Below are 140000 nucleotides of genomic sequence, written 5' to 3'. Positions count from 1 at the left end.
GCAGAGGAAACTGCAACTTCCTGGGACTGAATTCTTGGAAGCAGGCAGAGGCAGGGCATGCCAGGGAATTGGGACGCAGGGCTGGGCGCTGGCTGCAACTTGACCCCAGGACCAGGAGCATTACCCCCCCCCCCCAGGAGGGCCGTGGCGTGCAAGGACTTGCTAAACTGAGATCACTGAGGTGAGAGACCCTGACACCTCTAGCTGACCCCCATCTCCCCCCCATACACCCCATGTAACCTGCCCCAGTGATCAGGCTGCATTGATGGGCACTGGATTCGGCTGCACTGATGGGCACTGGTGAGCTGCATTGAAAAATCAGATTGGCCATGGATGGTGAGCTGATTCAGCGGTTCAATGGGCCACTTGACTGGACTTGCCCCCCAGGCCTAAGGCTGCCAGCCCTCCCTTGACCTTTACTAACAGATTTACCGAGAAAAATGGTGACGTGTTCCATACTTATTTTACCCGCTGTACCATGACACCGGAAAAGAGACAATAGCCGGGAAAACCTGTATGGACTTTGGATTTTTTAAGATGTTCCCCCTCCCTCCCGCCGCCATCCGGTGCTTCTCCGGGCTCTCCCGTGCCATCGGGGGCCCAGGGAGCGAATTGGCCGGCGCCGGCTCACGACGGTAGAGATGACTGGTGACACCAGATGGTCACCAGTCATCTCTATGACCGTCGGAGGCCCGGGTGCGACGTTGTGACGTCAAGTGAACAAAGCCGCAATCGCGACATTGTGACGTCAAGTGAACAAAGCCGCAATCGCGACGTTGTGACGTCAAGTGAACAAAGCCGCAATCGCGACGTTGTGACGTCAAGTAAACAAAGCCGCATCGCGACGTTGTGACGTCAAGTAAACAAAGCCGCAATCGCGGCTGTCGGCACGAGACCAGTGAATTTTTTTTCACGATCTCATGCTTGTAAGCCTGAAAGAGAGATGTGGGGTCTTAATGACCCCCCCCCCCCGCATCTCTCCATAAAGAGGACCTGTCACAGTGATTCCTATTACAAGGGATGTTTACATTCCTTGTAATAGGAATAAAAGTGATAAAAAAAAGTGTAAAAAAAAAAAAAATGACGTAAAATAAAAAATATATATTTTTTAAAATGCCCCTGTCCCCGGTAGCTCGCGATCAGATGTAAGTCCCGCCCACATATGTAAACGCCGTTCAAACCCCACATGTGAGGTATCGCCGCGTGCGTTAGAGCGTGTGCAACAATTCTAGACCTCCTCTGTAACTCGAAAATAGTAACCTGTAAACACTTTTAAAGCGTCGCCTATGGAGAGTTTTAAGTACCGAAGTTTGGCGCCATTCCATGAGTGTGCGCAATTTTAAAGCGTGACATGTTGGGTATCTATTTACTTGGCGTAACTTCATCTTTCACATTATATAAAAAAATTGGGCTAACTTTACTGTTTTGTTATTTTTTAATTCATGAAACCGTTTTTTTTTTTTTTTTCAAAAAAGGCGTTTGAAAAATGATTGCGCAAATATCGTGCGAGATAAAAAAAAGTTACAATGACCGCCATTTTATTCCCTAGGGGGTCTGCTAAAAAAAATATAAATATATAATGTTTGGGGGTTCTGATTAATTTTCTAGCAAAAAATGTGATTTTTACATGAAGGAGAGAAGTGCCGGAATTGGCGCGGTGGACAAGTGGTTAACAAACTCGCATGAATTCTAAATTCACCTAATTTGTCTTTTTGATAAAATTACCGACATAAAATGTGAAGAGATTAAAAAAACAAAATGTCTTTCACACAAGTAAAATGTGAATGGCAGGTGTGGGGTTAAGTGCGATCAGGAATTCAGAGCGCCTGGTCGGCCGCGCTTCTCCCTCTTCCTGTTTTTCTCTGGCCGTCTTCTTAGCGACAAAAGACTGACCTATATTTCAGGGAACTGGGCTGTAACTTAAGCTCTGCTGAGACTCTTCCTGGCATTGACCGGAGCCTTCAGGAACGTTCGTCAGCCCACAAGAACCCAAAAACCCAGCGCGCCGCCTGGCATGCAATCAAAACCCAGCGCACCGCCTGGCATGCAATCAAAACCCAGCGCACCGCCTGGCATGCAATCAAAACTCAGCGCGCCGCCTGGCATGCAATCAAAACGCAACACACCGCCTGGCATGCAATCAAAACCCAGCGCGCCGCCTGGCATGCAATCAAAACCCAGCGCACCGCCTGGCATGCAATCAAAACCCAGTGCACCGCCTGGCATGCAATCAAAACCCAGTGCACCGCCTGGCATGCAATCAAAACCCAGCGCACCACCCGGCATGCAATCAAAACTCAGTGCGCCGCCTGGCATGCAATCAAAACCCAGCGCACCGCCTGGCATGCAATCAAAACCCAGCGCACCGCCTGGCATGCAATCAAAACTCAGTGGGCCACTTGGCGTATATACGGTATATAGAGAGTGTATAGAGTGTATACTGTATATATAGAGAGTATATACAGTATATAGAGAGTGTATAGAGTGTATACGGTATATAGAGAGTGTATAGAGTGTATACGGTATATAGAGAGTGTATACTGTATATAGAGAGTGTATAGAGTATATACGGTATATAGAGAGTGTATAGAGTATATACGGTATATAGAGAGTGTATAGAGTATATACGGTATATAGAGAGTGTATAGAGTATATACGGTATATAGAGAGTGTATAGAGTGTATACTGTATATAGAGAGTATATACAGTATATAGAGAGTGTATAGAGTATATACGGTATATAGAGAGTGTATAGAGTATATACGGTATATAGAGAGTGTATAGAGTATATACGGTATAATATATGGTAAATGACGTCTCTTATCAGGATGCCCTGTTTCTGAGCTCCTACCTTCTCCAGCTCCTTAATGAGGACCCCGACCACTATATTCCCGCTGTACGGGTTCCGGTCCAGACTCTTGTGCAACGTCCATCTCAGGATTCCTGTCGGAGGACATAAAACGGACTTTATTCAGGAAAATTCTCCCCTAAACCTTACTTATCTAGATCTCAGTGTATCAATTCTGATGGGAATATCGCATTTCGAAGATTGCGTGTTCTGATAAAATCCTTTAGCCAATCCTGTAGCTGCTGACTTTTAGTATTAGGACACTTACCTGTCCATCCACCCCCACCATGTCGGCACCCCAACCGATTTTCCAATTGGCTCTCGGGTGCTGCCGCCGCCTTTTCTTGTAAGGGAAACTGGCAGTGAAACCTTCACAGCCGGTACCCTACTGCGCATGCGCTGCAATTTGTGAATAGCCCGGCGGCCATTGAGTCTTTTGTTGCCAAGATTAATAGAAGACCCGGGCTTATCTTCGGGGAAACACGGTACAAAAGGGAAGCCCCCTGTCACATTCAGTAGGCAGTATGGCCGCCGAATCAAAGTTAATACGGCCCCTCCGCAACTGACCTGCTTCGCAGCGCAGTGATTCAACCTTCTTAGGGTTTAAACAGGTGGTGAGAAGGTGTCATATCTCTTTCTCCAGTCAACTGCCCTCTAAAAAGAGATCCACTGTGGATTGTTTTTCAGTGGGACTGCTACACATGAGAACGAGCCCACATCGAGAAGGTTGGAATCCTTTTCCTTCCTCCCCACCAACCTACCATCTTCCCACCAACCTACAATCTCCCCACCAACCTTCCATCTTCCCACCAACCTTCCATCTTCCCACCAACCTTCCATCTTCCCGCCAACCTACCATCTTCCCGCCAACCTACCATCTTCCCGCCAACCTACCATCTTCCCGCCAACCTACCATCTTCCCGCCAACCTACCATCTTCCCGCCAACCTACCATCTTCCCGCCAACCTGCCATCTTCCCACCAACCTGCCATCTTCCCACCAACCTGCCATCTTCCCACCAACCTGCCATCTCCCCACCAACCTGCCATCTCCCCACCAACCTGCCCTCTCCCCACCAACCTACCATCTCCTTACCAACCTGCCATCTCCCCACCAACCTACCATCTCCTACCATCTCCCCACCAACCTGCCATCTCCCCACCAACCTGCCATCTTCCCACCAACCTGCCATCTTCCCACCAACCTGCCATCTCCCCACCAACCTACCATCTTCCCACCAACCAGCCATCTTCCCACCAACCAGCCATCTTCCCACCAACCTGCCATCTCCCCACCACCCTGCCATCTCCCCACCACCCTGCCATCTCCCCACCACCCTACAATCTCCCCACCACCCTACAATCTCCCCACCAACCTACCATCTCCCCACCAACCTGCCATCTTCCCACCAACCTGCCATCTCCCCACCAACCTGCCATCTCCCCACCACCCTGCCATCTCCCCACCACCCTACCATCTCCCCACCACCCTACCATCTCCCCACCAACCTGCCATCTTCCCACCAACCTGCCATCTCCCCACCAACCTGCCATCTCCCCACCACCCTGCCATCTCCCCACCACCCTACCATCTCCCCACCACCCTACCATCTCCCCACCAACCTACCATCTCCCCACCAACCTGCCATCTCCCCACCACCCTGCCATCTTCCCACCAACCTACAATCTCCCCACCAACCTACCATCTCCCCACCAACCAGCCATATCCCCACCGACCTACCATCTCCCCACCACCCTGCCATCTCCCCACCAACCTGCCATCTCCCCACCGACCTACCTGGGTCGGAGCGCAGTGCCGCATGCTGGCCATCGAGGCCCCGGAGGATGGCTTGCACCTTCTGATGGACCATGTCTGCCTCAGTTGCTGAAAAGCAGAAGAAATATCATTTAGGATTGCTTGTGATCATTTAGAATCGAGGACTCCAAACTTCCCAGTATACGGGCCTCACCATATATATTGTACAAATATTCGTAGGTAAAAACGATAGTTAAAGAGCGATTTAGAAATGTGAGTCTTTTACTGGGTGAAGGATCAGTCCACACAGAAGTGACAGTTTAGCTGGAGGTGGTTCCTGGTCATCATTATCATTATCTGCTGCAACATCAAGAACTTCCTTCCATAATTCCTGACCCAACTTGTGTTTCACCTTCTCCTGTTACATTCTACATAATGGAAAATAACTAAAAATCAATCAGGGATGGTGGGAACCCCTCATAATGGGCACAGCGGGTGTACAGACCCGGGAACTCAGCACAGGGATGGTGGGAACCCCTCATAATGGGTACAGCGGGTGTACAGACCCAAGAACTCAGCACAGGGATGGTGGGAACCCCTCATAATGGGGCACAGCGGGTGTACAGACCCGGGAACTCAGCACAGGGATGGTGGGAACCCCTCATAATGGGCACAGCGGGTGTACAGACCCAGGAACTCAGCACAGGGATGGTGGGAACCCTCATAATGGGCACAGCGGGTGTACAGACCCGGGAACTCAGCACAGGGATGGTGGGAACCCTCATAATGGGCACAGCGGGTGTACAGACCTGGGAACTCAGCACAGGGATGGTGGGAACCCCTCATAATGGGCACAGCGGGTGTACAGACCCGGGAACTCAGCACAGGGATGGTGGGAACCCTCATAATGGGCACAGCGGGTGTACAGACCTGGGAACTCGGCACAGGGATGGTGGGAACCCCTCATAATGGGCACAGCGGGTGTACAGACCCGGGAACTCAGCACAGGGATGGTGGGAACCCCTCATAATGGGGCACAGCGGGTGTACAGACCCGGGAACTCAGCACAGGGATGGTGGGAACCCCTCATAATGGGCACAGCGGGTGTACAGACCCGGGAACTCAGCACAGGGATGGTGGGAACCCCTCATAATGGGCACAGCGGGTGTACAGACCCGGGAACTCAGCACAGGGATGGTGGGAACCCCTCATAATGGGCACAGCGGGTGTACAGACCCGGGAACTCAGCACAGGGATGGTGGGAACCCCTCATAATGGGCACAGGGGGTGTACAGACCCAGGAACTCAGCACAGGGATGGTGGGAACCCCTCATAATGGGCACAGCGGGTGTACAGACCCGGGAACTCAGCACAGGGATGGTGGGAACCCCTCATAATGGGCACAGTGGGTGTACAGACCCGGGAACTCAGCACAGGGATGGTGGGAACCCCTCATGATGGGCACAGTGGGTGTACAGACCCGGGAACTCGGCACAGGGATGATGGGAACCCCTCATAATGGGCACAGCGGGTGTACAGACCCAGGAACTCAGCACAGGGATGGTGTGAACCCCTCATAATGGGCACAGCGGGTGTACAGACCCGGGAACTCAGCACAGGGATGGTGTGAACCCCTCATAATGGGCACAGCGGGTGTACAGACCCGGGAACTTTGCGGCTGACTGTCGGCAGCCTTAATTATAAATCTTTGAATGATATCCTGAGTGGGATTACCTGAGAGGTCCATAGAGGAGGCATTTATCAGACGGAGGCCGGTGATGGAGGATCACTCACACATGTGTGTAATAATCAGCTGGACTCTCCTCCGCAGATCTGCAGGGACAGAAGACAGAGACATTCATTATTTCCATAGATAAAGAAAGAACACTCTGATTTCTTATAACGGCCAATCACATTCTCTTTTCTCTTACAAACTTTTTCCTTTGCATGTAAAGCAGATCTTTGTGATTACATAGTTTGTCCATCCAGGTGGATTATATGGCGTTTTTTTTTTTTTTGGGGTGGTAAATGGTAACGAATATCTCCTGATTTTTTATTTATTTTTATCAAAAGAAAAAATGGCCCAAAATAGTAAAACAAATAAAATGTATTTTTTATTTTTTTTTACATTTACAGTACCTGACCGTGATATTGTACCCCCGTCGCGGGAGCCAGCGCCGAGCTCTGTCGCTCCTCCCGCTCGCAATACCCTCCTATGGATGCGCTGCATCTCGTGGGGGGCGGCGAGCGCGAGAAGCACAGCCTCACAGCGGCGATATCCAGCGCGATCCCATCCTGGGGTAAAAATCTAATAAGATGTGTTTTTTTTTTTTTGGTATTAAGGTTTGAACACGCACTACAGACACAGATTCACGTTTTGATAAAAATTTTATTTAGTTTTCGTTATCAGTCTTTTAACTAAAATGTAATTTTAGTTTTAGGTCGTCATCTGAAGTGTTTTCGTTTTTAAAGCGGAGGTTCTGCTGAAAAACGTTTTTTCAGACTACTCTGCTGCTGTTCAAATACACATTGCTTTACTCACTATTGCCGATCTTGCAGCCGCCACGATCGCGCTTTTCCAGGAATGAAAATTTCATAAAACTATGTGATGGACATTGCCATCTTCATTGTGGGCACCTTGAAGCCCTCCTGTATTTCTTCCGGGATGCAGCGAATGCTGATGTCCCAGCATTCACCGCGTAATCCCGCGCATGCGCAGTGTTGACGGCGAGCCGCGCCGTCAACACTGCACAGTTGCCATCACAACGGCCGGCGGCGTCCTGAAAAGGACACGCCCCGCTGTGATGTTACACTAGTCCTCATCACATGACGCGCTTTGCAGGTCATGTGACCCGCGTCATGTGACAGCACAGCTAGCGCGAGACTATAAGCGCAGCTAGTTCTGTTGATGTGATATGATTGGCCCACACGTCACTGCAAGAACACCAAAAAAAAAGCGCCCACAATGCACAGCGCCGTCGGGGAAAATAGCGAAACGCCCACTCCCCGCTGGGATGGAAACCCGGAAGCACAGCAGATTACAGGTAAGGGACCATTCAAAACGCTTTGATGCTTAAATGGGATGGAGGTTAGGGATGCTAGAAAGTTCATTTTGAGGGTGAACCTCCGCTTTAAGTCGTATTTTAGTAGACTAAAATAGTATTAGTTTCGTAGACGAAATTACCACTGCTTGGTTTTTTATTTCTCTTTTTGTTTCTTTTTCCCTTCCTTCTGCCTTTTGTAGAGTTTGGTATTGAAGTTCTCTTTACTGTCAATATCCGCTAGAGATTAAATTTACCGCACACACCAAAAAAAAAAGGGAAGTAAGGGTCCGACCTCCTTCACCCTTTCTGCTTAGTATAATTTACACACATCGATCGGGGTCCATTTTGAATCGTCGCAGAGAATTACATTCGCTGTAATACATTTATATTACTTTTTTTTTTATCACCGCAGCAACTGATCCCCAGATCCAATAAACCCAAAAACAAAAATGCCCTACATTGCAGCTTACCAGCCATTAGATATGGTGGCTGCATTAGTTTTCTTGTCCCCCCCCCTCTGTTTTCCCCTGGTCATCTGGCCAATAACACACCTCCCACATGCCCCCATTCCGCTCTGGATGATGGAGCTCAGAGTGCACATCAGCATTGTCAGTCTGGGGGGAGGGGAGAGTTAGATGGATGTCAGGTCACTTGTGGCCAGATGACAAGTGCACCCCGTTGGGGTCAGGGATACACCACAGGGTAGTGAACCCTATAGCCTACTGCTTCAATCAGAGAGGAAGCGTGACCCAGGATTCCCCAGGGCGCGGAGTCCAAGACCCAGCTTTGTGTTCACCAGAGCCTCTAGTGGTGAGGATGGCCTTCACCGCAGCTGGATCCAGGTCGAGACCCCTGGGATCCCCTAGGTCACGCTCCGCAGGGAGAGAGGGGAAGCAGCAACCAGGACAAGCGATAGTGATGGGTAAGCCGAGGTCAGGGCAACAGGCAGACAAGGGTAACCCAGGGACAGGCAAAAGGTCAGAGGCACAGGCAAACGGGAGAAGTCAGAGACGAGACAAAAATGGTACACAGGAAGGTAATCGTAGCACACGGCAGACAGGAACACAAAGCTAACAAACAAAGTTGAACAGCAAAGCAGACCTGCAGTGCAACAGTTAATATAGACTTCCTGGGATGTCCTGGGGTGGGGCCATACAGGGAGGAAGGTGATAAATAGGCAGCCAGAAGAGAGTCAGGCCTCTAATGGACACATGAGGAGAAGGTAAGCTGCCAGACATTATTGCTGGTCCATGACAATGGACTAGCAGATTTAGATACACCAACAAACTGAAGCCAAACTCCAGCTCACACTTTTTAATCAGTTACAGCAAACTGTTTTTTAGATAAAAGTTTTGCAGGTGATCACGTACAGATGTGCGCAGGTGATCACGGACAGGCGTACACAGGTGATCACAGACAGATGTACGCAGGTGATCACGGAGAGACGTACGCAGGTGATCACGTACAGATGTGCGCAGGTGATCACGTACAGATGTGCGCAGGTGATCACGGACAGATGTGCGCAGGTGATCACGGACAGGCGTGCGCAGGTGATCACGGAGAGACGTGCGCAGGTGATCACGGAGAGACGTACGCAGGTGATCACGGAGAGACGTACGCAGGTGATCACGGACAGACGTAGGCAGGTGATCGGGGACAGACGTACGCAGGTGATCGGGGACAGGCGTAGGCAGGTGATCGGGAACAGACGTAGGCAGGTGATCGGGGACAGACGTACGCAGGTGATCGGGGACAGGCGTAGGCAGGTGATCGGGGACAGGCGTAGGCAGGTGATCGGGGACAGGCGTAGGCAGGTGATCGGGGACAGGCGTAGGCAGGTGATCGGGGACAGGCATAGGCAGGTGATCGGGGACAGGCGTAGGCAGGTGATCGGGGACAGGCGTAGGCAGGTGATCGGGGACAGGCGTAGGCAGGTGATCGGGGACAGGCGTAGGCAGGTGATCGGGGACAGACATAGGCGGGTGATTACGGACATATGTGTGCTGATGATCATTCGGACATGTGATTTTCCTGTTACATATGTAGGGAACAGGTGTTTTGGGGACACTATTTTGGGTACTTGTGTGTTTACATTGTGTGGGGACACTGGGCCGGTGATCGGTGTGTAAAAAACAGCTCATACTAACTGATCACCGGCGGTTGCAGAGATCCGGTCTCCTCTCCTCACTGACAACTTCTGTGTGAGGAGAGCCAATCGCCTAGCAAGCGGCTCTCTATTTACATCACATGATGGTTGTGATTGGACACAGCCATCGTGTGGTCAGGAGGGCCAATCGCAGAGCCCTCTTGCCGATCGGAGATGTGCCGTGTTCGGGTGGCACGAGCGCATCGGGATCGCGCCAGTGCTTGCGTTTCCCCCTCCTTCTGAGGGGCGTTCCTGAACGCCCGTTCAGAAGGAGGAAGCCCCCACTCCGGCCGTATATGTGCAGTGGAAATAGTAAAACCCGATTTACTAAAATGTTCTTACTCTGATGTCATAAAACGGGTCTTCGGATCGTGTGGAATGGGTAGAAGGACACGGAAGCCCCCTGGGGGGTCTGAAGAGAAAGTCAGCGCTTCCATGCTCAGTAGGAACATCTTTCCGCTGTGATAAGTGAGGGATGGAGTGATGGAAAATCTGTCTGGCCGATCCTGAAGATGGAACAAGTGATGGAGGAATGAGAATATTTATTTTCCATCCTGTACAGAAGTTGCCGACACGTCTGCACCGAGATCAATCACCTTCCCACAAATGTCTCCGTAATCTTCCCGCCGTCAGAAGCAGCTGGAAAGTTCTCAGCGACAATATGTGCATTCCGACCTAAAGTGGTTGTAATCCTCAGACATGAAATCTGAACAAAGCATATCCCTCTATAGTGTGTACTCGGTACTGGTAACATATTTAAAGGTCCCAGCCATGTCTCCCATTTCCCTTCTTTCCTTGGGGCTGTACGTGTTACGTCCTTGCAATTTCTCCTGATATGTTTTATCCCTTTCACCATTTTTGTTGCCCATCTCTGAACTTGTTCTATCTCATCAATATCTTCATGTACAGCAAGTGAGGTCTCCAGAACTGGATACAGTATTCTAAATTAAATGGAACCAAAGTGCTATATAGAGGAATCAGGACCTCCTTCCACCTCCTGGTGACCCCTCTAGTGATATAAAGATCTATATAGACGAATCAGGACCTCCTTCCTCCTGCTGGTGACCCCTCTAGTGATATAAAGATCTATATAGAGGAATCAGGACCTCCTTCCTCCTGCTGGTGATCCCTCTAGTGATATAAAGATCTATATAGAGGAATCGGGACCCCCTTCCTCCTCATGGTGATCCCTCTAGTGATATAAAGATCTATATAGAGGAATCAGGACCTCCTTCCTCCTGCTGGTGACCCCTCTAGTGATATAAAGATCTATATAGAGAATCAGGACCCCCTTCCTCCTGCTGGTGATCCCTCTAGTGATATAAAGATCTATATAGAGAATCAGGATCTCTCTCCAACATTTTACCTCCAATATTGTTCTCTATCTGAGGATTCTCTTCTCTGAAGTACATTATATTACATTTAGAAAGGTTAAAATGCAGCTCCCACCCCTTTGCGTTCAATGCACCATCCCCCTTCATGCGTTCAATGCACCACCCCCACCTACATGCATTCAATGCACCACCCCCACCTACATGCGTTCAATGCACCACCCCCACCTTCATGCGTTCAATGCACCATCCCCCTTCATGCGTTCAATGCACCATCCCCCTTCATGCGTTCAATGCACCATCCCCCCTACATGGGTTCAATGTACAATCCCACCTACATGAGATCATTTCACCATCCCACCTACATGCGTTCAATGCACCATCACACCTACAAGCAATCAATGCACAACCCCCACCTATATGCAGTAAATGCACCACCCTCACCAACATGCGATCAATGCACCACCCCCACCTACATGCGTTCAATGCACCATCCTACCTACATGCGATCAATGCACCATCCTACCTACATGCGATCAATGCACAACCCCCACCTATATGCAATAAATGCACCACCCCCACCTACATGCAATAAATGCACCACCCCCACCTACATGCGATCCATGCACCATCCCACCCATATGCAAACAATGCACCATCCCACCTACATGCGATCAATGCACCATCCCCACCTACATGCGATCCATGCACCATCCCACCTCCATGCGATCCATGCACCATCAAACCCACATGCGATCAATGCACCACCCCCACCTACATGCGATCAATGCACCAACCCTCCTACATATCCCCTTAGTAAATCAGACCAATGGCAATGGATCCAACAATGGTCCCTCCCACCTCCACATAGGGGCTTTAATTACACACATTGCAAACAGAGGCTCCTCCCACATCACATCAGTATGGAGTTCTCACCTGTTGGGGTCAGTTATTGATCCTTCAGTACAGGGACTCGTGCAGGTCGTCATAATATATATAAAAATAAATATCTATAAGCTAGTATTGTACAATTATCTCTGGCACTGAGTTCTCCTCGAAATGATTCGGATCTATCCTTCTGGGTCCTCGGAACATCACCAAAAAATTCTCTTCACCACCCCCCCCCCCCGAACAGAATCCCTATTAATAGCCAACGCTCACAAACATAGGAGCGCACCAGGAAGCCCAATATACGTCTCCAGCGCTCTATCAGGAAAGAGAATGTTTGATCAAAGGCGGAGGTAGGGGAAGTTTTTCTTTCTGCTGAAAAACAAATCATCAACCAAAGATGTTTCAACAAGTAGCAGGGGTTCCTGTTTTTCCTCTAAAAATATACAAACGTCTATTAAGCCCGTAGTGCGGCGGAACTTGGTGGTTGATGAATGGTAATTACATATGGCGAGACGATGGCCGGGGCGTAGACCAGTCGGGGGGCTAGACGCCTGACCATGCATGGACAGCTTGCGTGGCGCCCGAGTCTGCACGTGGCCTCTCCGTGGTAAAAGCTTTGTTTTCTGCTCTTCATGGCAATCAGCTGCAAAGACACTTTCCAGCGTGCTGGGCAATCTTCAATACCCTCCCCCCAGCAACAATATATCTCTCAGCAGCCAGCAACAATAAACCCCCCCATCACACAACAATAGATCCCTCCCCCTCCCAGCAACATAAGACTCCCACAACAACAATAGATGCCCATCCCTGGTGACACTGCACCGCCCTAATGACACCAAGTTGGGGACCCAGCAGGCCAGCGGGGTGACGCTTGAGGCGTATCTGTGAGCGCCAGCTAGGGACCCAGCAGGGAAGCGGGTTAAACGCTTGAGGAGTATCTGTGAGTACCAAGCGAAGGAACCAGCAGGGAAGTAGGGTGACGTTTGAGGAATATCTGTGATAGCCAAGCTAAGGACCCAGCAGGTAAGCAGGGGAGACGCTTAAATATCTGTGAGTGCCAAGCTAGGGACCCAGCAGGGAAGGGGGATGGCTCTTGAGGAATATCTGTGGGTACCAAGCTAGGGACCCAGCAGGGAAGCGGTGTGAGGCTTGAGGAGTATCTGTGAGTACCAAGCTAGGGACCCAGCATGGAAGCCGGGTGATGCTTGAGGAGTATCTGTGAGTACCAAGCTAGGGACCCAGCAGGGAAGCCGGGTGATGCTTGAGGAGTATCTGTGAGTACCAAGCTAGGGACCGAGCAGGGAAGCCGGGTGATGCTTGAGAAATATCTGTGAGTACCAAGCTAGGGACCCAGCAGGGAAGCCGGGTGATGCTTGAGAAGTATCTGTGAGTACCAAGCTAGGGACCCAGCAGGGAAGCCGGGTGACACTTGAGGAGTACCAAAGTGTCAACTTTGATCACTTTTATTCCTATTACAAGAAATGTAAACATCCCTTGTAATAGGAATAAGCATGACAGGTCCTCTTTACAGTAACCCCACATCTCACCTCTAGGCTGTTTTTTTTTTTTTTTCTAATGCAGAGGCCGGGCGTGATGTCATAACATCGCGCCAGGCCTCCGAATGATCATAGAGACTCCGGTGACCATCTGGTCCGCCGTAAATCTCTATGATCAGCATCCGGGGCCGGCGGATCCGTTCTCCGACTCACCGATCGCATCGGTGAGTCGATGGAAGCACCGGAGGGCAGCGGGAGGGGGGGGACGTCCCCTTTTCACCGCCCGTAAGAACGATCAAGCGGCAGAACAGTCCATAACTCTGGGGGTCACCATTAGGCCTCAGGGGCCCCCGGGACCTTGCTACATACTTTAATAAAACAAATAAAGAGGAAGGTGTAATACTTATTGTCCTATTAGAAGGTTAGATGTTCCTCCAGCAGGTTGTCTAGGGAAGTTAATCATTAAACCATTTCTTTGGAAGTAACGCGTTTCGCACACGGCTGGTTTTTGAATGCTGCAGAGCTTCCTGTGGACCCGCAGCCCATCCTTTCCCACCCCCTTGTCGCTCCCCCCGTGAACCCCGACCTTCAGTATCCTGGAAGCAAGGCCAACGCTGGAGAACAAACTCTTTGTCTATTGTTCCTTACTTTCCCTTTATCCCAAGGGCACTCAATAACCTTCCCGATTACCGAAAAAAGTGGCCAAGAGGTGCGATTTAAAAATATCTGAAAAAAAAAAAAAAAAATTCACAAAAAGCTGCTGAAAATGTTGTGTGTGAACGTGGCTCGGGTCTGTGGCGGGTCGGCTCTGGTTATCAGCGGAGGAAAGAAAAGCGTCTGAAGAAATTTCTGATATTCGGAGCAGTCACATGTTTGTCACAAGCGACACGCGGCTCAACCGCCACGGGCTGAAAATAACTCAAACACACAAAAAAAGTTTAAAAAATAAAAATAGCTGAACACCTGCAACACTGAGAAGAGGGGGGGGTGGGGGAGGAAATCAATAGGGGGGGGGCGTGTATAAACACGGGGGAGTGCAGGAACGTGCGCTGGATCCACCGCACGTTCACCAGCAACATTTCAACCTCTGAAAATGTGGTGATTGGTCTGTACTGTACTGATTGGCCAATGTGACGCCAGTGTTAAAGGAAAGTCCTTCAATCTGCACACAAAAGAATAAAAAATACATTGTAACAATAATGTTGATGCAATGATAACGATACAATGTATCGACAAGTGTTTGCAGGGAGTGAGCCGCACTAACGAATGGAGGTGCCCCCTTTTTCAAGGCGGTGCCTATAGACTGGAGCCTATTGAGCCCAGGGCCAGATTTTGATTTCAGGGGGGCCGGGGGCACTTCAGGTTTGGAAGGGGGAGGGGGGCTCATACACAATGTTGGTCAGGGGTGTACTGACAACTTATGGGGCCCCCAGCAATAGGAGATTATGGCCCCCCCCGGGCAATAGATTATGGGGCCACACAGTATACACACACAGTATACACACACAGTATACACACACATACAGTATACACACACAGTATACACACACAGTATACACACACAGTATACACACACATACAGTATACACACACACACAGTATACACACACAGTATACACACACACACAGTATACACACACATACAGTATACACATACAGTATACACATACAGTATACACACACAGTATACACACACATACAGTATACACACACATACAGTATACACACACAGTATACACACAGTATAGAGAGGTGGAGCAGCTATAATCCTGGGATTTTTTTAAAAAACACAGATTTTGAGATACTATCCCTGGTTTTACTGAGGCTGGCAACCCTGATGGGGCCCCCTAGTGGCATGGGGCCCCCGCGCCCGAATGGTCAGTCCGCCCCTGGTGCTGGTATACATTCTCAATGACAGTCACACATTTATAAAATGCATGACACAACGTTATTCTGAGGTCACACATGCGCAGTCATAGGCCACCTGCCATAAAGTGATACTATAGGTTCGTTTTTAATTTTAATGTCACACCCACCTCCACTTTTGCAGCTCGTTTTGCACAGAGTGGCCCCCGAACACCATTTTCTGGGGTCCCACGGCAGCTCTCTCAGCTCCTCCCCACATCAGATTAACCCCCTCTGGGAAGCGCTCTTCCAAGGGGTTCACCTTGCGGGCACGCGTCATTGGATTTGATTGACAGCAGCGGGAGCCAATGGCTGCACTGTTATCAATCTATCCAATGAAGAGCCAAGAACCCGGGGCAAAAGATCCAGTGCGTTCTTTGACGCTGGACTTTCCAGGGTTCAGGTAAGTAAAACGGGGGGGTGTCTGGGGGGCCGTTAATAATCAGATGTTTTTTCACCTTAATGCATAGGATGCAACCCCTTACTTGCCAACTGCGCACAATATATTAAATGCGATGGTGCGAGCTGGCTTTGCGTATATATTCGTGATTCAGCATTTACAGGTAGGGGACGCACACGCAACCTACCCACCCGGCATTGGCAGCTGGCGGTAATTTTTTTTACTACGAGCCGGTATGGAGCAGGGGGACGGGTCTTGTCTCTGCCCCCTTCTGTAGTTTTCTGCAGGCAGCCTATAGTGGGTGGAGCCTGCTAGGCCCCTCCTACAGCTCTGCTCTCTCTCTCGTTGTGCAGGGTGACTGGTCTTGTCTCCGCCCCCCTGTAGTTTTCTGCAGGCAGCCTATAGTGGGTGGAGCTTGCTAGGCCCCTCCCACAGCTCTGCTCTTTCTCCTTGTGCAGGGTGACTAGTCTTGTCTCCACCCCCTTCTGTAGTTTTCTCCAGGCAGCCTATAGTGGGTGGAGCTTGCTAGCCCCCTCCCACAGCGCTGCTCTTTCTCCTTATGCAAGGGGACTGGTCTTGTCTTTGCCCCCTCCTGTAGTTTTCTGCAGGCAGCCTATAGTGGGTGGGGCCTGCTAGCCCCCTCCCACAGCTCTGCTCTCTCTCTCTCTCTCTCTCTCTCTCTCTCTCTCTCTCTCTCTCTCTCTCTCTCTCTCTCTCTCTCCTTGTGCAGGGTGACTGGTCTTATCTCCGACCCCCTCCTGTCGTTTTCTGCAGGCAGATCGAGGTGGGTGGAGCCCGCTGGGCCCTTCCCGTCTGATGATAGTGTCACTTCTACTTTTATAAGGTAATATCTGGGTTTTTAAAGGCATGTGGTGCTCACAGAGTGGATTTCTATCCTTTGTGGTTACTGAGGAGTTTGAATTATGTAACCAGTTTAGATGGAAATAGAATGGCACAGTATTCTTCTTGAAAACCCCTTCTTACCTCGCCAGTAATAAAGAGTAACATGTTCTGGAATGCGCCATTCAATTAGATCAGAACGAGTTCGAAGATTCGCATTGATTGGATGAATGTGATTAGTTAATTAGATTCTGACTGCTGGGGGGCTGACCCGCTTTCTGAGTACTGAAGACGGCTGTAAAGTCAGAATTTTTTTTTTTTTTTTTTACATTAATAGATTCTCTGCATTAAAGTAAAAAGACATTTTAGATGCACCTCCCCCCCTCCCCCAAGGGCCCGTTCACCCTAGACACACTGCCCTTGAGATCTGATGCAGGGGGGTCAGTTAACGACACCCCAAATGCAGGTTGAAAATGCAGTGCGTTTGCCTGCGCCGGATCTGACGCGGTTGCCATGCGTTTTATAAACTAGTACACGCTCTACTTTTGGTGCAGTGTGATTTCGGCCCATTCAAAACAAATGGGCTGAAATTGCACTGCACAGAACTGCATGTGAATCACACGGGAACTGCACAGCATTCCTGTGCGTTTCACCTGCATTTCCTAGAGTGAGTGGGCCCTAATACTTACCTGAGCCCCGATCTCGATCCATCATTGTGTCCAAGAGCAGCAGCGCTCTCTTTCTCTCCCTCCTCACTGGACTCCATGAGAGCAGCGAGAGTCATTGTATGGTTCTATTGTCAGGTTTATATACATATCAAGCTGATTTTGTATGTAAAATTATTTTTACTTTATCACCAATAAATCTTATATGTAATCAATACCTGGAAGTGTTTCACTGACACCTCATTTAGCATTCACCTTCCATGAAAATGTATATCTGATGATAGATCTACGTAAGCTGAGGAGCAAACTGTGTCAGTATGCATTCTTGGACTTGCAGTTCCTCAATATGTGCCGCAGCACAGATGATCACGCATGACCTAGCTGGTCTTCAGGATAAAAGGAACATGCATGACCTAGCTGGTCTTCAGAATAAAAGGAACATGAATGGCCTACCTTGGTTTTTGGGATCAGGTTGACATGCATGACCTAGCTGGGTCTTCGGGATAAAAGGAACATGCATGACCTAGCTGGGTCTTCAGGATCAGGTTCACATGCATGACCTAGCTGTGTCTTCGGGATCAGGTTGACATGCATGACCTAGCTGGTCTTCAGGATAAAGGGAACATGCATGGCCTACCTGGGTCTTCGGGATCAGGTGATCATGCATGACCTAGCTCGATCTTCGGGATCAGGTTGACATGCATGACCTAGCTGGTCTTTGGGATCAGGTTGACATGCATGGCCTACCTGGGTCTTCGGGATCAGGTGATCATGCATGACCTAGCTCGGTCTTCGGGATAAAAGGAACATGCATGACCTAGCTCGGTCTTCGGGATCAGGTTGACATGCATGACCTAGCTCGGTCTTCGGGATCAGGTTGACATGCATGACCTAGCTGGAACTTCGGGATCAGGTTGACATGCATGACCTAGCTGAGACTTTGGGATCAAGTTGAAATGCATGACCTAGCTGAGACTTTGGGATCAGGTTGAAATGCATGACCTAGCTGGTCTTCGGGATCAGGTTGACATGCATGACCTAGCTAAGACTTCAGGATCAGGTTGACATGCATGACCCACCTGGGTCTTTGGGATCAGGTAAACATGCATGACCCACTTGGGTCTTCTGGTCAAGGTTTACATGCATGACCTACCCGAGTCTTCAGGATAAGAGAAACATGTATGCCCTACCTGGGTCTGGGATCAGGTTGACATGCATGATCTAGCTGGGTCTTTGGGTTCAGGTTAATGCATGTCCTACCTGAGTCTTCAGGATAAGAGGAATATGCATGACCTAGATGGGTCTTTTTTGTCAGGTAAACAGGCATGACCTAGCTGTGTCTTTCGAAATAAGGTTAACATGCAATGACCTGGAACATGCATGAGCCAGCCGGGTCTTTGGAGTCAGGTTAACTTGCATGTCCTACCTGGGTCTTCAGGATGATTAACATGCATGTCCTACATGGGTCTTCAGGATGATTAACATGCATGTCCTACATGGGTCTTCAGGATAAGAGGAACATACATGACCTAGCACGGTCTTCGGGATCAGGTTAACTTGCATGACCTACCTGGGTCTTCAGGATAAGAGGAACATACATGACCTAACACGGTCTTCGGGATCAGCTTAACTTGCATGACCTACCTGGGTCTTCAGGATAAGAGGAACATACATGACCTAGCGCGGTCTGCGGGATCAGGTTAACTTGCATGACCTACCTGGGTCTTCAGGATAAGAGGAACATACATGACCTAACACGGTCTTCGGGATCAGCTTAACTTGCATGACCTACCTGGGTCTTCAGGATAAGAGGAACATACATGACCTAGCGCGGTCTGCGGGATCAGGTTAACTTGCATGACCTACCTGGGTCTTCAGGATCCCAGCACGCAGCTCCCATCCACAATAAAAGCCAAACACGAAGAAGCAGAACAAGAGACGTTGGCACATCTGGGCCCCTGGCTGACTCACTAGCAGTGGAAATAATGAGTGGTTTGTCTCCCGCTCCGCTCTTCATAAAGGACTTTTTCACAGCCCTAATAGAGGGGATTGTCAGTCCGGGGACAATCTCAAGCTGCGCCGGGCTGGGAAGCCGAGGGAGGGAGTAAAAAGAAAAATCCCTCACACTTCCATATTATATCGTCTCAGCTTAACCCGTTCATACCCGGGTCCCGGCGAGTCCGCGAGGCACCTGCTCCTGCTATCCCCAGCAGAGGGGTTAACGTTCCGCAGCAGCTCATGCGGAGATAAAAGTTACCACTTCTAATGGAATATTTTAAAGCTTTCCCTGGGATCAATATTCCTGCCCATCAAACATTAATGATTGAAGTTCCAAGTTAACTGGATTTCCCACCAGCTAGCGGAAACATCGAGTATTTACAACCCCCGCAGCGACCAGCGCGTTCCTCTGAGATTACGTAACAAATTTTGACATATTTCCGAAGACGATAAGGATGGACGCCTTTTAACCACTTCAGCCCCGGACCATTTGGCTGGCCAAAGACCAGGCCACTTTTTGCGATTCGGCACTGCGTCGCTTTAACTGACAATTGCGCGGTCGTGCGACGTGGCTCCCAAACAAAATCGGCGTCCCTTTTTTCCCCACAAATTGAGCTTTCTTTTGGTTGGTATTTGATCACCTCTGCGTTTTTTTATTTTTTGCGCTATAAACAAAAATAGAGCGACAATTTTTTTAAAAAAATCTATATTTTTTACCTTTTGCTACAATATAAATCCCCAAAAAAATAAATATAATTAATTTTTTCATCAGTTTAGGCCGATACGTATTCTTCTACATATTTATGGTAAAAAAAATCGCAATAAGCGTTTATTGATTGGTTTGCGCAAAAGTTAAAGCGTCCACAAAATAGGGGATAGTTTTATGGCATTTTTTAGTAATAATTTTTTTTTTTTACTATTCATGGCGGCGATCTGCGATTTTTTATCGTGACTGCGACATTATGCCGGACACATCGGACACTTTTGGGACCATTGTCATTTTTACAGCGATCAGTGCTATAAAAAGGCACTGATTACTGTAAAAATGACACTGGCAGTGAAGGGGTTAAGTGTGTCCTAGGCAGTGCTTCTAACTGTTAGGGGGCGTGGCTTGCCGTGACACATCACTGATCGCTGTTTCCTATGAGAGGGAGCATTCGATCAGTGAAGGAAGTACAGGGAGATGTTGGGCCAGATTCACAAAAGAATTACGCCGGCGTATCTATTGATACTCTGCGTAATTTTAAATTTCCCGCGTCGTATCTTTGTTTTGTATCTACAAAACAAGATACGACTGCATCTGGGATCGTAGATGCATTTTTTCCGCCAGCCGCTAGGTGGCGTTTCCGTCGAAATCTGCGTCGAGTATGCAAATTAGCTAGTTACGGCGATCCACGAACGTACGTCCGGTCGGCGCATTTTTTTTACGTCGTTTGCATTCGTTTTTTTCCGGCGTATACCCCTGCTATTATGAGGCGTACTCAATGTTAAGTATGCCCGTCGTTCCCACGTCGAATTTTGAATTTTTTACGTCGTTTGCGTAAGTCGTTCGCGAATACGGCTGTACGTCATTTACGTTCACGTCAAATCCAATACATCCTTGCAACGTAATTTGGAGCAATGCACACTGGGATATTTTTTACGGACGGCGCATGCACCGTTAAAAAAAAAATGTAAAAAATGCGGGGTCAAGTCAAATTTAAATAAAACACGCCCCCAACATCCCCATTTGAATTACGCGGCCTTACGCCGCAACACATACGGTACGCCGCCGTAAATATGGGCGCAATTTTTTTCTGAATACAGAACTTACGCCCAAAGTTACAGCGGCGTAACGTATCGGGGGATATGTTACGCCAGCAGAAAGATCCGCTGATCTTTCTGAATCTGGCCCGTTGTGTTTACACTGACATCTCCCCGTTCTTCAGCTCCGTGACCCGTTCGCGGGACACAGACGGACATAGTGTCAGTGGGTCCCGTGGGCACGGTCACAGAGCTCGCGGCAGGGTCACACACGGCAGCAATTTAAAGGGGACGTATATCTACGTCCATTTGCGCAGCCGTGCCTTTCTGCCGACGTAAAACGTTGTGCGGCGGTCGGCCAGCGGTTAAAGCCAACACTTACAGATAAAGACGCCTTCCTGTCCCACCGCTGGTCCCATCTTTACCAATTCACCAAACATGTGGACCGCTCCCCATAAATCACGTTTTCGTACCCTGCATGCGATGTCAGCAGAAAAGGAACGCTACAAATCGCTCGAAGGGATTCGCACCGAGAAAAAGGCGCACTCAGCATTTTCATTGGAAGATATTGTAACACGTTTCTGTAGAGCTTCTGCATAAAAGCTCAACTGGACTTTCAGTCTGAAGGGTCATTTCCTCTTTTGTAGAAAAAAAAAAAATATACAGCAAGTAAAAAAAAAACGATCGTCTACAATTTCGAAGTCAGATTGTAATTGGATGCTAATAAAAATGACCTTTTCCTTATCAATCTGCAGCCGCTGGAATTTTCTGTAAAATGCAATATGGCCACCTGGAGGCGCTCTGTACACAGATGGGATATGGAACACCCAGGGTCGGGGCAAGGTGTGGGCAGGAGGGACGGCTGTCCTGGGCACTGTGGTATCATGTGACATGGGGGGGGCACCAGGAGATTGAGGGGGAGGCGATTTGTGTTCAGAAGGGGAACTTTGGGGGCGACAGGGGGGTAAGAATTGTTCTAGGAGGGACAATTTAAGAAGGTGTGTCTGGAGTGGGGAATTGGGGGATTTGTGTTTAGAGGGGGGATCAGGATTTGTACTGGGGGGGGGGGGGGTGTGCTATAAAGGTAAAACGGCAGAGGGGAAATATTTTTTTTGGGGGGGGGGGGGGGGGAGACTTGAGCTAGTAGGGATTATTTGGGGGTATTTAGCCTAGGAAGGGGAGATTTGTGTGAGGGACTTTTGCTAAGATCGGGGATTGGGTGGAGGAGACTTTGTGCTGGAAGGGGGGATTTGGAGTGGGGGGGGGGAGACTTGTGCTTGGAAGGGACATTTTAAAGGGTAGACGATTTGTGCTAGGAGGGGGATTTTTTTTGGGGTGGGGCCATATGGGGAGAGAGGATTTGAGCTGGGGGGGGCAAATATTTGTGCTGGGAGGAGGGGGGATTTATGCTTAGTGGGTGAGCATGCAGATTAGTGCTTGTTATTTTTTGGGGGGGTGGATTTTTGCTGACACATAATGCTCATACATCTTGGGGGGGGGGGGGCACAGGGACATTCTCCTCATCACACAGGTTGATGACCCCCCCGCTGCTTGTCAGGTGTATTGTAGTGATGGGTCCACATTAAGCATATTGTAAGACTGGACTGGTGGTGTTTTTTCAGGTATGATGTTTGTTATCTGTGAAGACATTGGGCTCCTCCGGAAATCATTGTGAAAAAAACGCTCGATGTGACGGCGCACTGAGCAATTGTTACACGCACGGTAGAAGTCGCTCCATAGTATACCATGAAAATGTCACCCAACAATGGCAGGAAGCTGTTGACATTAAACAAGATGTTTGGTCTCTGTGCGCAGTGTGCGGCAAATAACGTCTGTCTCACTTACAAGTAGAGGCTGTATGTGGTGTGAGCCGTGACCTATTGCACTGACAGTGAACTTCTGGTGCACCCATGAAGAATGTTCACCCATACCCAGTACTATCACGAGGGTACCCTGGGGGTGCTCAGCATACGAGTGGAGGGGACCCTGGGGGTGCTCAGAATACGAGTGGAGAGGTCCCTGGGGGTGCTCCGCATACAAGTGGAGGTGACCCTGGGGGTGCTCAGCATACAAGTGGAGGTGACTCTGGGGGTGCTCAGCATACAAGTGGAGAGGTCCCTGGGGGTGCTCCGCATACAAGTGGAGGGGACCCTGGGGGTGCTCAGCATATGAGTGGAGGGGACCCTGGGGGCGCTCGGCATACAAGTGGAGGGGACTCTGGGGGTGCTCAGCATACAAGTGGAGGTGACTCTGGGGGTGCTCAGCATACGAGTGGAGAGGTCCCTGGGGGTGCTCAGCATACAAGTGGAGGTGACACTGGGGGTGCTCAGCATATAAGTGGAGAGGTCCCTGGGGGTGCTCCGCATACAAGTAGAGAGGTCCCTGGGGGTGCTCAGCATACAAGTGGAGGTGACCCTGGGGGTGCTCAGCATACAAGTGGAGGTGACCCTGGGGGTGCTCAGCATACAAGTGGAGGTGACCCTGGGGGTGCTCAGCATACAAGTGGAGAGGACCCTGGGGGTGCTCAGCATACAAGTGGAGAGGTCCCTGGGGGTGCTCAGCATACATGTGGAGGTGACCCTGGGGGTGCTCAGCATACAAGTGGAGGTGACCCTGGGGGTGCTCAGCATACAAGTGGAGGTGACCCTGGGGCGCTCAGCATACAAGTGGAGGTGACCCTGGGGGCGCTCAGCATACAAGTGGAGGTGAACCTGGGGGTGCTCAGCATACAAGTGGAGGTGACTCTGGGGGTGCTCAGCATACAAGTGGAGAGGACCCTGGGGGTGCTCAGCATACAAGTGGAAAGGTCCCTGGGGGTGCTCAGCATACATGTGGAGGTGACCCTGGGGGTGCTCAGCATACAAGTGGAGGTGACCCTGGGGGTGCTCAGCATACAAGTGGAGGTGACCCTGGGGGTGCTCAGCATACAAGTGGAGGTGAACCTGGGGGTGCTCAGCATACAAGTGGAGGTGACTCTGGGGGTGCTCAGCATACAAGTGGAGAGGTCCCTGGGGGTGCTCAGCATACAAGTGGAGGTGACCCTGGGGGTGCTCAGCATACAAGTGGTGGTGACCCTGGGGGTGCTCAGCATACATGTGGAGGTGACCCTAGAGAATTTCTCCATGATGCACTCACATCATTGCAGGGCTGGCTACAACAAGCTGGAAGAGACAGCTGGCCCTTCTGTCCCTTATCCATCTCCTACATCATGTATGCAGTCTCTGACCATCTCCTGTATCATGTCTACAGTCTCTAACTGTCTCTTGTACCATGTCCACAGTCTCTGACCATCTCTTGTATCATGTCCGCAGTCTCTGACCATCTCTTGTATCATGTCCGCAGTCTCTGACCATCTCTTGTATCATGTCTGCAGTCTCTGACCATCTCCTGTATCATGTCTCCAGTCTCTGACCATCTCCTGTATCATGTCTGCAGTCTCTGACCATCTCCTGTATCATGTCTCCAGTCTCTGACCAACTCTTGTATCTTGTTTGCAGTCTCTGACCATCTCCTGTGTCATGTTTGCAGTCTCTGACCATCTCCTGTACTATGTCTGCAGTCTCTGACCATCTCCTGTATCATGTCTGCAGTCTCTGACCATCTCCTGTATCATGTCTGCAGTCTCTGACCATCTCCTGTATCATGTCTGCAGTCTCTGACCATCTCCTGTATCATGTCTGCAGTCTCTGACCATCTCCTGTATCATGTCTCCAGTCTCTGACCAACTCTTGTATCTTGTTTGCAGTCTCTGACCATCTCCTGTATCATGTCTCCAGTCTCTGACCATCTCCTGTATCATGTCTCCAGTCTCTGACCAACTCTTGTATCTGGTTTGCAGTCTCTGACCATCTGCCTATAGTCTTTGGCTTTATCCTGCTGTCCTTTTAGTGATGTCGGGGGCTTCAGTAAGGTTCCCCCCATAACAAGTAAGTTGACCACCCCCGATTTATAGTAAGACAGGGAACAATCTTTCTGAACATGAAATCATTTGATCTACTTTTTGATACATTTTGCCACTTTTCCACCTGTCTACCTTCTGCGGTTTGTCACAGATTTACATCTCAGTACTTTAGACATCAAAACAAACAGCCAGAATTTTATAATAAAAACTGAAAACAGAAAAAACTGCCAACCGGTTACAAATAAGTCTCTTTAAGGGGCCCTATTTATAGCGGCGGATTGGACGCGGAGTCCCTCACCTGTCGCTGTCTGACACATCCCCCGCTCCTCTCTGGTCTCAGTCCCGGTAATGTCTCCTCCGCAGATCATCTATGAGGGGTGTCCCGGGGATCCGGAGTGGAAGAATCCTGAAGTGTATACACACGCCGCCGGCAGCACAGATGGAGGGCGACCGAGGAGGGGGGGGGGACAAACTTCTGTTTATGAACGTCTGCGAGGGCCCCAGAGGCACAGGAAGGAAGGGGAGGGCAGGACAGCGGCCGATCACATGCAGAAATTATAAATATCTCAACCCTGATTCATTAACAAAAAAAAAACACTTCTCTTTAAGTGGCGTGGTGGACGGCGCGGCTGTCGGCTCCGGCTTGATTGTACGCCATGAATTTGATGTCCTCCGTCTTTCCTGGAATTTTATCCCGGTTCAGGACTCTGCCGGGCACTGAAAGTACGGAGCAGGATCTGTCCTTCCTCTGGATGTACTCAGTTACTCGCTCTCTTCCTAGAAAGTGCCATTCAGAGAGGGGGGGGGGGGGGGGGTCTGGGTATAAAAGTCGCATCATTTCCTTTGTGGGGGGCGAGCGGAGCGATTGATCTCTCACCTCAAATTTTGCCACGCAGACACATTTTTATCAAAGTGGTTCTTGATCGGTTCTTTAACTACCTGCGCTACGTTTAACCACTTGCCGACCAGGCTTTTTTTGATGCTAAAGGATACAGAGTGGCCCCCGAACGCCATCTTCTGGGGCCCCTCGACGGCTGTCCCCACGTCAGATAACCCCCCAGGAGAAGCGCTCTCCCAGGGGGTTACCTTGCGGGCTCCCGTGTTCAGCATTTGGCATCCATGGCCGCCGAATGCAGGACTTTACCCCGCCCCCCAGCGCTCGTGTCATTGGATTTGATTGACAGCATCGGGAGCCAATGGCTGAGCTGCTATTAATCTATCCAATCAATTGCCTAAAACCCCCCCGGGCAGAGAGACGGCGTGTCCTCGGCGTGGGACATTCCAAAAACACAATAGTTACCCCAATTCTTTGTTTAATCTGAAAGATGATGTTACGCCGAGTAAATGGATACCTAACATGTCACGGTTTAAAATTGCACGCACTTGTGGAATGGCGACAAACTATGGTACTTAAAAATCTCCATAGGCGACGCTTTAAACGTCTTAAAAGGTTGCCTGTTTTTTAAGCATTATTTTTTTTATTTTTACACTGTAATTTTTCATTTATTTTTTATCACGTTTATGCCTATAACAAATAATGTAAACATCACTTGTAATAGAAATAAGGGATGACAGGTCCTCTTTATGGAGATCTTGTGTAATAGAAATAAGAGGTGACAGGTCCTCTTTATGGAGATCTCATGTAATAGAAATAAGAGATGACAGGTCCTCTTTATGGAGATCTCATGTAATAGAAATAAGAGATGACAGGTCCTCTTTATGGAGATCTTGTGTAATAGAAATAAGAGGTGACAGGTCCTATTTATGGGGATCTCATGTAATAGAAATAAGAGATGACAGGTCCTCTTTATGGAGATCTCATGTAATAGAAATAAGAGGTGACAGGTCCTCTTTATGGGGATCTCATGTAATAGAAATAAGAGATGACAGGTCCTCTTTATGGAGCGATCTCATGTAATAGAAATAAGAGATGACAGGTCCTCTTTATGGAGATCTCATGTAATAGAAATAAGAGATGACAGGTCCTCTTTATGAAGATCTCATGTAATAGAAATAAGAGGTGACAGGTCCTCTTTATGGGGAGATCTCATGTAATAGAAATAAGAGGTGACAGGTCCTCTTTATGGAGATCTCATGTAATAGAAATAAGAGATGACAGGTCCTCTTTATGGAGATCTCATGTAATAGAAATAAGAGATGACAGGTCCTCTTTATGGAGATCTCATGTAATAGAAATAAGAGATGACAGGTCCTCTTTATGGAGATCTCATGTAATAGAAATAAGAGATGACAGGTCCTCTTTATGGAGATCTCATGTAATAGAAATAAGAGATGACAGGTTCTCTTTATGGAGAGATCTCATGTAATAGAAATAAGAGATGACAGGTCCTCTTTATGGAGATCTCATGTAATAGAAATAAGAGATGACAGGTCCTCTTTATGGGGATCTCATGTAATAGAAATAAGAGATGACAGGTCCTCTTTATGGAGATCTCATGTAATAGAAATAAGAGATGACAGGTCCTCTTTATGAAGATCTCATGTAATAGAAATAAGAGGTGACAGGTCCTCTTTATGGGGATCTCATGTAATAGAAATAAGAGGTGACAGGTCCTCTTTATGGAGATCTCATGTAATAGAAATAAGAGGTGACAGGTCCTCTTTATGGGGATCTCATGTAATAGAAATAAGAGATGACAGGTCCTCTTTATGGGGAGATCTCATGTAATAGAAATAAGAGATGACAGGTCCTCTTTATGGGGAGATCTCATGTAATAGAAATAAGAGATGACAGGTCCTCTTTATGGAGATCTCATGTAATAGAAATAAGAGATGACAGGTCCTCTTTATGGAGAGATCTCATGTAATAGAAATAAGAGATGACAGGTCCTCTTTATGGGGATCTCATGTAATAGAAATAAGAGATGACAGGTCCTCTTTATGGAGATCTCATGTAATAGAAATAAGAGATGACAGGTCCTCTTTATGGAGATCTCATGTAATAGAAATAAGAGATGACAGGTCCTCTTTATGGAGATCTCATGTAATAGAAATAAGAGATGACAGGTCCTCTTTATGGGGATCTCATGTAATAGAAATAAGAGATGACAGGTCCTCTTTATGGAGATCTCATGTAATAGAAATAAGAGATGACAGGTCCTCTTTATGGAGATCTCATGTAATAGAAATAAGAGGTGACAGGTCCTCTTTATGGAGATCTCATGTAATAGAAATAAGAGATGACAGGTCCTCTTTATGGGGAGATCTCATGTAATAGAAATAAGAGGTGACAGGTCCTCTTTATGGAGATCTCATGTAATAGAAATAAAAGGTGACAGGTCCTCTTTATGGAGATCTCATGTAATAGAAATAAGAGATGACAGGTCCTCTTTATGGAGATCTCATGTAATAGAAATAAGAGGTGACAGGTCCTCTTTATGGAGATCTCATGTAATAGAAATAAGAGGTGACAGGTCCTCTTTATGGAGATCTCATGTAATAGAAATAAGAGATGACAGGTCCTCTTTATGGAGATCATGTAATAGAAATAAGGGGTGACAGGTCCTCTTTATGGAGATCTCATGTAATAGAAATAAGAGATGACAGGTCCTCTTTATGGAGATCTCATGTAATAGAAATAAGAGGTGACAGGTCCTCTTTATGGAGATCTCATGTAATAGAAATAAGAGGTGACAGGTCCTCTTTATGGGGATCTCATGTAATAGAAATAAGAGATGACAGGTCCTCTTTATGGGGAGATCTCATGTAATAGAAATAAGAGATGACAGGTCCTCTTTATGGAGATCTCATGTAATAGAAATAAGGGGTGACAGGTCCTCTTTATGGAGAGATCTCATGTAATAGAAATAAGAGGTGACAGGTCCTCTTTATGGGGATCTCATGTAATAGAAATAAGAGATGACAGGTCCTCTTTATGGGGAGATCTCATGTAATAGAAATAAGAGATGACAGGTCCTCTTTATGGAGATCTCATGTAATAGAAATAAGGGGTGACAGGTCCTCTTTATGGGGAGATCTCATGTAATAGAAATAAGAGATGACAGGTCCTCTTTATGGGGATCTCATGTAATAGAAATAAGAGGTGACAGGTCCTCTTTATGGAGAGATCTCATGTAATAGAAATAAGAGATGACAGGTCCTCTTTATGGGGAGATCTCATGTAATAGAAATAAGAGATGACAGGTCCTCTTTATGGGGAGATCTCATGTAATAGAAATAAGAGATGACAGGTCCTCTTTATGGAGATCATGTAATAGAAATAAGGGGTGACAGGTCCTCTTTATGGAGAGATCTCATGTAATAGAAATAAGAGATGACAGGTCCTCTTTATGGAGATCTCATGTAATAGAAATAAGAGATGACAGGTCCTCTTTATGGGGATCTCATGTAATAGAAATAAGAGATGACAGGTCCTCTTTATGGAGATCTCATGTAATAGAAATAAGAGGTGACAGGTCCTCTTTATGGAGATCTCATGTAATAGAAATAAGAGGTGACAGGTCCTCTTTATGGAGATCTCATGTAATAGAAATAAGAGATGACAGGTCCTCTTTATGGAGATCATGTAATAGAAATAAGGGGTGACAGGTCCTCTTTATGGAGATCTCATGTAATAGAAATAAGAGATGACAGGTCCTCTTTATGGAGATCTCATGTAATAGAAATAAGAGGTGACAGGTCCTCTTTATGGCGATCTCATGTAATAGAAATAAGAGGTGACAGGTCCTCTTTATGGAGATCTCATGTAATAGAAATAAGAGGTGACAGGTCCTCTTTATGGGGATCTCATGTAATAGAAATAAGAGATGACAGGTCCTCTTTATGGGGAGATCTCATGTAATAGAAATAAGAGATGACAGGTCCTCTTTATGGAGATCTCATGTAATAGAAATAAGGGGTGACAGGTCCTCTTTATGGAGAGATCTCATGTAATAGAAATAAGAGATGACAGGTCCTCTTTATGGAGATCTCATGTAATAGAAATAAGGGGTGACAGGTCCTCTTTATGGGGAGATCTCATGTAATAGAAATAAGAGATGACAGGTCCTCTTTATGGAGATCTCATGTAATAGAAATAAGAGGTGACAGGTCCTCTTTATGGGGAGATCTCATGTAATAGAAATAAGAGATGACAGGTCCTCTTTATGGGGAGATCTCATGTAATAGAAATAAGAGGTGACAGGTCCTCTTTATGGAGAGATCTCATGTAATAGAAATAAGAGATGACAGGTCCTCTTTATGGAGATCTCATGTAATAGAAATAAGAGATGACAGGTCCTCTTTATGGAGAGATCTCCTGCAATAGAAATAAGAGATGACAGGTCCTCTTTATGGAGATCATGTAATAGAAATAAGAGATGACAGGTCCTCTTTATGGAGATCTCATGTAATAGAAATAAGAGATGACAGGTCCTCTTTATGGAGATCATGTAATAGAAATAAGAGATGACAGGTCCTCTTTATGGAGAGATCTCATGTAATAGAAATAAGAGGTGACAGGTCCTCTTTATGGAGATCTCATGTAATAGAAATGAGAGATGACAGGTCCTCTTTATGGAGAGATCTCATGTAATAGAAATAAGAGGTGACAGGTCCTCTTTATGGAGAGATCTCATGTAATAGAAATAAGAGGTGACAGGTCCTCTTTATGGAGATCTCATGTAATAGAAATAAGAGATGACAGGTCCTCTTTATGGAGAGATCTCATGTAATAGAAATAAGAGGTGACAGGTCCTCTTTATGGAGATCTCATGTAATAGAAATAAGAGATGAGAAACTTTGCCCCACAAAGGTTGTCTGCTCAGTGCTGCTCACCTCCATCAGGCTGAGGTGAGTCTTCCTCCGGAAGAGTCAATCCTCCAAATCAGCCAATTTATAAATGTCTTCGGAGGTTTTTCTTGGCTGTTGCTGATAATTTCCTTCATGTTTCCATTATTACAGGAGAGTCTCTGAAGAAGGAATGTGGCTCCAGGCAGTGCGCCGCAAAGTCCTGACATTGTTCCTCTATCTAACCTTTGTTTGTTTTTTTTGCTGCTTCATATTTTGTCTGGTTATTTTTATTATTTGTTTTTAACCACTTGCCTACCGGGCACTTTTACCCCCTTCCTGCCCAGGCCAATTTTCAGTTTCACACTTTGAATGACGATTGCGCGGTCGTGCGACACTGTACACATATCACATTTTTATCTTTTTTTTTTGTTTTTTAGACAGAGGGCTGGATTCAAGAAGCAAATTGCGCCTGTGTAACCATAGTTACACAGCGCAATTGCTTACTTGCCCCGGCGTAACGAATGCTCCTGATTCAGGAACCTCGTTACGCCGACTGCAGCCTAAGATATGCGCGGCATAAGGTTCTTATGCCCGCATATCTTAGGCTGCATTCTTGCGATGGCCGCTAGGTGGCGTTCCCGTTGTGCTCAGCGTATAGTATGCAAATTGCATACTAACGCCGATTCACAACGTTACGCGAGCCCTGCGTACGCAGTTTACGTCGTTTCCGTACGGCGGTTTTCGCGTAAGGCTGCCCCTGCTATTAGCAGGGGCATCCAATGCTACGTATACCCGTCGTTCCCGCGTCGCGAAATTTCAAATTGACGTAGTTTGCGTAAATGATTCGTGAATGGCGCTGGACGCCATTCACGTTCACTTTGAAGCAAATGACGTCCTTGCGACGTCATTTGCCGCAATGCACGTTGGGAAAGTTTCCCGACGGAGCATGCGCTCTACGATCGGCGCGGGAACGCGCCTAATTTAAATGATTCCCGCCCCCTACGGGATCATTTAAATTGCGCGTGCTTACGCCGGGCATTTTGCTGGCGCGCCCACGCAATTTACGGAGCTACTGCTCCGTGAATCAAGTAAATTTGCGGGGGCGCAGGGAAAAAACGTTGCCCTGCGCCTCCGTAAAAAAAAGCGCAAATCTACCTGAATCCAGCCCAGAGTTTTTTTTTGGTGGAGTTTAATCACCACTGAGTTGTTGTTTTTTTGGACACTTTTTGCGATTCGGCACTGCGTCGCTTTTACTGACAATTGCGCGGTCTTGCGACGTGGCTCCCAAACAAAATTGACGTCTTTTTTTTTTTTCCCCTGCGCAATTGTCAGTTAAAGCGACGCAGTGCCGAATCGCAAAAAATGGCCCGGTCATTAAAGGGGGAATCTTCAGGTCTGTTTTGCATCGCACTCGTTCCTTTTATTCGTACTTGTTTCCCTTTAAGATCTTTTTTTTTTTTTTTTCAGCGGTATGAATGTGAAATATCACAAATATTTCAGCTGACATTAGAAATCCCGGCGGTATTTACATAGAATTTCATCATTATGAAATCCTTGCCTCGCCCAGTTCAATGTTTGCACAAAATGGTTTTTGCCGCACCGCAGACACTCCCGATGAAAAGGGACGCTGTGTCTCCAACGCTGCGCCTCCAACAGAACTTCAGACAGATTTAAAGCACAACTCCACCCTACAGGTAGTTAACGCAACATACACTATATACACCAAAAGTATTGGGACGCCGGCCTTTACAAACACATGAACTTTAATGGCCTCCCAGTCTTAGTCCGTAGGGTTCAATATTGAGTTGGCCCCGCCCTTTGCAGCTATAACACCTTCACCTCTTCTGGGAAGGCCGTCCACAAGGTTTAGGAGGGTGTCTATGGGAAGGTTTGACCATTCTTCCAGAAGAGCATCTGTGAGGTCAGGCACTGATATTGGACGAGAAGACCTGGCTCACAGTCTCCACTCCCAAAGGTGTTCTATTGGGTTGAGGTCAGGACTATGTGCAGGCCAGTCAAGTTCCTCCACCCCAAACTCCCTCATCCATGTCTTTTATGGACCTTGCTTTGTGCACTGGTGCGCAGTCATGTTGGAACAGGAAGGGGCCGTCCCCCAAACTCCTCCCACAAAGTTGGGAGCGTGAAATTGTCCAAAATGTCTTGGTATGCTGACGCCTTAGGAGTTCCCTTCACTGGAACTAAGGGGCCAAACCCAACCCCTGAAAAACAACCCCGCACCCCATAATCCCCCCTCCACCCCCACACCATAGGTGTGTGCACAGGTTGTGCCCAGGCACACCCTAATCACTCTGTGCAGCACATATTCCCCCTACTGCCCTGGCTCCCATCTTTCGCCCCGCAGCGCTGACAGCTTCCCTCCTCTCCTATCAGCTGTTGCTGCTGGGATGTTTTAGGAGTCGGAAAGGGGCCAGTAAATATGTAATTTACCAGCCCCTTTCCCTTTCTGAATGAACATGGTGAGTGATCGGTAGTGTGTGTTTGGGCTTTGGGGTGCACACCTATGCCCCACACCATAATCCAACTTGATTTGGACTAGTACACAAAGCAAGATCCATAAAGACATGGATGAGCGAGTTTGGGGTGGAGGAACTGGACCGCCCTGCACAGAGTCCTGACCTCAACCCGATAGAACACCTTTGGGATGAATTAGTCTCTGACCATGTCCAACTATAGCATTACTATAAACCACCCTCCTAATTTGTGCAGTCTCTGACCACCTTCTGTATCATGCCCATAGTCTCTGACCATGTCCAACTATAGCATTTGCCCAGTCTCTGACCACCTCCTATAGGATGTTTACAGTCTTCGTCCATCCCTTGTAGCATGCCCCATAATCTCTGACAATGTCCTACTATAGCATTTGTGCAGTCTCTGACCACCTCCTATAGCATGCCCCATAGTCTCTGACGATGTCCTCCTATAGCATTTGTGCAGTCTCTGACCACCTCCTATAGCATGCCCCATAGTCTCTGACCATATCCTGTGGCATTTCTGCAGTCTCTGTCCACCATGACCACGTTCTCCAGCATGTCCGCAGTTTTTGACCATCTCCTGTTTCATGCCCATATCCAGTTGCGCGTTCGCTGCTTCTGACACGAAATAGTCACCAAATTTTATGTGCAGCCCTTTGGTGATGTCAGGGGCCACACATGAGACCCCCCCCCCTCTATCAAGAAAGTTGACCACCACTGGTCTACACTATTCAGTGGCCAGCTACCTCCCTGGAACATGCAAGTCTAAAGGGTGTCCGGGAATGTGTTCTTTTACTTTTGCAGACTGCGAGAAGCTGAGGTAACACTCCACCTGCTGGCTGTTCTGAAAACTGGAAATACAAAAAAAAAATAGGGGGATAGACGCACATTTTAACCAATTCCGGACCGCCGCATGTACATATACGTCGGCAGAATGGCACGGAAAGGCACATTGGCGTACCTGTACGTCCCTGCCTAGACGTGGGTCGGGGGTCCGATCGGGACCCGTGCTTCACTGTGGCGGCTGCATCGATCGAGTGATCCCTTTTATAGGGAGACTCGATCGATGACGTCAGACCTACAGCCACACCCCCCTACAGTTGTAAACACACACTAGGTGAACACTAACCCCTTCAGCGCCCCCTCTGGTTAACTCCCAAACTGCAACTGTCATTTTCACAATAAACAATGCAATTTAAATGCATTTTTTGCTGTGAAAATGACAATTGTCCCAAAAATGTGTCAAAATTGTCCGAAGTGTCCGCCATAATGTCGCAGTCACGAAAAAAATCGCTGATCGCCACCATTAGTAGTAAAAAAAAAAAAATAATAAAACTATCCTCTATTTTGTAAACGCTATAAATTTTGCGCAAACCAATCGATAAACGCTTATTGCGATTTTTTTTACCAAAAATAGGTAGAAGAATACGTATCGGCCTAAACTGAGGGAAAAAAAAATGTTGTTATATATGTTTTTGGGGATATTTATTATAGCAAAAAGTAAAAAATATTGAATTTTTTTCAAAATTGTCGCTCTATTTTTGTTTATAGCGCAAAAAATAAAAACCGCAGAGGTGATCAAATACCACCAAAAGAAAGCTCTATTTGTGGGGAAAAAAGGACGCCAATTTTGTTTGGGAGCCACGTCGCACGACCGCGCAATTGTCTGTTAAATCGACGCAGTGCCGAATTGTAAAAACCCCTTGGGTCATTTAGCAGCATATTGGTCCGGTCCTTAAGTGGTTAAAGTATGAAAAATTGTTTCAACAATATTAATGCAACGTTTGGATTTATTGATTATTGGTCTTTATTAATACTGACAGAAAGTTCAGCTTTAAATCGGGGTCAAAGTGGGGGGCCCTGGCCAGGAGGGGGCGGTGGCACTAACTTTATCGGTTACTAGGAGTCCGGAATTTTCTAAGCATTATGTGAAGTGTCCCTGGAACAATGCCGCTCTCAATCACTGCATTATATTTTTACTTCCTCATTCCTTTTCTTCAATAGTCCTGAAAGTCCCTGCGTACGATCGTTGTTCCATCACAATGTATCTATTATCAGTTTAATTCCCACGAGTAATCCGGTCACGCCAACCGCCCTGAAAGCAAACCTGTGCAGAGATCAGGACTGGAGACGGTTCTTTCCCCGATCGATTCCATTTTTGAAAACGAGTCTGAAAAGGGAAACCGCGGCTATTCAATTCTTTTGAAGATTTGATTGTTTTTCGATCGAATGGCAGATCTATTGTAGAGGGGGCACCCAACGGAAATTATGGTGGCGAAACCGAAAATTTTCCCCCCTTAACCACTTAAGACCCGGACCTTTAGGCAGCTAAGAAAAAAAAAGAAAGCTCTATTTGTGGGGGGAAAAAGGACGCCAATTTTGTTAGGGAGCCACGTCGCACGACCGCGCAATTGTCAGTTAAAGCGACGCAGTGCCGAATCACGAAAACTGGCCGGGTCGGCCAGTTTTTGCGATTCGGCACTGCGTCGCTTTAACTGACAATTGCGCGGTCGTGCGACGTGGCTGCCAAACAAAATTGGCGTCCTTTTTTCACCACAAATAGAGCTTTCTTTTGGTGGTATTTGATCACCTCTGCGGTTTTTATTTTTTGCGCTATAAACAAAAATAGAGCGACAATTTTGAAAAAAATGCAATATTTTTTACTTTTTGCTATAATAAATATCCCCCCAAAAATATATAAAACATTATTTTTTTCCCTCAGTTTAGTCCGATACGTATTCTTCTACCTATTTTTGGTAAACAAAATTGCAATAAGCGTTTATCGGTTGGTTTGCGCAAAATTTATAGCGTTTACAAAATAGGGGATAGTTTTATTGCATTTTTATTATTTTTTTACTACTAATGGCAGCGATCAGCGATTTTTTTTCGTGACTGCGACATTATGGCGGACACTTCGGACAATTTTGACACATTTTTGGGACCATTGTCATTTTCACAGCAAAAAATGCACTGATTACTGTGAAAATGACAATTGCAGTTTGGGAGTTAACCACAAGGGGGCGCTGAAGGGGTTAAGTGTGACCTAATTTGTGTTTCTAACTGTAGGGGGGTGTGGCTGTAGGTGTGACGTCATTGATTGTGTCTCCCTATAAAACGGATCACACGATCAATCGCGGCGCCACAGTGAAGAACGGGGAAGGTGTGTTTACACACAGCTCTCCCCGTTCTTCAGCTCCGGGGACCGATCGTGGGACTCCAGCGGCGATCGGGTCCGCGAGTCCCGCGTGACCCCACGGCTGGGCTTAAAGAGCCACGTACATGTATGTGGATGTGCCATTCGATGGCTTGACAGTTGACATAAGCTCAGTGCTAACTTGTATCAGTTATCATTTATGGAATGTCGTCGATGTAACTATTTTGCGGAAACAGAGAAATCACTAAGGTTCCCTAACAAACCTCTGAGAGCTTCACAGAACAGTGTGCCAAACTTGGCACACATGTAGCCCAATTCTCCCTCTACAAGTGTGCAAAGTTTGTTGTCCGGGGGACCTACGGCCGGGGAGCACCAATTTTTCAAACCTGGGCACCCCTTACATAGACTCCCATGTTAAACGGTCATTTCTCCGGTGAATTTGGGGACCTGGTACCGGCCGGTCGTTTGTCCCCTGGACCCGGAACTTGTCACACATGTAGCCCCATTTCTCCTTTACAAGTGTGCAAAGTTTGTTGTCTGGAGGACCTATGACTGGGGAGCACTGATTTTTTCAAGCCGGGTACCCCTTCCATAGACTCCCATGTTAAACGTCAGTCTAGTCATGGGCACAGTGAGGCATGGGCACAGTGAGGCATGGACACAGTGAGGCATGCACATGGACACAGTGAGGCAAAGTGAGGCATGGGCACAGTGAGGCATGCACATGGACACAGTGAGGCATGCAGATGGACACCCTAGGCTTATACTTCGGGTCGGCTTATACTCGAGTACCGTATTTATCGGGGTATTGCGCGCTCCGGCGTCTAGCTCGCACCCCTAAAGTGGACCCGACATTCCTGTAAAAAAACATTTTAGTACTTACAGTTTTGGTGTCTTGCGCGGCGTCCATCGGCAGCCTCGTCGGGTCCGGCGTCCGTCTGCGGCTTCGGGTGTCCTCTTCGTAGGGTCCGGCGTCCTTCTGCGGCGTCTTTCCCGCGCCGAGTTTGAACACTGCGCCGGCATATATATATATATATATAAACACACACACATTTCTAATCTCAGTATAAATACAGCTGTTCTGTGAAGCCCTCCGAGGTTTGTTAGTGAACCTTAGTGATTTTTCTGTTTCCCAAAATAGTTACGTCGACGACATTCCAAAAATTAGATTTTTTTGGGGGGGATAAAGGTTTTACATGAATAAAACTGATTATTGTAAGCACAAGTAGGGGATGCTGATCCTTTAAACTGTTGAGACGTCTCCTCTCTGTTATCTGGGTGTAACCCGGAGCTTAGCGCTGCCAGGGGAGACATGGACACCCAGATACACTAACCGAGGAGGGCGCTCGCTGTGATTAACGATGAGGCCGCTTCTCGCTGCCTCGATCTTGTGTTTCCCTCGCTGACGTCAATCGGATACATAGTTACACTTTTCTGCTTCGATAATCTGAAGATTTTTCCAAATAACTTTTTCTTCTTCTTTTATAAGACTTTGTTTAGTTTCACTTCTCTTTTTCTCAGCGCTCTCATTTGCTTTTAAAGTGAACCTGTCATTTTTTTTTTGCTCATTCAGGGCAGGCTATGGCGTTTTTAAGTGAACTTGTTACTTTGCTCTGATTGGGCAACATATCATACCTTCCAACCATACAAACTAACATTACTGTACGATGGCCACAGGTACCTGTGATTGGTTCAAATCGGCATTTGTGGGAGGAGCCTGGATCAGGACCCCCCGACCTCACACCAAGTCGAGACTTTTCTCTGAGAGCAAATTTTTTTTGTAACATTTTTTTGCATACATTAAAATTGCAATTTTTTAACTAGAAAATTAATTACCCCCCTCCAAACAATTATATACTGCATTTTGTGAAAGTAGAAGCCCTGTAGAACAAAATGATGGCAATTGCAATTTTTGTGTTGCACAATACCTTGCAACTGTTTATCAAATCTGTTAAGGAAAAAATACACCAGAATAAATTTTAGTGCACACCAACACAATAGAATACTAATATTTGTGGTCCAATATAAAAGAAGGGGTAGCGTCGAATAAGCAGATACCAAACATGCCAAGCTTCAAAATTGATGTACAGCTTCCCAGATCAATTTTGCATGAAAACGGGATCCGGCTTCAAAAGAACGTCGCCATCAGGACGTTTATAGACGTGGTAGACAAGAATTTCAAACGCATCTAAACCCAAAAATAAAATTTGTAATACAGTGCAGCTTGCCAGTCCTTAGATGTGGTGGCTGCATTTGATTTTGTTTTTTTTTTGCTTTCATTTCCACCTGATGATCCTGCCAGTAACACACTTCCTGTCTTAGAGTGACAACGCTCACTCACTGTACCTATGGAGGATCTTAAAGCATAAAAGAATAGAAAATATCTCACTTGGATCTGGAGTGATGTGACTGTATTATTTAAGGTTTTGTGACACACAGTCCGATGCCTCCTTGGTTGCCCCCCCCCCCCCCCCCAATGCTATAGTTCTGGTTCTGCAAAGCAAACAGAAAAAGGTCTGTGCTGGTCAGACGAGGGTCATGGTTATTGTGGAATAACATCTGTGCCACAGTCTAGAGGCTGGTGGTGGTCAGGAAAGGCAGTGGCTGGTAGTCTAAACTAGAGAACAGATCCAAGGTCAGGGAAGGCAATGGGCAAGCGTAATCCAATAAACAGTCTGAGGTCAGGACAGGTAGCAGGCAAACGTAACCCAGTAAACAGTCTGAGGTCAGGGCAGGTAGCGGGCAAGCGTTATCCAATAACCAGTTTGAGGTCAGAGCAGGTAGCGGGCAAGCGTAATCCAGTAAACAATTTGAGATCAGAGCAGGTAGCAGGCAAGCGTTATCCAGTAAAAGGTCTGAAGTCAGGGCAGGTAGTGGGCAAGCGTTACCCAGTAAACGGTCTGAGGTCAGGGCAGGTAGCCGGCAAGCGTTATCCAGTAAACAGTCTGAGGTCAGGGCAGGTAGCAGGCAAGCGTTATCCAGTAAACAGTCTGAGGTCAGGGCAGGTAGCAGGCAAGCGTTATCCAGTAAACAGTCTGAGGTCAGGGCAGGTAGCCGGCAAGCGTTATCCAGTAAACAGTCTGAGGTCAGGGCAGGTAGCGGGCAAGCGCTATCCAGTAAACAGTCCGAGGTCAGGGCAGGTAGCCGGCAAGCGTTATCCAGTAAACAGTCTGAGGTCAGGGCAGGTAGCGGGCAAGCGTTATCCAGTAAACAGTCCGAGGTCAGGGCAGGTAGCGGGCAAGTAATCCAGTAAACAGTCTTAGGTCAGGGCAGGTAGCAGGCAAGCATCCAGTAAACAATTTAAGGTCAGGGCAGGTAACTGGCAAGCATTATCCAGTAAACGGTCTGATGTCAGGGCAGGTAGCAGGCAAGCGTTATCCAGTAAACAGTCTGAGGTCAGGGCAGGTAGCAGGCAAGCGTTATCCAGTAAACAGTCTGAGGTCAGGGCAGGTAGCAGGCAAGCGTTATCCAGTAAACAGTCTGAGGTCAGGGCAGGTAGCAGGCAAGTGTAATCCAGTAAACAGTCCGAGGTCAGGGCAGGTAGCAGGCAAGCGTTATCCAGTAAACAGTCTGAGGTCAGGGCAGGTAGCAGGCAAGCGTTATCCAGTAAACAGTCCGAGGTCAGGGCAGGTAGCCGGCAAGCGTTATCCAGTAAACAGTCTGAGGTCAGGGCAGGTAGCGGGCAAGCGTTATCCAGTAAACGGTCTGCGGTCAGGGCAGGTAGCGGGCAAGCGTTATCCAGTAAACAGTCCGAGGTCAGGGCAGGTAGCGGGCAAGCGTTATCCAGTAAACAGTCCGAGGTCAGGGCAGGTAGCGGGCAAGCGTTATCCAGTAAACAGTCTGAGGTCAGGGCAGGTAGCGGGCAAGTGTTATCCAGTAAACAGTCTGAGGTCAGGGCAGGTAGCGGGCAAGTGTTATCCAGTAAACAGTCTGAGGTCAGGCCAGGTAGCGGGCATGCGTTATCCAATAAACAGTCTGAGGTCAGGGCAGGTAACGGGCAAGTGTAATCCAGTAAACGGTCTGAGGTCAGGGCAGGTAACGGGCAAGTGTAATCCAGTAAACGGTCTGAGGTCAGGGCAGGTAGCGGGCAAGCGTTATCCAGTAGCAACAGAGGAACACAATGGAAATACAAATAAATACAATGTTACAAGTTGGACTCACCTACCAAGCAGATGAAGGTCCCCGGGGCTGTGTGACACGGAGTGTGTGTGTGTGACACGGAGTGTGTGTGTGTGTGTGTGACACGGAGTGTGTGTGTGTGACACGGAGTGTGTGTGTGTGTGTGACACGGAGTGTGTGTGTGTGTGTGACACGGAGTGTGAGTGTGTGTGACACGGAGTGTGAGTGTGTGTGTGAGTGACACGGAGTGTGTGTCACGGAGTGTGTGTGTGTGTGTGACACGGAGTGTGTGTGACACGGAATGTGTGTGTGTGTGACACGGAGTGTGTGTGTGTGTGACACGGAGTGTGTGTGTGTGAGACACGGAGTGTGTGTGTGTGAGACACGGAGTGTGTGTGTGTGAGACACGGAGTGTGTGTGTGTGAGACACGGAGTGTGTGTGTGTGAGACACGGAGTGTGAGTGTGTGTGAGTGACACGGAGTGTGTGTGTGTGTGACACTGAGTGTGTGTGTGAGACACGGAGTGTGTGTGTGTGAGACACGGAGTGTGTGTGTGTGTGACACGGAGTGTGTGTGTGTGAGACACGGAGTGTGTGTGTGTGAGACACGGAGTGTGTGTGTGTGTGACACGGAGTGTGTGTGTGTGTGTGACACGGAGTGTGAGTGTGTGTGAGTGACACGGAGTGTGTGTGTGTGTGACACTGAGTGTGTGTGTGAGACACGGAGTGTGTGTGTGTGAGACACGGAGTGTGTGTGTGTGTGACACGGAGTGTGTGTGTGTGTGACACGGAGTGTGTGTGACACGGAGTGTGTGTGTGTGTGTGTGTGACACGGAGTGTGTGTCACGGAGTGTGTGTGTGTGTGTGTGACACTGAGTGTGTGTGTGTGACACTGAGTGTGTGTGTGTGACACTGAGTGTGTGTGTGTGTGACACGGAATGTGTGTGTGTGACACGGAGTGTGTGTGTGTGCGACACGGAGTGTGTGTGTGTGTGTGACACGGAGTGTGTGTGACACAGAGACGTAGTGTGTGTGACACGGAGTGTGTGTGTGACACGGAGTGTGTGTGTGTGTGACACGGAGTGTGTGTGACACGGAGTGTGTGTGTGTGTGTGACACGGAGTGTGTGTGTGTGTGTGACACGGAGTGTGTGTGTGTGACACGGAGTGTGTGTGTGTGTGTGTGAGACACGGAGTGTGGGTGTGTGAGACACGGAGTGTGTGTGTGTGTGACACGGAGTGTGAGTGTGACACGGAGTGTGTGTGTGTGTGTGACACGGAGTGTGTGTGTGTGTGTGTGAGACACGGAGTGTGTGTGTGTGTGACACGGAGTGTGGGTGTGTGTGACACGGAGTGTGAGTGTGTGACACGGAGTGTGTGTGTGTGTGTGACACGGAGTGTGTGTGTGGGTGTGTGAGACACGGAGTGTGTGTGTGTGAGACACGGAGTGTGTGTGTGTGTGACACGGAGTGTGTGTGTGTGTGACACGGAGTGTGAGTGTGTGTGACACGGAGTGTGAGTGTGTGACACGGAGTGTGTGTGTGTTTGGTTTCCTGTCCCCGTGTCACCTCCCCCCGGCACACACTGTCACACCTGTACGGAGGAGAAGCCGGCCAGCGTTTCCTGCACAAGTCTGACAGCTGTGCCTCGGCTTCAAGGTCCACCTTCCAAAAATAAAATGTTTATCAACCCAAAAAAAAAGTGTGCAAAAGGTTTACACTCGGGGAGATGCCGCGGGGGGAGGGGGAGCTGTCAGAGGGCTGATTCAGGCACCGATCCAGACTGATCGAAGGAAAGACTCCGAGCGGAAAAACAGGATACGGATCCACACCGAGCAGCTGGGAAAATCACTAAACATCACCAATTCCCAAATGTGCTTCTGTTCCTTGTAAAGTGGAGGAAACTGATCGGCGGCGGTGAACCCGACACCATAGAAGGCGTGGAGGAGGAGCCCTTTAAAGTTCAACCAATTTCTTTGGTTTCATATTATGCATGGGACAGTTAAAGGAGAACTCCGCCCTTCCCTTCAGTCTTGCACAGGTGTACCGGCTCCTCTCCTGGACTGCAGCATCCTTTGATTTCACCGCACAAGCCTCCCTCCCCCCCCCCCCCCAAATCCATACCATCCTTATCCGAGCACGCTGCCCGGCCGGTCAGGAAAGGGGGTGGGGACAGGCGAGCGCCCTCCCCCCTCTTGAGCTGTTCCAGGTGGCATGCTCTCAACATGGGGGGGTGCTTTGGGGCAGGGGGGGCACCCTGTGGCCCCCCCCACCCCAAAGCACCTTGTCCATATGTTGATGGGGACAAGGGCCTCTTCCCGACAACCCTGGCCGTTGGTTTTCGGGGTCTGCGGGCGAGGGGCTTATCGGAATCTGGGAGCCCCCTTTAATAAGGGGATCCCCAGATCCCGGCCCCCCACCCTATGTGAAGAAGTATGGGGTACATCGTACCCCTACCCATTCACCTGGTGGTAGAAAAATGTCAATAAAAAAATACTACACAGGTTTTTAAAGTAGTTTTATTAGGCAGGTCCGGGGGTCTTCCGACTTCGGGGGGTCTTCCGACTTCTCCCTTCTGCTGGGCACCACCGCTGTCTTCTTTCAGCTCTTTTACCAGCGGCAGCCCGGTCTTCTCCCTTCTTCTGACTTCGGGGGGTCTTCCGACTTCTCCGCTCTCCGACCGGACCCCAGCTGGTGAAAGAGCTGAAAGAAGACAGCGGTGGTGCCCGGCAGAAGAGAAAAAGAACCGGAGAGCGGGAGAAGAGAGCGGAAAAGTCGGAAGAAGACCCCCCGAAGTCGGAAGAAGGGAGAAGACTGGGCCGCCACTGGTAAAAGAGCTGAAAGAAGACAGCGGTGGTGCCCGGCAGAAGGGAGAAGACCCCCGGAGCTGCCTAATAAACTACTTTAAAAATCTGTGTAGTGTTTTTTTTTTATTGACATTTTTCTACCACCAGGTGAATGGGTAGGGGTATGATGTACCCCATACTCCTTCACATAGGGTGGGGGTCTGGGGGCCCCCTTATTAAAGTGGGGTCCCAGATTCCGATAAGCCCCCCGCCCGCAGACCCCGACAACCAACGGCCAGGGTTGTCGGGAAGAGGCCCTTGTCCCCATCAACATGGGGACAAGGTGCTTTGGGGTGGGGGGGGGGCCACAGGGCGCCCCCCTGCCCCAAAGCATCACCCCCCCCATGTTGAGGGCATGCTGCCTGGTACAGCTCAGGAGGGGGGGCACTCGCCCGTCCCCACCCCCTTTCCTGACCGGCCGCACTGCGTGCTCGGATAAGGGTCTGGTATAGATTTGGGGGGGCCCCCAAACGCTGTTTTTTCGGCGTAGGGGGGTTCCCCTTGAAATCCATACCAGACCTAAGGACCTGGTATGCTCCTAGAGGGGGAACCCATGCCGTTTTTTTTATTTAAAATTTGGAATCGAGTTCCCCTGTGGGAGGGAGGAGCTTGCCTTAGAACAGGTTCGCACTGGGGCCACTTCCTGTAAAGTTGCCTCACTGTGAACGGGGATCCGACTTGGAGGCGACTTCCATTGAAATCAATGGGTACGGGTCGCCTAGAAGTCGGATTGAAGTACAGGAACCTTTTCTGAAGTCGGAGCGACTTCAGTCGTGTGCATTAAGACGGCTCCATTCAATTGCATTCATTTTCTCGGCCACGCGACTTGGGGCGACTTGAAGTCGGATCCCAGGTCGCCCCAGTGTGAACCGGGCATTTTCTCAGGAGCTTAGTAAATAAGAAGCTCTGACTTCCATCATCCAATGAATCAGACCCCCCCCCCCTGTGTCTGTGTAACCGCATTCCACAACAAGATATCCGGGACACTTATAAATTGATTTTATTATTTTTTACAATCCACTTTTCTTTTTTTTTTTAATTAACGCAATAATTACAGTTACAATTTTTTTTTACATTTCAGTAAAGCCAGAAAAACAAGAGATTGTGAAATGATACAAAACATTTGTACAGAATTATTTTGGCTCCTATCTAACTTTTCCAGACAGATATCGGCTAAAAGTGCAAACCTTTCCAAAGCAAAAATAACGTGGGGGGGAGGGAAACCGGCGCCTATTAAATAACTGCGAGGTCTTTAATAATTGTACAATATGGAACAGTAGAATTTAATATTATATACATATTGAGTTGGCCCCGCCCCTTTGCAGCTATAACAGCTTCACCTCTTCTGGGAAGGCCGTCCACAAGGTTTAGGAGGGTGTCTATGGGAAGGCCGTCCACAAGGTTTTGGAGGGTGTCTATGGGAAGACCGTCCACAAGGTTTAGGAGGGTGTCTATGGGAAGGCTGTCCACAAGGTTTAGGGGTGTGTCTATGGGAAGGCCGTCCACAAGGTTTTGGAGGGTGTCTATGGGAAGGCCGTCCACAAGGTTTTGGAGGGTGTCTATGGGAAGGCCGTCCACAAGGTTTAGGGGTGTGTCTATGGGAAGGCCGTTCACAAGGTTTAGGAGGGTGTCTATGGGAAGGCTGTCCACAAGGTTTAGGGGTGTGTCTATGGGAAGGCCGTCCACAAGGTTTTGGAGGGTGTCTATGGGAAGGCCGTCCACAAGGTTTTGGAGGGTGTCTATGGGAAGGCCGTCCACAAGGTTTAGGGGTGTGTCTATGGAAAGGCCGTCCACAAGGTTTAGGAGGGTGTCTATGGGAAGGCCGTCCACAAGGTTTAGGAGGGTGTCTATGGGAAGGCCGTCCACAAGGTTTAGGAGGGTGTCTATGGGAAGGCCGTCCACAAGGTTTAGGAGGGTGTCTATGGGAAGGTTTGACCATTCTTCCAGAAGAGAATTTGTGAGGTCAGGGCACTGATGTTGGACAAGAATGGTTAAAAAATAATTGTGATCCATTAGAAATGCTCAGAGCGTCGCTCTAAAGCACTGAGGTCCGCCCTCCGGCGATCCACACCGAAAAGGGGGCCGGTGTTTTCATCCAGAAGTTGCTTGTATGTGTGGGAGCGCTGCACTCCTGACAACCCGTTGTCAAGCCTCAACTCCTCTCCAGCCATGCCTACTGATGCGTTTCGTCCTGCCCCAGGGCTTCGTGTATGACAACCCATGGGGACAGGGCAAAACGCATCAGGGGGCGTGGCTGGGGAGGTGCTGAGGCTGTTCCCTATTATCCCTGGAGAACGAGCTGTCTGGAGCCTGACCCGCTCACATCTGTACATACTGTGTGAGCAACATATATACCGTATATACTCGAGTATAAGCCGAGGACCTAATTTTACCACAAAAAAAAAATGGGAAAACGTATTGACTCGAGTATAAGCCTAGGGTGAGAATGCAGCAGCCACTGTTAGCGGAAAAGAGGGTCAACAATGCCCATTTGCACGCCTTACTGTGCCCATTGCAGCCTCAATGTGCCCATTGCAACCTCACTGTGCCCATTGCAGTCTCACTGTGCCAAACCTCACTGTGCCCATTGCAGTCTCACTGTGCCCATTGCAGTCTCACTGTGCCCATTACAGTCTCACTGTGCCCATTGCAACCTCACTGTGCCAAACCTCACTGTGCACATTGCAGTCTCACTGTGCCAAACCTCACTGTGCCCTTTGCAGTCTCACTGTGCCATACCTCACTGTGCCCTTTGCAGTCTCACTGTGCCAAACCTCACTGTGCCCATTGCAACCTCACTGTGCCAAACCTCACTGTGCACATTGCAGTCTCACTGTGCCAAACCTCACTGTGCCCTTTGCAGTCTCACTGTGAATTTTTTTTTTTAAAGTTGCTCGTCTTTCAAAATGCTTGTTAACCGCGTTACTCGAAAACCGAGGTTCCAGCGGATAGGGAAACCCCACAGGGTTCCAACACCTCTTGTCCATTTTCTCAAGCAACTACTTGACAATATGGCTGCCTTGATACATTGTATCCGATATCTCTTCTTCCCAGAGTCCTACATGAAGGGCTGGACTTCAATTATGAACCCTCTACAGAAGATCGCATGGGATGGAGGCCAATCGGAATTTTTCTTTGCTCCTCAAACCCAGCATTGAAGTATCTCTTTGCTGCGGTTTTAAAAGTTTTCTCGTACCATAGAAAGAAGACATTCCAGTTCCGGAGGGACAGAAAATGGCGCTCTTTAGAGGGGGGCGCATTCATCGGACAATAAAGCTGTGCGTCGCCCTCTAGAGGTGACCCCCGCTGAACGTTGCCACCGGCAGGCACAGGAGGGAGCAGAACTGGTCCTGAGCCGTCTGTGACCAGTGCGGCAGATAGATTTTACGGAAGTCTCTGATCTCAGGCTTGTAACACGGCGAAACTTCACACCTAAATAAAGAGAAGAAATAATCGCCGTTAGGATGTCCAGTCCGACCCACACACAGCGCACAATGGTTCCAATGTCTACCTACATCAGCAGTATGCTTTTTTAACCACTTAAGACCCGGAACCTTTAGGCAGCTAAAGGACCCGGCCAGTTTTTGCGATTCGGCACTGCGTCGCTTTAACTGACAATTGCGCGGTCGTGCGACGTGGCTCCCAAACAAAATTGGCGTCCTTTTTTCCCACACAAATTGAGCTTTCTTTTGGTGGTATTTGATCACCTCTGCGGTTTTTATTTTTTGCGCTATAAACAAAAATAGAGCGACAATTTTGAAAAAAAATTCAATATTTTTTCCTTTTTGCCGTAATAAATATCCCCCAAAAATATATAAAAAAATATTTTTTTTCCTCAGTTTAGGCCGATAAGTATTCTTCTACATATTTCTGGTAAAAAAAAATCGCAATAAGCGTTTATCGGTTGGTTTGTGCAAAATTTATAGCGTTTACAAAATAGGAGATAGTTTTATTGCATATTTATAAATTTTTTTTTTTTTTACTACTAATGGCGGCGATCACGATTTTTTTTCATGACTGCGACATTATGGCGGACACTTCGGACAATTTTGACACATTTTTGGGACCATTGTAATTTTCACAGCAAAAAATGCATTAAAAATGCACTGATTACTGTGAAAATGACATTTGCAGTTTGGGAGTTAACCACAAGGGGGCGCTGAAGGGGTTAAGTGTGACCTCATTTGCATTTCTAACTGTAGGGGGGTGTGGCTGTATGTGTGACATCATTGATTGCGTTTCCCTATATAAGGGAACACACGATCGATGACGGCGCCACAGTGAAGAACGATCGCGGGACTCCAGCGGCGAATCGGGTCACGCAGCTTCGAAAAGGGTCCACGACCCACAGCTGGGCACTTAAAGAGGACGTACAGGTACGTGCTTGTGCCCAGCCGTGCCATTCTGCCGACGTATATGTGCAGGAGGCGGTCCTTAAGTGGTTAAATAATAAATTTGATTTATTGAATGCAATTTCCCCACAGCAAACTTATCTTCTGAAGAAGACCCCGATGGGTCGAAACGTGTCAGTTCCATTTATTTACCAAGCACCACAAAACGCACACATTGGGGCCAGCCGCAATTTGATTCATTGATCAGGAAGAAATAATTTTTTCACCCTATTGCAGCAAATTGGATAATACTTTATAAGGGCCGTTTTCGCCTTCCTCTGGATCCGCCGTGGGCACAGAGTTCTGTAGCTGGAGGTTTTCTATTTATTTATTTTTTTCTTACCGAATGAATTAGTTACACTTGTGTATATAAATATAAATGTGTACCTGTATAGATCCGGGGTCTCCAGACTTTTTAAACAAAGGTTCAGTTTACTGTCCTTCGGATTTTAAAGGACGCCGGACTGTGGTCAGTGGGAGTGAAAAAATTACATAGCGCCAGTGGTCAGCAGGAGGAGGAATAGTGCCCCATAATGGGTATTAGTGATAGAAATAGTGTCCCATCATTGGTGTCAGTGGGAGGAATGGTGCCCCATCACTGGTGTCAGTGGGAGGAATAGTGTCCCATCATTGGTGTCAGTGGGAGGAATAGTGTCCCATCATTGGTGTCAGTGGGAGGAATAGTGTCCCATCATTGGTGTCAGTGGGAGGAATAGTGTCCCATCATTGGTGTCAGTGGGAGGAATAGTGTCCCATCATTGGTGTCAGTGGGAGGAATAGTGCCCCATCATTGGTGTCAGTGGGAGGAATAGTGTCCCATCATTGGTGTCAGTGGGAGGAATAGTGTCCCATCATTGGTGTCAGTGGGAGGAATAGTGTCCCATCATTGGTGTCAGTGGGAGGAATAGTGTCCCATCATTGGTGTCAGTGGGGGGAATAGTGTCCCATCATTGGTGTCAGTGGGAGGAATGGTGCCCCATCACTGGTGTCAGTGGGAGGAATAGTGTCCCATCATTGGTATCAGTGGGAGGAATAGTGTCCCATCATTGGTATCAGTGGGAGGAATAGTGCCCCATAATTGGTGTCAGTGGGAGGAATAGTGTCCCATCATTGGTGTCAGTGGGAGGAATAGCGTCCCATCATTGGTATCAGTGGGAGGAATAGTGTCCCATCATTGGTGTCAGTGGGAGGAATAGTGTCCCATTATTGGTGTCAGTGGGAGGAATAGTGTCCCATCACTGGTGTCAGTGGGAGGAATAGTGTCCCATCATTGGTATCAGTGGGAGGAATAGTGTCCCCATCACTGGTGTCAGTGGGAGGAATAGTGTCCCATCATTGGTGTCAGTGGGAGGAATAGTGTCCCATCATTGGTGTCAGTGGGAGGAATAGTGTCCCATTATTGGTGTCAGTGGGAGGAATAGTGTCCCATCACTGGTGTCAGTGGGAGGAATAGCGTCCCATCATTGGTATCAGTGGGAGGAATAGTGTCCCCATCACTGGTGTCAGTGGGAGGAATAGTGTCCCATCATTGGTGTCAGTGGGAGGAATAGTGTCCCATCATTGGTGTCAGTGGGAGGAATAGTGTCCCATCATTGGTGTCAGTGGGAGGAATCCCCAAGGGGTCGGATAAGGACATGCGAAGGGCCGCAGTTTGGAGACGGCTGGTACACAATAATGTTTTTGAACTTGCACATAAAAATGTTTTTGATTTTTTTTTTACAAAAATTTGGAAAACAACTTGTGGCCACTTCAGCTCCAGCACTTGTGTGTCCCTTAGTGGGTGAGATGTGCCGCTCTGCGTATTTTAGGGTTCCCATTAGAATGGCGGTGAATGGAAGTCACCAGGAGGGAGGCCGTGTCCCCCATGTGCCGTGTCCCTGATGTGCCGTGTCCCCCATGTGCCGTGTCCCCCATGTGCCGTGTCCCCCATGTGCCGTGTCCCCCATGTGCCGTGTCCCCCATGTGCCGTGTCCCCGATGTGCCGTGTCCCCGATGTGCCGTGTCTCCCATGTGCCGTGTCCCCGATGTGCCGTGTCCCCCATGTGCCGTGTCCCCCATGTGCCGTGTCCCCCATGTGCCGTTTTCCCCATGTGCCGTGTCCCCCATGTGCCGTGTCCCCGATGTGCCATGTCCCCGATGTGCCGTGTCCCCCATGTGCCGTGTCCCCCATGTGCCGTGTCCCCGATGTGCCGCACGGCAACACCGACTGTGACTGACGCATTCTTTCATGTCCATGTGTTTGTCCTACATGGAAAATACAGAAAACACACAAACAGCTCATCTAAAGTCAACAACTCCCGATTCCAACTCTTCTCCGCTTTTTGCAGGTGCTTGGAAACTCACTGTGGAACTTTTGGAAGCGGTCCTGCAGCGCCCCCTTCTGGATATACTGAGGTAGGACCGTTTTTTTGTTAAAACACCACTGAACAGAGCCATTGTAATTATTTGTTGTGTGCATATGTTATGTTAGAAGTTGAACATTTAATATCATGGAAAACAAAATGGGGATCATTGCAATGTTTCACGTCACACAATATTTGTGCAAATGTTTATCAAAAGCTAAATTCCAGTAAAAAGATACTCTGAAGTGAATTTTAGTGCACACAAACGCAATATATTAGCTAATTTTTTGGGTAAAAGAATACAAAAGTTGAGGTCGCAACACGTAAGTAAATACCAAACATGTCAAACCATAAAATATGGTATTGGAATGGCGACAAAATCATCAATTTAGAGTCAACCATGAATGATGGACCCAGAATTATTACTCCCACTTTGGCGTTCGTGGCGATAAGAGTAACGCGATTGTCATGTAGCTGTGAGGACCTGGATCTGAGCCTGAAAACTTCTCGCTAAACCACTTGAGATGCTGGATAGCTCCCTGCCCGATTCCTTGGACAACCTTGCCTTGTTTTTCTTCTACCTTTCACCCTTTTCATCTCCAATAAACTTCCTTTTTATGCCATGCTTTTGCTCTTCCTGTTTGCCAGATTATTGTGCTCTCTCCAGACAATATCTTGCTTTTGCCACCCCTTCTGCTGCTTGTATCTTCGCCAACAATCGTTACCAATCCTGTGCTTGTTCCTCGACTTCACTTCTACGGCACTTCTGCTTGACCCCAACCTGCAACCACTCGTTACAGACCTCTGGCTTGTTCCTCTACTACACTTCTACTGCGCTTCTGCTTGACCCCAATCTGCAACCACTAGTTACCAAACTCTGGCTTGTTCCTCTACTACACTTCTACTGCGCTTCTGCTTGACCCCAACCTGCAACCACTAGTTACCAACCTCTGGCTTGTTCCTTGACTACACTTCTGTTTGATCCCAACCTGCAACCACTAGTTACCAAACTCTGGCTTGTTCCTCTACTACACTTCTACTGCGCTTCTGCTTGACCCCCAACCTGCAACCACTAGTTACCAAACCTCTAGCTTGTTCCTCTACTACACTTCTGCTTAATCCCAACCTGCAACCACTCGTTACCAATCCTGTGCTTGTTCCTCGACTTCACTTCTACTGCGCTTCTGCTTAATCCCAACCTGCAACCACTCGTTACCGATCCTGGGCTTGTTCCTCGACTACAATTCTACTGTGCTTCTTCTTGACCCCAACCTGCAACCACTAGTTACCAACCTCTGGCTTGTTCCTCTACTACACTTCTACTGCGCTTCTGCTTGACCCCAACCTGCAACCACTAGTTACCAAACCTCTAGCTTGTTCCTCAACTACACTTCTACTGTGCTTCTTCTTGACCCCAACCTGCAACCACTAGTTACAGACCTCTAGCTTGTTCCTCTACTACACTTCTACTGCACTTCTGCTTGACCCCAACCTGCAACCACTAGTTACCAAACCTCTGGCTTGTTCCTCTACTACACTTCTACTGCGCTTCTGCTTGATCCCAACCTGCAACCACTAGTTACCAAACTCTGGTTTGTTCCTCTACTGCACTTCTACTTGACCCCAACCTGAAACCTCTCGTTACAAACCTCTAGCTTCTTCATCTACTACACTTCTACTGCGCTTCTGCTTGACCCCAACCTGCAACCACTTGTTACAGACCTCTAGCTTGTTCCTCTACTACACTTCTACTGCGCTTCTGCTTAATCCCAACCTGCAACCACTCGTTACCAAACCTCTGGCTTGTTCCTCTACTACACTTCTACTGCGCTTCTGCTTGACCCCAATCTGCAACCACTAGTTACCAAACTCTGGCTTGTTCCTCTACTACACTTCTACTGCGCTTCTGCTTGACCCCAACCTGCAACCACTAGTTACCAACCTCTGGCTTGTTCCTTGACTACACTTCTGTTTGATCCCAACCTGCAACCACTAGTTACCAAACTCTGGCTTGTTCCTCTACTACACTTCTACTGCGCTTCTGCTTGACCCCCAACCTGCAACCACTAGTTACCAAACCTCTAGCTTGTTCCTCTACTACACTTCTGCTTAATCCCAACCTGCAACCACTCGTTACCAATCCTGTGCTTGTTCCTCGACTTCACTTCTACTGCGCTTCTGCTTAATCCCAACCTGCAACCACTCGTTACCGATCCTGGGCTTGTTCCTCGACTACAATTCTACTGTGCTTCTTCTTGACCCCAACCTGCAACCACTAGTTACCAACCTCTGGCTTGTTCCTCTACTACACTTCTACTGCGCTTCTGCTTGACCCCAACCTGCAACCACTAGTTACCAAACCTCTAGCTTGTTCCTCAACTACACTTCTACTGTGCTTCTTCTTGACCCCAACCTGCAACCACTAGTTACAGACCTCTAGCTTGTTCCTCTACTACACTTCTACTGCACTTCTGCTTGACCCCAACCTGCAACCACTAGTTACCAAACCTCTGGCTTGTTCCTCTACTACACTTCTACTGCGCTTCTGCTTGATCCCAACCTGCAACCACTAGTTACCAAACTCTGGTTTGTTCCTCTACTGCACTTCTACTTGACCCCAACCTGAAACCTCTCGTTACAAACCTCTAGCTTCTTCATCTACTACACTTCTACTGCGCTTCTGCTTGACCCCAACCTGCAACCACTTGTTACAGACCTCTAGCTTGTTCCTCTACTACACTTCTACTGCGCTTCTGCTTAATCCCAACCTGCAACCACTCGTTACCAAACCTCTGGCTTGTTCCTCTACTACACTTCTACTGCGCTTCTGCTTGACCCCAACCTGCAACCCACTAGTTACCAACCTCTGGCTTGTTCCTCTACTACACTTCTACTGCGCTTCTGCTTGACCCCAACCTGCAACCACTAGTTACCAACCTCTGGCTTGTTCCTCTACTACACTTCTACTGCGCTTCTGCTTGACCCCAACCTGCAACCACTCGTTGCAGACCTCTAGCTTGTTCCTCTACTACACTTTCTGCTTGACCCCAACCTGCAACCACTCGTTACCAAACCTCTAGCTTGTTCCTCAACTACACTTCTACTGCGCTTCTGCTTGATCCCAACCTGCAACCACTAGTTACCAACCTCTGGCTTGTTCCTCTACTACACTTCTACTGCACTTCTGTTTGACCCCAACCTGCAACCACTCGTTACCAAACCTCTGGCTTGTTCCTTGACTATACTTCTGCTTGATCCCAACCTGCAACCACGTGTTACTGACCTCTGGCTTATTTATCTGCTACTGGACCCCGGCTTGCTCACCTCCCGGTGGGGCGATCATGAGGACGGGCACCTGGTACTAACATGCAGCTAAACCCATCTCCACCACCAGAAGCTCTGATGAACACCGTTAGTGCTTAGACCCCGCACCTCGGGTTAGTCTGCCTCAGCTGCCAGGCTGACCTGCTTGTATACCTATCCTGCTGGTCAGTGGGGAACCTCTCTACTCCTATAGCCAATGGTCTCCGAGTCTGACCCGTGACAGTAGCCTATCGTCAAGTTAGTAGAACGATCACATTCTCGGACATAATTGACCATGTGGTTTTACCCCCCTTGGTTCATTCTTCCTCTTTCTTTTATATAGATGGGACTTGGGACATAAGGAAAATATATCTTACCTGATGACCCTCTGAAGGATTTTGCGTTCATCCTGGTCCAGGCACAAGGGGAACGTTCCTCCATTCTGCGCAATAATCTGCGCTTTGTCTACTTTGATTTGCGAAATGCTGATCTGCTGAAAAGAATGGGGGGGGGAGGGGATTAGTGGTGGTCGGCTTTGGTTCAGTGGTCAATAAAGTAGCATCAGACTCAGTAAGGAGGAACTCCTCTCTGGGGAAAAAATGGCAAACAACTTTCATCAAGTCAAGGTTTATCTGAAGGCTTCAAATACTTTCTTAGAAGGTGTGGAGAGTTCCAGTTTGGCCGTAGTGTGGATTGTGGAGAGTCTAATGATCGACTGAATTGCATTATCTGGTTTAGAAAGCCCTAAGAAGGAAATTGATTTCCGTCTCTTTCCTCTGTAATGTGTTCCTGAAATGAACTGGTCAGGATCGGACTCAGAATGAACGAGCTGCATGGAGTCTAATCTCAGAGCAGCTCAGGGATGAGGTCTGTGTTGCTTTATTGTGATTGATCCTTCCTGATGATATAGCACCATGTATATCCGCCCTTAATTTGACCAATCAAATGTCTACTGCGAATATGTTACACCAGAGCCAGTCTGCTGGGTAATACCCCAAGTATGTGAGGCCTGCGGTGTCCGCTGTCTGCCTCTCTTGTCCCGTGTGCTTCTCACCTGGTTGAAGCTTTTCTTCGTCTTGGAGTTTTGTCTCTTCACCACCTCCCGTACAGTGAGATTCAGACATTCCATTCTAGAATCTAAAGAAAACACATAGCGGCATAAACACCGAGCGCCACACCCATAGAGAAGCTTGCAATGATACAGTGCTTTCCAAACTGCAGCCTGAGGGCCAGATGTGGCCCTTTCATGCATTTATCCGGCCCTTGGGCCACCATTCCTCCCACTGACACCAATGATGGGACACTATTCCTCCCACTGACACCAATGATGGGGCACTATTCCTCCCACTGACACCAATGATGGGCCACCATTCCTCCCACTGACACCAATGATGGGACACTATTCCTCCCACTGATACCAATGATGGGACACTATTCCTCCCACTGACACTAATGATGGGACACTATTCCTCCCCACTGACACCAATGATGGGACACTATTCCTCCCACTGACACCAATGACGGGACACTATTCCTCCCACTGATACCAATGACGGGACACTATTCCTCCCACTGATACCAATGATGGGACACTATTCCTCCCACTGACACCAATGATGGGGCACTCTTCCTCCCACTGACCCCAATATAGTCTTCACTGTAATGTCCACATCTACCCCACTGTAATGTCCACATCACCACCATATATTGTCCCCACTGTAATGTCCACCACATCTCCCCCACTGTAATGTCCACCACATCACCCCCAATGTAATGTCCACCACATCTCCCCCCACTGTAATGTCCACCACATCACCCCCAATGTAATGTCCACCACATCTCCCCCACCCCACTGTAATGTCCACCACATCTCCCCCACTATAATGTCCACCACATCTCCCCCACCCCACTGTAATGTCCACCACATCTCAGAGACAAGTAAATAATGCGCATAGGTACACATAAACCTTGGGTGTCAGATACAGCATAAACACAGCATGGTAATAAAAGTCAGAATGTGACAGTTTTGGATAAACTTATCAAGAAGTCTGTGTTAAAAATTGAGATGGGTAAAATACTTCCAGGGCTGCCATCAGAGGGGAACAGAGACCATGTTCCAATTTCTAGAAAAAAGGCAAGGAGAGAGGCGCCTCTGGGTGTAGTAGCTTAAAAACAATTTAATGGTTAAAAAACAAATACATGTGGTTGTTGCACTCACATTTGAGCAGTATGGAACAGGCACGTAAAGGTTTCTTTTAGGCTGGGTGAGCTGTCATCCGAGGAGGTAAGTTCCTTTTCCAGTCAGAGGGAGCGCTGTGCGGGGAGGTCACTATTTCATCCGAAGGATGGCATCCATGGGGATGTAGATGGTTCTCAACCCGAGGTCTGGAGCGCACGTGGAAGGCTGGCGAGGGCGGATGACGTCACTGGTATGCGACGCGTTTCAGAGTCTCAAAAACAGCTGATGGATTTTGCTGCTTACACTCCTTTCTCAAGCATAGCGGAGGAGGGGCACGGAACTAGTATTTATTGGTGTGGAGGGGGCGGAGCAAGGCGAAGGTGGGGCGGGACGGAATGCGGAGTGATGTGAAGGAAGGAAGTGTGGGCGTGAATCAAGGAGTGTCAATGTGTGAATAGGAGACGGGCGTATAGGACGAGGGCGGGCAATGAGAGATTAAGTTAGATCTAAACGAACGGGGGGAGGAGGAGGGGCCGTGAATGGGACTAAGGTGGAATGTGATGGGAAGTGTCAGAACGGGGAGAGGACGGGGACAGTGTTGGAGGAGAATTAAGTGTAGTGTGAACGCAATGAGGGACAATGATGGATAAGTAATGAATGAGGGTGTGTGGGCTGCACTTATATGAATAAGAATAATAAGAATAAAGGGAACTAGTGAGAACGATGTTTAGGTCACAAGTGCAGTATAAGTGGCAGGGGGGGCCATGTGGTGAGGAGTATGTGTGGGGAGCTGATATTATTGACTATGATGTGATGGATATATAATATGATTTAATATGATACTGACTGTAGGTGAATTTGATTTTAGTCAGTATATAGTAGCTGGAGGAATAAGGTGGGAGTAATGGCACTAATATACCATGGGGTAGGGTGTGGGTGGCTGAGGATGTAAAAAAGGGGGGGGGGGGGGGAAAGAAAGGGAGAAGGGGGGGGGGGAGAAAAAGGGGGGGGGGAGGGAGGGGGGCGCTGAAAAAGGAAGGATAGTGGGGGAAAAAAAGAGAAAGAAGAAGAAGTGGGGAAGGGGGGGGGGGGAGAGGGGTGGGGAGGAAACAAGAGACAGAAAGGGGGAGGGGGAAAGGGAGGGAGAGGGAATGAGGGGGAGGGGTGGGGGGGGGGGGGAGAGTGATCCATGGGGTGTGCACAGTATATATACAACAACATGTGGATATGGAGTCCATAAAGTGTGCACAGTATCTGTACAACAGCATGTGGATATAGAGTCTAATTAAATGGATCCTTAGAGAATACAAAGATAAAAAATTGTCTACATACGCGCTAGGTGTTCAGAAGTAGAACAGCAGAGGATTCATATATACAGTGGTATAGACATACATAAATAAATAAATAAATATATAAATACATATACACAACCTGCATAATAGTACGTAGTATATAGTAAAAGGAGGTATGAATGAAAGGTGTAAAATTACGGATATGTACAGGGGGAGCGTATGTATGCCCGTGAACCTGTATTTGGGAGGGCAAATGTATAAAGGTATAAAGTTATAGTGATAAGTGGGTTATAGAATGGTGGCAATCTCAATGCTTTCGTTGATGCCACCCGGAGAGAGGGCATCTAGGGTGTATATCCAATACGTTTCCCTGGCGCATAGTTTTTTAAATCTTTCTGCTGGGGTGAAGATGTTGCTAATTTGTTCTATAACCCATACTGAGAGTCCTGTGGTTGATTGCTGGTGTGTGGTGGTAAAGTGTTTAGGCACACTGTGGGGGTCGGTGCCGCCTTCTATGTTTCTTCGATGTTCCCCAAAACGTTGTCTCAGGGGTCGAATGGTGCGGCCCACATACAGCAAAAAAAAAAAAAAAAAAAAAAAAAAAAAAAACAAAAAAAACAAAAAAAAAAAAAAAAACTTACCATTTGAAGGAATTCTTCAATTGCTCTTCGGACTTCGTCGTGTATGCCCTCACCTGCCCTTGCGGCTTGCTGTATGTGGGCCGCACCATTCGACCCCTGAGACAACGTTTTGGGGAACATCGAAGAAACATAGAAGGCGGCACCGACCCCCACAGTGTGCCTAAACACTTTACCACCACACACCAGCAATCAACCACAGGACTCTCAGTATGGGTTATAGAACAAATTAGCAACATCTTCACCCCAGCAGAAAGATTTAAAAAACTATGCGCCAGGGAAACGTATTGGATATACACCCTAGATGCCCTCTCTCCGGGTGGCATCAACGAAAGCATTGAGATTGCCACCATTCTATAACCCACTTATCACTATAACTTTATACCTTTATACATTTGCCCTCCCAAATACAGGTTCACGGGCATACATACGCTCCCCCTGTACATATCCGTAATTTTACACCTTTCATTCATACCTCCTTTTACTATATACTACGTACTATTATGCAGGTTGTGTATATGTATTTATATATTTATTTATTTATTTATGTATGTCTATACCACTGTATATATGAATCCTCTGCTGTTCTACTTCTGAACACCTAGCGCGTATGTAGACAATTTTTTATCTTTGTATTCTCTAAGGATCCATTTAATTAGACTCTATATCCACATGCTGTTGTACAGATACTGTGCACACTTTATGGACTCCATATCCACATGTTGTTGTATATATACTGTGCACACCCCATGGATCACTCTCCCCCCCCCCCCCACCCCTCCCCCTCATTCCCTCTCCCTCCCTTTCCCCCTCCCCCTTTCTGTCTCTTGTTTCCTCCCCACCCCTCTCCCCCCCCCCCTTCCCCACTTCTTCTTCTTTCTCTTTTTTTCCCCCACTATCCTTCCTTTTTCAGCGCCCCCCTCCCTCCCCCCCCCTTTTTCTCCCCCCCCCCCCTTCTCCCTTTCTTTCCCCCCCCCCCCCCTTTTTTACATCCTCAGCCACCCACACCCTACCCCATGGTATATTAGTGCCATTACTCCCACCTTATTCCTCCAGCTACTATATACTGACTAAAATCAAATTCACCTACAGTCAGTATCATATTAAATCATATTATATATCCATCACATCATAGTCAATAATATCAGCTCCCCACACATACTCCTCACCACATGGCCCCCCCTGCCACTTATACTGCACTTGTGACCTAAACATCGTTCTCACTAGTTCCCTTTATTCTTATTATTCTTATTCATATAAGTGCAGCCCACACACCCTCATTCATTACTTATCCATCATTGTCCCTCATTGCGTTCACACTACACTTAATTCTCCTCCAACACTGTCCCCGTCCTCTCCCCGTTCTGACACTTCCCATCACATTCCACCTTAGTCCCATTCACGGCCCCTCCTCCTCCCCCCGTTCGTTTAGATCTAACTTAATCTCTCATTGCCCGCCCTCGTCCTATACGCCCGTCTCCTATTCACACATTGACACTCCTTGATTCACGCCCACACTTCCTTCCTTCACATCACTCCGCATTCCGTCCCGCCCCACCTTCGCCTTGCTCCGCCCCCTCCACACCAATAAATACTAGTTCCGTGCCCCTCCTCCGCTATGCTTGAGAAAGGAGTGTAAGCAGCAAAATCCATCAGCTGTTTTTGAGACTCTGAAACGCGTCGCATACCAGTGACGTCATCCGCCCTCGCCAGCCTTCCACGTGCGCTCCAGACCTCGGGTTGAGAACCATCTACATCCCCATGGATGCCATCCTTCGGATGAAATAGTGACCTCCCCGCACAGCGCTCCCTCTGACTGGAAAAGGAACTTACCTCCTCGGATGACAGCTCACCCAGCCTAAAAGAAACCTTTACGTGCCTGTTCCATACTGCTCAAATGTGAGTGCAACAACCACATGTATTTGTTTTTTAACCATTAAATTGTTTTTAAGCTACTACACCCAGAGGCGCCTCTCTCCTTGCCTTTTTTGTCCACCACATCTCCCCCACTATAATGTCCACCACATCTCCCCCACCCCACTGTAATGTCCACCACATCTCCCCCACTGTAATGTCCACCACATCTCCCCCATCAGCACGCCACTCCGGAGGTGTGGGGTGTACCAAGATGGCCGCCGCTCCGGAGCTAGGCCGAAGCCGCGACCTTTCCTATGGGCTCAATCCGCAGATCGCATGGTGTGCCAATCCGTGAACGTTGACCCGTTCGGATCACGGATCAATGACGATCCGTTGCACCCCTAATAGCCACGATATATAACATCAAAGTATTGACGTATATATACACTTGAACTTAGGGAAAAAAATGGTGAAAAAACTATACTATCAGTCTGAACTAATTACAACCCAGCCAAAAACGACCTTGACTGCGGGGGCGACCTATACATGCACAGAGATTCCTCCACCAGTGTCACAAACAGCAAGGGATCCATACCTGTACAGCGCACTCCACCCAAAGCTGCGGGGTAAGTTCCGAGCAGAGGAACGGATCTCACTGTTGGCTACACCCAATAAATATATATATATCTTTTTTATCAGTTGCCTTACCAAGTTCTTCGTATGAATTGCATGCTTTCCTCAAGCTGACGGACGTACAGACTTTCTCTCCATCGCTCCATCGGCTTCGGCCGCTCACACTGGACTGCAGGAACACAAGATTGACAAATCTGTTACCGTTACTCTTTTTTTGTAACCAGACCCAATCAACTTAAGCAACTTCAGACTGCAGCCAATCACAATTGTATGTCTACTCTGACTTTATGTCAGATTTCACCAGTTGTCCGAGTCCTGATCTGTCAATCCGGATCACTGAGGTTCACACTTCCTAATTAACCACTTCAGTTCCTGGAAGATTTGGGAGGGAGTGTGTGCCAGGGGAAGGCTATGATTGGGTGGGGGTGTGCCAGGGGCAGGCTGTGATTGGGAGGAAGTGTGTGCCAGGGGAAGGCTGTGATTGGGAAGGGTGTGTGCCAGAGGCAGGCTGTAATTGGGTGGGGGTGTGCCAGGGGCAGGCTGTGATTGGGAGGCGGTGTGTGCCAGAGGCAGGCTGTGATTGGGAAGGGTGTGTGCCAGAGGCAGGCTGTGATTGGGAGGGAGTATGTGCCAGAGGCAGGCTGTGATTGGGAGGCGGTGTGTGCCAGAGGCAGGCTGTGATTGGGAAGGGTGTGTGCCAGAGGCAGGCTGTGATTGGGTGCGGGTGGGGGTGTGCCAGGGGCAGGCTGTGATTGGGAAGGGTGTGTGCCAGGGGCAGGCTGTGATTGGGAGGGAGTGTGTGCCAGAGGCAGGTTGTAATTGGGAAGGGTGTGTGCCAGAGGCAGGCTGTGATTGGGAGGGAGTGTGTGCCAGAGGCAGGCTGTGATTAGGAGGCGGTGTGTGCCAGAGGCAGGCTGTGATTGGGAGGGGCTGTGTGCCAGAGGCAGGTTGTAATTGGGAAGGTTGTGTGCCAGAGGCAGGCTGTGATTGGGTGGGGGGTGTGCCAGGGGCAGGCTGTGATTGGGTGGGGGGTGTGCCAGAGGCAGGTTGTAATTGGGAAGGTTGTGTGCCAGAGGCAGGCTGTGATTGGGTGGGGGGTGTGCCAGGGGCAGGTTGTAATTGGGAAGGTTGTGTGCCAGAGGCAGGCTGTGATTGGGTGGGGGGTGTGCCAGGGGCAGGCTGTGATTGGGTGGGGGGTGTGCCAGAGGCAGGCTTTGATTGGAAGGAGGTGTGTGCCAGGGGCAGGCTGTGATTGGGTGGGGGGTGTGCCTGGGGCAGGCTGTGATTGGGTGGGGGGTGTGCCTGGGGCAGGCTGTGATTGGGAGGTAGTGTGTGCTAGGGGCAGGCTGTGATTGGAAGCGGGGGTGTTCCAGAGGCTGGCTGTGATTGGGAGCAGGTGTGTTCCAGAGGCAGGCTTTGATTGGGTGGGGGGTGTGTTCCAGAGGCAGGCTTTGATTGGGAGGGGGTGTGTGCCAGGGGCAGGCTGTGATTGGGAGGGGGTGTGTGCCAGAGGCAGGTTGTAATTGGGAAGAGTGTGTGCCAGAGGCAGGCTGTGATTGGGTGGGGTGTGTGCCAGGGGCAAGCTGTGATTGGGAGGCGGTGTGTGCCAGGGGCAGGCTGTGATTGGGAGGGGGTGTGTGCCAGAGGCAGACTGTGATTGGGTGGGGTGTGTGCCAGGGTCAGGCTGTGATTGGGAGGCGGTGTGTGCCAGGGGCAGGCTGTGATTGGGAGGGGGTGTGTGCCAGGGGAAGGCTGTGATTGGGAGAGGGTGTGTGCCAGGGGAAGGCTGTGATTGGGTGGGGGTTGTGCCAGGGGCAGGCTGTGATTGAGAGGCGGTGTGTTCCAGAGGTAGATTGTGATTGGGAGGGGGTTTGTTCCAGGGACAGGTTGCGATTAGGAGGGGGTGTGCTAGAGCCAGGCTGTGATTGGGTAGAGGTGTGTGCCAGAGGCAGACTGTGATTGGGAGGGGGCACGTGCCAAAGACAGGTTGTGATTGGGAGGGGGTGTGTGCCAGGGGCAGGCTGTGTTTGGGGGGGGGGAAGTGTGTGCGAAAGGCCGGCTGTGATTGGGAGGGGGTGTGTGCCAGGGGCAGGCTGTGTTTGGGGGGGGGAAGTGTGTGCGAAAGGCCGGCTGTGATTGGGAGGGGGTGTGTGCCAGAGGCAGATTGTGATTGGAAGGGGGTTTGTTCCAAAAACAGGTTGTGATTGGGAGTGGGTGTGTGAAAGAGCCAGGCTGTGATTGGTCAGGCTGCCACGGTGGTTGAACAAACGACCCAATACAGGCATTCTGTGTTTCTGCACAGTGTCCTATGCCTCGGAATGGCCACCCAAAAGGATGAAAACTGACCACGCTAACACATAAGCTTCCGTGCTTTGCGTGGTCAGTTTAGAACAAACAAGAAGATTTACTGGCAGGATAGACTAGGTAAAATGATGGAGACTGTGAATTATAAAACACACATATGTGAACACACACAGGGTAAAAAAATAAATATTTAGGGTAACGTACATGTTAATACACATGCAATAATGTATGTTATAACACACGTTACTGTGCATTGCATTGAAATCAATGGGCTTTCAATGCACCAAATATATTCCGAAATGCGATTAAAAATGAACGGCACCAGAATGCATCAGCAAGAAGTATTTCCCCGTCTCGTGATAAAGGAGAGGTTGTCATGTGACTTCCCACAAACCTATCACATGCTTGCTGAAAAGAGGAGCTGAGTTCATGAAAAAAGTTTAGGTCACATGACCCGGGACATTGCTTACTTCCTTGTACTGTGTATTGTGGCTGCTGCAGATCATTGGTTAATAATGGAGGAGCACGGGGGAGGGGGGGGGGGACTGCGGTGTGATTGGCTGCAGCGTGTTTTGCATTAGTGGAAGGACACCCAGTAATTTTAGAAGAGGAAACGAGCCGCGTGGCCTTACCTTGCTGTAGACGATTTGTAGTGTAAATGGGATTGCTTCGCGATCTCCGTCTATTCCGAGCCTCTTACACCCGGGACCTAAAGATAAAAAGGATGTTAATTGGACGCTAGATTTAGGATATTTTGGAAGCATTGGCCCTGCACAAGTATTTCCAGCAATGTTCCTCCTCAAACAGAGAACACCTCCCTGGAGTTCTGTAGGAAGCTTTGTCACTTATGAAGGGGGATTTTTGGCTCCTGAAACACGTTGGCTACCTGGATTCAGCTGCGGCAAAGGCCATCCTCACCACTAGAGGCTCTGGTGAACACAAAGCTGGGTCTTAGACTCCGCGCCCTCGGCGATCTTGGGTTTACACTTCCTCTCTTATCGCAGCAGTCGGTCATAGGTTTCACTACCCTGTGGTGCACCCCTGACCCCAACGGGGTGCACTTGTCACCTGGCCACAGGTGACCTGACAGGTTGCTCAGGATTCCTTGAGCAATGGACAGTTTTTGTCTCTCAGGTAAGTTACCAATGACACCATTGATCTCTTTATCTATCTGTAAGGTAGAAATTCTTCACAAAGACCACAAGTGTAGGGCGCATTCTTCCTCCTATACTACTCTAATGTGTACGAAGGGCTGTAGATGTGGTCACTTCTAGCCAAGGTTCCCTGAAACCCGGAAGTTATTTTCTAAAGGTTCCTCAGTGTGGAAGAGGTTGAGAAAATCCAAACGGCTTCTTTACAAATCTGTAGCACTTACCTGAAGCTTTGATGGCTCTTAGAGCCGCGGAATGACCAAGTTCCAAAGACTGGATGAAGACCTCCGTCTGTTTTCTGCCTCCATCAAAGGTGATCTAAGAATAAAGGAAAGCTCCGTGTGAGGACAGTTTGCCTTCTTCATGTAGCAACACATCTGGTTGGCGTTGGCTGATAAAACATATCTCTGTTCAGTAAAAGAGCAATGGAGGGGTATGGGATTATTACGGTGCCAGCGAATAGAAACCAGTTCAGTGGTGGCTGGTGCTTAACATTTTTGGGGGGCGCAAACAAACTGGAAAAGAAACCCCCATCAATTGCAGCCGCTGTGCCTATCAATTGCTGCCACTGTGCCCATCAATTGCTGCCACTGTGCCCAACAATTGCTGCCACTGTGCCCATCAATTGCCACTACTATGCCCATCAATTTCTGACACTGTGCCCATGAATTGCTGCCAGTGTGCCTGTCAATTGCTGCCAGTGTGCCCATAAAACACAGCCACTGTGCCCATCAATTGCTGCCAGTGTGCTCATCAATTGCTGCCAGTGTGCTCATCAATTGCTGCCAGTGTGCCCATCAATTGCCGCTACTATGTCCATCAATTGCCGCTACTATGCCCATCAATTTCCGCTACTGTGCCCATCAATTGCTGCCACTGTGCCCATCAATTGCTGCCACTGTGCCCATCAATTTCTGACACTGTGCCCATGAATTGCTGCCAGTGTGCCTGTCAATTGCTGCCAGTGTGCCCATCAAACAGCCACTGTGCCCATCAATTGCTGCCAGTGTGCTCATCAATTGCTGCCAGTGTGCTCATCAATTGCTGCCAATGTGCCCATCAATTGCCGCTACTATGCCCATCAATTGCCGCTACTATGCCCATCAATTGCCGCTACTGTGCCCATCAATTGCTGCCAGTGTGCCCATCAATTGGCACTACTGTGCCCATCATTTGCCGCCAGTGTGCCCATCAATTGCCACTACTGTGCCCATCAATTGCTGCCAGTGTGCCATCAATTGCCGCTACTGTGCCCATCAATTGCTGCCAGTGTGCCCATCAATTGCCACTACTGTGCCCATCATTTGCTGCCAGTGTGCCCATCAAGTGCCACTACTATGCCCATCAAATGCTGCCAGTTTGCATCGCCCGCCCGGGACTTACCTGTCTCGGTGGTGCAGCGGGTCACGGCGATGTCCTCCACGCTCCTCTATGTCTTCTCCCGTCCTCTCTTCCCGTCCTCTGCTATGATTGGATGCTTGATAGGCGGCGTCCAATCACAGCGCCTGTCGTTTCAGCCAGGTAACAGACCCGAGCTCCTGATTGGCTGAGAGAGGCGGTTCAGTGTTAGGAAAGCGAATGAATATTCGCTTTCCTAACACAGCTTTCCTAGTGAACTGCGAACACCCAGCATGACGCCCGCTGTTCACCTTATTGGACGCCTATTAGAGCTTATGGCTCTAATCAGGTGCTTCCAAAAAATACCCCCCCCCCCCCCAGCTGTAATTCAGGTACCAGGTGCCGAAAAGGGGTCTGGCACCTAAATAGCGGGGTGGCAGCAGCAACCATAGATAGATAGATAGATTCATGCAGTGCATGAATTTATTGGTGATAGAGGGGTGGCAGGAGAGAGGGGGCGGCGCCCGTGTGCCCTTCATGGACGCACCGCCACTGTCTCTGTTCCTGCCCATTGGACACTATCTGAACACCATTTCACCCAGCAACCTAATATGATGGCATGCATTAGAAGCCTGTTTCAGGGGAACACTTACAATTAACAAATGTTATCAAAAGGGGAAAACGAGGGGCACACAAAAAAGCCAATTAAAGGAATAGAAGACAGTGGTGATAGAAATTGTAAGATTTACCTCCAGGGCTAAAGAAGGAAATTATTGAATTGCTACTTAGGCTATATAGTCAGTTTTTTGAGTCTATGTATTATATTATTAAGCCTGGCAATGCTCAATAGACGCTGTTTTGTATTTCAAACCTTTGGAATCGAATAAAGATAAAATTAGAAAAAAATAAAATAAAATAAAGATTTACCTCGGCTCTGTACAGCTGCAGGAGCAAAGATCGCTTGGCAAACCGGCAATAATACAGCACCATGTCGGCAAGGATGGGCATTTTCCGCGTGTCTGCCGAGTCATTTTCAGGAGTAGATGTCTGTGAGATACGAGAACAATGATTAATGGTAACCATTATTTACCGTAATTACTCGAGTATAATTGAAAACGCATTGACTCGAGTATAAGCCTAGGGTGAGAATGCAGCAGCTACTGTAAGCGGAAAAGAGGGTCAACAATGCCCATCTGGAGCCTCACTGTGCCCATCTGCAGCCTCACTGTGCCCATTTTCAGCCTCACTGTGCCCATTTTCAGCCTCACTGTGGCCATTTTCAGCCTCACTGTGACCATTTTCAGCCTCACTGTGGCCATTTTCAGCCTCACTGTGCCCATTTTCAGCATCACTGTGCCCATAAGCAGCCTCACTGTGGACCTTTTTAGCCTCACTGTGGACATTTTCAGCCTCACTGTGCCCATAAGCAGCCTCACTGTGGACATTTTCAGCCTCACTGTGGACATTTTCAGCCTCACTGTGGACATTTTCAGCCTCACTGTGCCCATAATCAGCCTCACTGTGCCCATAAGCAGCCTCACTGTGCCCATAAGCAGCCTCACTGTGCCCACGTACCTTATCCGTCATGTCATTATTGATGAGGAGGGAAGAAAACCTGATTACACTGTACATTGTCCCCTCTGATTCACAGCAGGGCTGTATGTATAGGAAGTCCGCGCCGTCCGCACTGTCCACTGTAACAAAGCTCCGCCTCCTCGTCACAGATGGACAAGAAGGAGGCGGGATGGTGCAAACTTCCTATATATACAAGGGTGCGGTCACTTAAATTGCGAGATTCCAAATAACTAAACTTCAATGGAGAGACCAATTTTCCTATCGTTTCCCATGGTTCAATAACCATACACCCTCAACTATGGGGACACGTCCATGTCCCCTCCCATCCCTCATTAGGGAATGATCCAAAATGCTCCCCCAGAATGGGGGCACGCCGCCCCCCCATTTCTTATATACCTTGCTTCTGAAGTATGAATGGCAGGAAATGGTGGCCTACCAACCTTGGAGGTGGAAGCTCCAAAATGAGAGGACCTTACATCCCTCTACTATCCCTGGATCCTGCGGCTGCCCAAATGGGCTGTTCTTGGAGCCCGCAGGTGCCCACTCAGCCTCTTCACAGGTGCTCTTTCAGTTCACGGCATGGCTGGGGGACAAAGACTAGGGGTCAGCTGACTGGTGAGGAAAGTGAAGTGGGAGGGGCTGGAGGAGACCCTATCTCCTGATTTCGGCATAGGTGCCACTGCTACGAGACACCACCAAGTCAGAGACACGGTGAGTAACACTACCTGTGATTATAGTTGCCATTAAAAAGGACTCAGGTAGCGCTAAATGTCTGTGGGTTAGGTGCGCAAATGACTTGTCTTGCCTTGGGTGCTGACAACCCATGCTACAAAAATTATTTTACCGTTAGGGGTCCCCACAACTTGGGACATGTTATCAAGGGGTCACAGCACTAGAAGGTTGAGAACCACTGCTCTACATGGCGTCTGCCATATTTCATAATCCATCACCCCGGGACCAGCGTTGGATGAATATCGCCGTAATAATTACCTGACAGGAAACGGGGGTGGAGAGGTCCATCAGACCCTGGATATTGCGCTTGTACCATGGGTCCAACATCCCGATGTAGTGAGAGATATCGTTAGTGCTTTCCTCGTCCCCGATCACATCCTGAGAAAAGAAAAGTATTTATTTTACTTTGCTAAAAAGAAAGGAAGTCTCTGAAAAGGGGATTCAAGGAGATCGCTGTTTTCAAAATTGGAAAAAGGATGCCACAATGCTATAGTTTTATGATATGCAAACTAAATGTCACCCAGGTTTAAGATCTACTTTAAACAGTGGCGGCTGGTGCTCAAAATATTTTGGGGGGGGCGCAAAGAAACTAAAAAAAAAAAAACATCAATTGCAGCCACTGTGCCCATTAAACACAGCCACTGTGCCATCAATTGCTGCCACTGTACCATCAAGCGCATCACTGTGCTCATTAAACACAGCCACTGTGCCATCAATTGCTGCCACTGTGCCCATTAAACACAGCCACTGTGGCATCAATTGCTGCCACTGTGCCATCAAGCGCATCACTGTGCCCATTAAACACAGCCACTGTGCCATCAGTTGCTGCCACTGTGCCATCAAGCGCATCACTGTGCCCATTAAACACAGCCACTGTGCCATCAATTGCTTCCACTGTGCCCATTAAACACAGCCACTGTGGCATCAATTGCTGCCACTGTGCCATCAAGCGCATCACTGTGCCCATTAAACACAGCCACTGTGCCATCAAGCGCATCACTGTGCCCATTAAACACAGCCACTGTGCCATCAATTGCTGCCACTGTGCCACCAAGCGCATCACTGTGCCCACTAAACACAGCCACTGTGCCATCACTTGCTGCCACTGTGCCATCAAGCGCATCACTGTGCCCATTAAACACAGCCACTGTGCCATCAATTGCTGCCACAGTGCCATCATTTGCTGCCACTGTGCCATCAAGCGCATCACTGTGCCCATTAAACACAGCCACTGTGCCATCAAGCGCATCACTGTGCCCATTAAACACAGCCACTGTGCCATCACTTGCTGCCACTGTGCCATCAAGTGCATCACTGTGCTCATTAAACACAGCCACTGTGTCATCAATTGCTGCCACTGTGCCACCAAGCTCATCACTGTGCCCATTAAACATAGCCACTGTGCCATCAATTGCTGCCACTGTGCCATCAAGCGCATCACTGTGCTCATTAAACACAGCCACTGTGCCATCAATTGCTGCCACTGTGCCATCAAGCGCATCACTGTGCCCATTAAACACAGCCACTGTGCCATCAATTGCTGCCACTGTGCCATCAAGCGCATCACTGTGCCCATTAAACACAGCCACTGTGCCATCAATTGCTGCCACTGTGCCCATCAAGCGCATCACTGTGCCCATCAAGTGTCGCCACTGTGCCCATAAAGTACAGCCACTGTGCCTATCAAACCCAGCTACTGTACCCATCAATCGCCGCTTCTGTGCCCCATCAAATGCTGCCAGTGTGCATCGCCCGGTACTTCCCTGTCTCGCAGCGTGTCAGCGGCGGAGTCCTGCGCGCTCCTCGATGTCTTCTTCCGTCCTCTCTTCCGTCTTCTCTATCAGGCGTCCAATCACAGCGCCTGACGTTTCAGCCAATCAGGTGACAGGTAACAGATCCGAGACCCTGATTGGCTGAGAGGCGGTTCAGTGTTAGCAAAGCGAATTCATTCGCTTTGCTAACACAGCGCTGAGTGAACAGCAAGCGCCCAGTATGGTGCTTCCAAAAAAACACCCCCCGCCACTGTAATTCAGATGCCCGGTGCCCCAAAAGGGGCCGGACACCTGAATAGGGTGTGGTCACTTAAATTGCAAGGTTCCAAATAACTAAACGGCGACCATAGATAGATTTAATGCAATGCATTAAATCTATCTATCTATGGTGATAGAGCAGTGCAAGGAGAGAGGGGGCGGCGCCGGTGCGCCCCTTATGGATGCACCGCCACTGACAGATATATATGAAGTAACCATATACTACGCAGTTCTTGGCAATGAAAACGCCACAGTTGGATCTTCGTGTGCGCTGTGAGTTCACCTCTAGGTTGGTCGGTCCAGGCGGGTTGGGAGACTTTAAAGGGGAACTTGGGCTTGTCAGTGATGTACACGAAGTGGGGCTGTTCCTCTTCACTGGGACGTAGTACAACTGCAGCTTAAAAAACCTCGTTAACAGGGGACAGTTGCTTTCCTTCAACCTGAAAGAGAAAAAATAAATAAAATCAATGTTCACCGGAACAAGAATTGCGGGAAAAGGGGGACACCTGTTGGTGAGACAACTCCGTAAGATGGAAACTCTCCTCGCTTTTGAGAGATTTCTTTTAATTTCCTGTTGTCTCTTGTACAGGAAGTGAAGTGAAATCTCCCCGCTGGGGCGCACAGGTGTTTCGTCAGATTTGTCCGTCGGACCAGTTTCCGCGGACATGTTCGGTCGTCTGTATGGCCGACCGGACAATTTTCCGGCGGATCGGACAGGTTTCCAGCGGACATATGTTTCTTAGCATGCTAAGAAACATGTCCGCTGGAAGCCTGTCCGTCCGACATGTTCGGTCGTCTGTACGACTCACCGGACATGTCCACTCGGCCGAAAGCCCTCGCATGCGTCGAAGTGATTCGACGCATGCGTGGAAGCATTGACCTTCCAGGGTCGCGCACGTCGCCTCGTAATCGTTGCGGCGATGGCGTGACCACGTCACCGCATTCGCTGTCCGCTGGAAATTTGGTCTGATGGTGTGTACAGCCATCAGACCAAAATCCGCCAGCAGACATGTCCGATGAAAACGGTCCGCGGACCGTTTTCATCGGACATGTCCCGTCGTGTGTACGAGGCCCAAAATGCAAAACTCCGGTGGGTGTAACAAGATGTCCGCTTTCCTCCTTCTCAGAGGATGCTTTCGACGTGAACGTAACTTACGTACAGCCCTATTCGCGAACGACTTACGTAAATGACGTAAAATAAGACGCTGTTCGTGTGTTTCCGACGTCCATACCTAACATGACTTACCCCTGCTTTATGAGGGGTAACTTTACACCGGAAAAAGCCTTACGCAAACGACGTAAAAAAATGCACCGGGCGGACGTACGTTTCTGAATCGGCGTATCTACCTAATTTGCATATTTCTCGCGTAAATCTACGGAAGCGCCTACAGCGGCCAGCATAAATTGGCAGCCAAAGATACGACGGTGTAAGACACTTATGCCGGTCGGATCTTAGGGAAATCTATGCGTAACTGATTCTACGAATCGGGCGCATAGATACGACCTCTCGCACACTCGGAGTTACGACGGCGTATCCGGAGATACGCCATCGTAACTCGTCTCTGAATCCGGGCCCCTGTGTTTACATGTAAATACCGGCTATAGGTAAATAGCGGGGGCATTCATATGTAAATAAGGGAGGTATATATTTGTATATCATGCCTCTCTGAGGTCATATCCACCATCACCTATTCTGAATGCTGCCCACTGGGAAGATAAAGGGGCGTGCTTGAAAGTCCTGCCTACAACTGCGGTCATTGGGCCTACCATCAGCATGTTCTGCAAAGGTAAGCAAATTGCTTCTAGTACATTAGTGGTCAGTGTAAACCCCTATTACATTGGTGGTCAGTGTAAACCCCTATTACATTAGTGGTCAGTGTAAACCCCTATTACATTAGTGGCCAGTGTAAACCCCTATTACATTAGTGGTCAGTGTAAACCCCTATTACATTAGTGGTCAGTGTAAACCCCTATTACATTAGTGGTCAGTGTAAACCCCTATTACATTAGTGGTCAGTGTAAACCCCTATTACATTAGTGGCCAGTGTAAACCCCTATTACATTAGTGGTCAGTGTAAACCCCTATTACATTAGTGGTCAGTGTAAACCCCTATTACATTAGTGGTCAGTGTAAACCCCTATTACATTGGTGGTCAGTGTAAACCCCTATTACATTGGTGGTCAGTGTAAACCCCTATTACATTGGTGGCCAGTGTAAAACCCTATTAGATTAGTGGTCAGTGTAAAACCCCTATTACATTAGTGGCCAGTGTAAACCCCTATTACATTAGTGGTCAGTGTAAACCCCTATTACATTAGTGGTCAGTGTAAAACCCCTATTACATTAGTGGTCAGTGTAAACCCCTATTACATTAGTGGCCAGTGTAAACCCCTATTACATTGGTGGCCAGTGTAAAACCCTATTACATTGGTGGTCAGTGTAAAACCCTATTAGATTAGTGGTCAGTGTAAAACCCCTATTACATTAGTGGTCAGTGTAAACCCCTATTACATTAGTGGTCAGTGTAAACCCCTATTACATTAGTGGCCAGTGTTGAAACTCCTCTTTATAGTCGGTAAACAAAAAAATCAGCATTGCCGTTGATCGAAACAAGAGCGAAACTGCATGGAGGGCCCAATAAATGTTTAGCCCAGGGTTCAATCAATATTAAAAACGGCCCTGCCTGCAACAGATAGTGCTGTTCTGGGCAGGATCACCAGCTAAGAAATTTTGCAATAGATTCACAAGAGTGTTAAGACTGTATACGGTGTCGAGTGTGAAGACTGTATACGGTGTTGAGTGTGAAGACTGTATACAGTGTTGAGTGTGAAGACTGTATACGGTGTTGAGTGTTAAGACTGTATACGATGTCGAGTGTTAAGACTGTATACGGTGTTGAGTGCCAAAACTGTATACGGTGTTGAGTGCCAAGACTGTATACAGTGTTGAGTGTTAAGACTGTATACGGTGTTGAGTGTTGACTGTATACGGTGTTGAATGTTAAGACTGCATACAGTGAAATGAGATGCCAAACATACTGAAGAACAGATTTTTGGTTTATGTACACTTCCAAACCTCATCAAAAATACCCAAACCCACCTGAGATTGCTGTAAGCCCGAGCTAATTTCCCAGAAATTCGGTCTGAACCAAACACCACAACCCTCAAAGTTGAAGCCTTAGAGTCCTCGTTGCAGCTGAGAAACGGTCTTCTGTTTAGGGCTAGCATTTGGTTCTGTTGGATCTCCCAAATATGGGCACCGAGTGCGTTTTGAGGAAGCGACTTGGATCTCTTGGACCGTTCCGGTACTCTCCTGGCTTGTGGGGTGTACAGGCTTCCTGCTCGCCTCAAGGGGAGACTCTGTTGAAGGTTGGACATTGAGCCCATTACAGAATGGGTTGGAGAATTGCCCAACTCTGCCTTCAGTTTGGCTTTGGGTCCATTATTCTTTGGTTTAAAGAACTTGCAGATCTTCTGAGTGAACTTTCGGTTGACCCTTTCTTCTCGGTACTCTGTTTTGTCGGACATCTCCTGGGAGCTGTCATCACTGTCCTCCATGTAACCGCTGTCCACACAGCTGGACAAACTGGACACGAAGGACTTAGTGCTGTTGTCTATTATGTCACGTGGCAGGCTGGTGTTGGCCATCTCCTCCTGAAAGTTGCTTGGGATGTTCCAGTAGACACAGCACCTTGACTGATTGGAGAAAACCGAGTCCCTTTGGTGACCTTCATGATTAACCTCCTCCTCTACCTCTTCCAATTCCTCGTCATCCTCATCCTCATCATCTTCCTCATTGACTTCATACTCTGGAGTAAGACACGTCGATCTAGTGCATCCTTCATTTAAAATGATATTATTCAGCACATCTGTCAAGACACAAAGGGAGTGAATTATATATTAACTTCATCTATGTATTACACATTAAAAAAACTTTGTCCAGGTCAGCAGGGATCAAATGGTGGTCAATGTATGGGCACAAATGGTGGTCAATGTATGGGCACACAAATCACATCTATATGAGCTTGTTGGACACCCTACTCCAGAACCATGGTCATTAATATAAAACTGGACCACTTTGTGGCTATAACACTCCCACTCGTACGGGAAGGCTTCCCACAAGGTTTTGTAGGGTGTCTGTGGGATTTTGTGCCCATTTGTGAGGTACTGATGTTGGATGAAAAGACCTGGCCCACCATTGGTGTTCCAATTCATCCCAAAGGTGTACAGTAGGGTTGAGGTCAGGTACTGAAGTTGGGAGAGAAGACCTGGATCACCATTGGCCTTTCAGTGCATCCCAAAGGTGTTCAATAGTGTTGAGGTCAGGCAGGGCCGATCCTAGGGTGCAGAAATATTTCTGGTGCCCCCACATGGGCGTGGTCATCTTACCATCTCCTCCCTTTTACAAATGTTTCTATGGCAACGACTCGAACACAGAGATGCTCCCCTAACACGGACAAGGAGAACACGTCAGGAGCGGCCTGCCCTCTGGCGACATCACTGCACGGCTGGTCTCTCTCCACACAGAGACAGCCGCTGCTTTGCTCTCCTCCTCTGACAGGAGGAGGGAGGAGAAATGGGATTGGGCAGCAAACACAGTGGCAGCGGTGGCGGTGACCAGCGGAGAGAGCCGCCTCTGGACACGGACAAGGAGAGGAGGAGATTGAGGGAGGGGAGCACTCTGGCGCTTCAGTGCCCCCACCTCTGTGGCGCCTGGGTGCACTGCACCCCACGTACCTGCCTAGGATCAGCCCTGAGGGTCAGGACTCTGAAGGCCACTTGAGTTCCTCCTTACCAAACTGATCAAACCATGCCCTTACGGAGCTGGCTTTATGCACAGTGCCATGGTTCAGAAGGGACCGGCCGCATTTCAATACATGTATGGACATAAATTACAGCTGTATGAGCTTGTTGGACATCCTACTCCAAAACCATGGTCATTAATATGGAACTGAGTTGAGGTCAAGTACTGAAGTTGGAAGAGAAGACCTGGATCACCATTGGCCTTTCAATTCATCCCAAAGATGTTCAGTAGATTTAAGGTCAAGTACTGAAGTTGGAATAGAAGACCTGGATCACCATTGGCCTTTCAATTCATCCCAAAGATGTTCAGTAGAGTTGAGGTCAAGTACTGAAGTTGGAAGAGAAGACCTGGATCACCATTGACCTTTCAATTCATCCCAAAGATGTTCAGTAGAGTTGAGGTCAAGTACTGAAGTTGGAAGAGAAGACCTGGGTCACCATTGACCTTTCAATTCATCCCAAAGGTGTTCAGTAGAGTTTAGGTCAAGTACTGAAGTTGGAAGAGAAGACCTGGATCACCATTGGCCTTTCAATTCATCCCAAAGATGTTCAGTAGAGTTGGGGGTCAGGGATTTGTGCAGGCCACTCAAGTTCCTCCATACCAAACTGGTCACACCAAGTCTTTATGGAGCTGGTACAGCAATACTAAAAAAGAAAGGGGTCTTCCCCAAATTGTTACCACGAGGTTGGAGGAGTACAGTTGTCTAAATTGTCTTTGTATCATGTAGCCTTAACATGACCCTTCACTGGAGACACCTGAGCTAAATCATTTGGTAGGGGTCCACACACTATTCACCATATAAGCCAATGGGATCTCATGCTTACCAAAGTTGTCCTGGTCCCAGCTGTATGTGTAACATTTGGGCACCGGCAGAGAGATCGGCAGGAAATGATCGGTGGAAATAGGAACTAAAAGAGAGAAAGAAAAAAAAACATTTTTTCAGACAACCTGTACAGTCTCCTTATATAGATGATATGTACAATAATTTTAAGGAGAGGGAACAGTGACAACCCTGACTACCTAGAGGAGTAGAACCAGATTCCATCTTTCCCATGACACTCTGTGGTCACATGACTGTCGTGAAAGAAGATTAAGCCCCCAATATCGGGGTTCTTAACCTTTTTGATGATGTTAGACCCCCCCAATTGATTGACCAGTATGTCCCTCCCTATACCCCATCACCAGACTGTCCAATCATCATCACCAATCCTACTCGGTACCTTTCTCTGACCCTGAATATTGCTTAGGGGCCCCCAGCAGGCAACTGTGAGGGTGCAGGCTGGGAGTGGGTCCAACCTGACCCAAGACCAAGAGATGAAGAGATATTCCAGGAGCCGCAGATTATTCCCGATCATGCAACAGATGAAAGCAGCCCAAGCCACGCCCACGATGTGTTTTACCCCGCCCCCGAGGGTTAATTCTTGTGCTCTGACCCATGATGGCCCCATTCCTCCATCACTAGAAATATGGAGCCAGATTGGTTATCCCTCTCTGTGCGGATTCCTCCTCTGTCTCCTCTCTGGATGGACAATCTTCATCGTTTCTCACCTGTCCCATCCCCCAGCAGTCCGGCCTGTCTCCCGATCTCCTGTAATCTGTCTTTTAGCCAGTCCCGTTTTTTGTCTGCATTGTTCTCGCCGGCCGAGAATTCCAAAGCCTCCGTTAAATCTGCAAAGATGGCTTCCAGTTCTGCTAAAGTCTTCGACTGGAAGAGTCAAATGTTTTATCAATCAGCAAATATTAACTAAAATGTATCTACATTCTTTATATATTTATATTCCAAAGTCGTGGTCTCCACTGAGGCCGAAGGGCGAGATGTGACCCTTGGGACACCAATGATGGGACACTATTCATCCCACTGACACCAATGATGGGACACTATTCCTCCCACTGACACCAATGATGGGATAGTATTCCTCCCACTGACACCAATGATGGGACACTATTCCTCCCACTGACACCAATGATGGGACACTATTCCCCCCACTGACACCAGTGATGGGACACTATTCCCCCCACTGACACCAATGATGGGACACTATTCCTCCCACTGACACCAATGATGGGACACAATTCCTCCCACTGACACCAGTGATGGGACACTATTCCTCCCACTGACACCAATGACAGGGCACTATTCCTCCTACTGATACCAATGATGGGACACTATTCCTCCCACTGACACCAATGATGGGACACTATTCCTCCCACTGACATTAATGATGGGACACTATTCCTCCCACTGACACCAATGATGGGACACTATTCCTCCCACTGACACCAATGATGGGACACTATTCCCCCCACTGACACCAATGATGGGACACTATTCCTCCCACTGACACCAATGATGGGACACTATTCCTCCCACTGAAATCAATGATGGGACACTATTCCTCCTACTGACACCAATGATGGGACACTATTCCTCCCACTGACACCAATGATGGGACACTATTCCCCCCACTGACACCAATGATGGGACACTATTCCCCCCACTGACACCAATGATGGGACACTATTCCTCCCACTGACACCAATGATGGGACACTATTCCTCCCCACTGATACCAATGATGGGACACTATTCCTCCCACTGACACCAATGATGGGCCACTATTCCTCCCACTGACACCAATGATGGGCCACTATTCCTCCCACTGACACCAATGATGGGACACTATTGCTCCCACTGACACCAATGATGGGACACTATTCCTCCCACTGACACCAATGATGGGACACTATTCCTCCCACTGACACCAATGATGGGCCACTATTCCTCCCACTGACACCAATGATGGGCCACTATTCCTCCCACTGACACCAATGATGGGACACTATTGCTCCCACTGACACCAATGATGGGCCACCATTCCTCCCACTGACAGGCTTCTGGGACCATTCACAAAGCGCAGCACATACCTTGAGTGTATCTCCAATGGCGGAGATCTGGGTAGAAGGGCCCAGGCTGGCCTGGTAGAGATGTTGGATGAGGGAGATGTATTTGTTCTCAGCACTTTGCTCTGTGCTACTCAGATGTTCAGCAACTGATAGGAACTCTCTAGGAAGCTCCGCGGGATTCACCAACAGCACCGTTCTGTGGGGACAGAAATAATCCATCAGATTTTGTGTTTACCGATTATTATTATTATTATTATTATTATTATTATTATTATTATACCTATCTAATGATTATTATAATTATTTTTGATTTTTGACAATATTAATTTTGATCGTGTTTAATCCTATCTATAAGATTATTATTATAATTCATTTTTGATAGGATTAAAACATAATCAATAATCAATATTAATATCTATAAGATTATTATTAATATTATTCATTTTTTATCATATTCATTTTGATTATGTTTAATCTTATCTAATGATTATTTATAATATTATACATTTTTGATAGGATTAAACATAATCAATATTATCAAAAATGTATAATAATCATTGGATAGCATTAAACATAATCAGAATGAATATGATCAAAAATGTATAATATTAAAAATAATCTTAGGATTAAACATAATCGATATTAATATTATTTATAAGATTATTTTTTAACAATATACATTTTTGATCGTATTCATTCTGATTATGTTTAATCCTATCTAATGATTATTATACATTTTTGATAATATTGATTATGTTTAATCCTATCAAAAATGTATAATATTATAAATAATCATTAGATAAGATTAAACATAATCAAAATGAATATGATAAAAAATGAATAATATTAATAATAATAATCTTATAGATATTAATATTGATTATGTTTAATCCTATCTAATGATTATTATACATTTTTCATAATCTTAATATTGATTATGTTCAATCTAATCAAAAAATAATAATAATCATTAGATAGGATTAAACATAATCAAAATGAATATGATCAAAAATTATTAAAAATGTATAATAATCCTATAGATTAAACCAAATCAATATTAATATTATCTATAGGATTATTATACATTTTTAATAATTTTTGATCATATTCATTTTGATTATGTTTAATCCTATCTAATGATTATTATACATTTTTGATCAAATTAAACAATCAATATTAATATGACCAGAAATGTATAATAATCATTAACACATAAACATAATAAAAATTAATATGATCAAAAATCATGTGTTATGTTGTTATCTAATGATTATTATAAATTTTTGATCATATTAATATTGATTGTTTAATTTTATCAAAAATGTATAATAATCATTAGATAGGATTAAACATAATCAATATGAATATGATCAAAAATGTTTAATATTAATAATAATCCTAGAATTAAACATAATCAATAGTAATATTATCTCTAAGATTATTATTAATATTATACATTTTTGATTGTATTAATTTTAATTATGTTTAATCCTATCTAATCATTATTATAAATTTTTGATAGGATTAAACATAATCAATATTAATATTATCAAAAAATAATAATAATCATTAGATAGGAATAGACATAATCAAAATTAATATGATTACAAATTAATAATAATCCTTTAGATAATATTAATATTGATTATGTTTAATCCTATCCATGATTATTATTATTAATATTATTATTATTATTATACATTTTTGATCATATTCATTTTGCTTATGCTTAATTCTATCTAATAATTATTATTCATTTTCAATAATATTAATATTGATTATGTTTAATCCTATCCATGATTATTATAATATTATTAATTTGATAGGATTAAACATAATCCATATTGATATTATCCAAAATTAATAATATTAATAATAATCATGGATAGGATTAAAAATAATCAATATTATAAAAAATTAATAATAATCATTAGATAAAATTAAACATAATCAAAATGAATATGATCAAAAAATAATAATAATCTTATAGATAGTATTAAACATAATCAATATTAATATTATTTATAAGATTATTATTATTATTATTTTAGATCATAATCATTTTAATCCTATTTAATGACTATAATTATTATACATTTTTGATAATATTCATTTTGATTACATTTAAAAAATTTAATTTTGAATAATAATTGTGACATTTGATTTTTATCATCACAAAACCACCTCAATAACGACACATATGAGCAATAATAATACATAAGATGCGGACTGTAGTTACTCTGTGCACCAGCAGATGGCAGCACATGACAATGCTAATCATTTACAATGGGCTTATGTATGAAAGGTCTTCTCACAAAACTCTTGTTGCCCATGAAGGCCAATCAGCTTCTGTCATTTCTGCGGAGCAAATTTGAGAAGGAGGACAGTCTTTGATTGCTATGGGAAACAAACAATTATCCTCTTCGCGCTCTTTTCATACATAAGCCTCTAAATATTTTGCCGCAACTCTATTTCCAGGAAACAAGTCGGTTCTGACGTGCGCTACACAACTTGTTTTGCATGTTTACTTTTCTCATACTCTATTATAATATCCTGTGCTGCCATCTAGTGTTGGAATCTATTCCCAGTCATCCCTGTTACTGAGATAGCTTCATTGCCTGCTATTCTTTGTTCACCACGATTGTACACCTTACTTCCATCCTATCGCTCTGCGTTCAGTAAACATCGAGTTGCTCTTCGCAGTTTGCCTGATCATTTGGCTGCTACCGTTACATAACATTATCTGATGCCGGTGACTTGTCGTTAAGGTTCACCTAACGAGAAAGTTCCTTTAAGGACTGCGCAGGCGCAATCCTTGCCGATGGAAATCTCCGAACCTCGGCCGGCATCCAGGCTCATTCTTTAACATCCCAGTGGATTGGAGGATGTTAAAAAAAGAGCCAGGAGGCCGAGAGAGCGGAGCGAGGACGTGAGGCCAACTGGCCACTTTCCTCAAATTCCACGTCGCCCTGGACGGCCGAGGGTCAGAGATTTCCGTCGGCAAGGATTGCGCCTGCGCAGTCCTTAAAGGAACTTTCTCGTTAGCCGGAACCATATCGGCAGATCACCGGCGCGCTAATGGTTGTAGCTGTGTAGCGAAATAGCAAAGTGCATCTGGTTACAAGTCACTGAACAAAATAGGCAAATAGAATTTGTAGCGGCCACAGAGTTTCTGGTGTGAAAAGGCCTAAATTCCAATACTGGGGGGGGGGTGGATGGGACTCTAACCCTCTCCCGGGAATCCCCAGAATTCTCCTCCTAGGAAGCGGTACTCACAGGATGCTGGGCAGGGAGGATTTCGTGAGGAGACCTTGCTCTGCCCTCACCAGGCGCTGGTAGGAGATTCCTGTACACACAATAAAATAAAAGACAACATCAGTTAGGTATTTCATGATGATGTACATCATTTTGGGTCCATGGCCAGGAAACTCCCCAGACCTTCATCCCATTGAGAACTTGTGGTCGGTCATCACGAGGCGGGTGAACAAAAACAAACCACACCAATTCTGACAAACTCCAAGCCTTGATTGTGCAAGAATGGGGGGCGGCCATCAGTCAGGATGTGGCCCAGTTCAACAGTTGATTGGCAGTATGCCGGCCGGGGAATTGCAGAGGTCTTAAAAAAGAAGAGTGAACAAGGTTACCTGGAGCTTTCTGCTCTTCACTGATGAAACTGAGGAGCTCCTGATAGATGTCACAGTAGGGAGCCGGCCAGGTGAGGAAGATGTGGAACGTCTCAAAGGCTTTCAGAAGAAGGTCACACTCTAGAGGGATCCAGGGAGCCTGTAGGGACCAGATGAAAGGTGGTCACTGTAGCCAATGTCATGCCAAGTCACATTTTCTCCCATATGTATGTTATATACAGTGGACCCTCGGATTACGTTCCAGGAGAATTCTCGTAATCCAAAGCACTCGCATATCAAAGCGAGTTTCCCCATTGAAGTCAATGGAAACTAAAATAATTTGTTCCGCATTGACTTCAATGGCATGCAATACCGCATGCGGCCCCCGAGGCAGGGGGGCATCGGAGAGCCTCGGAAACAGCCCAAAAGGCCCGAAAACAGTTCGGCTGACCTTGGCAAACCTCAGAAAGACTCCATTGACAAGCCTCGGAAAGGTTTGCCGAGGTCAGCCGAACTGTCCTCGGGCCCTTCCGAATGGCGACGATCGGCGCCGTTCGGCTCCGGGCCCCCCCCCCCCCACCTCAGGCCAAAAGCGGTACTGCACACCGCTTTGGCCTGAATCCTGCTCGTTTGCGAGACAACACACGCAAACCGAGATTTTTAGAAATACACAGCGCTCGTATTGCGAAACGCTTGTTAACCGCGTTACTCGCAATCCAAGGTTTCACTGTGTGTATGTGTGTGTGTGTGTATGTGTGTGTGTATATACATATATAGCTGGATTCATGTACAGTTACGACGGCGTATCAGTAGATACGCCGTCGTAACTCCGAATCCGCGCCGTCGTACATTTAAGCGTATGCTCAAACTGAGATACGCTTAAATGTTGCTAATATACGACCGGTGTAAGTCTCCTACGCCGTCGTATCTTAGCTGCATATTTACGCTGGCCGATAGGGGCGTGTACGTGGATTTACGCCGAGAATATGTAAATCAGCGAGATACGCCTATTCACGAAAGTACGCTCGACCGTCACAGTAAAGATACGCCGTTTACGTAAGGTGTTTTCAGGCATAAAGATAAACCACCAATAAGATGGCGCAGCCAATGTTAAGTATGGACGTCGTACCAGCGTCGTATTTTTCACGTTTTACGTCGTTTGCGTAAGTCGATTCAGAATAGGGCTGGGCGTAAGTTACGTTCACGTCGAAAGCATTGACTATTTGCGACGTGATTTGGAGCATGCACACTGGGATACGTCCACGGACGGCGCATGCGCCGTTCGTTTGAAGCGTCATTTACGTGAGGTCACGATTAATTTCCGTAAAACACGCCCACCTTTTCCACATTTGAATTAGGCGGGCTTACGACGGCCAATTTACGCTACGCCCCCGCAACTTACAGAGCAAGTGCTTTGTGAATACTGCACTTGTCTCTCTAACTTGCAGCGGCGTAACGTAAATAGCATACGTTACGCCCGCACAAAGTTAAGCCGCCGTACGTGAATCTACCTAATATACTGGAGATATCGTGGACATGTAACACTGTTGTAGAACTTTTCGGAATCGAATACCCAGAACAGATTATCTTAGCTCATCACTATTGTTCATGTAGGTCAACATGAACGCCAAGGGCGGGGCATAGACATCTGGCCAGTTTGATTGGTTTACAGAACATATCTTCTAACCACTGGCCCAGATTCAGGTACAATTGCGCTTTATTTGCGGAGGCACAGGGCAACAATTTTGCCCTGCGCCCATGCAAATATTTTGCGCTGCCCTCGATTCACGGAGCAGTAGCTCCGTAAATTGCGAGGGCGCGCCGGCAAAATTGCCCGGCGTAAGCGCGCGCAATGTAAATGATCCCGCCGGGGGCGGGAATCATTTAAATTAGGCGCACTCCCGCGCCGAGCGTAGAGCGTATGCTCTGTCGGGAAACTTTCCCGACGTGCATTGCGGCAAATGACGTCGCAAGGACGTCATTTGCTTCAGAGTGAACGTGAACGGCGTCCAGCGCCATTCACGAATCACTTACGCAAACGACGTAGATTTTAAATCTTGCGACGCGGGAACGTGGGTATCCTATAGCATTGGCTGCGCCTGCTATTAGGATGTGTAACGTTACGCGAAACCCGACGTACGCAAACTACGTAATTTGCGTACGCAGGGCTCGCGCAACGTTGTGAATCCGTGTTAGTATGCAATTTGCATACTATACACAGATCACAATGGGAGCGCCCCCTAGCGGTCATCGCTAGAATGCAGCCTAAGATATGCGGGCATAAGAGCCTTATGCCGCGCAGATTTAGGCTGCAGTCGGCGTTACGATGTTCCTGAATCAGGAGCATTCGCTACGCCGGAGCAAGTAAGCAATTGCGCCGTGTAACCTATGGTTACACAGGCGCAATTGCTTCTTGAATCTGGGCCAAGGTCTTCTATTTCTGGGGACCATTAAGGGCTGTAAACCCTAAAGGCAAACCAAAAAAGTTTCTGAACATTAGTGGGAAAATCCCCAGTCTCTTCTCAGGCCCGAAACACTTACCGAAAGAACCGCAAAATGGAACATCAGAGCCAAGGGGGCAAGAAGTTCGTATTCACATTTTTCTTGGGCCTGCAGGAAAAGCAAAAATAGACAAAAACATTTTCAAAGCCAACTCTACCCAAAGCTGATACATTTCAGATTTTACTCTTGTATACAGTACTGCAAATATAATACAGGGACTTGAAAAAGTATTCATACCCCTTGAAATTCCCCACATTTTGTCATGTAACAACCAAAAACGTAAATATATTGTATTGGGATTTTATGTGATAGACCAACACAAAGTGTCACATAATTGTGAAGTGGAATGAAAATTATAAATGGTTTTCATTTTTTTTTTACAAATAAATATGTGAAAAGTGTGGGGGGGAGGGGGCATTTGTATTCAGCCCCCTTTACTCTGATACCCCCAGCTAAAATCTAGTGGAACCATTTGCTTTTGGAAGTCGCCTAATTAGTAAATGGAGTCCACCTGTATGTAATTTATTCTCAGTATAAATACAGCTGTTCTGTGAAGCCCTCAGAGGTTTGTTAGAGAACCATAGTGAACAAACAGCATCATGAAGGCCAAGGAACACACCAGACAGGTCAGGGATGAAGTTGTGGAGAAGTATAAAGCAGGGTTAGGTTATAAAAAAATGTTCCCAAGCTTTGAAGATCTCACGGAGCTTCTGTTCAATCCATCATCGGAAAATGGAAAGAGTATGGCAGAACCGCAAACCTACCAAGACATGGCCGTCCACCTAAACTGACCGGGCCGGGCAAGGAGAGCATTCATCAGAGAAGCAGCCAAGAGGCCCATGGTAACTCTGGAGGAGCTGCAGAGATCCACAGCTCAGGGGGGAGAATCTGTCCACAGGACAACTATTAGTGGTCTCTCCACAGATCTGCCCTTTATGGAAGAGTGACAAGAAGAAAGACATTGGAGGAAGAAAGACATAAGAAGTCCTGTTTGCAGTTTGTGAGAAGCCATGTGGGGGAGGGGACACAGCAAACATGTGGAAGAAGGTGCTCTGGTCACATGACACCAAAATTCAACTTTTTGGCCTAAAATAAAATTGCTCTAGGCATAGTTTTTCTTTATACTCCACATTCACTCCCATTCCTCTCAACAAACCTTCTGTCACCGTCAGGGGTCAGGCTCGGGGGGACCAGTAGCAATAGAAAGGCTCCCACCAACCAGCTGCATATGTGCATAAGCAGGTCACCCTGCCAATGACGCAGGCTCACCCGAGGTGCGGAGTCTAAGCACTAACTGGTGTTCAACAGAGCTCCTGATGGTGGGGATGGGTTTTGCTGAGGTTAGTACCAGGTGATGGTCCTCAGGATCGCCCCACCAGGAAGTGAGCAAGCCGGGGTCCAGTAGCAGATATAGCAGGTAGTGATCAAGCAGAAGTAGAGTCAGTAAACAAGCCAAAGGTTGGCACCATTGGTTGCAGGTTGGGAACAAGCGGAAACCTAGTCGAGGAACAAGTCAAAAGGTCGGTAATGAGTGGCAGTGGAGATAAGGACGGCTGCAGGTACACAAAGGAGCAAGATATCAGCCGAAGAGAGCACAATCATCTGGCAAACAGGAAGTGCAAAGGCATGGCTTAAACGGGAAGGCCATGTTAGGAGAAAGGAGTTCAAGGTTCAAGAGATAAGACAAAATCATAATATAATAAATAAAAAGAGATCCCAGAGCCCAATCCTGATACCGGCTTTCACACAGAATTCAAGCTAATGTGGTGTACAGTACCACATTAGGCCTGAGGTGCGAGGGCCCCAGAGCTGAGTGGAGCCGATCGGAGCCATTTGGAAATACTCTGAAATACTCCATTCCCGGGTGCTTTCCGAGGGTTTCCGAGGTCAGCTGAGCTGTCCCCGGGCCTTTTCGAGTCTTTCCGAGGCTCTCCGGCGCCCCCCCCCCCCCCTTCTGGCCACATGCGGTATTGCATGCCATTGAAGTCAATGCAGAACAAATTAGTTTTGTTTACATTGACTTCTATGGGGAAACTCACTTAGATATGCGAGTGCTTTGGATTACGAGAATTTTCCCGTAAGGGATTATACTCGTAATCCAAGGTTCCACTGTATTTATATATTTTTGGGATACCTCCCCGCACTTTCTTATTTCTCACCTAGGTAGGAATTATGTGACTGCTGCCCCACAGCCCTCTGGGAACCCTACGTCACGAATCCCAGGAGGCCGTGGGGTACTCAACATAACACTTGTGGATAACAGTGGTTTGAAATTGGCTTCTGAGGTGAGATGTTCCTCTAACCTCAATCAAGGTCAAGCAAAGTGGGCCGCATCATCAGGAGGCCCACTTTGTCTTTATGGGTTTTTTGAAACCGGCCCACTGATGATGCACCACGTCATCACGAAACCAGTTGCAAGAACCTGGAAGAGACAGCCGGGTCCCTGTTTTTGTGCACAACCCAGCTATAGAGGTATGGGGGGGGGTCATTTTTTTGAAGAACTTGGGTCAGATTCCTGATTAATCCACCCAGTAGACACACTAACCTAGGGTACTTGGGGAACATACGTAGACAATGATATTGTCTGGCACAGCTGAACCGTACGGTCGGTATATAAACAGCTGGTAATAATAGTAAACACCAATTAGGCGGTTTTAAGGCTGTTGTGTATTTGTGGCTCAGGAGGTGACCCCGGGGGGGGGTCATTGGTGTCACCTGTCCTGATTAATGACATCCAGGCCACGTCCTATGAGTTTAGGGTTTGAGAACTCGGAGCCGACTTCCTGCCCGGGCCCTCCTGTTTGTCTTCCACTCTTATTGTTACCATGTAAGATCTGAACAAGAGAGTAAACTCCGGAAACAAAGTCCAGCGTTCCCATTCATGCCCAGATGTCAGAGGATCCCATGTTCCCATTCCTAACGAGTTCCCACCGAGCTCCTGGGACCACAGCACCTGCCGCACATTCAAAGTGGATTTCCACTATTGCAACCCGATAAAGTGTAACTTTATATTTGTTACATGTTCCCATTCATAAAGCAGAACTTTAAAAGATATTTAAACCTTTCGGCTTACCTTTCTTACTTCGATCTCCCCTTCTGTAGTACGGGGAAAGCTTGTTTGGCTGCACTTCTTCTCCTATGGATCACAGTAGTGCAGTTCGTTTTGCACTCCTGTGACCAGTGGCGGTGCATCCATAGAGGGCGCCAAGGGGCCGCCCGGCCCGCCCCCTCTTGCTCGCACCGCCACTGACACAATACATAGATTCGTGCATTGCATGAATCTATGTATTGTCGCCGCTGCTGCCGACTATTCAGATGGCCGCCCCCCTGGTGAGCGCCGGCCATCTGAATAACGGCAGCTGGTTGGCTCTGGAAGTGCCTATCAGAGCCAGCGGCTGTAATTGGCTTCCAAATACTTATCCCAGGGACGCACGGGGGTGCGTTCCTTGGATAAGACTGACAGGCGTCTCAGCCAATCAGGTTCACCGGTTCTGGTTACCGGTAACCTGATTGGCTAAAGCGTCATCGAGGGCGGGAGAAGACATCGAGGGATGGTGGAAGGAGGATGGCCGACCCCAGAAAGGTGCCGGGTGGGGGGGCAGCATTTTACAGGGCACAGTGGCGACAATTGGCACAGTGGCATTAATTGGCACAGTGGCGACAATTAAAGGGCACAGTGACGACAATTGATGGGCACAGTGGCTGCGATTGATGGCATGGCACAGTGGCTTCGTTTGATGGCATGGCACAGTGGCAACAATTGATGGGCACAGTGGCTGCGTTTGATGGCATGGCACAGTGGCTGCGTTTGATGGCATGGCACAGTGGCTGCGTTTGATGGCATGGCACAGTGGCTGCGTTTGATGGCATGGCACAGTGGCTGCGTTTGATGGCATGGCACAGTGGTGACAATTGATGGCACAGTGGCTGCGTTTGATGGGCACAGTGGTTGCATTTGAGGGGCACAGTGGCTGCATTTCATGGGCACAGTGAGGCTGCATTTGTTTTGTTTTTTTGTGGCAGGGTTTTTTCGTTTGTTTGCGCCCCCCCAAAAATTTGGAGCACCAGCCGCCACTGCCTGTGACCTGTTTTCAGCAGACAGCAGGAGCTGAAGTCCGCTGTCTGTGCTGATGTCACAGAGCCGGTCAAGATCGCGACAATGGAGTTGGGATCCGCCCACATGCCTGGACCGGAACCTGACTTAGCCTCTCAACATGCCGCTGAGAGCCTGAGCCTGCCGCTCCTGCCCCCTCCACAGCCCAGCGCTCCAGTGAGCAAGTGTGCGTGGGGGGGGGGGGGTACTGACATTAACCAGCTCTCTGCTCAGGGAGCTGTGAGAACTGAGCAATCGGCGAGGTTTGATCGCTCGGTTCTCAGTGTTCGAGGCGCAGGGGGACAGATGCAGCACCCACCTAGGCAAGTATGAATCTTACCTTGCGGCTTCACGTCCTGGTTCCCTACTGCGCATGCGCGACTCATGCTGCGCGATCCAAATGGTCCCTGCTGTCTTCTGGGACTTGTGTGGCGTAGATACCCGCAGTGGCGCTTAGTGGCGTAGATACCCGCAGATCACGCGGCTATCTATGCCTGGAAGCGAGAGAAAATACCTGTATTAAATAGGTTTCTGCTTCCCCCCTGAAAGGTGCCAAATGTGACACCGGAGGGGGGGAGGGTTCCGAAAAGTGGAAGTTCCATTTTCGGCTTTAGTTTATTAAAAAACGATTGCACCAGCGGCTACCTGGCTCCTCTCTCTTTTTTTGCAGTTTGTCTCCTCTGTAATTGTCCCCTGCCCCGCCGCACCGATCCCCCTGCTGTCCAGATCCCCCTGTGTGCAGGGGACCCCTACAAGAGGCCCGTTGGTACTCCCTGCAGGCGGCACTGGTGTCCGGGTCTCAGGTAGAGGGAAACCCAGACACTGCATTCAAAACCCGACGTGTCCGGGTCAAAACCGCGCAAGTTCAAGGGTGGCTTTTTAATAACATAATTGATATAAATATATATCCAAAAACAATGTAAAGGCTGTATAAAAATAAGTGTTCCACATGAAGCCCCTTACCTGTCTGGTTCTGTCCAGGATCTTTTCCGCTAAAATAATATGATTGGCAGCCTCGCGGTTCACCAGTTCCTCCAGACTCCAGTAATTGAGGCACAGCCCGGCTAGAAGACACAATAAAACCGGGAATTATTGCATTCCTTCAAGCATAAAATACAAGGCAACAGATTGGATAGAGAGCTTTACTTCCACATTTTTTTTTTTTTTTTTTTTAACGCAAAACTTTTTTTTTCCTCGCGTGCCTGTTCCCTACTGCGCATGCGGGAAGCACACTTCACTTTGTGAATGGCTAAAAAAACTGACTGGATAGGCTCAATTCACCAGGCAACCAAGGAAACCATGAATCGTATACCCAAAAATGAAAGAACACTCAAAATAGTGTAATTCAAACTAGGTAGGAGGGTTTATTAAAGTCAAAAGATACACTTACAAAAACGAAGGGTAGAAACGTCCATAAAATTGTTAAAAAGCTGGCCGCCACTAGCGATGACGTCAGCGCGTCAACCTCCTGACGTACGTTTCGTCACAGATTGACGTCGTCTTGGGGAACGTTTCCCAAGACGACGTTAATCTGTGACGAAACGTGTGTCGGGAGGTTGACGCGCTGACGTCATCGATTTATTTACTATTTTTTTTTGCACTTTATTAGGTATTTTTCTGCTTTATCTTTACATCTTAGGTAATGTCCACATGTGATCCTGAGCCTCCATGATTGAAAGAACTGGAATCTAATAGGTGGGGACAATCAGCTTGGGCAGCAAAGCGGCTAGATGATGTTGAACGTCCTACAGCCAGGAAACGAGGCGAGGCTCTATCTGACTCTCTGCAGCTTCTAATGCACATTGTGAGAAGCCCACAGTGTGTGGTGAAATCAGATTAAGCCATTTTAGTAGAGGAGAGGAGCCGGGAACACTGAGCATGACTCAAGGGAAGGCCCGGGGTCAGAGTGAATGCCGTCACATAATTATTGGTTCTGCAGAACAATAAAGGCTGGATTCAGGCCAGGGTTTGACAAATTTGCTTGGAATCAAGGAGCCAGCTAAAAAAGTTAGAAGCCAAGAAACGCACCCCGTCCCGCCAAGGGCGCGGCTTTGCAGCCTTCTGCAGCCCTAAGCTTCCCCAGGCGCCAGGTCACAATTTCTTGTCGCAATTGCGACCTGGCGCCCGGATTTTGTCGAGGCAAACTAACCTCATTAGTGCCTGCACTGGTATTACCGTATGCCACACACCATACCAAAGTCAACAACATCATCCCAAATACAACATCTACCCAAAAATGTTTTCTTTGTTTACTGTTCCATAAAGCACAGAGAGGGGGGTTCTGACCTACAGAAAGACTTCCGTCAGCAGACACAAAAAGACAGACAAACACCATAAGAATTTCACTTCCTTTTTGCTATAATTAAAAATTACGGATGCACAAAATGTGGAAAAGGTTCTGCAGGCTCTCTTGTTGCTTCATCCCGGGCAAGGGCCACACACCACATGAGCGCGGCAGTGACACATTTCTTATGATTGTCAAACCGGAAAAGGCCACGCCCTCTGTCTTTTTCCACCAAAAAAATAATAGCTACCTCCTGAAAATGACAGTTCCCTACCGGCTTTGTTCTGTTTGTAAACAAAGCGTCTGTTGGAAGGGGGGGGTGGTACCCTGGGGACATCATTGACCAATTATGATGACCATTTTGGGTCAAAGACATCACCCAGGTTACCCAGCTGGTTGGTTGAGCAGCAGGCGTGCGCACAGGGTGTGCCAGGGCACACCCTAATCACGCTGTGCAGATTCCCCCTGCTTCTTGGCTGTAGAGAAAGGGACTGAGGAATCTCTGTCCTCAGTCCCTTTCTCTATCGCAAAAGTGAGACATCAGGGGTCCGTTTAAACCCCTGATATTTCACCAAAGCCCCCCAATGGGGCTCCTAAAAAATTGTAAAAAAAAAAAAAATGTAAAAAATAATAAATATAATTGTAAATAAAATAAAAAAATTAACTGCTGACACTGTCCACTGCTCTACCGACACTGTCCACTGCTCTACCGACACTGTCCACTGCTCTACCGACACTGTTCACTGCTCTACCGACACTGTTCACTGCTCTACCGACACTGTTCACTGCTCTACCGACACTGTTCACTGCTCTACCGACACTGTTCACTGCTCTACCGACACTGTTCACTGCTCTACCGACACTGTTCACTGCTCTACCGACACTGTTCACTGCTCTACCGACACTGTTCACTGCTCTACCGACACCGTTCACTGCTCTACCGACACCGCTCACTGCTCTACCGACACCGTTCACTGCTCTAGCGACACCGTCCTCTGCTCTACCGACACCGTCCTCTGCTCTACCGACACCGTCCTCTGCTCTACCGACACCGTCCTCTGCTCTACCGACACCGTCCTCTGCTCTACCGACACCGTCCTCTGCTCTACCGACACCGTCCTCTGCTCTACCGACACCGTCCACTGCTCTACCGACACCGTCCACTGCTCTACTGACACCGTCCTCTGCTCTACTGACACCGTCCTCTGCTCTACTGACACCGTCCACTGCTCTACTGACACCGTCCACTGCTCTACTGACACCGTCCACTGCTCTACTGACACCGTCCTCTGCTCTACTGACACCGTCCTCTGCTCTACTGACACCGTCCACTGCTCTACTGACACCGTCCTCTGCTCTACTGACACCGTCCTCTGCTCTACTGACACCGTCCTCTGCTCTACTGACACCGTCCTCTGCTCTACTGACACCGTCCTCTGCTCTACTGACACCGTCCTCTGCTCTACTGACACCGTCCTCTGCTCTACTGACACCGTCCTCTGCCCTACTGACACTGTTGTGTCAGTAGGGCAGTGGACGGTGTCAGTAGAGCAGTGGATGGTGTCAGTAGAGCAGAGGACGGTGTCAGTAGAGCAGTGGACGGTGTCAGTAGGGCAGAGGTTGGTGTCAGTAGAGCAGTGGACAGTGTCGGTAGTTAATTTTTTATTTTATTTTTTATTACTTTTTTTTACAATTATATTTATTATTTTTTACATTTTTTTTTTTTACAATTTAATAGGAGCCCCATTGGGGGGCTTTGGTGAAATATCAGGGGTTTAAACGGACCCCTGATGTCTCACTTTTGAGATAGAGAAAGGGACTGAGGACAGAGATTCCTCAGTCCCTTTCTCTACAGCCAAGAAGCAGGGGGAATCTGCACAGCATGATTAGGGTGTGCCCAGGCACACCTGGCACACCCTGTGCGCACGCCTGCTGCTATTCTCATCGCAAATGACTGGTCCCCGCCAGCAGCTGTAGGTCAGTGTCACAGCGTGGGGGAAGTCTATGGAAATAAGATGTAACATACAGTAGGTATAGATCGCCTTATTCATCATTCACTGGGCAAAACAGTTAATCTTTGCAGTGGGGGAGGGTAAAGTTATTTTTTTTCTGGAGTTCAGCTTTAAAAATAGAATGTTAAAGGTTTCACCTGTCCAGGAAGAGGAGGAGCCCGGCGTTCTGCTGAGTCCATGCAGACATCTCTCCAGAGCATGCTGAATCCTGTCCTCGGTACAGGATGTGTTCTGCATCTTAAGACATGTCCTGAAAGGAAAGAGACACCCCGTTACACGCCGTGCAACTTGCTACTTTGATGACATCACACCTTCAGACTAGTATGGTGATACCTAGGAAATATCGGGATTTGCCCCTGAGCCTCTCTGGCAATTAAATAGCAATACTCATACCCAGTCACAATCGGCGGCAATTGATTTTCCTTTTTCCCTACTACTCACACGCTTTAGGACATTTAAGGTAGAGCCCATGAAACCTACCAGTATGTTGTTTTTTTTTGGACTGTGATGAAATTTGAACTATTGAGGGAAACCCAAAGAAACACAGAAGAAACTAGTGGGGTTTGACTGCAGGACCCAGAGCTGTAAGGCAGGAGATCAAGAGATGGATCCATCAGATCCCATCACCAAAGGATCTGAGATTTAAAGACCACACCACCGAAAGACCTCATGTGCAAAGATCCCACCACAAAGGAACTCAAGTACAGGAAACTTTCCCCACAAATGGGATACAAGTTCAGAGATCCCAACACCAGAGGAACTCCATTACACAGAACCTCAAATGCACTCAAGTTCTGGGATCCCACCGCTAAAGGAACATGTGTGTAGAGATCCCACCACCAGAGGAATTCAAGTTCAGAGATCCCACCACCAAAGGAACTCAGGTGTAGCGATCTCGCCACAAAGGAACTCAAGTATAGGGAACCCATCTCCAAAGGCACTCAAGTTCAAAGAGCCCACCACCAAAAGGAACACATGTGTAGAGATCCCACCATCAGAGATCTCCCTGCCAAAAGGAACTCCGATAGAGAGGTCTCACCACAAAACGAACTCAAGTACAGGGAACCCATCTCCAAACGGCACTCAAGTTCAGAGATCCCACCACCAAAGGAACACATGTGTAGAGATCCCACCACCACCGGCGGAGCTCAAATTCAAAGATATGCCCACCAAAGGATCTCAGGTGCAGAGATCCCACTACAAAAGAACTGAAGCACAGAGAACCCACCCCAAAGGGGATACAAGTTCAGAGATCCAACCACCAAAGGAACTCAGGTGTAGAAATCCCACCACCAAAGGAACTTTAAATATATTAATACTTCCACCAAAGAAACTCCGGTTCAGAGATCCCAACACCAGAGGAACTCAGGTGCATGCCCACTCAGAGATCCCACCACACAGGAACTCAAGCACACAGAACCCATCTCCAAAGGCACTCAAGCTCAGAGATCCCACCACCAAAGGAACACATGTGTAAAGATCCAATCACCACCAGAAGAACTCAAGTTCAGAGATCTCCCCACCAAAGGAACTCCGGTTCAGAGATCCCATCACCAAAATAAGTGAAGTACAGGAAACCCAATCCAAAAGGGATACAAGTTCAAAGATCCAAACACCAAGAGATCTTAGGTGCAGAAATCCCACCACCCAGTAACACACTTGACCAGCTTCTACCATTACTAGAGGAACTCAGGTTAAGAAATCTCCCCGCCAAAGGAACTCAGATAGAGAGGTCTCACCACCAAGGAACTTAAGTACAGGGAACCCATCTCCAAAGGCACTTAAGATCCCACCACCAAAGGAACACACGTGTAGAGATCCCACCACCACCGGAACTCAATTTCAAAGATCTCCCCTCCAAAGGAACTCAGGTGCAGAGATCCCACTACAAAAGAACTGAAGCACAGGGAACCTACCCTGAAGGAGATACAAGTTCAGAAATCCCACCACCAAAGGAACTTGAATACATTAATACCACCATCAAAAAACTCAGGTTCAGAGATCCCAACACCAGAGGAACTCAGGTGCATGCCCACTTACAGAGATCCCACCACACAGGAACTTAAGCACACAGAACCCATCTCCAGAGGCACTTAAGCTCAGAGATCCCACCACCAAAGGAACACGTGTAAAGATCCAATCACCACCAGAGGAACTAAGGTTCAGAGATCTCCCCACCAAAGGAACTCAGGTTCAGAGATCCCATCACCAAAATAAGTGAAGTACAGGAAACCCAATCCAAAAAGGGATACAAGTTCAAAGATCCAAACACCAAGAGATCTCAGGTGCAGAAATCCCACCACCAAAATACCACACGTGACCAGCTTCTACCATCACCAGAGGAACTCAACTTCAGAGATCTCCCTCAGGTGCAGGGGTCCCACCACCAAAAGAGGAACTCAAGTGTAAAGATCCCGGGCCAGATTCATGATGGACTTACGACGTCGTATCTCCACGTACGCCGTCGTAAGTCCGAATCCGAGCCGTTGTATCTATGCGCTTGATTCATAGAATCAGTTACGCATAGATTTGGGCAAGATACGAGCGGCGTAAGTCTCCTACGCCGTCGTATCTTGGGGTGCATATTTACGCTGGGCGCTAGGTGACGCTTCCGTTGATTTCCGCGTCGAATATGTAAATTAGGTAGATACGCCGATTCACGAACGTACTTGCGCCCGTTACGTTAGGCTTACGTCCGGCGTAAAGTTACCCCTGCTATATGAGGCGCAGCCAATGCAAAGTGGACATCGGCACAAGCGTATCTTCTTACGTTGTTTACGTAAGTCGTACGTGAATGGGGCTGTGCGTAGGTTATGTTCACGTCACAGGCATTGAGCCGGCGTAACTTAGGGAAAAAATTTGACGTGATACTGAGCAATGCGCGCGCATGCGCCATTCTTTAAGCGCGTCATTTACGTGGGGTCACGATTGATTTACATACAACACGCCCACCTCTTCCACATTTGAATTAGACGGGCTTACGCCGACCAATTTACGCTACGCTGCCGCAACTTACAGAGCAAGTGCTTTGTGAATACTGCACTTGCCCATCTAAGTTGCGGAGGCGTAGCGTAAATAGGATACGCTACGCCAGAAGAAAGATACGCGCTCCTACGTGAATCTAGCCCCCCATCTCTACAAAAGATACAAAAGTTACAGGCAGCCACCAAATACTGAAATATCATTTTGGGTGACGCATACCTCCTCTAGTTCCGGTAGCAACACACAGTTTGTCCTGTTCTGAAGCCCAGGCTACCCTCTTCTACAGCTGGTGGTGAAATCTGTGGCCATGGTATAACATTGGGGAAATGTTCTATGAGTCAGAACTATGAATGGGACTTTATCCCGCATTCTGTACCGCAATGCAGGTCACGTGACTTGTCAGGACCATCCAAACTTGCAGCATTCTCTACTTCCTGCGCAAACCACGCAAACGATTGCCTGGCAGAGATCACCACAGTGCAGAAGCGGAACCCGAGCAACACAGGAAGGGTTAAAAAAAAAAAAAATTGCATGTATTATTTGAGATGATTAGGATGTGGTCAACCAGTTAATTTTTCCTGAGAAGCTCTGGTCTGTGCTTTTTATTCAGTTTTAATCATTTATAAGAGATTAACCACTTCAATACCGGGCCTATTCTGGCACTCCTCTCATCAAAATCATCTTTTTTTTTTTTTTGCTAGAAAATTACTCAGAACCCCCAAACATTATATATGGGTTTTTTTTAGCAGACACCCTAGGGAATAACATGGCGGTCGTTGCAACTTTTTATCTCGCACAGGAAATTTGCGCTATAATTTTTCAAAAGCCTTTTCATGAATTAAAAAAATAACAAAACAGTAAAGTTAGCCCAATTTTTTTGTAAAATATGAAAGATTATGGTACAGCGAGTAAATAGATACCTAACATGTCACGCTTTAAAATTGCGCACACTCATGGAATGGCGCCAAACTTCGGCACTTAAAAATCTCCATAGGCAACGCTTTGATATTTTTTACAGGTTACCAGTTTTGATTTATAGAGGAGATCTAGTGCTAGAATTGTTGCTGGCACGCTAACGCACGCGGCGATACCTCACATATGTGGTTTAAACGGTGTTTACATATGTCGGCGGGACTTACATGTGCGTTCGCTTCTGCGCGCGAGCTACCGTTATTACTTTTATTCCTATTACAAGGAATGTAAACATCCCTTGTAATAGGAAATGTGTGTGACAGGTCCTCTTTATGGAGAGATGCGGGGTCAGTAAGACCAGTGTTTCTCAACTCCAGTCCTCAAGGCGCCCCAACAGGTCATGTTTTCAGGATTTACCTCCGACGAAACAGCTGTGGTAACTACTAAAGCTGTGAAACTGATCAAATCACCTGTGCAAAATAATGGAAAGCCTGAAAACATGACCTGTTGGGGCGCCTTGAGGACTGGAGTTGAGAAACACTGAGTAAGACCCCGCATCTCTCCTCCAGGCTGGAAAGCATGAGATCGGTGAAAAAAAATTCACTGATCTCATGATCAGTGTTGCTCACTAGCCATAATCGCGGCTTTGTTTACTTACGGGTACCCGGGCGTGACGTCATCACATCGCACCCGGATCCTCCGACGGTCGTGGAGATGACTGGTGACCATCTGGTCACCAGTCATCTCTATGCTTCCTGCCTGCACCGGACGATTCCTTCTCCGGGCCCCCGATGGCACGGGAGAAGCACCGGATGGCGGCGGAAGGGGGGGGATGTCCCCTCCCGCCGCCTATAAGAACGATCAAGCGGCGCCGCTATGATCGTTCTTATGGTGCGCAGGATCGCCGGCTGAAGACATGGATATCTGAATGATGCCTCTAGCTGCAGGCATCATTCAGATATCCCCCGGCAAAGCCCAGGACGTCATATGACGTCCACCCAGGATGGGAGATCCCCTCTGTGGACGTCATATGACAATAGGCCGGTATTGAAGTGGTTAAAAAATAATTTTTGTAAAATGTGAAAGATGATGTTACGCTGAGTAAATAGATGCCCAGCATGTCATGCTTTAAAATTGCTCACACTCATGGAATGGCGCCAAACTTCGGTACCGTATTTGCCGGCATATAAGACAACTCGGCATATAAGACAACTCGGCATATAAGACGACCCCCTAATGTTCTGCTAAAAACTGTGGTTTTGTGGTCTACTCACCGTATTAGAGACGACCCCCTTGTGCGTTTTAATTAAACGAAGAGGCCGCAGCCCCCCCGGTGCTTTTTTAAGGCTGTATGTATTCTGTATATGCGCCGCTCAGCCAATCCCGATGCACTCTGTTGATGACAGAGCATGCTAAGCCTGCTCGGATTGGAGTAACAACCTCTGCCAATCCGAGCAGGCTACATAATGTAGCCTGCTCGGATTGGCAGAGGTTATTACTCCAATCCAATCAGACATGGCAGACTCTAGTTATCAACAGATTGCATCGCCCGCCGGGATTGGCTGAGCGGCGCATATACAGAATACATACAGCCTTACAGAGCACCCAAGCGGCTGCTTCACCCGGCGTAGAAGACGACCCCCGGTTTTTGGCTGTGTAATTCCGGTGTAAAAGGTCGTCTTATATGCCGTAAAATACGCTACTAAAAAATCTCCATAGGCGACGCTTTAAAATGTTTTACAGATTATTAGCCGGATTCAGAAAGAGTTAAGCCGGCGTATCAGTAGATACGCCGGCGTAACTCTGAATCTGCGCCGTCGTACATTTAAGTGTATTCTCAAATTGAGATACACTTAAATGTAGCTAAGATACGACTGCCTGCGCCGTCGTATCTTAGCTGTCTAGTTCCGCCGGCCGCTAGGGGCGTGAACGCTGATTTACGCCTAGAATGCGTAAATCAGCGAGATACGCTGATTCACGAACGTACGCTTGCCCGTCGCAGTAAAGATACGCTGTTTACGTAAGGCGTTTTCAGGCGTAAAGTTAGTTCAACAAAAAGTTGGACTAGCCCATGTTAAGTATGGCCGTCGTTCCCGCGTCAAATTTTGAAATTTTTACGTCGTTTGTGTAAGTCGTCAGTGAATGGGGCTGGACGTAATTTACGTTCACGTCGAAACCAATACGTCCTTGCGGCGTACTTTGGAGCAATGCACACTGGGTTATGTCCACGGGCGGCGCATGCGCCATTCGTTAAAAACGTCAATCACGTTGGGTCACGAGTCATTTACATAAAACACGTCCCTCTGTTCCTCATTTAAATTAGGCGCCCTTACGCCGGCCCATTTACGCTACGCCGCCGTAACTTAGGAGGCAAGTGCTTTGTGAATACAGCACTTGCCTCTGTAACTTACGGCGGCGTAGCGTATATGCCATATGCTACGCCTGCCTAACGTTGCTCCCGCCTACGTGAATCTGGCTATATCAGTTTAGAGTTACAGAGGAGGTCTGGTGCTAGAATTGTTGCTCGTGCTGTAACGCACGCGACGATACCCAGGGCTGGACTGGGACAAAAATTTGGCCCTGGACTTCATCCAGACTGGCCCACTTTGACAGGTCTCTCCCATGGCGGTCGGACAACTCCCGCACCCCCCCCCCCTCCCGGCTCCTCTGTCGTCGTCCCTGCTCCTCTGGTCCTCCCCTGCTTCTTTGTTCCCCCCAGGTGAGTGCTGCGGGGAGGGAGAGGAGGTGAGCGCTGCGGGAAGGGAAGAGACAGAGGAACGGAGGGGGGCGGCGGGCCGCTGTCACTGAAGCCGGCCCACCGGGAAACTCCCTGTAGTCCCAATGGCCAGTCCTTCCCTGGCGACACCTCACATGTGTGGTTTAAACGGCGTTTACATATGTGGGCGGGACTTGTGTGCGTTCGCTTCTGAGCGCGAGCTACCGGGGACGGGGGCGTTTTTGTAATTGTAAATCTCCAACATGTATTCATGGGGGAAGAAAATAAAAATGTATTTATGGAGACTTGGAAATGTATTAAAATCTTCAGGTTCCTGCACTTGCACCTTATCTTTGAACCAGGCGAGTTTCGAGTTTTTTGTCCGCCCATTTCTGCGATTTTCTACGCTTAGGATGTCTGGGGGTTGTGCGGGTCCATGAGAAGAAGGCCTCGCCTTGCCTTTGTAATAAAAGACGTGTCCAGCTCATTCATATATTGTTGGTTTTGTATTCATTAAGCTGTTTATAAACTCCATAATGAGATTCGCTATTGGCAGCCAAATCACTTTTTCCTTCCGGCTCCCAGACACCGGCGTAGGGAATTGGAACCTTCCTTCACACAATGCCAGACTTCCCTTTCCCGAGCCGCTTACAATGAGACGGCCCTTCTGGACAGCAAGACGAGCGGGGGGTGTGTTCTCTCCTCCAATCAGACCCATTCAAGGTGACCCCAGATTGACGGTATAATGGGGGGCAAGCGACCCACCGGGGGTCATACACTTTGCCTGCTTGGTATTAACTGCCCCGGCAGCCAAACAGGATACGTTGGGCGGATGTTCAACCTTTATTTAAAATATATACAGAATTAAAGGTAGTCCATTGTGCGCCTCTCTGGTGCATAATTATTTTTTGGATGCTTTTTTTTTTTTTATCCTGTTCATTAAGTCACACATTAACCACTTAAGACCCGGACCAATATGCAGGTAAAAGGACCAGGCCCCTTTTTGCGATTCGGCACTGCGTCGCTTTAACTGACAATTGCGCGGCGGTGCGACGTGGCTCCCAAACAAAATTAGCGTCCTTTTTTCCCCACAAATAGAGCTTTCTTTTGGTGGTATTTGATCACCTCTGCGGTTTTTATTTTTTGCGCTATAAACAAAAATAGAGCGACAATTTAGAAAAAAATACAATATTTTTTACTTTTTGCTATAATAAATATCCCCCAAAAATATATAAAAAAAGTTTTTTTCCCTCAGTTTAGGCCGATACGTATTCTTCTACCTATTTTTGGTTAAAAAAATATCGCAATAAGCGTTTACCGATTGTTTTGCGCAAAATTTATAGCGTTTACAAAATAGGGGGATCATTTTTTTGCATTTTTAATAATAATTATTTTTTTACTACTAATGGCGGCGATCAGCGATTTTTTTTTCACGACTGCGACATTATGGCGGACACTTCGGATACTTTTGACACATTTTTGGGACCATTGTCATTTTCACAGCAAAAAGTGCTATAAAAATGCACTGACTACTGTGAAAATGACAATTGCAGTTTGGGAGTTAACCACTAGGGGGCGCTGAAGGGGTTAAGTGTGACCTCAAGTGTGTTTCTAACTGTGGGGGGGCGGGGCTGGACGCGTGACGTCATTGATCGTCTTTCCCTATATCAGGGAACAGACGATCAATGACGGCGCCACTGTGAAGAACGGGGAAGGTGTGTTTACACTCACCTCTCCCCGTTCTTCAGCTCCTGTCACCGATCGCGGGACTCCGGCGGCGATCGGGTCCCACGGCCACGGAGCTTCGGACCGGGCGCGCGCGTGACCCACGGCTGGGCACTTAAAGAGGACATACAGGTACGTGATTGTGCCCAGCCGTGCCATTCTGCCGACGTATATCGGCGTTAGGCGGTCCTTCATTTGCAGCTGCAAGAGCGTCCTTGTTGAATTTTTATACAGAATCTTGCAGATGTTATAACCGAAATGGTCCGAGGACTTAAGTAACCCGTCCTATGGGCATCCCACACCCCTTCCCCAACCAAGTTATTCCCCCCAAATAAACAAAAACAACGCAAAGGACTGTTCGTTGTCTACTGGAGAGAGCTGTATGGAGGTCTGGCAGCGGGGTGAACATGGTGGATGTTGGTAACTAGTAGCAACCATTCGCTACAAGTGTTTTTACATATTTGTCTTGAGCGTTCTTATACAAAGTTAGGCACTTTTTTTTCGGGGGAGGGGGGGGGGGGGTGTTATTTTAGGTTTTGGAAGGAGGTCAGACTGATTAGTATCTGCGTGCTTGTGTGTTTGTCAGACATCAAAGATTTTTTTGGGGTTGGTTACCCATCCTGTTTAGTTGTGCGGTGCGGCACAATACGGGGAGGAGTGGTTTAGATACGGAGGTCGCCGCCTAGCAGAGAGAGAGAAACTCAAACCACAAAAACACGAATCTGACACAACACCACCGAGTGAAAAACACAAGCCGGTCACGTAACACTGGAGTTCAGAAAAGTGTGCAATCTTATCTGAAGGCCACAGCTTGGCTTACGTCTTGTGGTCGGGGTACCAGTAGCCATTCGAGGGGAGCTATGGACAATCGTTGTGGAGAAAAGATTGCAACATAAACTTGCAAAATGAGAGTGGCCATCAGTATAGACAACCTCAATTCTTATATCTGAAGGACGATATCCATCATCCAGGAAAAGCAATTTTACTTGAGTCTTTCTTCGGGATTGGGCAGCTCAGGGGTTTTATCATTTGTTGGAGAAGACCAAAGACTTACGATTATTCTCCATTCCAACAACTATCAGTACTATGGACAGCAGTTCTGTTATTTCCGTCTGTAACCAATACATTGGACCACAATCATTACATTTGCATAAAAACATAAGTACCAATGAAAATAGTGTATTTAAGCTTTAATCACCAATTTGAACCAGAAGATAAACTTAGAACAACTTTTCCGATTTCAGGGAACCCCTCCTAATAGTTACTATATTCACAGCTCAAGGTACATTAGTCTAGTGATCAGTGGGAAGAATGTCCCTTACATTGGTGATCAGTGAGAAGAATGTCCCTTACATTGGTGATCAGTGAGAAGAATGTCCCTTACATTGGTGATCAGTGGGAAGAATGTCCCTTACATTGGTGATCAGTGGGAAGAATGTCCCTTACATTGGTGATCAGTGAGAAGAATGTCCCTTACATTGGTGATCAGTGAGAAGAATGTCCCTTACATTGGTGATCAGTGAGAAGAATGTCCCTTACATTGGTGATCAGTGGGAAGAATGTCCCTTACATTGGTGATCAGTGGGAAGAATGTCCCTTACATTGGTGATCAGTGGGAAGAATGTTCCTTACATTGGTGATCAGTGGGAAGAATGGGCCAGATCCTCAAAAGAGATACTCCGACTTAACTGCTGTTCAGTCTGTGTGTAACTTTGGAAACGATCCTCAAAAGGCTTTTTCCAAAGTTAGACAGAAGATCCGGCATGTGTAATTGAATTACACTGCCGAATCTTAGGATGCAGTACCGCATCCGCCGATGGGGGCATTTCGAGTCGAAATGCCGTTGCTAGTATGCAAATTAGCACTTAAGGCGATCCACAAAGCTTTCTAGCTTCCTTTTTGCGCCGTAAGTGTTATTTTGCAAGTGTAAAATTAGGGCTGGTTCTACAAAGTGTAAAGTTAGTCACACCTTGTAAAGGCCCATTCCAGCGACGGCATTTGGTATGCTTTCCCGAGGGAGAACTCCACGTCAATTTGTAAAAACAAAACCGGCATGGGTTCCCCCCCAGGAGCATACCAGGCCCTTAGGTCTGGTATGGGTTGTAAGGGGACCCCCCCTACGCCGAAAAATCGACGTAGGGGTCCCCCTACAATCTATACCAGACCCGTATCCAAAGCACGCTACCCGGCCGGCCAGGAATGGGAGTGGGGACGAGCGAGCGCCCCCCCCCCTCCTGAGCCGTGCCAGGCCGCATGCCCTCAACATGGGGGGGTTGGGTGCTCTGCGGCAGGGGGGCGCACTGCGGGCCCCCCCACCCCAGAGCACCCTGTCCCCATGTTGATGAGGACAGGACCTCTTCCCGACAACCCTTGCCATTGGTTGTCGGGGTCTGCGGGCGGAGGCTTATCGGAATCTGGGAGTCCCCTTTAATAAGGGGGCCCCCAGATACCGGCCCCCCACCCTAAGTGAATGGATATGGGGTACATCGTACCCCTATCCATTCACCTGGAGGCAAAAAGTAAAAGTTAATAAACACACAACACAAGGCTTTTTAAAATATTTTATTATTCTGCTCCGGATGCCCCCCCTGTCTTCGTTATTAGCTCAATTACCAGGGGGGGCTTCTTCTTCCGCTCTCCGGGGGTCTTCCGCTCTCCGGGGGTCTTCTCCGCTCTCCGGGGGGGGCTTCTCCGGACTCCGGGGGGCTTCTTCCATCTTCTCCCCTCTTCCGCTCTTGACTCGGCGAACCCCGGTTCTTCTGCAGCTCTCCGGTGCCTTCTTCTTCAGCGCTGGCTGCCTGCTATGTTTGTGTGTTAGCTCGATTTCAAACAGGCAGCCAGCGCGGTCTTCTGTGGCGTCAGGGTCTTCTGGTCTTCTCTTCCTTTCTTCCGATGTTGCCTCGTCGCCTGTTGTCGCTGTAATGATGGAAGCGCGCCTTGCATCCCATTTATATAGGCATCACCGTCCCATCATGCTCCGGTAGGTACCCACGTGGTGGGTGCACGTGGGTACCTACCGGAGCATGATGGGACGGTGATGCCTATATAAATGGGATGCAAGGCGCGCTTCCATCATTACAGCGACAACAGGCGACGAGGCAACATCGGAAGAAAGGAAGAGAAGACCAGAAGACCCTGACGCCACAGAAGACCGCGCTGGCTGCCTGTTTGAAATCGAGCTAACACACAAACATAGCAGGCAGCCAGCGCTGAAGAAGAAGGCACCGGAGAGCTGCAGAAGAACCGGGGTTCGCCGAGTCAAGAGCGGAAGAGGGGAGAAGATGGAAGAAGCCCCCCGGAGTCCGGAGAAGCCCCCCCCGGAGAGCGGAAGACCCCCGGAGAGCGGAAGAAGAAGCCCCCCCTGGTAATTGAGCTAATAACGAAGACAGGGGGGGCATCCGGAGCAGAATAATAAAATATTTTAAAAAGCCTTGTGTTGTGTGTTTATTAACTTTTACTTTTTGCCTCCAGGTGAATGGATAGGGGTACGATGTACCCCATATCCATTCACTTAGGGTGGGGGGCCGGTATCTGGGGGCCCCCTTATTAAAGGGGACTCCCAGATTCCGATAAGCCTCCGCCCGCAGACCCCGACAACCAATGGCAAGGGTTGTCGGGAAGAGGTCCTGTCCTCATCAACATGGGGACAGGGTGCTCTGGGGTGGGGGGGCCCGCAGTGCGCCCCCCTGCCCCAGAGCACCCAACCCCCCCATGTTGAGGGCACGCGGCCTGGCACGGCTCAGGAGGGGGGGGGGGGGCGCTCGCTCGTCCCCACTCCCTTCCTGGCCGGCCGGGTAGCATGCTTTGGATACGGGTCTGGTATGGATTGTAGGGGGACCCCCTACGTCAATTTTTCGGCGTGGGGGGGTCTCCTTACAACCCATGCCAGACCTAAGGGCCTGGTATGCTCCTGGGGGGGAACCCATGCCGGTTTTTTCTTTGAAAATTGGCATGGAGTTCTCCCTCAGGAATGCATGCCGCTGTCATTTTTTTTTTTCCCCGACGCAACTTTAAGCCGTCGCGATCCTCAAAACTCGGCGTAACGTAACTTCGCACATGCGCAGTACGGCCGGCGCGGGAGCGCGCCTCATTTAAATGGGACTCGCCCCATTTGAATAGGAACGCCTTGCGCCGGCGGAATTTTAGTTACACAGCCTGAAATTTCTAGATAAGTGCTTTGTGGATCAGGCACTTAGGTAGAAACTTTAAGGCAGTGTAACTTAAATTGGATTTTTTAAGTTACGTCAGGTTTTTGTGGATCTGGCCCCAAGTTCCTTACATTGGTGATCAGTGAGAAGAATGTCCCTTACATTGGTGATCAGTGAGAAGAATGTCCCTTACATTGGTGATCAGTGAGAAGAATGTCCCTTACATTGGTGATCAGTGGGAAGAATGTCCCTTACATTGGTGATCAGTGGGAAGAATGTCCCTTACATTGGTGATCAGTGAGAAGAATATTCCTTACATTGGTGATCAGTGTGAAGAATGTCCCTTACATTGGTGATCAGTGGGAAGAATGTTCCTTACATTGGTGATCAGTGAGAAGAATGTTCCTTACATTGGTGATCAGTGGGAAGAATGTCCCTTACATTGGTGATCAGTGGGAAGAATGTCCCTTACATTGGTGATCAGTGAGAAGAATGTTCCTTACATTGGTGATCAGTGAGAAGAATGTTCCTTACATTGGTGGTCAGTGAGAAGAATGTCCCTTACATTGGTGATCAGTGAGAAGAATGTCCCTTACATTGGTGATCAGTGAGAAGAATGTCCCTTACATTGGTGATCAGTGAGAAGAATGTCCCTTACATTGGTGATCAGTGGGAAGAATGTTCCTTACATTGGTGATCAGTGAGAAGAATGTTCCTTACATTGGTGATCAGTGGGAAGAATGTCCCTTACATTGGTGATCAGTGGGAAGAATGTCCCTTACATTGGTGATCAGTGAGAAGAATATTCCTTACATTGGTGATCAGTGTGAAGAATGTTCCTTACATTGGTGATCAGTGAGAAGAATGTCCCTTACATTGGTGATCAGTGGGAAGAATGTTCCTTACATTGGTGATCAGTGAGAAGAATGTCCCTTACATTGGTGATCAGTGGGAAGAATGTTCCTTACATTGGTGATCAGTGGGAAGAATGTTCCTTACATTGGTGATCAGTGGGAAGAATGTCCCTTACATTGGTGATCAGTGAGAAGAATGTCCCTTACATTGGTGATCAGTGAGAAGAATGTTCCTTACATTGGTGATCAGTGAGAAGAATGTCCCTTACATTGGTGATCAGTGGGAAGAATGTCCCTTACATTGGTGATCAGTGAGAAGAATGTTCCTTACATTGGTGATCAGTGGGAAGAATGTTCCTTACATTGGTGATCAGTGAGAAGAATGTCCCTTACATTGGTGATCAGTGGGAAGAATGTCCCTTACATTGGTGATCAGTGAGAAGAATGTCCCTTACATTGGTGATCAGTGAGAAGAATGTTCCTTACATTGGTGATCAGTGAGAAGAATGTCCCTTACATTGGTGATCAGTGGGAAGAATGTCCCTTACATTGGTGATCAGTGAGAAGAATGTCCCTTACATTGGTGATCAGTGAGAAGAATGTTCCTTACATTGGTGATCAGTGAGAAGAATGTCCCTTACATTGGTGATCAGTGAGAAGAATGTTCCTTACATTGGTGATCAGTGAGAAGAATGTTCCTTACATTGGTGATCAGTGGGAAGAATGTCCCTTACATTGGTGATCAGTGAGAAGAATGTCCCTTACATTGGTGATCAGTGAGAAGAATGTCCCTTACATTGGTGATCAGTGAGAAGAATGTTCCTTACATTGGTCCCTTACCAATGTAAGGAACAAAAATTCCTAAAACAATTTCTTATTACAAAAGGAAAAAAATATATTAACATTGTACTAATAAAAGCATAAAGTTAGTGTTCATTGAAAGTGAGGCAGGCCATCTATATATACTTCAACAGTATTTCTTTGCTACTATGTCAAGAGGTTGACGCGTTTCACCAACATTGCTTCCTCAGGACCTCAATTTCTTGACCATAAAGAAAGACGTTGTTCATAGTGGGAAGAACACCCCTTCTCCAGATAGCTAAAAAATATCATTAGTGGGGTGGATTCAGGTACGACTTGCGCCGTCTTACCGTTAAAACGGTACGCTGCGCCTCCGTAAATTACCTGCGCTACGCTTCATTCACGAAGCAGTAGCTCCGTAATTTGCGTGGGCGCTCCGTAAAAATAGCCGGCGTAAGTGCGCGTAATTTAAATGATCCCGTAGGGGGCGTGGATCATTTAAATTAGGCGCATTCCCGCACCAAACGTAGTGCGCATGCTCCGTCGGGAAACTTTCCCGACGTGCATTGCGGCAAATGACGTCGCCAGGACGTCATTTGCTTTAACGTGAACGTAAATGGCGTCCAGCGCCATTCACGATTCACTTAAGCAAACGACGTAATTTTCAAACATCGCGACGCGGGAACGACGGGTATACTTAGCATTGGCTGCCCCTGCTAATAGCAGGAGCAGCCTTACGCGGAACCCGACGAACGCAAACGACGTAAACTGCGTACGCAGAGCGCGCATATGGTTGTGAATCGGCGTTAGTATGCAATTTGCATACTCTACGCTGACCACTACGGGAACGCCACCTAGCGGCCATCGTAAGAATGCAGCCTACGATATGACTGCATAAAGAGCCTTATGCCAGTCATATCTTAGGCTGCAGTCGGCGTATCGACCTTTCTGAATCAGGAGCATTCGATACGCCAGCGCAACTAAGCAATTGCGCTGCGTAACTATGGATACGCAGACGCAATTGCTTACTGAATTCACCCCAGTGTTACTAGGAACTTATCTGAGAGGTAGAAATTGCTCAGTGCTCAAGGAACCCCCCAACAACCTCTGGAGGAACCCCTCGAGTTCCACAGAACCCTGGCTGAGAAAGGCTGGTCTATACATTTCTGAACTGGTGGCATGAAGCTAAAAAAAACAGTTGTCTGATGTGGGCAACAAAAGGTGGTGATTTTTCAGCACCCGATAAATCAGACTTTGGTTGAGTAGAACATCTGGGTACAATGCAGAGGATGTCATTGAGGAACTGAATATCCTGTTGTGTCCGGAGCTCGGCTGACGGGCCTCAGTGGGTCTTCTTAGCACTGGGAACACGAGCGCTGGAATTTCATTAAATAGAAACTGCATTAGTAGGGGGCACTGGACCGGGGACTGAAAGAGGAGGTTGTGGTTCATTTGTCCTCAAAGCTCCACAGAGTAGTCCTCAAAAATGTAAAAAAAAAAACAAGACCACAACAACACTAATGTCGCGTACACACGATCGGAATTTCCACCAACAAATGTTCGATGGGAGCTTTTTTTCAGAAATTCCGACATGTGTAGGCTCCATCGGACATTTGCTGCCGGAGGGTGTAAAAAAAAAAGGCGCCAATGTGAAATAAAAGTGATGTTAGTCGTGAAATAAAAATGGCGCCAATGTGAAATAAAAGTGATGTTGGGTGTACAATAAAAATAGTGCAGATGTGAAATAAAAATGGGGTGGGGTGTAAATTAAAAATGGCCGCAATGTGAAATAAAAATGGCTGGCGCCGGGTGTACAATAATAATAATGCCGGGTGTGAAATAAAAAGCGCTGATGTGAAATAAAAATGACTGACGCCGGGTGAAATAAAAATGGCGCCCGGCGTGATTTAGAACCAGTGAACAGAACACAGCCCCGGTGTGCGGTGCCTCGGCTCATGTAGCAGCACCTCCCTCCGTTCTGCTCTCTCGCTCTTCCTCTCCTCCTCACCACCTTTCGGTGTCGCTATGGAGAGAAGACATGCTTTGAAGCGCTGAGGTTTCCTGTTCAATGTTAGCGCGGCTACAATTCGAAGAAAACTTTTGCATTCTGGATCTTGCAGAAGGGGACGTGAGTTGTCACCGCAAAATGGAATTTTTGCCTTTGATGACAACTCGGCGGGGGAGGCGAGGGAGAAGGTATCGGTGAATATCATAGATGACGAATACGCTGAGCAGGCTGGCGATCGCTTTTATTTATAGAAAGGGGAAGTTTTATAGGACATGGTCCCTGAGGTCTTGTATGATGGTTCCTGATACATTGGGTTCCTTTCACTGTTAGGGAGGGTAAAATCTGACATCTAGGACACAATTACCCTCCTTTAGGCCCATCTTCAAAACACATTTGTTCCCGGGTCTGTACACCCGCTGTGCCCATTATGAGGGGTTCCCACCATCCCTGTGCTGAGTTCCCGGGTCTGTACACCCGCTGTGCCCATTATGAGGGGTTCCCAGCATCCCTGTGCTGAGTTCCCGGGTCTGTACACCCGCTGTGCCCATTATGAGGGGTTCCCACCATCCCTGTGCTGAGTCCCCGGGTCTGTACACCCGCTGTGCCCATTATGAGGGGATCCCTGTGCTGAGTTCCCGGGTCTGTACCCCCCGCTGTGCCCATTATGAGGGGTTCCCACCATCCCTGTGCTGAGTTCCCCGGGTCTGTACACCCGCTGTGCCCATTATGAGAGGTTCCCACCATCCCTGTGCTGAGTTCCCGGGTCTGTACACCCGCTGTGCCCATTATGAGGGGTTCCCACCATCCCTGTGCTGAGTTCCCGGGTCTGTACCCCCGCTGTGCCCATTATGAGGGGTTCCCACCATCCCTGTGCTGAGTTCCTGGGTCTGTACACCCGCTGTGCCCATTATGAGGGGTTCCCACCATCCCTGTGCTGAGTTCCCGGGTCTGTACACCCGCTGTGCCCATTATGAGAGGTTCCCACCATCCCTGTGCTGAGTTCCCGGGTCTGTACACCCGCTGTGCCCATTATGAGGGGTTCCCACCATCCCTGTGCTGAGTTCCCGGGTCTGTACACCCGCTGTGCCCATTATAAGGAGTTTTCACCATCCCTGTGCTGAGTTCCCGGGTCTGTACACCCGCTGTGCCCATTATGAGGGGTTCCCACCATCCCTGTGCTGAGTTCCCGGGTCTGTACCCCCCGCTGTGCCCATTATGAGGGGTTCCCACCATCCCTGTGCTGAGTTCCCGGGTCTGTACACCCGCTGTACCCCATTATGAGGGGTTCCCACCATCCCTGTGCTGAGTTCCCGGGTCTGTACACCCGCTGTGTCCCATTATGAGGGGTTCCCACCATCCCTGTGCTGAGTTTTCACTTGTAAGTAATTGGTAAACATGGAGAAAAATTCTAGTTGGGCCTGACTTGAAGATTGGCAATTTTTAGTGACATACTGAAGATAGAGTTACAGTAATATTTGTTGATTCATTTGCTGATGCAGAACTATTACATCAGGCACTTCCATCTCTCGGCTCTCCAGCATTATGTCCTGAGTTTTGAAATCCTGACTCACAAGCTTGTGACCAGAGGACCTCAGCAAAGAACCATGAAGAACAATGCGCTATTCATACATTTCACAACGCAGGTGTTCTTCTCACGTGGAATCCAGAATCGGTTATAGGAGAAGGTCGGGGTGGATGGCGGAGGGAAGGTCGGGGTGGATGGCGGAGGGAAGGTCGGGGTGGATGGCGGAGGGAAGGTCGGGGTGCATGGCGGAGAGACGGTCGGGGTGGATGGCGGAGGGGCGGTCGGGGTGGGTGGCGGAGGAAAGGTCAGGGTGAATATCAGAGGGAAGGTCGGAGTGGAATGGCGGAGGGAAGGTCGGGGTGGATAGCGGAGGGAAGGTCGGGGTGGATAGCGGAGGGAAGGTCGGAGTGGATGGCGGAGGGAAGGTCGGGGTGGATAGCGGAGGGAAGGTCGGGGTGGATAGCGGAGGGAAGGTCGGGGTGGATAGCGGAGGGAAGGTCGGGGTGGATATCGGAGGGAAGGTCGGGGTGGATGGCGGAGGGAAGGTCGGGGTGGAAGGCGGAGAGAAGGTCGGGGTGAATATCGGAGGGAAGGTCAGGGTGGATGGCGGAGGGAAGGTCGGGGTGGATAGCGGAGGGAAGGTCGGGGTGGATGGCGGAGGGAAAGTCGGGGTGGATGGCGGAGGGAAGGTCGGGGTGGAAGGCCGAGGGAAGGTCGGGGTGGAAGGCCGAGGGAAGGTCGGGGTGGATGGCGGAGGGAAGGTCGGGGTGGATGGCGAAGGAAAGGTCGGGGTGGGTGGAGGAGAGACGGTCGGGGTGGATGGAGGAGAGACGGTCGGGGTGGATGGCGGAGGGAAGGTCGGGGTGGATGGCGGAGGGAAGGTCGGGGTGGAAGGCCGAGGGAAGGTCGGGGTGGAAGGTGGAGGGAAGGTCGGGGTGGATGGCGGAGGGAAGGTCGGGGTGGATGGCGGAGGGAAGGTCGGGGTGGAAGGCCGAGGGAAGGTCGGGGTGGAAGGCGGAGGGAAGGTCGGGGTGGATGGCGGAGGGAAGGTCGGGGTGGATGGCGGAGGGAAGGTCGGGGTGGATGGCGGAGGGAAAGTCGGGGTGGATGGCGGAGGGAAGGTCGGGGTGGAAGGCAGAGGGAAGGTCGGGGTGGATGGCGGAGAGAAGGGGGGGGGGCCACTGTGAGTGATGACAATGGGATCCAGTGTCACGGACCGGTCCCTTCTTAGGGACCATTTACACCGTTGTGTTTTAACCCGCGCATTACAGAGCTCTAGAACGCACTAAAATGTCTGCATTTAGGTTCTCCATAATACCAATAGTACCTTTTTTTAGAAAAAAAAATCTGTAATTTATTGCATTTGGAGGCCACTTAGAGATCAGTGGTGACGCAGAACATGTTTTGACACATTGGGATATGAACAAGTCTTGGGCAATGGCTCTTATCCCCATCCACTCCAAATCCGACTTTCAAAATTACATCAAAATGAGTCAGTAACGCATGTCAACGCATTTGTGTAAGATGTTGGTGCTATATAAACACCTGTAATAAACAAATACCTGGCCGCCATTTATCCAGGTGACAACATTGTCCGTCTTCGCAAGCTATGAATTTCTTTCAGTTACAAACAACGTCTTTGTTATAAACAGGACATGGCCGGTACAGTTTACATCTCATGTTCTCACACTCGGCACTCCTTCCCACCATGACGGCCTGTGTTTGTATTGATTCACATATATTCAGCTGCAGCCACCGAGGCCAACTACCTGTGATCATTGGAAGCCCATCTGAGCCGACTACTTGCAATCATTGGTAGCTCACCAAGGCCAACTATTTCCATCCATTGGAAGCCCACCTAGGCCAGCTGCCTGCATCCACTGGAAGCCCACCTACCTTAAATCGTTTGAAGCCTAATCGTTGTGTCCAAGGTCTGGGTAATCAGATTTGGCTACCTGCAAACATTGGAAGCCCACCTAGGCCAGCTACCTGTACCCATTGGAAGCCCACCTGAGTCAACTATTTCCATCCATCGGAAGCCCATCTGAGACAACTACTTGCAATCATTGGTAGCTCACCAAGGCTAACTATTTCCATCCATTGGTCCATTGGAAGCCCACCTAGGCCAGCTACCTGCATCCATTGGTAGCTCACCATGGTCAACTATTTCCATCCATCCGAAGCCCACCTAGGTCAGCTACCTGCATTCACTGGAAGCCAACCTACCTTAAGGCCGGGTTCACACCTATGCGAATTGGTTGTGGCTTAAACCGCATCCAATTCGCATAACATTATAAAAGACATTGATTTCAATGAGGCTGGATCACATATGTGCGATGCATTCGCACTGCGTATTGCCGAAAAAACGTGCGTTTTCTAGGTATTGCGCTGCGGCTCAGGTGCAAATTCAGGCCCATTATCTTCTATGGGGACGCATCTGATTTGCAGTGTTCATTTCTCTTCAGGATTTCTCTCATTCAGCTCAATACACTTCCCCCTCCCTCTCCCCTCTCCCAGGTCTCCAAATTCGCATCTAAAACGGAGCTGATCTGCTGAACAGCTCTCTTATCTCTCTGCAGAGATAGAGCTGAAATTCGCACCGCACAAGTGTGAATCCGGCCTTAATCATTTGAAGCCTAATTGTTGTGTCCAAGGTCTGGGTAAACAGATTTGGCTACCTGCAAACATTGGAAGTATACACCTGGGCAGACTACCTAAAATCATTGGAAGCCCACCTAGGCCAGCTACCTGTATCCACTGGAAGCCCACCTGAGCTAACTACTTGCAATCATTGGTAGCTCACCAAGGCCAACTATTTCCATCCATTGGAAGCCCACCTAGGCCAGCTACCTGCATCCACCGGAAGCCCACCTACCTTAAATCATTTGAAACCTAATTATTGTGTCCAATCTTGGTAATCAGATTTGGCTACCAGCAAACATTGGACGTCCATCTGGGCAGACTACCTGAAATCATTGGAAGTCCATCTGGACCAAATACCTGCATCCACTGGAAGCCCACCCAGACTGACCACCTGCAATTATTGGACTACCTGTATTCTTTGGAAGCTCATCCAAGCCAACTTTCTGCTAATATTGAAGGCCCACTTAGGCCAACTACCTTCAATCATTAGAAGTCCACCTGAGCCAACTACTTGCACTCATTGGAAGCTTACCGCGGCCATCTACCTGCATCCATTAGAGACTTTTTGCAATCATTGGAAGCCCACTTGGGCTGACTACCTGCAATCATTATGAGCTTACCTGGGCTGACTACCTGCAATTTTTAAATCCAAGCTCAACGCACCAGTAGTTTTTATTATTAGTAGTACAAAGTAGTTTTTATTCCAACAGTCACAAATAACTTATTCATAAATCTATGGGGGTTATTTACGAAAAGGCAAATCCACTTTGCACTACAGTGCAGTCACTGTAGATCTGAGGGGAAGCTCTGAAATGAGGGGAAGCGCTGCTGAATTTATCATCCAATCATGTGCAACCTTAAAATGTTTATTTGTATTTTCCTTGCATGTCCCCCTCAGATCTACAGCGACTGCACTTCCTAGTGCACTTGTAGTGCAAAGTGGATTTGCCTTTCGTAAATAACCCCCAATGTGCTTAAAATCACACAGACATTACCCATAGGTCATAGTACAGACCGTGTAGAAATTATTTTCTCTAAATACAATACAGTCCAATCATATACAATCAGGGGTCTTCACACTTTGCGGCAAGCTGACAGATTCATCAGGACCCCTATGTGCGGATATATATGTCGCTTACAGGATCTCTTTATAAAAGATATACTGTATGTCCGTCCAGTATTGCACAATTAGAGTCTTATACTCCTATGGCCCCTTTCACATTGAGGAGTTTTTCAGGCGGTAAAGCGCTAAAAATAGCGCTGCTATCCCGCCTGAAAAACTCCTGCACTGCAGACTCAATGTGAAAGCCCGAGGGCTTTCACACTGAGGCGATGCGCTGGCGGGAGACAAAAAAATCTCCTGTCAGCAGCATCTTTGGAGCGGTGAGAGGAGCGGCATGTATACCGCTCCTTCACCGCTCCTTCCCATTGAAAACAATGGGAACCGCAGCAATACCGCCCGCAATGCGCCTCTATAGAGGCGCATTGCGGGCGGTATTAACACTTTATCGGCCGCTAGCGGGGGTTAATACCGCACCGCTAGCGGCTGATACCCGCGGCAATTCCGGCGGTATAGCGCCGCTATTTTTAGCGGCGTTATACCGCCACCGCAGCTCCCGCCCCAGTCTGAAAGGGGCCTTAGTGTTACCTTCATTTAAAAACACAGAACAATTGTCCTGTCCCCCATCCCTCAATCATACGATTGACCATAGGCGTGTGCCTGGGCACACCCTAATCACCCATGTGTGGCTCAGATTTCCTAGACCATGGGTCTTCAAACTACGGCCCTCCAATTGTTCAGGAACTACAATTCCCATCATGCCTAGTCATGTCTGTTAATGTCAGAATCTTAAAAGGCCTCATGGGATGTGTAGTTCCGCAACAGCTGGAGGGCCGTAGTTTGAGGATCCCTGGTTTAGACCCCTGAATTTTAACCAAAGCCCCCTAACAGAAATAGCAAATATTAAATTAAAAAGGGAAAATAAAAAAAAAGAATAAAAACAAAAAAAACTACTGACACCATCCATTGATCTATTGGCACCAATCTCTGCCCTTCTGACACCGTCGATATACAGCATATGCACATGCAACCATATATGATTGAGATTTGGGGTGCACACCTATGCAATTGACCTCTACCCCCCCCCCCATATCATACGATTGACCTCTAGTGCCTTCTCAATGGTATGCCAGGAGCAGTCCTGTGGTAGCCTAAAAAGGGACATAGAAAATCTGAGCCAAACTGCCCTATAGGAATCAAGTAACCAGATTTGGTTACCTGCAATCATTGGAAGCCCATTTGAGCTGACTACCTGCAATTAGTGGGCCCTACACCTGCAATCACTGGAAGCCCACCTGGGCCCAGGAGTCTGCAATTAGGATGGAGAAGCCAAAGCACATTTTCTATGGAGAGGAGGCTAGGGACAGGTAAGTGTGTTGTGTATACAGTTTGTATCCTATAAGATCTCAGAGCTCTAACATTAAACACTATGGGGGTTTCTTTACGAAAGGCAAATCTACTTGAAATTGCACTTGGAAGTGCAGTCGCTGTAGATCTGAGGGGGACATGAAAGGAAAATAAAAAAACAGCATTTTAGCTTGCACACGATTGGATGATAACATCGGCAGAGCTTCCCCTCATTTCAGATCTCCCCCTCATTTTTACAGCGACTGCACTTCCAAGTGCAATTTCAGGTGCACATTGCACTTGTAGGCCCGGATTCACAAAGCACTTGCGCCGACGTATCTCCAGATACGCTGCATAAGTGCAAATATGCGCCGTCGTATCTATGCGCCGGGCTTACAAATCAAGATACGCCTAAAAATAGGCTTCATCCCACCGACGTAACTTGCCTACGCCGCCGTAGAGTGGGCGCATATTTACGCTGGACGCATGTGGCGCTCCCATTGATTTTCTATTCAAATATGCAAGTGAGGGAGATACGGCGATTCACGAACGTACGTGCGCCCGACGCAAGTGTGCGTAAGTTATACGTACGTCGTAAAGTTATGCCCCATAAAGGAGGTGTAACTCAGCAGCATCCATGCAAAGGGCTGCACCAGAGAACACAAGCGACGTATTTTACGTAATTTACGTTGGACGTGAATATGACTAGGCGTAGGTTACGTTCACACCGTAGGCAGTGATCCGACGTATCCTAGGGAGTAGTTTCGACGTGATTCTGAGCATGCGCACTACGATGCGTCCACGGGACGTCGCATGCGCCGTTCGTTATACGTATCTGTCTGGCGCTCGGCCCATCATTTGCATGGGGTCACGCCTCATTTGCATGGCTCACGCCCACTTTCACCTATGCCGGCTTACGCCTAGGAAACCCAGCGCAGTTTTGGGAGGACTGGCTTTGTGAAATTAGTGCTTGCCTCTCTGCGCTGCATCGGCGTAGCGTACCAGAGATACGCTACGGCGGCATAAATGTGCGCCGCTGTCTGTCAATCTGGGCCGTAGTTTTCACTTGTAGTGCAACGTGGATTTGCCTTTAGTAAATAACCCCCCACAATGTACTAATAGAAGAGCCAAAAAAGGCCCCGTTGGTATGTTAGATCAGTGTTTTTCAACTCCAGTCCTCAAGGCACACTAACAGGTCATGTTTTCAGGATTTCCTTTAGATGAAACGACTGTGATTATTACTAAGGCAGTGAAACTGATCAAATCACCTGTTCAAAATAATGGAAAGCCTGAAAACATGACCTGTTGGTGTGGCTTGAGGACTGGAGTTGAAAAACACTGTGTTAGATTATTAGGCAACTTTTGTCTTCTTGTCTGTGTCAGCGATACAAATATATTATTTGTTGGACTCGATGGATGTGTCCCTTTGCAACCTAACTTTGTAAATTTGGGGTATATATTTACAAGCAGTAAATCCGACATTCACCCAAAAATTCACCGCAGGCGACTCTTCCAGGCGTATGTTAACCACTTCAGCCCCGGACCATTTTGTTGCTAAAGGACCAGTCCCCTTTTTTGCGATTCGGCACTGTGTCGCTTTAACTGACAATTGTGCGGTCTTGCGACGCGGCTCCCAAACAAAATTGGCGTCCTTTTTTTCCCCACAAATAGAGATTTCTTTTGGTGGTATTTGATCACCTCTGCGGTTTTTATTTTTTGTGCTACAAACAAAAATAGAGCGACAATTTAAAAAAACAAAAATGCAATATTTTTGCTATAATAAATATCCCCCAAAAATATATAAAAAAACATTTTTGTTCCTCAGTTTAGTCCGATACGTATTCTTCTACATATTATTGGTAAAAAATATCACAATAAGCGTTTATTAAATATAAAACCCAAAGATTTTTGCGGTGCTCAGGACAAAAAGCTACTCCATTTTCTAAGTTTAGAAGAGACGTGCAAGCCTTGTACTCGCAGAACTTTATTCCCCCTCCCCCCCAGTGTATTAATCTTTGACTTTTTTATTTTACTTATTTGAATAGACAAATTTAGTATTATGTTGTTTTCCTGCTAATAGCAGTGAACAATATGCAAATTCATTGTTGTTCTCATTGTGCTCTACACACTTCTCTTTTTCCACAAAGACAGATTAACACCGCTGCTTATTCTCAGGAAGAACAGGAGGAAGTAATGAATTCTCAAAAGTACAAAAGTCCTAAACACATTCGGGGGTTCCTTGTTCTGAAATGTTACTGATCAAACAGGAGCCATAGCACCCCATTGTTCTCTGTACACTCCGAAAGTTACACATATATTAGAAAAATATTTAGTGCATTCTACATTTTTTATTTTTTTTTTTATCTCAGTAATGTCACTGGTCTCTAGTGATTGGATAGGCTGTGTTCTCATGAATATGAAGGGTCTCGGTGATGTCACTGGTCTCTAGTGATTGGATAGGCTGTGTTCTCATGAATATGAAGGGTCTCGGTGATGTCACTGGTCTCTAGTGATTGGATAGGCTGTGTTCTCATGAATATGAAGGGTCTCGGTGATGTCACTGGTCTCTAGTGATTGGATAGGCTGTGTTCTCATGAATATGAAGGGTCTCGGTGATGTCACTGGTCTCTAGTGATTGGATAGGCTGTGTTCTCATGAATATGAAGGGTCTCGGTGATGTCACTGGTCTCTAGTGATTGGATAGGCTGTGTTATCATGAATATGAAGGGTCTCGGTGATGTCACTGGTCTCTAGTGATTGGATAGGCTGTGTTCTCGGTCTCGGTGATGTCACTGGTCTCTAGTGATTGGATAGGCTGTGTTCTCATGAATATGAAGGGTCTCGGTGATGTCACTGGTCTCTAGTGATTGGATAGGCTGTGTTCTCATGAATATGAAGGGTCTCGGTGATGTCACTGGTCTCTGGTGATTGGATAGGCTGTGTTCTCATGAATATGAAGGGTCTCGGTGATGTCACTGGTCTCTAGTGATTGGATAGGTTGTGTTCTCATGAATATGAAGGGCCTCGGTGATGTCACTGGTCTCTAGTGATGGATAGGCTGTGTTCTCATGAATAGGAAGGGTCTCGGTGATGTCACTGGTCTCTAGTGATTGGATAGGCTGTGTTCTCATGAATATGAAGAGTCTCGGTGATGTCACTGGTCTCTAGTGATTGGATAGGCTGCGTTCTCATGAATATGAAGAGTCTCTGTGATGTCACTGGTCTCTAGTGATTGGATAGGCTGTGTTCTCATGAATATGAAGAGTCTCTGTGATGTCACTGGTCTCTAGTGATTGGATAGGCTGTGTTCTCATGAATATGAAGGGTCTCTGTGATGTCACTGGTCTCTAGTGATTGGATAGGCTGTGTTCTCATGAATATGAAGAGTCTCTGTGATGTCACTGGTCTCTAGTGATTGGATAGGCTGTGTTCCCATGAATATGAAGGGTCTTGGTGATGTCACTGGTCTCTAGTGAATGGATAGGCTGTGTTCTCATGAATATGAAGGGTCTCGGTGATGTCACTGATCTCTAGTGATTGGATAGGCTGTGTTCTCATGAATATGAAGGGTCTCGGTGATGTCACTGGTCTCTAGTGATTGGATAGGTTGTGTTCTCATGAATGTGAAGGGTCTCGGTGATGTCACTGGTCTCTAGTGATTGGATAGGCTGTGTTCTCATGAATATGAAGGGTCTCTGTGATGTCACTGGTCTCTAGTGATTGGATAGGCTGTGTTCTCATGAATATGAAGGGTCTCGGTGATGTCACTGGTCTCTAGTGATTGGATAGGCTGTGTTCTCATGAATATGAAGGGTCTCGGTGATGTCACTGGTCTCTAGTGATTGGATAGGCTGTGTTCTCATGAATATGAAGGGTCTCGGTGATGTCACTGGTCTCTAGTGATTGGATAGGCTGTGTTCTCATGAATATGAAGGGTCTCGGTGATGTCACTGGTCTCTAGTGATTGGATAGGCTGTGTTCTCATGAATATGAAGGGTCTCGGTGATGTCACTGGTCTCTAGTGATTGGATAGGCTGTGTTCTCATGAATATGAAGAGTCTCTGTGATGTCACTGGTCTCTAGTGATTGGATAGGCTGTGTTCTCATGAATATGAAGGGTCTCGGTGATGTCACTGGTCTCTAGTGATTGGATAGGCTGTGTTCTCGGTCTCGGTGATGTCACTGGTCTTTAGTGATTGGATAGGTTGTGTTCTCATGAATATGAAGGGTCTCAGTGATGTCACTGGTCTCTAGTGAACGGATAGGCTGCACTTCCATGGAAATAAAGCCTCCCGGTTGTGTAATTTTTATTAATGCTTTAATATTTTTTGCATTATGACGGAACCTTTGCACACAAAATATATATTTTCTTAAAGTTCAGCTTGGTTTTTAGCTACTCCCATGACAATGAATTGTAAGAAGGGACAGCAAGGTGGAAGAGAAACTTTCTAAACACCAGCTTTGCAAAACCCTGACTTCCTCCTCCTCTGAGCACTTCCTGGTGTGTGGTTGTATATTCAGCGATTTAGGCCTCTACAAGCATTTTAACTGTTTTTGGGCCAGGACAACACGTCTGCATCAATAGTGCAGAGATCCTTCATTCCACTTTTAGTACTAGAAGCCTGATTGAGAACAAAAAAAAAATGGGTGTACTCCTCCTTTTAGTATTTTTAATAGCGCAGCCTAATTTTCCCTCGGGCATTGTGGGCCTGTGCCTACAGGGCTGCTCTTAGAAATCACGGGGCCCCATACAGGCTGCCCCAACACCCCCCCCCCCCCCCGTATATATACAATCAATATCTTCACACAAAAATACACTAAAATCATTACTAGCGGACACACACATAACAGAGCACCTGTGTGAATTAGGCATTTTTTTAATAATTTAAAAAAAAAAACATTTTTTTTATCATTTAAAAACAAATATTTAAAAAAAAAAAATTTTATAATTTTATTTTACAATTTAAAAAAAAAAAAGATTTTTTTCACAATTTGTTATTTGTGGGGGAGGCAGCACATTGACAGGGGGGGGGCACACGGGGGGGATCAGAAGCAGGCAGAACAGTGTGGGGGGTAGGTGCAGCTACAGGAACAATGCCCGGTGTCTGTGTCTCTCCTTGCAGCAGCTGAAAGCTGACAAGAGGGAGAGAATCTGTCTTTCAGCTGCTGCAGAGAGGTGCACAGGGCATCCTTCTGTAATTGCCCCTCCGTCTGACCACACACCGATTCCCCCTGTGTGTCTGGGCCCCCCCCTGTGTGTCTGGGCCCCCCCCTGTGTGTCTGGGCCCCCCCTGTGTGTCTGGGCCCCCCCTGTGTGTCTGGGCCCCCCCTGTGTGTCTGGGCCCTCCTGTGTGTCTGGGCCCTCCTGTGTGTCTGGGCCCCCCTGCGTGTCTGGGCCCCCCTGCGTGTCTGGGCCCCCCCTGTGTGTCTGGGCCCCCCCTGTGTGTCTGGGCCCCCCCTGTGTGTCTGGGCCCCCCCTGTGTGTCTGGGCCCCCCCTGTGTGTCTGGGCCCCCCCTGTGTGTCTGGGCCCTCCTGCGTGTCTGGGCCCTCCTGCGTGTCTGGGCCCTCCTGCGTGTCTGGGCCCCCCTGCGTGTCTGGGCCCCCCTGCGTGTCTGGGCCCCCCTGCGTGTCTGGGCCCCCCTGCGTGTCTGGGCCCCCCTGCGTGTCTGGGCCCCCCTGCGTGTCCGGGCCCCCTACAGTAAGGTGAACAGATTTTTAAAATGAAATCCGGGGACTTCTTTTTTTTTTTTTTTTTTTTACTAGTAATGGCGGCAATCAGCAACTCTCTGCCCGTCGCCGCCGCTGCCCGCCTCACAGCCTGTCAGGTCTTACTCTCCGGGCCCCCGACTACTACTGGATGGGGAGCAGAGGGAGATCACTCCTCCAGGGAAGGCAAGGAGATAGGCAGGCGGCTGGCCGGGACTTGAGCCAAGAACATATGAGCTGAATGGGCATGCGCCCGCAACTGAAGAAATATTCCCTCCGCTCCGACCAGCACATGACCATCAGAATGGGGCACAGATAGTGGGAAAAAAAATATTTTTTATTATTAATATATGTTGGTTGAGTGAGGAGCACACTGTATTTGATACCACATGTATTTGGCATGGCGAGCAAGGCCTGATGCAGCATGTGACAGCGCCGGTTGTGCAATGCGGCATTTTTAGCTTCAAGCTGCTGACTGTCCACCTCCCAGCCATCTGCGTTGCTCAGACAGGGTGCACTGAACTTTAATTACCTAGATAACGGTCTGATTTGTTCATACTGTCTGTGGTGTTTTTTTACGTTTTTTATCTTGACTCAAAGCCAACACAGCCTGCAAGCTATCCTCGAAGGCCGTCGGAAAGGGGGTCACCTGCCAGAGCTGGTAGATGGCTCATCGTCTATTTCTAGACTTTTCTGTGAGGATTCTTAAGGCCTTTTCGCACTTTTCGACAACAACGGTCAGACTAGGGCAGGGGTGCCCAACCAGTGGCCCGGGGGCCACATGTGGCCCGCGAAGCCCTCTGATATGGCCCTCGACCTCCTGCTCTGGGATAGAATAGAATACGGTTATTAAAGGTCAGTTGATTACTAAAATCACAGTGTATATACGGGCATATCTCTTCTGCAGCGGGTACTGGGCTGCTTTCAAACGGACCCACAGATGCAGAGCAGTGCACCTGCGGGTTACCTGCCCTGAGCCATAGACTTCTGGTAACACCTGCGAGTTTTGGTGAGCTTTTTGAAAGTGCACTAAACCTGCAAAATATAATAGAAGTCTATTGCAAAGTGCAGGAAAGCCAAAGGTACACTGCATTGCACCCGCAGTGCCGGTGAACCGCAGAGCACCAGTGTGAAAGCAGCCTTGGGCCCCTTTCACACGGTCAGTTCAACCCACTTGGACCCTCCATTCACCTCCTAAGGAGTGGCAGATGTAAACCGACTTGTGTCTTACCTCCAATCCGATCCACTAAAAAAAAGAGCATAGTGGATTGTGTCTGTATTAACACTGCATATACAGAGCGAACCCGGACCTGCCGCCCGCTCCGCTCATTGTGGGTTACCAAGTCGCTTAAGTGGCCCTTGTGCTTCAAAAGGTTGGGCACCCATGGACTAGGGTGACCAAGTGTCCCTGATTGTCCCGGGACAGTCCCGCGTTTTGCAGGTCTGTCCCGGGCATCTTTATACCAGGACAATACAGTGTGCCAGAATAAAACTGACACAGCCCCACCACCCAGAGCTGATGCCCACAAAAAATGGCCGCCACATTGGCAGTACTTGTCCTGGTCGGGGATGTCTGGAGAGGCACAATCCCTGCCCCCCCTGCTGCTTGTGATTGGAGAAATCATAAATTCCGCCTCTTGTGCTAAAAGCATGCACGGAAATATATCCATTTTCTTTATAATCTTTTTGTTTTCCTTTTAAGTCAAAGAATTGCAAAATAAATAATGATTCTCCATGAACAAAGATTGACCTATCAGGTTGAGCTGCTTGCTGATTGGTTGATCTGGTGCTGAGCACCTTGCTTGCTCTTTCTTTGCAGCCTAGAGACGGACGGACGCAGTTATCTGATAGAAGTATTTGGTTATTGGACTTTGCATGAGGCTGCCGGGTGTAATGGGAGATATGATGGACTTGTGTGCAAAGATAAGATCCTGGGGGAGCCCCACGCGGTACATTCCAGAGCGGCGCGGGGAAATCCAAGGCCGGTCAGCCTGGCGAAATGTGCGTGTGAAATATTGGAGGGCGTGCAAAACACGAGGCACCGTCTGGCCAGACTTCCTTCAGATGTCCTCCTGTGAATGATGTCATTCCGTGGCCCTTTAGATTTGTCACTCGTGGTCCTAATATACTAAATGGTTATAGTTCTGTCATATGTCAGGGTGTCATTGTTCTGGGACCCCCAAGTGTCAGGGTGTCATTGTTCTGGGACCCCCAAGTGTCAGTGTGTCATTGTTCTGGACCCCCAAGTGTCAGGGTGTCATTGTTCTGGGACCCCCAAGTGTCAGTGTGTCATTGTTCTGGGACCCCCAAGTGTCAGGGTGTCATTGTTCTGGGACCCCCAAGTGTCAGGGTGTCATTGTTCTGGGACCCCCAAGTGTTGGGGTGTGATTGTTCTGGGACCCCCAAGTGTCAGGGTGTCATTGTTCTGGACCCCCAAGTGTCAGGGTGTCATTGTTCTGGGACCCCCAAGTGTCAGGGTGTCATTGTTCTGGGACCCCCAAGTGTCAGGGGGTCATTGTTCTGGACCCCCAAGTGTCAGGGTGTCATTGTTCTGGACCCCCAAGTGTCAGGGTGTCATTGTTCTGGACCCCCAAGTGTCAGGGTGTCATTGTTCTGGATCCCCCAAGTGTCAGGGTGTCATTGTTCTGGATCCCCCAAGTGTCAGGGTGTCATTGTTCTGGATCCCCCAAGTGTCAGGGTGTCATTGTTCTGGATCCCTCAAGTGTCATTGTTCTGGATCCCTCAAGTGTCATTGTTCTGGATCCCTCAAGTGTCAGGGTGTCATTGTTCTGGGACCCCCAAGTGTCAGGGTGTCATTGTTCTGGATCCCTCAAGTGTCATTGTTCTGGATCCCTCAAGTGTCAGGGTGTCATTGTTCTGGATCCCCCAAGTGTCAGGGTGTCATTGTTTTGGATCCCCCAAGTGTCATTGTTTTGGTACCCCCAAGTGTCATTGTTTTGGTACCCCCAAGTGTCATTGTTTTGGTACCCCCAAGTGTCATTGTTTTGGTACCCCCAAGTGTCATTGTTTTGGTACCCCCAAGTGTCATTGTTTTGGTACCCCCAAGTGTCATTGTTTTGGTACCCCCAAGTGTCATTGTTTTGGTACCCCCAAGTGTCATTGTTTTGGTACCCCCAAGTGTCATTGTTTTGGTACCCCCAAGTGTCATTGTTTTGGTACCCCCAAGTGTCATTGTTTTGGTACCCCCCAAGTGTCATTGTTTTGGTACCCCCAAGTGTCGGGGTGTCATTGTTTTGGTACCCCCAAGTGTCGGGGTGTCATTGTTTTGGTACCCCCAAGTGTCGGGGTGTCATTGTTCTGGGGCCCCCAAGTGTCGGGGTGTCATTGTTCTGGGGCCCCCAAGTGTCGGGTGTCATTGTTCTGGGACCCCCAAGTGTCGGGGTGTCATTGTTCTGGGACCCCCAAGTGTCGGGGTGTCATTGTTCTGGGACCCCCAAGTGTCGGGGTGTCATTGTACTGGGACCCCCAAGTGTCAGGGTGTCATTGTTCTGGACCCCCAAGTGTCAGGGTGTCATTGTTCTGGGACCCCCAAGTGTCGGGGTGTCATTGTTCTGGGACCCCCAAGTGTCGGGGTGTCATTGTTCTGGGACCCCCAAGTGTCGGGGTGTCATTGTTCTGGGACCCCCAAGTGTCGGGGTGTCATTGTTCTGGGACCCCCAAGTGTCGGGGTGTCATTGTTCTGGGACCCCCAAGTGTCAGGGTGTCATTGTTCTGGACCCCCAAGTGTCAGTGTGCCACTCTAAGATTACCCCCCCCCCCCGTTCCTCTGTCACTCAGGTTGTTGCTAGCCCCCCCCCCCCCCAATGCCAGTTTGTTGTGATTCTGGGACCCCAGTGTTGTATTTGGGGCTCCTAGGAGAAGGCAGGGCGCTCTGTAATGTGGACGTCTCTCATCATCCAGTCACATCCTTGTATTTTGTAAACAACTCTTTCAACACTCGGATCTCCGCATCACTCAGACACTTCATCCTCGGATCACATCCGCAGCTGAAACTTGGTTGTCAACATGTTAACCACCGCACCACGCTTCCTGCCACAATCCTGGCGGCACGCGGCGTACCCCATATGTGTTCCATCAGGGTGGATATTAATCAATGATTTTATATATATATAATTTTTTTTTGTTTTTTTAAATCTGATTTTTATTTTTTATCAAATTTATTTTAATAAAATGCTTTTGGAGTAAAAATATATCTTATAGAACGTTTTCTATTTAAGAGACATTAATGGGTGGATTAGTGCCCCATCATTATTGGGGTCAGTGGGAGGAATAGTGCCCCATCATTTTTGGGGTCAGTGGGAGGAATAGTGCCCCATCATTTTTGGGGTCAGTGGGAGGAATAGTGCCCCATCATTGGTGTCAGTGGGAGGAATAGTGCCTCATCATTGGTGTCAGTGGGAGGAATAGTGTCCCATCATTGGTGTCAGTGGGAGGAATAGTGTCCCATCATTGGTATCAGTGGGAGGAATAGTGCCCCATCATTAGTTTTAGTGGGAGGTATAGTGTCCCATCATTGGTGTCAGTGCGAGGAATAGTGTCCCATCATTGGTATCAGTGGGAGGAATAGTGTCCCATCATTGGTATCAGTGAGAGGAATAGTGTCCCATCATTGGTGTCAGTGGGAGGAATAGTGTCCCATCATTGGTATCAGTGGGAGGAATAGTGCCCCATCATTAGTTTTAGTGGGAGGAATAGTGTCCCATCATTGGTGTCAGTGCGAGGAATAGTGTCCCATCATTGGTATCAGTGGGAGGAATAGTGTCCCATCATTGGTATCAGTGAGAGGAATAGTGTCCCCATCATTGGTGTCAGTGGGAGGAATAGTGTCCCCATCATTGGTGTCAGTGGGAGGAATAGTGTCTCATCATTGGTGTCAGTAGGAGGAATAGTGTCCCATCATTGGTGTCAGTGGGAGGAATAGTGTCCCATCATTGGTGTCAGTAGGAGGAATAGTGTCCCATCATTGGTATCAGTGGGGGGGAATAGTGTCCCATCATTGGTATCAGTGGGAGGAATAGTGTCCCATCATTAGTATCAGTGGGGGGAATAGTGTCCCATCATTGGTGTCAGTGGGGGGGAATAGTGTCCCATCATTTGTGTCAGTGGGAGGAATAGTGTCCCATCATTGGTGTCAGTGGAAGGAATAGTGTCCCATCATTGGTGTCAGTGGGAGGAATAGTGTCCCATCATTGGTGTCAGTGGGAGGAATAGTGTCCCATCATTGGTGTCAGTGGGAGTAATAGTGTCCCATCATTGGTGTCAGTGGGAGGAATAGTGTCCCATCATTGGTGTCAGTGGAAGGAATAGTGTCCCATCATTGGTGTCAGTGGGAGGAATAGTGTCCCATCATTGGTGTCAGTGGGAGGAATAGTGTCCCATCATTGGTGTCAGTGGGAGTAATAGTGTCCCATCATTGGTGTCATTAGGCCTAATTGTTGGTGTTTTTGGGTCATTAGGAGGAATTGTTTGCCATGTTGTCATTGGGGGGGGGGGTTATGCCCCAGTATTGGTACCAGTGGATGAAATAGTGCCCCAAGGGCTGAATAAATGCAAGAAAAGTTCTGCATTTGGACCCCAGGCTACAGATTGGAAACCATCAATCTACTTTTTCTAAGACTTTAATTGTTTTCTTCTTTTTTTTTTGCTATTGGTATAAAATCTTTTGTTTTTAAAAATAAAGATTTTAAAACGGAGTTCACCAATGAGAAGGGATCCACAGAGCTCTATGAGAGGGAGCAGAGCAGTAGCTGATTGCTTTCAGACTCTCTGTCTTTGATTGGAACCTCCTAGGGAGCCCTATGAGGGGGAGGAGTCACTTCTGTAACTCATTAGCCGTTTCTTTCTATTTCATTTCTACAATTGTTCTACCAATAAAACTATGGATGAATTCTGGCACATTTAGTTTATTGTGAATATCTACAGTGGGGGGCTCCAAACTTTTCAGTATGAGGGCCACATCATATATTCCAAAAATATTCCCGGGGAACAAAAATTCCCCCCAGAGTCCCCCCCCCCTTACATCAGGGTACCCATCAGACACCCCCCCTAAATATGGGTCACCATCAAATTTCCCCCTTACATTAGGGTACCCATCAGACCCCCCCCCGTGCCCCCTCCTTGCATCAGGGTCCCCATCAAATTCCCCCCTTACATCAGAGCCCCTTTGCATCGGGGTCCCTATCGGCCACCCACCCTTAAATCAGGATCCTTATCAAAGTCCGCCTTACATTAGGGTCCCCATTAGTCACCCCCTTACATTGGTGTCCCAATCAGACAACCCCCCCCCCCCCCCTAAATTGGGGTCCCCATAACATCCCCCCTTACATCAGGGTACCAAACAGATTCCCCCTTACATCAGGGTCCTCATCAGACACCCCCCCTTACATCAGGGTCCGCATCAAATTCCCCCCTTGCATCAGAGCCCCCCTTACATCAGGGTCCCTATCAGATATTAACCCTTAGTTCATGGTCCTTATCAAAGTCATCCCCTCCCCCTTTACATCAGAGTCTTCCCCTCCCCCTTACATCAGGGTCCCCATCAAATTCCCCCCTTACATCAGAGCCCCTTTACATCCGGGTCCCTATTGGCCACCCACCCTTAAATCAGGATCCTTATCAAAGTCCGCCTTACATTAGGGTCCCCATTAGTCACCCCCTTACATTGGTGTCCCAATCAGACAATCACCCCTAAATTGGGGTCCCCATAACATTCCCCCCTTACATCAGGGTCCTCATCAGACAACCCCCCCTAACATCAGGGTCCCAATCAGACACCCCCCTTACATCAGGGTCCGCATCAAATTCCCCCCTTACATCAGGGTCCCTATCAGACATTCACCCTTAGTTCATGGTCCTTATCAAAGTCATCCCCTCCCCCTTTACATCAGAGTCTTCCCCTCCACCTTACATCAGGACCCCCATCATAATCCCTCACAGATTTTTTGAGCGTTTCGTGGAAGCGAATTAAAATCACACAACTTTACACGTGTCCATGCACTACATCATTGTGACTGCGACTGCGGGGTTTCTTCAGGGAAGTCAGAGCTGCTTCCTTTACCAAACGTACATTTTCAGCACAGTCCAGTAATCGATATTCGATGTATATTTATCAATCTTCACAAAGATGGTGAAAGATCCCTCACAGGACCTTCAATGGAGGACTAGGGAAGTGATGTCCACCACCAAGACACCGATATTCGCTTACCGGAAAGCGTGGACCTTATAGTGCCGAGTCTCCACTAGAGTCCTTCTTGAGGAAGCTCCAGGGGGTTTCATGCTGCCAGACTGAGATTCCACTTTCCCGGAAATATCCAACGGACCAAATATCCAAAAAGGCTACAAAATATCCACATAGAGTAAAACTGATAGCAAGATTTATTTAAAAAGTACAGAACGCTTACATTTCATCAGTAGCACTCAATCAATAAAATCCAATAATCAATCAAGCAATGTGGTTCGCAATGGTCTGACTGGAGCTCCACCCGACGTGTTTTGTCTAATGAGACGTCATCTGGGGTGTAGGTCATTGCGAAATTATAATTCATGAATCCAATCAGATTATTTTTATATGCAACAATCTGGCATGAACGTCTGGCCACGGTTCTGGCTTTTAAAATGACGTTTGAGGCCTGCGCCCCAAGCCTCGTTTCCACCACAGAGATCACACCGTGTCTCTGCATCAATACCAGATTACGATGGCGTCATGGCCTGCGCCCCAAGCCTCGTTTCCACCACAGAGATCACACCGTGTCTCGGCAGAAATACCAGATTACGATGGCGTCATGGCCTGCGCCCCAAGCCTCACTCCAGACCTAAATCCCATTGAGAATCTGTGGCAAGACTTGAAAATTGCTGATCACAGACGCTCTCCATCCAATCTGACAGAGCTTGAGATATTTTACAAAGAAGAAGAATGGAGGAGAAATGTCCCTCTCTAGATGTGCAAAGCTGGTAGAGACACCCCCAAAAAGACTTGTAGAGAAAGGGGGTTCTACAAAGTATTGACTCCGGGGGGCAGATATCATTATCCCTGAATTGACTGTGCTGGCAGATATCATTATCATTTGTACACTGCCTGTCCTAACAAAGTCTCAAGGCTTTTCTTATTTTTATTTTTTTTAAGCACTGCGCAAACTGTTGGCACGATATAAATCCTGTATAAAAATAATTTTTCTTAATCCTACACTATGCCTGATCTTTGTAGCTGTAACCTCCTCTACTTGTATGTACATCCTCTTATGCGATTTATAAATAATAAAAAATAAATATATATAAATAAATATATATATATATATATATATATATATATATATATATATATATATATATATATATATATATATATATATATATATATATATATATATATAAAATAAATAAATAAATAAAAGTCCAATGTCTAAAATCGCTACAAAAAAAATAAATAGAAAGGTAAAAAAAAAATATATATATATATATATATATATATATATATATATATATATATATATATATATATATATATATATATATCTATAATATATATATATATATATATATATATAAGTCCAATGTCTAATATTGCTACAATAAAATAAATAAAATAAAATAGAAAGGTAAAAAATATATGTATAGAAGTCCAATGTCTAAAATCGCTACAAAAAAAATAAAAATAAAGGTAAAATATATATATATATATATATATAGGGCCAGATTCACAGCGGACTTACGACGGCGTATCTCCACGTACGCCGCCGTAAGTCCGAATGTGAGCCGTCGTATCTATGCGCCTGATTCTTATGCCGCGTACACACGGTCGTTTTTTTGTCTTGTAAAAAAAACGTCATTTTTTCTCATGAAAAAAAACGAAGTTTTTCAAACTTCATTTTAAAAAACGACGTTGCCCACACACCATCGTTTTTTCAAAGTGCTCTAGCAAAGCGCGGTTACGTACGACGGCACTCTGTTCCATTCAAGCTTGCGTCATAACTTGCTTCTGAGCATGCGCGGGTTTAAAACCGTTGTTTTAGCCCACTCATGATCATTTTTTTATGACACAAAAAACGACGTTTTGAAAAACGACATAAAAAATTGAAAGCATGGTCGTTTTTCAGAAGACACAAAACAACGTTTTCCCCCACACACGTTCATTTTAAATGACGTTTTTAAAAATGTAGTTTTTCATCACAAAAAACGATCGTGTGTACGCGGCATTAGAATCAGTTACGCGTAGGTTTGGCCAACATACGAGCGGCGTAAGTCTCCTACGCTGTCGTATCTTGGGTGCATATTTACACTGGCCACAAGGGGCGCTTCCGTAGATTTACGCGTCGAATATGTAAATTAGGTAGATACGCCGATTCACGAACGTACTTGCGGCCGCTAAGCCGTTTACGTAAGGCTTACGTCCGGCGTAAAGTTACCCCTGCTATATGAGGCGCAGGTAATGCAAAGAATGGACGTCGGAACAAGCGTATCTTTTTACGTCGTTTACGTAAGTCGTACGTGAATGGGGCTGTGCGTAGGTGACGTTCACGTCACAGGCAATGGGCCTGGCGTATCTTATGGAGTAAATTCGACGTGATACTGAGCATGCGCGCGCATGCGCCATTCGTTAGGCACGTCATTCACGCGGTGGTCGCGATTGATTTACATACGACACGCCCACCTCTTCCACATTTGAATTACGCTGGCTTACGCCGGCCCATTTACGCTACGCCGCCGCAACTTACGGAGAAAGTGCTTTGTGAATACGGCACTTGCCCGTCCAAGTTGCGGAGGCATAGCGTAAATAGGATACGCTACGCCCGCACAAAATTACACGCTCGTACGTGAATCTGGCCCATAAAGTCCAATGTCGCTACAAAAAAAAACAATATATAGAAACACTAAAAATATATTTTTCGTGTATTTTTCGCTACAATGTGTCAATCTGAATACATAATAAATCTTTGGTGGAAATTCCATCTTTCTGTATTCATTGATGGAGTAGAAGTCTCTACGCCTGATACAAGGGGGGGGGGAAGTTTTGTGAGCCCCCCCGTCGCTCCTTACCTTCCACGTCTTGTCACTGCTGTTCTCCCATCACCTGCAGGGGGCAGGAATCGGGGGGTCTAGGGGGGGGGGGTCCTTAGAGACGTCTGGTCCTCCTCTGATCCGGGACTCACATCTCACACAAGGCAGCTGCTGTCCTGGCAGTGACACATTACAAGTGACAGAAGGGAGGAGGGGGGGGGCGAGTTCCTCACATCCGCCCACAGGGGGAGGGCAACTACAGCACACGAGACATCAACCTGTAGTCACCCCCCCCCCCCCCCACAAGGACACTCCTTTCATGTTCCATTGATTTGTCAAATGATCGTCTGACACTGGAATTCCCTGTACGGTTCTCATGTTTTCTGAGCACATAAAAGAAGCAGAAGTCTCAGGGCTACTTCTCTTCCGAGGCTGCTGTGAGCTGCACTGTACATCACCAGCCAATCCTCTCTTCAGGCTGACAGCGTGTGAGGAGAGAAGAGTCCACAACTGGCAAATCCACACCGGGGACATTACACTGATAAAAAAGGGCACCTGATAATCAGTGCAGCCCCGACAGTGCTACCAATCAGTGCCCACCAGTGCCGTCTCATCAGTGGTGCATGTCAGTGTTGCCTATCAATGCCCATCAGTGCCGCCTATTAGTACCCATCAGTGCCGTCTCATCAGTGGTTCATGTCAGTGCAGCATATCCATGCCGCCTATCAGTGCCGTCTCATCAGTGGGGTACATAGAACTAAAGGGATCGGGGGGGGGGAAGGTGGGTGAAGGCCTATAAGGGAAGGAGAATGTTGAGGGGCTCTTGGGGGGAGGTCTGGGACTTAGTTGCTCCGCCCACACTCTGGGGCTCTTGGGGGAGGTCTGGGACTTAGTTGCTCCGCCCACACTCTGGGGCTCTTGGGGGGAGGTCTGGGACTTAGTTGCTCCGCCCACCCTCTGGGGCTCTTGGGGGGAGGTCTGGGACTTAGTTGCTCCGCCCACCCTCTGGGGCTCTTGGGGGGAGGTCTGGGACTTAGTTGCTCCGCCCACCCTCTGGGTCTCTTGGGGGGAGGTCTGGGACTTAGTTGCTCCGCCCACCCTCTGGGTCTCTTGGGGGGAGGTCTGGGACTTAGTTGCTCCGCCCACCCTCTGGGTCTCTTGGGGGGAGGTCTGGGACTTAGTTGCTCCGCCCACCCTCTGGGTCTCTTGGGGGGAGGTCTGGGACTTAGTTGCTCCGCCCACCCTCTGGGGCTCTTGGGGGGAGGTCTGGGACTTAGTTGCTCCGCCCACCCTCTGTGTATTCCGCTCGGACCTCATCACAGCACGGCGCCCCCTGGGGGGGTAAATGCATCTTCACCTGCTCATCTTGTGTCATGTGACCTGGCCGGGAGAACAGAGGAAAGGGGCGGTCTGACTCCCCTCCCCAGCGGCACCAAGCGGAGATGGAGGTGTGGCCTCTGCGCTTCTCTATGCAATGCAGGCAGATCTTGGCCGGTGGGTGGCTGTTGCAGCTTCTAATGCACATTGTGAGAGGCTCACAGTGTGCAGTGATATCAGAGGAAGACTTTTCAGTTCAGGCGAGGAGCCGGTGCAAGACTGAAGGTCGGATGTGAACGGTGTCTATGGGCTGATGGTGGTTGGGGCCCCTGTGTAAAGAATCGGAGATCACACGGGGCCCGAGGCCGAGGAACATGCATGTTTTTTGTGGTTTTGGGGGATTTGTAGAGCCCCCACCCCTCCCCCCCCCCTCCTCAATCATTGAAACAGGAACTGACTTTCATCACCGATTTACTGTAAGTCCCGGCCACCAAGGGAGGAGTCACTCTGCGAGGGGCGGGGCCACTCTTGTTTGTTGTATCTGCCAAGACTCTCTGCGCTTCGATCCTCTTCCCCCCTCTCTGGTATCAATTGGAAGGAAATCAGCCAATCAGAGGAGCCGATGAACAAACTTCCTGCACCAGTTACCCCAAAACCACCCGCTGACCCCCGACCTCTTTTCTATTTACAAGTGTCAATTTGTATTTATTTTTTGTTGGTAGAAAATTACTTGGAACCCCGAAAATTATAAATGTTTTTCTAGCAGAGACCCTGGAGAATAAATCGGCGATCGTTGCAATATTTGATGTCGCGCAGTATTTGCGCAGCGGTCTTTCAAACGCAATATTTTTGGGGGAAAATACACTTTAATGAATAAAAAAAAAAATCAAAACGCAATTCTTACCCCAATTTTCTTTGTATGATGTGAAAGACGATGATACACCGAATAAATAGATACCCAATGCGTCACGCTTTATAATTGCGCCCGCTCGTGGAAACCGCGGTACTTAGAAATTTCTATACTTGACGCTTTAAAAAATGTTTACAGCCTACCAGTTTAGAGACACAGAGAAGGTATAGTGCTAGACTTATTGCTCTTGCTCTAACGATCGCGGCGATACCTCACGTGTGTGGTTTGAACGCCGTTTACATATGTGGGCGGGACTTACGTGTGCGTTCCCTTCTGATCATGAGGAGGAACGGGGAACTTTCCTTTTTTTTTTTTATTCTTATTTCATTTATTATTCTGATTTATTTAACTTTTTTTTCTTTTTTATTCTGATTTATTTAACTTTTTTTTCTTTTTTATTCTTATTTATTTTACTTTTTTATTTTTTATTATTCTTATTTATTTTACTTTTTTATTTTTTATTATTCTTATTTATTTTACTTTTTTTTTTTATTATTCTTATTTTACTTTTTTATTAATCTTATTTCTTTTCTTTTTTACTTTATTATTCTTATTTATTGTACTTTTTCTTTTTATTATTATGTATTTTACTTTTTCTTTTGTATTATTATTATTATTATTATTATTATTATTTATTTATTTAACTTTTTCCTTATTTGTTCTTATTTATTTTACTTTTTTTACTTTATTATTCTTATTTATTTTACTTTTTTCTTTTTTATTATTCTTATTTATTTTACCTTTTTACTTTATTATTATTATTATTATTATTATTATTATTTATTTTACTTCTTATTATTCTTGTTTATTTTACTTTTCTATTCTTATTTATTTTACTTTTTTCTTTTTTATTATTCATATTTCTTTTACTTTTTTTCTTATTTATTTTACATTTTTCTTATTTCTTTTCTTTTTTTATTATTATTTATTTTACTTTTTATTATTCCTTATTTATTTTACTTTTTTTCTTGTTACACTGTCCCTTTTTTAATTAATTGTATTTTTTCATCACTTTTATCCTTTTTATGAAGAATGTATCTCCCATTCTAAGAGATACTTTTGATATTATTTACTAATTACAGGGATGATGGCAACCCCCACCCAGCACTGATAAACTCATACTGTATAAAATATATATATATACTGTTCTCCCGGTGTGTGTGTGTATGTATGTGTGTGTGTATATATATATATATATATATATATTAATTTCTTCATACATTTTGCTACATGTCTTTGGTATAAAAAAAAAATCCCAGTAAGTGTAAATTGATTGCGATATTTACTGGAATTTTAGTTTTATTTTATTTTTTTTCCTACTACTAATGGCGGTGATCTGCAGGGATGAGAAACATCAAAACAGAGCTCTGGCCTGTGATTGGACGCAGCAGGTCCCAGTAGTAAATCATTGGCCAGGACTTGCTCCGGTTTGTGTACAATCACAGCGGGGGGTGGGCAGGAGGCGGCGCATGCGCACGCCCAAAACCTGGAAATAGGCAGTTTTGAATACCAGTGCGTCCATTTGCCTACGGCGGCTGCTCGTCCATTGCTGGTGACCGGGCGGTCTGCCAGTAAATTTTATTTTTATTTTATTTTGTGCACTAAATTTAATTTTAAGTCTTTATTTTTATTTAGTTTTAATTTGCATTTGATAAATGGCTGCGCAAATATCATGTGACAGAATGCAGCAGCCACCATTTTATTCTCTAGGGCCTCTGCTTTCAGAAAATATATATATTTAATGTTTGAGAGACCTGAGTAATTTTTTTGCAAAATAAATAAATAAATAATAAAAATACTAATTATAATTAAAAAATTATAAAAGTGTAAAAATAATAATATTCTCCGGATGGATTTTATTGGAAGAATTCAAACAAACAGCCCAGAATTATCGATCGGTGGAGCGCACACGATCCTCTCCAATATTTGTACACTGTTGGTGATTGGATTGATTGTTATATTGATTATATCGTTGGATGTGCAGTTACAAACCTGTTCATATCGGTGATCAGCAGGCGCAGAGCTCCCCCTTGTGACGGGTTTGGGTACTTCAGAAATATTTTGTCCTTGTGGTTTGCAGTTTTCCTTGTTCTGTGGGAATGAAGTAGCGTTGATCCTGCCATGATATCAGAGGATCACATGATAACCCCCCCCCCCCCCCGGTCAGGGGCGCCATCAGGGGGGTACAGGCAGTACACCTGTAAGGGGCCCGGATGGCAACCCCCCTTTTTTTTTGTATATTTTTTTTATATATTTTATTTTTTATTTTATTTCTTGTTTTTATTAAAGGGTCCAGAGGTCTCCAGGGCCCCGCATGGCAACCCCCCCCCTTTTTTTTAAATAAAAATTATGAATGAACATACAAATATGAACATACAACAGTGATAATATAACAAGCAATAGTGCGCTAAAATCCTCCTTCTATTAAAGTACAGAATTGATATTGTACATCAAAAAAATATATTCCGTTTCGTCACTGGCTCCTTCCGACGCGTTGCGTCACATGTCACGTGACTTTCTCAAGGTAGCCATGTGACGAGCGTACTGGATATTTAAGCTCAAGCCAGCTATATATTTTATATATATATATATATATATATATATATATATATATATATATATATATATATATATATATATATATATATATATATATATATATATATATTAATTTTGTAATATATTTTCTATCTAAGTGGGGTCATTTTACTGATTACCTCTGGATGGCATTGGTAGGTCTATATGATTGCAATTGACACACAGATGTGTGATTCCAGAGACCACCACACGAGGGAGTTTTCAATATCCCTAGGATTAGTTTTACTAGAAGGTTTTAAAATAAGTTTTATTATCCATTTTTATTAGATCATAAAAGTTTGTGTATATTAATAATAAACAATATTTGTGTAATGTATCATTAAACTGTAAAGTAAACGGAATGTTATCAGAATGCGCTTGACGGCATGATGATCCCCGATGTCACTATGGCAACCGGCACGCTGGCTTGAGCTTAAATATCCAGTACGCTCGTCAGTCACGTGAGAAAGTCACGTGACATGTGACACAATTTTGTTTGGCTAAAACTGAATATTATTTAAGGTACTTGTATAAATGAATAAATATTATTATTATTATTATTATTATTATTTAAGGTACTTTATATAAATTCTCAAAAATATATATATATTTTTTTCAATTAATTTGGCTCTGAATTATTGTAATGCAATGTTTTGTTTACAGTTTTTTTATTATTTTATATGATTTTATATATATATATATATATATATATATATATATATATATATATATATATATATATATATATATATATATATATATATATATATATATATATATATATATTTTTTTTTTTTACAGTAAGGCTCTCCTCCTTTTATTATAGTGCACTTCTGTGCACTATAATAAAAGGAGGAGAGCCTTACTGTAAATAAATAAATATATATATATATATATATATATATATATATATATATATATATATATATATATATATATATATATATATATATATATATATATATATATATAAATAATAATAATAATAATAATAATAATAATAATAATAATAAAAAAAACTGTTAACAAAACATTTAGTGATCCTCCTCTGGATGTCAAATTATCCCCAATTCAGGCACTTTGGGAACCACAGGACCATGAGTAATATTATTATTATTATTATTTATATTATTATTATTATTTAAGGTACTTTATATAAATTCTCAAAAATATATATATATTTACAGTAGGGCTCTCCTCCTTTATTTTAGCGCATAGTAGCAGCTGATCCCCTCCTCTGGATGTCAAATTATCCCTAATTCTGGCTTTTTGGGAACCACAGGACCATGAGTAATATTATTATTTAAGGTACTTATATAAATAATTATTATTATTGTCATTATTATTATTATTATTATTTAAGGTACTTATATAAATAATTATTATTATTGTCATTATTATTATTTTTATTTAAGGTACTTATATAAATAATTATTATTATTGTCATTATTATTATTATTTAAGGTACTTATATAAATATAAATTCTCAAAAATATATATTTTTTCAAATAATTTGGTTCTGAATTATTGTAATGCTATGTTTTGTTTAGTTGTTTTATTATATATATATGTGTGTGTGTGTGTATTTATTATTATTATTATTTTTTTTTATTTTTTTTATTATTTTATTTTTTACAGTAGGGCTCTCCTCCTTTATTTTAGCGCACAGACGCAGCTGATCCCCTCCTCTGGATGTCAAATTATCCCCAATTCAGGCACTTTGGGAACCACAGGACCAGGAATAATATTATTATTATTTAAGGTACTTGTATAAATAGTAATTATGATTATTATTATTATTATTATTTAAGTTACTTATTTAAATTATTTATTATTATTATTATTTAAGGTACTTGTATAAATAAATATAAAATCTCAAAAATATATATATTTTTCAAATAATTTGGTTCTGAATTATTGTAATGCAATGTTTTGTTTACAGTTTTTTTTATTATTATTATTTTATATTTACAGTAGGGCTCTCCTCATTTGTTTTGGCGCACAGAAGCAGCTGATCCTCTCCTCTGGATGTCAAATTATCCCTAATTCTGTCTCTTTGGGAACCACAGGACCATGAAATCCTCCAAACACCCCTCACGGTCCCAACCATAGTGCCACTTCAGGCATGGGCGCCCCCCCACCCCCCCCCCCCCCCCCCCCCCCCCCAAACTCTCCACACCCCTTCCAAAAAGCTTGGAAACCCGTCACAAGAGCTGAAGAATGTCACACCCAGACCCGAAGCAGGTGGAGAAGACAAGGGGACAGCGTTCCACCAAACACGTGGCTGCATATTTTTGGGCGTCCTCGGTTTGGTCCGGGCGCGAGGAGCCACACCGATTAATTCCCGAAGCGCGGCTCGTAGAAGGTAAGACCACGTCCGCTCTGTAGGGTGTCGTGTCCAATAGCTTAGAATAATTCTCTCGTCTTCACGTCTTGAATGACACCCAAAGAAACCCGCATAACGGGGATGGAAAGAGATCCAATTTTTGTAAAAAAAAAAAAAAAAATTGCACCCAAAATAATTGTAGCTGTTTTGTATATATCTATTGTTTGACTTAATATAATGAACAAAAAAAAAATTAACAATTTTTAAGTAACTTTTTTTTTTTTTTTTTAAATCTTCACCCAAATACTAAACGCCTTGAATTAGTCCCTGGTAATTATTTTGGCATTTCAGAATACCAAGTGGTTGGAATAATGCTCGCCATTCATCCCCCACTGGCTAATCTGCAAGAGAAAGCCAGCAAGACACACAAAATGCTATTTGCTGACAATTCAATAGAGCTGTCACTCTCCAAACCCAACGGCCCCCATCGTTTTTTAAAATGGGCTTGTACCGGCATTTATACAAAATGTAGATTTGCTGGGCCTGCAAAAAAAAATAAAAAATCCTTTCCACCAGTCCTGATTGTTGTGCTGAAAAAAAAAACAAAAAAACTAACAAAAAAAGCCCTGCAAATGATATATTATTATCTATAGTGGGTAGCATTTTGTATGTTTTGATGTCCTTAGAATATCCCCTCGGGTCACGGCCGTGTAAATAATTAATTGAGGAGGCTGCGATTTGTTATAGTGATTTATTGTAGCTTATTTAAGTGAGAATGCCTTTTTTTTTTGTCTTTGCTCTTTCTCTAAAGACAAACTATTTTATTAAAAAAAAAAAAAAAAAGTAATTAAGCACAAGAGGGTAATTTAATTTAATAAAAAGGTCTGTGATTATTTCTTAGGGTTTTGAAAAGAATAGTTAAAGACATATAAAGGCATTTAAAAAAAAAAAAATCGTTGAGATATGAGCTCTCCATGTCGTGAAGTTGCGTATTTTTTAAAATCCTCATTGTAATTTTATTTATTATTTTATATAGGATGTATGTAGTATTATTATTATTATTATTATTATTATTATTATTATACAGAATTTATTTATTATTATTATTTATTATACAGGATTTATTTTGTATTATTATTATACAGAATTTATTTTTTATTATTATTATCATTATTATACAGGATTTATTTTTTATTATTATTACACAGGATATATATTATTAATAATTAATTGAGGAGGCTGTGATTTGTTATAGTGATTTATTGTAGCTTATTTAAGTGACAATGCCTTTTTTTTTTGTCTTTGCTTTTTTTCTAAGGACAAACTATTTTATTAAAAAAAAAAAAGTAATTAAGCACAAGAGGGTAATTTAATTTAATAAAAAGGGCTGTGATTATTTCTTAGGTTTTTGAAAAGAATAGTTAAAGACACATAAAGGCATTTAAAAAAAAAACAAATTGTTGAGATATAAGCTCTCCATGTCGTGAAGTTGCGTATTGTTTAAAATGCTCATTGTAATTTTTTTACTCTTTATGAAAACCTACAATAAAAATATTACAGAATTACAGAAATATAGCTGGATATCTAAAAAAAATAAATAAAAAAGGAAATGGTAAAAGTAATAGTATACTTAAATAATAATTTAATATATAATAATAATCGAATATAATAATATTATAATAGTATTACTATAGTAATAGTAAAGATATTTTTATATTATATATATTATTACGAAGTCTAGAATTTGGAAGAATAAACTACTTAAGGGGGGGGGGGGGGGGCAATTTTATTTTTTTTTCTCCCTAAAATTTTATGTAATGTGTGGATGTGATTTTTAATGTTTTCTAGTTTTATTTTATACATTTAAAAGCACTTTGACATAGTGAAAATATATAATAACCTGAACTATAAAAAGTCTCTAGTACAAATCTTGACTCCTCTATACATTTTCCTATTTATAAAAAGGCCACAGGTTGTCTTATCATTGTGAAAAAGAATTGGCAGGATATAAAAATACAAATAATACAATACAAAAATACAAATATATATATAAAAAAAAAAAGTTGGAGAACTTATACTCTAAATGGAATACATATCTGCACAAGGTTCTATTATTATTATTATTATTATTATTATTTTTAATAATTATAATAACAATATTTTAAATAGAGGTGCACCAAATTGGAAATTTCGGTACCGAAACCAAAAATGTGTTATTAATAGAATTTTATATATTTTTTTATAATTTATAAAAATATTTATTTTTGTATTCAAGTTTTTAATTAATATCATGAATTTTAATTAATATGAATTTGTTGTCATTTGTCAGCCATTATCGGCACCTTTTAGCGCGAGAAAATCTCATCCCTTTAAATTCCATGTATGTCTTCACCCTGGTTTGTTGCGCTTCCGTTGTGGTGTTAAAAAAATACCGCTTGCTGCATTTTTGGTCAGTTTTAAAAAAAATCGCACCTCCCCGTTGAATTGCATTGAAAGCGCATCAGTAACAATCCGGTTTTACAATTTTGATGCCATTTTTTAGTCAGATAACCTACGAAAGACAAGCACAGTATAATGGCGGCGAAATCGCAAACGTTTTTGCGCCATTATCGATACCTTTCTCCCTATCCAAAAAATGCAGAAAACACAATTTTCGGCCGATATTTCAATGCATCTCTAATTGTAATCGTTATTATTTTTATTATTATTATTATTATTATTATTATTATTATTATAGTATATGTAGGCAAGTAACTTTTAAAACCAAGTTTCAAAGTTTTGCTCACCCCGTGTTGATCATTTTTTTTTTTACTTTTTAATTTTGCTTCCTTTTTTTTTTTTTTTTCTAATTTACTGACATTCTAGAAATCTGTTTCTACTCGTAACTCAGTGTGCCTGTTACTCACAATAGGCCATAAAGCAATTGTTTGCATTTGTAATCTATACCTAAAGGTGAAATAGAATTAATATTATTATACAGGATTTATATTTTATTTTCTTATTATTATACAGGATTTATTTATTATTATTATTATTATTATTATTATTATTATTATTATACATGATTTATTTATTATTATTATTATTATTATTATTATTATTATTATTTATTATTATTAT

The 140000-nt window shown here is 46.7% G+C and overlaps 2 protein-coding genes across 3 annotated transcripts in view; both read right to left on the bottom strand.

Annotated features, from left to right (window-relative positions):
* Nucleotides 1-25462, bottom strand: part of PIK3R6 (phosphoinositide-3-kinase regulatory subunit 6) — a 58456-nt gene extending 32994 nt beyond the window's left edge. Inside the window, exons 1-4 of the mRNA XM_040331127.1 lie at nucleotides 25262-25462; nucleotides 6338-6436; nucleotides 4646-4732; nucleotides 2852-2943 (exon numbers count right to left, since the gene is read on the bottom strand). Coding sequence (XP_040187061.1) covers nucleotides 2852-2943; nucleotides 4646-4732; nucleotides 6338-6350 — 192 coding nt within the window. The 5' untranslated portion in view covers nucleotides 6351-6436; nucleotides 25262-25462. The remainder of the gene's footprint in view (nucleotides 1-2851; nucleotides 2944-4645; nucleotides 4733-6337; nucleotides 6437-25261) is intronic.
* A 20782-nt stretch (nucleotides 25463-46244) lies between these two features.
* Nucleotides 46245-129916, bottom strand: PIK3R5 (phosphoinositide-3-kinase regulatory subunit 5). 2 transcript variants are annotated; one of them, XM_040331125.1, is made up of 19 exons: nucleotides 129790-129916; nucleotides 91446-91558; nucleotides 87976-88076; nucleotides 82959-83027; nucleotides 80439-80577; nucleotides 80071-80140; nucleotides 76816-76990; nucleotides 75440-75596; nucleotides 74716-74799; nucleotides 72188-72956; nucleotides 69371-69527; nucleotides 67316-67435; nucleotides 65678-65797; nucleotides 63637-63730; nucleotides 62894-62970; nucleotides 60033-60126; nucleotides 54413-54495; nucleotides 53736-53851; nucleotides 46245-46754 (listed from the first exon to the last, which is right to left on the bottom strand). In XM_040331125.1, exons 2-19 carry the CDS (start codon nucleotides 91543-91545, stop codon nucleotides 46613-46615), a joined length of 2667 nt encoding a protein of 888 aa, XP_040187059.1. In that variant the 5' UTR covers nucleotides 91546-91558; nucleotides 129790-129916; the 3' UTR covers nucleotides 46245-46612. The 2 variants fall into 2 exon arrangements, with proteins under 2 accessions (XP_040187059.1, XP_040187060.1); XM_040331126.1 differs by having other exon boundaries at nucleotides 53736-53848; nucleotides 129790-129915.
* Between the last annotated feature and the right edge of the window lie 10084 nt (nucleotides 129917-140000).

This window comes from Rana temporaria, chromosome 12 (genome assembly GCF_905171775.1).
Source record: "Rana temporaria chromosome 12, aRanTem1.1, whole genome shotgun sequence".
Lineage (NCBI taxonomy): Eukaryota > Metazoa > Chordata > Amphibia > Anura > Ranidae > Rana > Rana temporaria.
This window is presented reverse-complemented; position numbering and strand designations above follow the sequence as displayed.

What these genes read in the sequence shown, in the direction of transcription:
- PIK3R5 (XM_040331125.1), bottom strand. Translation starts at nt 91,545, where the DNA reads ATGCAGAACACATCCTGTACCGAGGACAGGATTCAGCATGCTCTGGAG. An exon ending in TCCTGGACAGAACCAGACAG is followed by an intron (nt 83,028 to 87,975) that starts GTAAGGGGCTTC and finishes CTTTTCCTGCAG; the next exon opens with GCCCAAGAAAAATGTGAATA. An exon ending in CTGGACCGACCAACCTAGAG is followed by an intron (nt 67,436 to 69,370) that starts GTGAACTCACAG and finishes TTCTTTTCTCAG; the next exon opens with GATGTGATCGGGGACGAGGA.